The following is a 118,164-nucleotide window of genomic DNA, read 5'->3' on the forward strand; positions in this document are numbered from 1 at the left end:
GATAGTGCCACTGCACTGCACTCCAGCCTGGCGACAGAGACTCCGTCTCAAAAAAAAAAAAAAAAAAAACTTCTAAATAAGACCATTGATCAATTTATTCATTTTGTTGTTCAAATTTTAAATAACTTTACTAATGTTCTGTCTCTTATATCTAGTATAAATGAAGAGATGTGAGTAAATTCCGCATTTTGATGATGGGTTTGTCATTCTAACTTTTTAACACTTGTCTCTATATTTTGAAGTTAATATTACATGCATACAAGTCTAGAATTATTACATCTTGTTTGAATAGAAGCTTTATCATCGTAGTTACCCATTTTGTTTCTGTTTCTATTTTTCGGAGTCTTAATGTCTTTTTTTTTCCCCTGGTATTAATTTAGCTTCCCTAGCTTTCTTGTGGTTAGTATTTATCCATATTCTCTTTCTTTCCATTTTTTGGTCATTAATTTAGATTTGTCTTTTTAAAAGAGACTACAGATACTTTAAAAATCCAATTTAACAATTTCTTTTCTTTTTTTTTGAGATGGAGTTTCGCTCTTGTTGTCCAGGCTGGAGTGCAATGGTGCAATCTCAGCTCACCGCAACCTCTGCCTCCTGGGTTCAAGTGATTCTCCTGCCTCAGCCTCCCGAGTAGCTCAGATTACAGGCATGTGTCACCTGCTCGGCTGATTTTGTATTTTTAGTAGAGACGGGGTTTCTCCATGTTGGTCAGGCTGGTCTCGAACTCCTGACTTCAGGTGATCCGCCCGCCTCGCCCTCCCAAAGTGCTGGGATTAAAGGTGTCAGCCACCGTGCCTGGACCAATTTAACAATTTCTATCTATCAACTGGTAATTACAGAAGGTTTACAAATAATGTCATTTTGTTAAATGTTGTTTTTTTATAATGTTGATGACAAAAGTAATTAGTTTTATTCTATATCATTGTGCTTAAATTTGCAGTTTCCAAGAGCCTATTGATGACTGATATGGTTTGGCTCTGGGTGTCCACCCAAATCTTAACTTGAATTATAATCCCTATGTGTTGAGGCAGGGTCCTGTAATCCCCAAGTGGGGAGGGAGGGAAGTGATTGGATCATGGGGGCAGTTTCCTCCAGGCTGTTCTTGTGATAGCCAGTGAGTTCTCAGGAGATCTGATGATTTTATATGCATCTGGCATGTCCCGTGCTTGTACTCACTGTTTCCTGCCGCCTTGTGGAAAAGGTGCCTGCTTCCCCTTCACCTTCCACCATAATTGTAAGTTTCCTGAAGCCTCCCTAGCTATGTGTAACTGTGAGTCAATCAAACCTCTTTCCTCTATGAATTACCCAGTTTCAGGTATTTCTTTATAGCAGTGCGAAAATGAACTAATACAATGACATTAAGTGAGGATTAGGAAAAAGGAACATAACCTTAGAGGGATCATCTAAAGTTCAATAAAATTTAAGAGCAAATAAAATGCTAAACATATCTGTGATTTTATTAGAAAAATAAAATAATAGCAAATATTTAATTTGTGAATTTAAAAAGAAGCAAAACTAAAACACTAGTCAACAAAAGTATATAAGTTGTGAGAAAGAGATTAGAATTAAAATGTTTTTAAGTCTTTGTATTGCACAAGAGATAGAGCTAAATCAAATAATATCTATAGTTTCCAAATTAACACTATATTACCATTTAAATAAAGTATAATAAGCATGTATTAATAAGTTTTACATTGTAAGAGATAACTATAAGTCACACTGAATGAACCATATTTTTACTATTTTCAGTGACAATCTGATTTTTCATGAAGGCAAAGGATTTAAACCTGAATCATCATGTTTCTAGGACACTCTAATTTTTGCTTCCTTTGCAATGTGAATACTGAATCCATGATATCATTCGGGGACTGAGGATGGCCAGAAAGGCACAATGTGCAGTTGCTTCAGATGATTCAAGGAGAAATATTAGTAAAAGTGCAATAGTAATCTCAGAAAATATAATTTTCAGCTAAATAGAGTAAAAATAGACTCACAATAAGGAAAGTTGCTCCAAGCATCAATGCTTTAATTTGAACATCAAGATCAAATGGAAACTGGATCCCAAATTTCTCACCATTGGTTAATATTCCCCTTGCAAATCCAGAGTACTGTTTTGAAATCTTTCCAATAACCATTTCCTCATCCAGAGTCAATAACTAAAATGGAAAAATATATAATCTTAGGATAAAAATCTGTGAGATAAAAAGTTACTCCTGTACCAAATTTATTAATTATGACCTTGATGAGTTATAATCATACGGATTGTACCCAACAATTTACAAAATATGCAACATGGACACATAATAGCCTGGTAAAATTTATAGGCAATTCCTATCTAAAAGTAGATTTTCAAATTGTATACAACTGATTATATCTATTTCTATGTCTATGTATACACACGTATATACTTAATTCATGTAATTTGCTTTAATTTAATATGAGAATGAATTTCATTATAAAATGAAAACCACTAGCTTCTCAGCTCATTACACAGCTTCCCAACTCTTTCATAAGTGCTTTTTATTTTCTGGTTCCCTTTACTTTTTCCTCATTTTTTTTTCTCTCTGTTACTTATCTAAACCTCCTAGAGCATCATTTCTCATACCAACTCATACTAATTCCTTCAGAATAAGAGATACTCATGTAAATATAAAACAACAAACCTGGGATGAATCATATTACCTGCCTTGTAATGAGGGCCATAAGGGAAGGGTAGGGTGCTATCATGTAGTACAACTGGGAGCTAATAAGCAGACTACACAAATGGTAGGGGCATGGTTTTAGAGTAAGTGCTTGGGGACAGCATCATTTAAGCTGAGACTTAGAGGACCAGAAGGAATTAGTGACAAGAGAAGTAGGAAGACAGACAGAATTCCAGAGAAAGTTAACATGTGAAAAGGCCCCAAGTTAGGAAGGACCATAGCTGGAGTGAAGTGAGGGAGGGGGCTAGTAGCAGAAAATTAGTGAGACCAGAGAGGTTAGCAGGGCTGCTCATAACACAGCCTTGTAAGTAGTGCTAAGGAATATGGGAAACGAGAAATATCAAAGTGTTTTAAATATGCCCAAAGTTCTTCACTCTTTTCAGAACTCTGAACCCACCATTCCCCCTCATTCTCAACAAAATATCTTATCTCTTATACTACAGAAAAAATAAAAGCTATGGAACAGGAATTCACACTCACACACTAGCCCTACAAACAGAACATATTCATACCAACATTTCCTGCCTCCTTCCTCTTATGATGAATGGGCCATCTCTATATGAAGCTAGTTCTCTACATGCGTCTTAGTCCCATACCAAATAGGAAACCGGGTTCATCAAGTATTCAGCCTCTGTTGTATCTCCATACTTTCTCTCATTTGGCTCTGTTCTTTTACAATCAAAGGGATAACGACATATTTTTCAGAAAAATACCTCTCCTTCCACCGCGTGCCTTCATCCAGCCAGAAACAGGATTAGGGTATTGCAGAGATATAAGTAACACAAATACATGGTCAGTTCCTTTCTTAATTTTTTGGTGTATTTCATAATAAAAGTTTTTGCACTGATTTTAATTTTTTTAAAAAAACAATGCCACACATTCAGGTATCACTTACCTTTAATACTGAGATTTGTGTTGCTCCCTTAAATTTTGTACCTGAGATGAACACCTTAATTGCCTCACTCTAGTTCTGGCCCTGTAACTAGCTACTACTTTATTTCTTTCCTCTTATTCATAGCCAAAAGTATTAAAAGGATTGTCCACATTCATGGAAAAAATGACTTTCTTACAGAATCATGATTTCCCTTTCTTGCTCCTCTTACTTGGAGCTTACCCAAGAGTGCCAGCTTTAAAATTGTTTCACTTCAAACAGAAAAAATAGGAAGTGTTTTATATAACTTTGACAAAGTTTTGAAGATATTACAACGAGTAGGATTTGCTGTATTATACTCTGAAATATTAAAAAATGTGCAAAAAGCATTTTATTATTTGGTGTCAGTAAAAATGGCTTTGGATTCCAGAGTTTTATGCAGTAAACAGTAGCAAAGTAACAGTCTACTCTGTTACTTTGGCTTTTAACTTAAAATAGAGTCCTATGTAGTCATATTATTACTTTCCAAACTAACCATATTATTAACAATTTGTAACGTATTAAGTATATTTTACTTAATCAGTATATGCAGATGCCAGTAAGAATCAGAATCACTAAAATGAATTGACATAATTCTAAAAAGGAAGGAAAATCAGGTAGTATTTTAGTTAGGCTGTATCTAAATTTCTTACTAGATATTTTAGATATTCAAACAAACAAACATGTTTTAGATGAAAGTCAGGGAAGTATGGCTTTTTGCACATCTACTATGATGTTAAACCAACACAATATTCTCTGTTGCTTAAGAATCTTCAGGTTTAAATAAATATAACAAGTTATTTAATTTTATTAACTATATGAAGTATGTTTAGTAGCTAATTTCCCAAATTATTATCTGGATGTTGGCTATAATCTGAGAAGTAAATTAGTAAGCACCTAAAAATTTTTAAAAATTATTTTGAGTTTCAAAGTTTTATAAAAAGCAGAAACTGTGTTAATGAACATTAATATAACACATTATCTATAATTAGTACCAGATTAGGTCATTGTCCATTTAAATAAAGTTTAATTTTCTCTGTCAATATTCTTTGAGATATTAAATAACAAACTTCTGATACCTTTAAAACTTGCCTTATAAGCTACATAAACTTGTAGAGCTTTTAAATAAGGACACTGTGAATTAGTAATCCATTTTTTTTAAAAAAGCAAATAGTTACAATATTTTCATAATATTCTTTTATTTATCTTTAATCATATTCATTAATTATATATTATAAAAATCTAATAATTAACTAATTTTAATATGATATTAAAACTTTATTAATTACATTAAAATTTAGATCCCCGAGACAGCTGAAGACCAACCATGGGCCTATAATTTTCATTACGTCCTCCTTATTCTCATTTTTTATTTTGAACTTTGGCAAGAATGGGTGAAAGTATTGATAAACATATCCAACTGTTTCACCAGGTGGAGCTTCAACTTTTAGCTACGAAAGATTGAAAATATAATATTGATCCAACCGGATATGTTAAACTTGTAAGTAACACTTTATTTAGTTCTGTACTACCTCTTAAATGAGCTTTTTGTGTGTTTTGACAGAACTTTCTGTATTTAAGGGATGCTTCATGTTTGAGAATCAACATAGAAGTAAGAAGACCAGGATTTAGATGTTAGAGCCCCCTGAGCTAAGACCTGACTTCACAGCTTGAAATGTGAACAAATCACTAAAGTCCTGAAATTTACTTTCCATTTGCAAAAGAGGGATAATAATAATTTCCTTTTTAGGCATGTATGAGAATTACTTTTTAAATTGCCATGCCCATGAAATACAACGAAACTTTAATCTCATCAAAAACTGCTTATTACTCAATATGCCAAGCACTTTCATAACTCTTTGCCATGGCAAATATAAATTTTGTCCCAATTTTTATTTAAAGCTCAGTTCATCAGACTCAACAGAGACTTGTTGAATAAATTATGGCATATCCATATAATGGGTTATTATGCTGCCATTTAAAGGAACAAAGAAGTTCTAAACATAGATGTAATCCTCAAATTATACTGTTATGTGTTTAAAAAGTAGAATAATATGCTACTAATTATGTTAAAACACACACACATATACACACATAGCATAAATATGCTGTATTTATGTAATACATTATACAAATATTCACAAAATAACTGTGGGAGAATACATAAGAAACTTATAATAGTAGTTGTATCTAAAAAGGAATGTAGGAGGCTTAGGAAGCAAGCATTTGAGAGAAACTGTTTCTCCTGAATATACTTCCATTATATTCTGTCCTTTTCTATTCTGAAAAGTAGAGAATTCTGGCCTTTCTTTCCTTCCTTCCTTCTTTCCTTCCTTCCTTCCTTCCTTCTGCTCTCTCCCTTTCTCTCTCTCTCTTTTTTTTCTTTCTTTCTTGCTTGCTTTCTTGCTTGCTTTCTTCTTTCTCCTTCTTTCCTCCTTCCTTCCTTCCTTTCTTCCTTCCCTTTTTCTTACCATATATAAGTATTACCCATTAAAACGTAAAGGAAGACTGCTAAGTCAATATGGTGGTAATGGTGGTATGGTTTGTAAATCTCCCCAAAAACTCTCATGGAAAAGGACAGAACAAGTATACTAGCAAAACAAAACAAAACCACTGTCAAATTCTTTAGACAAAATTAGATGGCAAAATTAGATGGAAAAACAAAGCCTCAAGCCACAAAATATAAGTAGATGTAGTGAAATATGTGACAAGAACAAAATGTTTCTGAGATTTCCAGAATCCAGAGAGTAAATAAATACACACATTCATAAATTTATACACACAAATAAAAAGCATACAGATGACAAAGGAAGAAGTAAAATCTGTATTTTCATATCTATAATTGTAGGAAACTTTAGGGAATCTACAAAAAAGCTACTAGAATCTGTAAGTAATTTTTGGCAAGATCAGAGTAAAGTGAAGGTATACACAGAGCAATAATTTTCTATATACAATATGCTATATACAAGCAACAAAAAAGTAAAGTTTAAATAAAAATACTATTTATAATTGTATCTAGAAATATAAAATAATTAAATTTATTTGTAATATAATATTTGTAAGACCTAAGTACTGAAAATGACTATTACTGGGAGTTATTAAAGAAGATCTAAATAGAAAGAGAAATATGCCATAGTCATTGAGCAGAAGATTCAATATTAATAAGATATCAGTTCTTTTCAAATTAATCCATTGATTAAATACCATCAATATCTCAGCAGAATTTTTTAATATGATAGGTTTTTTTTTTGTAAAATTTGTATAAAAATGTGAAGGAAGTAAGAAAGCCAAAAAAGCTTTGACAAAAGCAAAACAAAATAAGAAGGCTTGTACTACCTGATATTAAGACTTACTCTACAGCTGGTATTATGCCAATATTATATTGTCCTGATGATCCTAGCTCCGTGTGTATATATATTTGTATGTATATACATAGGTAGAATGATGGAAGAGAGTAGACTCTAGAAATATGTAAACATATACATTGGCAATTCATTTTCAGAAATGTTGCCAAATCAATCCAGTAGAAAAAGAATAGTCTTTTACAAATCATGGTGTTTAAACAACTAAATATTAAAGTGGGAAAAAATGGATCTCAACACTTTCCTCACATGAATACAAAAATTAACTCAAAATGGAAGTAGATTTAAATATAAATATAGAGTTTCTATAGGAAACACGAGGTAGAGTCTTTGCCACTTTACAATAGGCAAAGATTTCTTAGGTCACAAAAAGCCTTGGATGGATGCTTAGACAGTTTAGAATAGAAAACATCTAAAGATTTTATGACCTTCATTGCCTAGAAAAAATTTGCAATGTTGTGGATGATTCTCATCCTATACTTATGTGGTACAAAAATACAATTATCTCTCTGACGTTTTCCATTCCAGACAACTCTTTTCAGCCAATCCCAATGTTTAGACTTTATCATACTGTCTGGCATTGAGGCTTTTTTGATATGATGGTATAAATATTTACTTACCTTTTGTAAGCTACATTTCAGAGCCTTATGCAGAGCAAGTACATCTCTACCTACATTATCATAAATTGTCATAGTAAAAGGGCTTGAAAATCCACAAAGGTGTCGAAGGAAGCAATTATTTCTCTCTTCTGCAAAATCAATTCTCTGTCCTTGATTGTTCAAGTTTCATACGTTTTACTAGCTTCAAATTTTCTGAGGACTAGAGAATAAAATAATTCATTAATTTGTTAGTAATACTGATGTAAGATGTATGTAAACAGGTATCAAATTACCTTCAAATAGGAAATTATATTGCATAATAAACTGCTCGAATTTAGTTAACTAACTTTAACTGGTATCTTAGTCTTCTTATGAAGAAAAATGAGAGATAGGCTAGGTACTCTCTGGCTCCATTTACTGCTAAAATTCTATGCATAGCTTTTTGGTATCCTTTTTGAATTTCAAAGAAGTTGACCCATTACTATTATGTTTTAAGTTACGTTAAATTTTATTCTTCATCTTTTCCTTATTATAGAATTTTTAAAGGATTTCATTAGAACTCCATTCTGGATAGTAGAAATAAAAAAAATTGTACTTACACTAAATTGAGGGAAGTAGGAAATACTCTCATATATTATTTATATAAGATAATAATCAAATTTACCCCTTTTGCAAGCAAATAAGAATATTATTATCTTTTGTTTTAATAATTTTACTTCTGTTATTATACAAACAAAACAATCCTAAAACTTAAAAAAGAAAGTTTTAGGCATCAAATGTTCACTACTGCACTATTTAGAACAGAAAAAATAAAGTGAAAACAAAGAAAGTGTCCAATAAGAGGCAATACTTATTATCCCCTATTGAGGATTACTATGTAGCTCTTTAAAATGCTGGGTTTTTATGATAAAGAAAAAATAACATTAAGTGACTAAATATGAAAAATCGTGTGGACAGTAATTAAAAGTGATTTTTAAAAAACTCTAACAAAATAATAATTTTAAAAACCTCTTCAGAGGAAATGTATCAGTAGTTGTGCATGGATGACTTTTTTCTCTCACTGCTATTATTGAAATGAGTATACACTTAATGAGTACATGTTAGTCTAACATACATTAAACATTCTGGTGTTTTTTTTTTTCTTTTTGAGATGGAGTCTCACTCTGTTGCCCAGGCTGGAGTGCAGTGGCGCAGTCTCGGCTCACTACAACCTCCGCCTCCCAGGTTCAAGTGATTCTCCTGCCTCAGCCTCCCGAGTAGGCAAGACTACAGGCGCGTGCCACCATACCCAGCTAATTTTTTGGTATTTTTAGTAGAGATGCAATTGCACCATATTGGCCAGGCTGGTCTTGAACTCCTGACCTAATGATCTGCCCACCTCTGCCTCCCAAAGTGCTGGGATTACAGGCATGAGCCACTGTGCCCAGCCTAAACATTCTGTTTTAATGCTAAACTCTGAAACAGGTTGAGTATAGAATTTCTTCATTTTTAATGATTCTGCAGGTATTAAACATAATTATGTTTCTATCCTGTGCCAACACATATAAAAGGTACACGTTTTCATTTGATATTGAAGACTAAATCATGATCCATAACTCATTAAAATAATATTTTCTAACTGCTTTAAAAATCAATTTTTAAGTAGAAATTATGTATATATGGCACAAATTTTAAAAAAGGAAATGGGAGTATAAAATTAAAAATAATTTATTCTTCCAGCCCTACCCTATCCCCATTCTTTTCCAATTTCATATGCATCCTTTCAGAGATATACAAAGCAAATATAAAAATCTTCACATATTTTAAACACACACACACACACACACACATGCACACTCCTAACTATATGCTCTACTTTGTAATTCTTGTTTATTCTTAGTGATATACTCTGAAAATATTCCCGGCGTATCTGTAGGGCTAATTCTTTTAACTAACTCACGGTGTTAAATTACATGGAAGTGTCTTCATTTAGAGTGGTAGTTCTCAAATTTAAGCCTGCATCGAGGTCACCTGGAGGGCTTTATAAAGCAAATTATTGACGCCAACCTGTGGATTTTCTGAATCAACAATGGGTCTGTAATGGAGCTTGAGAACTTGCATTTCTAACATGTTCCCAGGTGATGTTGATGCTGCTGTTCCAGGGACCATACCTGGAGAGTCACTGGCTTGGAGAAATTCCCTATTCAAGGATGTTTAGATTCCCAATATTTTTGCTATTTTTGTGACTTCTTAAATTATGAGTTACTGTGGCTATTTCTCTCCTTTGAATTTCCACAATTAGTTTTTACCTGTCTCATTATTTTTATGACTCTATACTATATATTTTATTTAAGTATTGTCTTAGTTTTTTTTGTGTCACTATAGCAGAATATCACACATTGAATAATTTATTTAAAAACCCGATTTATTTCTCACAGTTCTAGAGGCTTGGAAGTCCAAAGCTGAGGGGCTGGCATCTGGTAAGGGCCTTCTTACTACATCATGTTAAATATAAATTCTAAATTTCTCTTCAAAGAATTAATATGTCAGTATGTTCAATTCTTTGCCTTCTACTTTTAAACTTAACTTCCTCGTAAAGCAACCTTTTCCTATTACCTGCTCCACCCTAACTCATTCTCCACCTTGACTCATTCCGATTACCTATTCCACCCTGACTCATTTCATAACCATTTTTCCCGCCAAACCACTCACCCCGTCACTCTTGTTAAACTAATCAATTGGAATTAGTTTAGCCTGTGTTCTAACCCTAGCCAATAGAAGAATGGTACAGCAGTAGGGACCACATGCATCAGGGATAAGAACCCCTTTCCCTCCCTTGTCCAAGTGTGTGCTCACCATTGCTCCATCTGTAAGGGCGCACCCTTCTCTATATAGAAGTACCTTGCCTTGCTGAGAATTAAAAAGAAAATTTTATATTTGAGTGCTATTTCTTTTGCAGCACCAAAACTTTATAACAATCATAATATGATGGAAGGCATCATATGGTGAGTGAACATATAAGAGAAGGAAGGAAGGGGTCCAAACTCATCCTTTTATTAGGAATCCACTCCTTCAATAACAAGCATACTCCTGCCATAATGGCAACAATCTATGCATGTAGGAAGAGCCCTCATGACCTAATCACTTCTTAAAGGTCCCACATCACAATGCTATTGCATTGAGAATTAAGTTTTCAGCACATGAAGTTTGGGGGATGCATTCAGACCACTGCATTCCACCTCTGGCCACCAAAATTTACATTCTTCTCACATGCAAAATACATTCATTCCACCCAATAGTCTCAAAGTCTTAACTCACTCAAGCATCAACTTAAAAGGTCAACGTCTAGAGTCTCATCTGAATCAGACATTGGTGAGACTCCATGCACAATATGTCCCAAGGCAAATTCCTTTCCAGCTACTAGCCTATGAAATTAAGTTATCTACTTCCAAAATACAATGGTGGAATAGGTATAGGACAAACATTTCCCTTTCAAAAGGAAGAAATAGGCAAAAAAAAAAAAAAAAAAAAAAAGGAGGGGGGGTTAACTGGTCCCAGGTAAGTCCAAAGTCCAATAGGAAAAATAACATTAAGTCTTAAAGCAGAAGAATAATCTCCTTTGATTCTATGTCTTGCATCCTGGACATACTCAGGGTGGGGATGTTTGACCCTTAAGGCCTCAGGCAACCCTATCCCTATGGCTTTACTGGTTTTGTTGTACTTGAGTGAGTTAGAGAAAATGCCACACTTTGAGACGAATTAAGAGTCCGTTTATTTAGCTGGCGGCCAAGAGAAGGCTAATGCTCAAAATTCTCTCAGCCCTGAAGAAGGGGCTAGATTTTCTTTTATACTTTAGTTTAGAAAGGGGAGGGGGGTCTAGTTAAAACAATTTTACAGAAATAAAGTAGGCAAAAAGTTAAAAGGATAAATGGTTACAGGAAAGTAAACTGTTCCAGGTGCAGGGGCTTTAAGACTATTACAAGGTGATAGACTCGGGGCTTTGGGTGTTATCAATCAGATGAATTCTTGGGAATTGCGGATATAGCTTGCCACAGTATCTTATCAGTTAATTGCATTCTTGGATGTGCTGGGAGTCAGCTTGCACAAGTTAAGTCCTTGAGGAAGGGGCTGCCAGTGAAAGAGCCAAGATGGAGTCTGTCTGGCTCTCTTAGCTAAGGGAGAGTCAATTCAGGGGGAAACAAGGCTAGATGATTAAAGGAAAAGGGAGAGTCTAAAAACAGGGTTAGTAAAAACAAGGTTAGGCATTACATTCCCCACTTGTGTTTTTGGGGAATCAAATCGTTGATTCCTCAGTTATAACAAGGGGATTATATTGAGTCTTAAGATACATAAGTTTGACAGAAGGTATGCATTGTTTTATAAATTAAGAAACTAATTTAATATACAAGGCCTAAAAATTAGACTTAATGGTAGGATGGGGAGGGGTCTGGCCAACCTAGTGATTAGAGTAGCTAACCATGCGTTCCAGTTGAACATGCTTTGATACCAGGGTATGTTATTTTCTCGTTTTTGTTGGCGCTTATCTAGATTTTTCTCGCACCTTTTAGAGTATTTTTTTTTTTATGACAAAGAATGGTGGAGGAACAGTTAAATCAACTTTGTCAGGGTGTTTCTGGAACATAGGGTCACCTAGATCAGTTAAAGGCCTGATTGGCTTGGGTGGGCTTCATGAGACCAGGATTTTTTTTGGATGGTGAACATAGTCTTAACATCAAATCTTGGGATATGAAATCTTAATCTCTATGATATGCTATAATACTATTGAGTTGAATTAGGGTCATGGACAGTTATAGCAAGAGGATTACAATTTTTTCTAGTATATAATTTAGGATGAGAAGCACGAGTTATGGAATGAAGATGTGGTTGATCTCTTAGAGTAGGCGGCTAAAGTTACACCTGTCTAATCAGGGCAGAAAAACTGATAAGTATCTCGACAGCTAGTGTCAAGGTGATTTGCAGGACAGAGGTAAAAGTCAACATTTTGGAGTCTTTTTCTCTGCACCTTTGGAGCTTCTACATCTAGTTTGGCTCCTGGAGCATCTAAATCCTGCTGCAAGGTCGATACTTCCTGCTCCTGGGACTGGCAGATTGTGTTGTTCTTCGTGGGTATGGGCTGGCTCTGGGAACAGTACACATAAATCAACTGCAAAGGAGACTTCCTTGGAGGTACTGGCCTTCTAAGTGGTGTTTGTAAATACATGTCCTGTTGTGAAAGAGGTGAGGAGAAAGGAGTAGGAAGGCGCAGAGGACATAACAGGCAAAAACAAACAAGTGAGGTAGATAAAAAGAATTAATCTAATGGCTTCACCTGACTTAGGTGCAGTTTTAAAGGGGCTTGACCTAGGCCTGGGGACCTATGTTTTTAGTTGGGCTCTGTTGGAATTTTTGATGCAGGAGTGATGAATCTAAGCAGGAATGCCATCCACCTTCAGAGCCGTTGGCATTGTGAGGATGATGGTGTGAGGTCTTTTCTAAGCAGGAGTGAGTCCTTCTTTCTGGAACTTTTTAACAAACACTAGGTCTCTTGGCTGGAATGAATGGCAGGACCCCATCTGGTCAGGAATTGGATTGGGATGGGCTCCTCGAACAAGTGGCAGGATGATGTCTTGTACCTGTTGGGGAGACTGTAGGTACTGTAATAAATTAGCTTGTGATATTTCTGCTAATTGGGCATCTCTTAGGCAAGATAGGTGGCACCTTCCTATACATGATTTTAAAAGGTGACAACCTAGCTTAATAAGGGGTGTATCTTATTCTAAGTAGGGCTAAAAGAAGTAGACTTACCTAATTTTCACCAGTTTTTAAGGTTAATTTTGTAAGTGTTTTTTAGGGTGCGGTTTATGCGTTCTACCTACCTAGAGCTCTGGGGTCGATTGGCACAATGGAGCTTCCATTGAATGTTTAATGCCTTACTGACTGACTGAGCTATGGATGAGGTGAAGGCTGGTCTATTATCAGACCTTATGGTAGCAGGCAGCCTATGTCGAGGGATGATTTCATTGAGTAAAAACTTAACTGCTGTGCTGGCAGTTTTGTTTTTGGTAGCAAATGCTTCAGTCTATCCGGAGAAGGTGTCTACTAGTACTAGAAGATATTTGTACCTAGCCCGGTGTGGTTTTACTTCTGTAAAGTCAATTTCCCAGTTTTCTTCTGGCAAGTTTTCTTGGAGACGGTGGCCTGGGCTGGGTTTAGGGCCTTGCTTGGCATTTACCTGGGTGCGGGTTGTGCACTGGAGAGCTGCTTGATCTGTTAGGCTTTGAAGACGGGGGATTCTTCTTTGTTTTTGATTGCCTTTCTTGCTGAGGTGAGTAGCCTGCACTCCTGGTAGATAGCTCCATGTACATGCACAGTAGCAAAGGCGTACCTGCTGTCAGTGTAAACGTTAATACGTTTATCCTTACCTCATCGGAGAGCCTGAGTGAGGGCGATCAGTTCAGCTTTTTGCACTGAGGTGTTTGCTGGTAAATCCTGAGCCTACAACACATCTGTCTCTGTGGTAACAGCTGCACTCACCTTTCGTACTCCTTGCTTGAGAAAGCTGCTACCATCTGTGAACACAGTGGCGTCCGCCTTCTCTAGGGGTACATCTTGAAGGTTGGGTCAGCCAGTTTCGGTGGGTTCTAACAGTTCTTGACAGTCATGGATAGTAGCTGGATCTAAATACCTTGTGGGAGAGAAAGTCAAAGGAGGCTGATCTAACAGTAAACCCTGATACTGCAGGATGCGAGCATTTGACATCCATTCACCAGAAGCACTTTGAAGTAAAGTCTCTACAGCATGAGGAGCTGTAAGGGTTAAATTTTGGCCTAGAGTCAACTTATCAGCCTCTTGGACTAGGCTTGCTGCAGCCGCTACAGCTCGCAGACAACTTGGCCATCCAGAGGCCACAGGATCCAGTCTCTTAGATAAATAGGCCACTGGGCAACTCTAGGGTCTTAAAGTCTGGAGTCTCGAGCCTTTTTAGCAACTCCTTGGCTTTCGTGGACAAACAGCTGAAACGGCTTTGAGATATTAGGGAGGGCTAAAGCAGGGGCTTCAGTTAATGCCTTTTTCAGATTTTGAAAAGTCTGTTCTTCTGTGTCTGTCCAAATTAACGGGCCATTTCATCCTGCACCTCTTGGATAGCCACCATTTAGATTTTTTTTGTCTTTTGAATGCTTTATCGCGGCCTTTTCAGCTGCATGTGTTGCTTGTTTCTGTTTTTTTTTTTTTTTTTAAACTTTCGATTGTCAGAAACCTTTTGGGCTATTTCTAAAAGCTGACTGATATTCATTCCAGCAAATCCTTCTAGTTTTTGGAGTTTTCTTTTAATATCTGGGGCTGCCTGAGCCACAAATGCCAAATTAAGAGCACAGCTATTTTCGGGGGCCACCAGGTCAAAAGGGGTGTAAATCCGATAAGCCTCCTGGAGGCACTCTAAAAATGCTCCTAGTGACTCATCGGGCCCTTGGACAACTTCGGTCATCTTAGACAAGTTTATGGGTTTCCAAGCGGCTCCCTTAATACTCATGAGGAGATACTGGTGAAAATCATCTAAAGCTCTCCTTCCACTTAAGGAATTTGGGTCTCAGGCCGGGTGGAGGGAAAGACCTCCTCAAGGAGGTCTCTAGCTTCCTCCTCCAGTCTATTGGCTGATGTGAGGAAGTACTTTTTGGCCTCTCCTCGGATACGTTTCCTCTCTTCAGAGGTGAAAAAGGGTTAAAAGGAGCTGTTGGCAATCATCCTAGGTGGGCCAGTGAGTCTGGAGTACGGACTCCATCACAGAGGTCAAAACCTGGGGCTTTTCAGAGAAGGGAGGATTATGGGTTTTCCAATTATACAAGTCAGAAGTAGAAAAAAGGGACATAAACCAAGAAGGGGGCTGAGCGCTCATCACCTGGAGGGACTTGTGCCTCTCTCAGTGGTAGTAGAGGGGCTATTTCCTCTACAGTCGAGAGGCAATGGGTGGTGAGCCCACAGGGGTTGTCATCAAGGAGACATGGGGTGACCCTAAGGGAGCAGGCTGGTTGTAAGGCGGTGGGACTGGGTGAGGGAGACTCTTCTCTTCTTCAGAAGGAGGCAGTACAGGGGGAGCCGAGCCGGCTGAGGGTCGAGGTGAAAACGTGGCCTGGCTCAGGAGGACTCTGGAGGTAGAATTATGAACGACACATGAGCGGAGCCATGGAGGGGGGGCTTCTGACCAAACTCAACCATTGATTAATGTAAGGAAACTGATCAGGGTGGCCGGGAGTTGCGGTAACAACCCGTCACACAGCTTGAACAATTGTAGGATTCAATGACCCTTCAGGGGGCCACCTAACTCTTAACTTTGGCCATTCTATCTCGCAGAGTGTCTGGAGCTTGCCTTTTTTAAGGTGGACTCCATAATTCTCTGAAAAACCGAGAGAAAAATTCTGTAACATACATTGGAGAGGGCTCCAACTCTTACAAGGCTGGGAGGAAGTGTTTCCTATTTTTATTATCATTATTTTTTAAAAGGCAATTTAACAGAATTTGAGCAGAGATATCAGATCCAACATGGACAGAAAAGCTCACTCCCTGGGGGGCTGGAGTATTGGAAAAACAATTAACATAACCAGAAAGAACAGAAAAACTACAACAGCTAATACCACTTACCACATTACTATAGCTTTAAGATTGAGGGAGGAGGACTAGAGGCCAGCCCGAGATCTCCTGGGTCGGTTGGATCTAGGCGTTCTCCCTTCTCATTTTCCTTCTAGACCTGTACTCTAAATACCTTTGATGTCTCCACGACTCAAAGGCAAATAGCTCAAATTCAGCTTTTTTTTTTTTTAAGGGTTCAAGGAGTGAGAGCAGAGCCAAGTCTTGGAGACGCTGAACTTGCTGTCACACCAGAAAACGAGATGTGTGGGGTAGGGGGCAGGGGCGAGGAGGAAAAGGACTACTTGGATCATCCTTAAGATGAGAGAGTAGCCACAGAGAAACAGAGTAGGAATCTAAATGAAGTAAAGCAGTATGGGCGTAGGTTTCCTTACACAGTGTTCTATTTAAGGGCACAGGAAAAGTTACAGAATGACAAAAGAGGTGAGCAAGGAAATCTGCAGGGTGGCTGTTTTGAACCTACCACCGGTTTAGTTTAGAGGAGGTCCAATCACTTGGATGTGGGGTATGACAATCTAAATACCTACAACCTTCATGGTACCAGAAATACTAATCAGGTAAATGTTTTTCACACTCGTTCCTGTAACAACCCCTGACTAGCCTCTGGCAGAAAAGACAGGACTGTGGTGACCAGCCTAAACAATTGATGAGAAATTTAACCTCTTGTGACAAAAAATCAGCACTAAGGACCTTGAAGAAGTTTTTACCTAGATATCTTGGGCAATACCGACATCTTGACATGCAAAACCTTGACAACCACTAAACAAGACAATAGACACTGAACAAAACAATAAACAAACTATTGACCCTAGGGCATGTAAACAGTTATAACAGTTTTCCTGTTTATTTTTTTATTAGACAGACAAGGGGAGGGGATCCCGTGATGGGATCATTCAGATGGCTGCCTGGCCGCTCCCCCTGAGGGGACTTGGGCTCCTCTTAGCATTGGCAGGCCGGTATAACCCCCCGGCTCAGATCAAGCTATGCCCGATGCTGCCTTAAGCCTTATGAGGTTGCCACGGAACCGCAGGTGAGAGCCCACTCGAACTCTGTAGCTTTCGCTGTGGAGCTACAAACTGGAGGATAAGTGCAAGCCCTTGTCCTCCCCCATCCACACACCATTCACACAGAATTTGTAAGAGTTTTGTTTTTTTTTTTTGTTTCCCAGAGATTCTCCAAGAAACCTGAACACAAGGATGAGAGATAGAAAAAGGGAGAGAGAGAGAGAGACTGGTCTGCCAGAAACTAAGGCTCAGTTCCCCAGCGTCCTGGGACGTGAACTAAGTCAAGGGAGGGCCCCTGTCAGGACCACTTCCCACCCAAACCAAAACACAAAGGCACCTACCAGAAAACCAAGGCTCAAACCTCTAGTGTCCTAGAGTAAGGGGCTGAGTCAAAAGAGGGACGCCCTCATCAGGGCCACTTCCCTCTTACCAGAATCGAAATCAAATCTGACCTACCTGACCCTGGGGTCAGAAGCTGAGGACTCAGATGTTGAATGTTAGGGCACCCACACGGTAGTCAATGCGCTCTCCTCTGGAAGACAGTCACTCTTCGGGGACCTGAAAATTCTTAGGTGGCGCTCCCCCTCCGAGCCAGCCGTCCTTCCGGGGGAGCCTGGAGCAAGACCGGCTCTCGCCCGGTGGCATTAATATCTCGCTGGGGCCTCCAAATGTTGTACTTGAGTGAGTTAGAGAAAACGCCACACTTTGGGATGAATTGAGAGTCCGTTTATTTAGCCGGCAGCCAAGAGATGGCTAATACTCAAAATTCTCTCAGCCCTGAAGAAGGGGCTAGATTTTCTTTTATACTTTGGTTTAGAAAGGGGAGGGGGGTCTAGTTAAAACAATTTTACAGAAATAAAGTAGGCAAAAAGTTAAAAGGATAAATGGTTACAGGAAAGTAAACTGTTCCAGGTGCAGGGGCTTTAAGACTATTACAAGGTGATAGACTCAGTGCTTTGGGCGTTGTCAATTAGACGAATTCTTGGGAATTGCGGATATAGCTTGCCACAGTGTCTTATCAGTTAATTGCATTCTTAGATGTGCTGGGAGTCAGCTTGCACAAGTTAAGTCCTTGAGGAAGGGGCTGCCAGTGAAAGAGCCAAGATGGAGTCTGTCTGGCTCTCTTAGCTAAGGGAGAGTCAATTCAGGTGGAAACAAGGCTAGATGATTAAAGGAAAAGGGAGAGTTTAAAAACAGGGTTAGTAAAAACAAGGTTGGGCATTACAGTTTCAGTCCACCTAGTAGCTCTCAGGAGGTGCAGTCTCATGCCTGCACCTTTCTCAGGCTGGAGTTGCTTGGTAGTGACCCTACAGTAATGTGGTCTCTGGAGCTGCCCACTTTGACCACTCCACTGAGCATTGCCCCAGTGAAGGCTTTCTGTATTGACTTTGCTCCTGTGACAAGTCTCTCCCTGGGCCCCCAGGTTTTCTATGACATCTTTTGAAATCTACATGGAAGCTTCCATGGCTCCACAGCTCATTTGCTCTGTGCATCTGAAAACTAAGCACCATTTGGATGTCACCAGTGCTTACCACTTGTGCCCTCTGGAGTTGCAGCATGAGTTGCACTTGGGCCTGCTTGAGCCATGGCTGAGGTAGCCAAGGAGTACTTCAGTGAGGTATGGGGACTAGAGAACTGTTACAAACAAATTTTCGGTGCCACAAACGAAATAGCACTCGAACATAAGTTTAATTTTCTCAGCAAGGCAATTTTACTTCTATAGAAGGGTGCAACTCGTGGATAGAGCATGACAAGAGCACACCTGAACAAGGGAGGGGAAGGGGTTCTTATTCCTGAGGCAGATAGCCCCTACTGCTGTGTCGTTCCCCTATTGGCTAGGGTTGGACCGCACAGTCTAAGCTAATTCTGATTGGCTATTTTAAAGAAAGCAAGGGTATGACGAGCTGGAGTGGTGGGGTGAGTAGTTTGGCGGGAAGGATGGTTACAGAACAGGTGACTCAGGATGATTCAGGTCAGAGCAGATGACCAGGGGAACAGATGTGAACTACTGACTAGAACTGGCAGGAAAGTTGTTTACTGAAATTAGAGGCAAGGGGGTGAAGAGAACCAGGATGTTAAACTTTAAAATGGAGAACAAAGAATAAGAGAGCTGAACATACTAACATACTGATTCTTTGAAGAGAAACATGGAGTTCATTATATTTAACAGAACCAAGACAGCCCTGAGCAGTGAGCTTGTGGAGTGTTGTTTGGATCCATCTTCCAAAAACATTTGGTGCTCCTGGAACTCTGGGCCTGGGATGGGAAGGGAAGCCTCAAAGCTCTCTGAAATGCCTTCAAGGCCATTCTCCCATTGTCTTGATGAATAGTACCTGGCTCCCTTGTATTTTTACTAATCTCCTTAGTAAACCACTGCTTGGCTATACTTTTGGTTTGTTCTCCTAAACATACCTTTTTACTCTTTATATGGCTACTCTGTGAAATCTCCATATTTTTCCATTCTGTTTCTCTTTTAATTATAAATTCCATTTTAAGTCATTTCTATCCTCTTGCATCTTACTATAAGTGCTTAAAACTAATCATGCAGCTCCTTCAATATTTTGCATAGAAATTCCTTCTGCTAGATATCCTCATTCATTATGCTTAAATTCTGCCTTCCCTAAAGCTCAAGGGCATGGACACGACTCTGCCAAGTTCTCTGCAATTGTGTGATAAGAATGGCCTTCACCCCAGTTTTCAACACCTTGTTTTTCATTTATATCTACAACTCATCAGAATTGCCTTTACTGTGTATCTTTCTACCAATGCTCTGATCACAGTCACTTAAGTAATTTCTAAGAAGTCTCAGACTTCCTTATAGCTATTCTCTTCTGGGTCCTCACCAGAATCACCCTTAATTTTCCATTGATGGCAATCTAGCCTTTTTCTAGCTTGCTTCTCCAAACCCTTCCAGCCTCTACCCATGACCCAGTTCCAAAGCTGCTTCCACATTTTCAGGTATCAATTTTCTATCTTAGTCTGTTTAGTATTTCAATAAAATAATACCACAGACTGGGTAATATATAAAGAACAGAGATTTATTTCTAAAGTTCTGGAGGCGGTGAAGTCCAAGAAGGTGGGGCTGGCACCTGGTGAGGGCCTTCCTGCTCCATCATATGGTAGTGGAAGGCATCACATGGTAAGAATGTGTAAGAGAGAGGGGGAGGAAGGAGATCAGATGCATTATTTTATCAGGAATCCACTCCCACAACAACTAACCTACTCCTGAGATAAAGGCATTAATTCATACATAAGGGCAGAGCCCTCATGACCTAATCACCTCTTAAAGGTCCAACCTGTCAACACCATTGCATTGATGACTAAGTTTCCAGCACATGAACTTTGGTGAACACATTGAAACTACAGCAAATATATTCCTCACACTTCAGAGGAAGCTCTTCAGTGCAAGCCTGGATGTGATTCTTCCTTGATTCTCTCAAAATGGCTAGCATATGCCTTGTTTATTGTAATTACTTATGGTGTTTCTGTAGCAAATGATCTTGCATAAAATAAAACAATTTAGTATAATTCAGCAAGAAAAAAACAAAGAAAGCATCCTTTTATAATATGCCAAAACGGAAAAGCTTTCATGAGTTAAATAAATCATAAATGCTCATTTTAGTTTTAGAATCGCTAACGCATAAGAAAGGCAATGATACTACTATTTTTTTTGTAAATAGACACTCATTTCCATGCATTTTAGTTTCATCCACTTGAAAGAAATACTTATACTAAGTTGAGATAAAGGTAAACAGTTAAATTCTAAAGGACAATTTAATTTTTCAGACTGGGGAGCACAATTGGACTATCCGGAAACTTACCTGCATTCTGCTTCTATTAACAAAATTTCTGAAGAATCTGGAATTATTGCTTCTCTGAAATACCTGTATTTGAGGAAATCAGGGTGGGAAAACCATTTCAAGAGTTATACCCATGTTTAGCATACTAAAAGGGCAGACCAGAAGTTTCAGGAATGATCCTGCAGCCAGTATTTTTTTCCTTTCCCATGAGAAGACTATTGCTGCATTTACCTTCTCATTATCTTAGGACCTTCTACACATTCTCTTCAGGTTTGCAAGGTTTAGCTTTTCTCAGACTTAAGAAACACTTTAATTTATGGGGGTTGATCTAACTACAACAAAACACGTTATATCTTAAATAATTAATATATCGGTGTGTTTGGTACATACCTCCCAGAGGATCAAAATGTTGACACACTGTTAACTGATTTATCTATTAGAGTAAAAATAAAGAAGGTGGTTATGAAGTACTCAAATTACATTTAAAGAACATATCAACACATAACTTAATATTTACATTTAGGATATTTAAAGTAATTGATCCATTGTCAACACCTTTGATTTTTTTCTGTCACTTGTCTTGTATATCATAGTAGTCTAAAATTAAATTTTATTTTACTTCACCATGGAAACAGGCAAATGAAAAATTATTATTACAGTCTATAAGGTGTTTTGTCTTGTCTCTATTGTTAACATACTCAATAATTTGGTTAACAAAATATTTAAAATACATATTATAAATATTTTTGAAATTCAGATATCTATACTATCATTTGAATATTTTAATATAGTTTTTACCCAAATACTAGAAGGTTTTGTTATATTTATATCATAATTTATGACAAGTTTATAATTGAGTATTGAAAATGTAAACAACCTTTTCAAGAAGTTACATATATACTATTTTATTTTTAAAGTATTACAAAATAAAATGTGGCCAATGATTACAGACAACTAAATTGTCAAAGTTAATTATTCAAGAGACAATATCACAGGAAATTAAATCAGAATTGACATCATAAACTTTGATTTAATTGTATTCAAGCTAGTACAGAATAAGAGACATTTTCCCAAAATTAGTGTTTATATTTTACATTTTCATACCAGGTTTCTAACGCACAAGCAATCGATGAAGTGAGGATTCTCGAGGTTAATATAAGTTACATTCTCAAAATACAATTTCCTATTTTAAAAGTAGGCATTTATTTATTTTTATTTATTTTATTTTATTTTTTGAGACAGAGTCTAGCTCTGTCACCCAGGTTGGAGTGCAGTGGCGCGATCTCGACTCACTGCAACCTCTGTTTCCCGGGTTCACACCATTCTCCTGCCTCAGCCTCTTCAGTAGTTGGGACTACAGGTGCCCACCACCACGCCTGGCTGATTTTTTATATTTTTAGTAGAGACGGGGTTTCACCGTGTTAGCCAGGATGGTCTCTATCTCCTCACCTCATGATCCGCCCGCCTCAGCCTCCCAAAGTGCTAGGATTACAGGCGTGAGCCACTGCACCTGGCCAAATGTAGGCATTTATTTTTAAATGAGATTCCTAGTAAATAAATTTGTAAGTAACAATATTATAATATGTAAAGTGTAAGTTTACTATCTCTATCAAAAATAAGAATTTAAATGTAAATAAAATATAAAAATCTTAAAGTCACAGTATTTTAACCCACAGTCAAAATTTTTTATAACAAATTATATTCTGGAATGATCTAAATTCATGTTGTTATGGATCAAGTAAGTTGAGAAACACATTGCCATATCTGATGCAAATACTCTAATCCAGGTGGACAGCTGGTTATTGTCTCTGGTGTAGACAACCAGGGTCGTAGGTCATAAATAGCTGTAAACTGGATTATGTAAGTGCTTTAGAGTATGACAAATTGAAAATATTTAGCCTTTTATGTTTAACACCTAACATTATCAAAACATATTAGCCTGGTTAGAGACAGGAATATACAACTACAGTTTTAGCTTTTCTACATTTAATGGTGTAAACATGATTCATCTTTTATTTTGTAAATTGTTTTTAATATATGTGGTTTTATATATGAAGTCTGTCTCTTATCAAATACCAAAAAGGAATTTTAGGAGTACAAGTACCAGTTAATACAGTCATGATAAACTGAGTGCAAATTGATATTCCCATGTGACTTTAATCTATTTAAACACAATTAAATCTTTATGTTTCAGAATCATTTGAAATAGCTGGATTTTACCTACACCAATCTTGAAGAATGAGCATTGGTAAACATGGCAACATTTTGTCCCAATTAAAGACAATATAAATCACTTAAAATGAGGTTTGAGTAGATCTCTGTCTCCAGCACCATGATTCTAACAAAATTAGAACGAATCTCTATGGAGCCAAATTTTCTAATTAGCCCTAATCAGGATTTTGTTATTCTCTGTGTTTTCCTTAGGTTGCTCAGAATAAAACTTATAAAATAAATCCATCTACAAACCCTGTTTCCAGCTCAAAATTTAAGAGGAGGATTCTAACAGTGCCTATAAATATATTGAAAATATTGCAGAACTTACATTATTTTGTGGCAAATATTATTGAGCTACTCTCAAATAGATACAAGAAAAAAATTGAACTTGTAACTAAGAGGCCACAACATGTAGACAAGAGACAAATATTAATAATGACAAAGAAGAAAACATACCTTTGAAAAATGTTTACTGCCAAAAACGAGTAAATTTTAAATAGCAGGTTTGCATTCCAAAGATATTGACTATGAAATAAGAGATGAGGTAAAGAGAAGTAAAGAAAGAATCCCAGCAGAACAGAGGATGATACAAACTTAAGAGTTACTATTATTATTATTTTAGATGGGTCAGTTAGCAACTGTATGTTTAAATTTATGAGAAACTGCTAAATGTTTTCCAAAGTGGCTACTCCATTTTACAAGTTCTAATGTTCAAAGGAAAGCTGGCTGACTTTAGTTTGCAACATGTATTGTATATTTCAAAGTAGCTAGAAGAGAGGATTTGAAATATTTTCTACATGAAGAAATGATAAATATTCAGGGTGATGGATAATTCCAAATACCCTGGACTTTATCATTACCCATTTTCTGCATTTAACAAATACTCACATGTAGCACCTAAATATGTAAAATATTAAGTATCAATTAAAAAAATCAACATAAATGTATTGCTTTATAATTTCTGGTGGTCAGAAGTTTGCGATGGGTCCTCAGGGTTGCCTTTGTGCTGGAGGCTGTAGGAATTATATATTTTCTTTCTCTTTTCTAGTTTTACCTTCTGATCTTGTATTCTCTCATTAGGAGCCTTGTAATTACATTCGATCCACTCAGATAACACAGGATAATTTGCCTTGTGTTAAAAGATCTTAAGATCCTTAATGTAATTATGTTTGAAAAATACCTTTTTTCATCTAGGTAATATAGCTACTGGCTTTCTGGGTTATGATATAGGTATGTTGGGGAACCATTGTTCTGTCTACAATATTTCTTTCTCGGTTCCCCTAAAGGACTAGCTATCCCACATGCAAAGTATATAAACCCCATATCAAATCTCCAAAATCTCAACACATTACAGTATCTACTTAAGTCCAAAATCTCAAATAAACCTCATCATCTGAAACATCCAAAATCTCACCATGTAAATCTTGTATCGGTTGTGACTGTGGGTATGATCCATTATGGGTAAAAATTTCTCTTCAAACTTAGATTTGTAAAACAAGAAAACATGTTACTCTTTTCATAACACAATGGTAGGACAGGCATAGTTTCCCTGTTAGAGGCATTTCTGTTCAAAGAGGGAGAATATAGAATGAAAAAAGGAATCATTAATCCAAATAATTTTGAAATCCAGCATGTGAGGCTCTGCTAGGTTTTGAGGACTTGAAATAATCCTCTGTGGCTGTCAGTTTCACCTTCTGGCTTCAGGATTCTGCCCTCTTGTCCTGCAGCTCTGCCTTCAGAATCATTCTTCATTTTTCTTAAGGGGAAGCATGTGTTTTCAGCTGAGTAATGTTATTAGGCAGTTTTCATTTGCAATTCTAGTGAATTTCTTTTATTTCTTCCTTTCCCTGTCATTTGCTCCTCCATTGATATTTCCTTGATAATGCCAACTTCATTCCTGGTTTCTGCTTAGAACCAAAAATCACACACCTAAACTCTTCAAAGAGTCCTTTGTGTGATTGAATACTCTAAAGTGTTGCTGTTTCAGAAGCACTAGCAAAAGGTTGTCCAGCCATTCTCTTTGCCTTCTCTCCAGAGCACAATTTCCTGACATTGAATGTGCTCATTTTAGTGTCTTGTGCAATCTGGATAAGATGAAAATCTTCTAAATCATCAAGTCCTGATTCCTTTTTCTTAAAATTCTCTCAAGATTTTTTTTCTCTCTCTCTTCTTTTTTATCTCCCACATTGTGCTATAAGCAAAAGGAAGAAACCAAACCACAATTTCAATACTTTGCTTGGAATCCCAACTAAAAATCAAATTTATCTTTCAAAATAACATTATGACACAGTTCAGCTAAGCATTCTATCATTATATAAAAAGAATACAGTTTCTTCATGTTTCCTATAACTTCCTTCTGAGCTCTCACATACAGTACTGTTAATAACTATATTTCCACTAACAGTCTTGTAAAGTAATCCAGGAATTTTCTATTATGCTCCTCAAAGTTCTTCCAGCTTAAAACCATTACACAATTCCAAAGCCACTTATGTATTTTTAGGTACTTGCTACAGCAAACAATGTCCCACTTCCAGGTACCAAAATCTGTATTAATTTCCTATTGCTGCTATAACACATCACTACATACTTAGTGGCTTAAAACAACACATGTATGATATTACAGTTATGAAGTTAAGAAATCTAATTTGAATCGGCAGGACTCTATTCTTTCTAGGGGCTCTAAGGAAACAAAAAATATGTTTTGTTTCAGGTTTTGTTTTGTTTTGTTTTCTGGCCTTATCCATGTTCCAGAGGCTGCCTGTATCCCTTGGTTTGTGGCCTCCTTCCTCCATCTTCACAATCAGCAGTATAGCGTCTCCTTCCCTCTTTTACTTTCTGCCTTTGTCCTATAAGGTCACCTGTGATTATATCAAGGCCTCATAGATAATACAAGATAATTTCTCTATATTTGGAGCCTTAACTTAATCACATATGTGCAGTAACTTTTGCTGTTTAGGACAACGTAATTATAGGTTTGGGGGATTGTGATATGCACATCCTTGGGGGCCATTATTCTATCAATCACATTATGGCTACTGTAACTTCAAGGTAGTTGAATTTCAAGGCTTCTGTGATGCTGAGGAGAAGGTAATGGAAATAAGGTAAATCAAAATGTCACAAAGCTCACTCTTCTTACTGAGATTTTCCCATTTTTCTTGAATAAATGCTCTTCAGATTGTTGCAAGCCTTTGGTTAATTTTCCAAGTTCTGAAGATTGATGTTGACAAGTTTTACCAGTATTCTGATTGCTTTTATAAAGGAGTAGATTTTCAGACACCCTCACTCTAAATTTGTGTAAAATAATCAACATATGTAGGGAGACTATTACTAGGAAACAAATCAAAATATAGCATCTATGTGCACTGGTAAATACACAAATATATAAATCACAAATACACTTCTAAAAAATTCCAATTACCTACTTATTAATTTTTCTATATTTTCAATAAATATATTGGTTTTATACAGTGTAATATTGTATATATAGTTGTATATGTACATATAAATATATGTTTTTGATGTTTGCTAAGTAACGCTGTGTTGATTTTTTTAACACTTGTAACCAAGCAAAAAGATATAAAGCAATCATGCTGAATAAATTGCTTGTCTTTCAATTGTTTTCTCAAAGAATCTCAACTTTAAATTGTTGCTCTATTATTGATTATCTCTAGTTTAATAAAGCAATATATTTCTGCTGGTGAACATGAAATACAAACAATTTTTAAACATTGTCATGATATGAATACTTTCTATATTACAGATCTTCAAACAACAGTGATGACCACACAATTATATAAAATGGATAATTTACCTGAATCCTTAGAGAAAATAGGCATATTGTATTATGCTTCAGCCCAATTATAGGTTTGTTAATTCTAGAATAAAATTCTGGCTGAATTCATGAAATCTCATACATACAAAAAAGATTCGTAGTTGGTTCAGTGTGGGACCTTATAGATTATTCCTAGTTCAACTCTCATCTCAGTTTAATAGATCAAAAAGATGAGCCTTAGAGACGTTGTGTGGTCACTTAGATTTATTAATGAAACAGCTAAAAAGAGAACCCAGATATCCCAAAGAGAAACAGCAGAAGCAGCTGTGATGGGCCATGGAAGGAAAGTGGAGAGTATAGATGGAGAAAATGTATTAGGGCAGGACAAAAGAGGCCTGTACATATATATTTTACAGAAATGTTTAATCATAAATCAGAAGAAAGATGGGGTTGAAGACTTTTTTACTCTGCATCTATGTTGTTTATTTCTGTGTCCCCTAGATACAAACATAAATGTCTGCTTCCTACTTTGTATACTGAAGATCTATGTGGGTCTCTCATATTTATAATATACTAAACCCAGAAACCTAGGCATATTCTACAAAAGAGAGCAGAATTTTATCTCATATTAGATCAGCAGCAATGAAGCATCCGAAAGGTTATAGATTCTTTAGCCTGAAGACTACTATTTCTTGGTGTGAGTTATATAAAATCTCAATTAGATCAGCAATGAAAAGGACTATAGACATAAACAAAGGGCAGTTGTCAGTTATGGACATCAACATTTGAAACAGAATAGTTTCTGGAAACTACATGTGGAATGGCTACCTGACAGGTAAGTTGAAACGGTTTGGTCCTCTGTCTGGCCCACAACCCACTGTCTCTCAAAGTTCCTGTTAGGAAGAGTCTAAGATGGGCAGATCCAAGCAACCACAACAATAAACATTCCATTCAGAATTTTGAAGGTAATTAGTTCTATGAATACTCACATGTGTTTATAAGTCATTTGCTTCTGAAAGTAGTGAATGGGTGTGACAACACAATTGGTAGGTTAGTGCAAATGGGGACCTTTGGGCCAAATCAGGCCAGAACAGGTGAGGGCTTAGCCAGAAAAATAGTTTGCGTATTTGTTTTTAATTTGAGAGACATTAGCTGAGCAGCACTTTCAGTGTCCTACCTTTGTTCACTCTTGGCTGTCTTTTAAGACATCTACAGCATCATGTATTTATCTTATTTGCCTGGCCCCAGCAGGAAGTTGAGTCATGAGCCATGGCTAACAGATTCAGTTCTGGTCAATATGAGTCATAAAACAAAGCTCTCAGAGACATACAAGTGCACAGATATAAGATATTGTCTTTAATCTTCTATTGGCATCAGGGTTACCTTGTTCTACCCATTCTGGCTGGCACCTCCATGAGGAGTTTCTCTGAGAGAACCTCATTCACATCATTCATGCCTAGAAGTCAGAGTGTGATCTGGTATGAGTAATATTAAACGAGAAAACAAACAGGAATCTGCAGGAATTGCTTGAGAATTCAAGTCTCCAGGGTGATATTTTAGATTTTGAGTCACAGATTAGAAAACTGGCCCATGAACGTAGCTGATCCAAATCCCACACAAAGTGTTTTTGTGTTATTTTTGTTTTTTCTTTATTTCTTATTTATATAAATTGTAACTCCTTTTTCTCCACCCACCCAGCCTGCAGGTGGCTGAAATTCCTGGTAAATAGAGAGGACAGGGACAGCAACTTAATTGAAGACAGCTATGACTGGTGTTATCACAGTCATCAGAAAATAAACTTTCATCATTCCAGTTTCCAGGTTTCCCATTGATGGAACTGGTTATACATGGTTCCACTTAGCGGACCAAGTTGGAACAGCTATGCACTGCATAATTTATTAGCTACACTGGTTCTGACTTGAGCCAACAAGGGAAACAAGAAGACAGATTCTTAGTGAGCAAGCTGGTCAATGTACTTGACATGTTTCAAATTATTTATTCTCTTTCTTCATTTGTAGAACAAATTTCTCCCAAGACCTTCCTCCAATGCAACACAAATAAGTCTGTATGTGGCTGTAATTCTAAATTACTCTTCACTTCAGTGCATATAATTCTCCAAACATTAACTCCCAAAACCTAGAAGCATAGGGGTAAACCTGGTATAATAACAGGTTTGTGATCTGTGAAATAAAGCAGGACACTGCCACAAATGAAGCCGAAAATAAAAATGGACCACCTTTTAGATAAATCAGAGGTCTATATTTCTTACAGTATTTATAATACTATGATATTATAACATTTTGCTTATTAGGATGTCGGCAGTGTGTGTGGGCATCCCATTTGGAGGGTCTGTGGGAAAGAAGTTTGCATATATTCAGCTGTGACTGAGACCTAAGCCCAGATTGGCTAGACTCCCACTACATTCTTATGTCCTTACACTATTGTGGGCTCAAGAATGCAAACATTCTTGATTCTTTGGTTCTGTCTCTTTCCTCTCCTTGTAGTGCCTCTCTCTCTCTCTCTCTCTCTCTCCCTGGCTAGATTCTCACAAGAAACTTAATATTAACTCTACTTAGTTAACAATATTTTAACTTGGAAGTAAAATTGATAACCTTTTCTACTTCTATTCAATATCAGTTATTTCATTTGCCTCAATACTATCTATAACACATTACTTATTTAGGCTCCACTAATGTTAGGTATGACTGTAAAATAAAGATTATGCTACAAGTCACATAAAGTAGTCATTCATTTGGTCCACACAAAAAAATATTCAAGCTTCACCCTTAAAACATCTGCTTTCCGTCATTTTTTTCTAGTAAAGAGCTTTAATATCCAATGACTTGTAAATATGATTTGTGCACCTTAAAATATTTTAGATAATGCTAATCAGGTACCCTTAAAATAGGTAGATTATCCTGCATTACTCAGGTGGACCAATGTAATTCCAAGCTTCCTTTAAATGTGGGAGAGGAAAGCAGAAGAATTGAAGTCAGAGAATGGAGATGTTACAGTGGAAGCATTTGCTGGTTTTAAAGATGGAAGGAGGCCACAAGTCAAGAAATAGAGGTGGTCTCTAAAAGTTGAAAAGATAAGGAAACAGATTCTTCCCTAGTGCTTCCAGAAATAATGAAACTCTTCCAATAACTTGATGTTAACCCAATGTATTAATCTTCTCAGGCTGCCCAAATAAATTACCACAGACCAGAGAGCTTAAACACAGAAATTTATTTTCTCACAGATCTGGATGTTGAAAGTTCAAGATCATGGTATCCTAATGTAGATGATGGGTTGATGGGTGCAGCAAACCACCATGGCACGTGTATACCTATGTAACAAAACTGCACATTCTGCATGTGTATCCCAGAACTTAAAGTATTTTAAAAAAAAAAGATCAAGGTATCATCATGGTAAGTTTCTGGTGAGAGCTCACTTCTTGATTTATACACGGCCACCTTCTCACTATGTCCTCCCTTGGTCTTTCCTTGGTGCTTGTGCCCAGAAAGTGACAGAGTTCTCTGGTGACTCTGCTTATGAAAACACTAACCCTTTGGGATCAGGGCCCATCCTTATGACCTCATTTAATCTTAATTACTTCCTTATAGGTTCCATCTCCAAATACAGTCACATTGCGGGTTTGGGTTTCAACATATGAATTTTGGGGGGACACCAACATTTAGTCCATCACACCAAGTAAGACTCATTTTAGACTTGACCTCAGAAATTATAAGACAATAAATTTGTTTTATTTAAAGCCATGATGTTTGTGGTAGATGGTTATGCCAGCAATAAAATCCTAATATAAATCTTGGTATGGGAATCACAGCTTTTCTGCTGTTTTGATTTTTATAGTTTCAGTTACCAGCATGGTCAACTGAGGTCCAAATATATTAAATGAAAAATTCCAGACATAAACAATTCATAAGTTTTAAATTGTATGGCAGTCTGAGTAGTGTGTGAAAATCTTGAGCTGTCCCTGTGGGATGTATATTATCTCTTTGTCCAGCAGATCCACACTGTCTCCACCACCCTCCCGTAAGACATTTTCATTATCAGTTTGAGTGCACAGTGGTTGTGTTCAAATAACCCTATTTTACTTAATAAGGGCCCTAAAGTGCAAGAGTAGTGATGCTGGCAATACAGATATGATAAAGAGAAGACATAAAGTGCTTCCTTTAAGTGAGCAGGTGAAAGTTCTCAACTTAATAAGGAAAGAAATAATATATATGTGTGTGTATATATATACATATGTGTGTGTGTATATATATATGGAACCTCAGTATATATATATACTAAAAACAAATCTTCTATCCATGAAATTATAAGGAAGGAAAAATAAATTTGTGTTTGTTTCACTGCTGCACCACAAACTCTAAAAGTTACAGCCATAGTGCCTGATAAGTGCTTAGTTAAGATAGAAAAGACATTAAATATGTTGCACCAGGAAGCACTGAAACTATGTGAAGACTCCAGCAAGGGATCCCCTGAAATGAATGACATCAAGTCATTTATTGCAAGTAAGAGACTGTATCTGCCCATTAAGAAGCTGCTACCACATTTCTGGAAGAGTTAAAGAAGTTAAGGGGAAAGTATACCATCCAAACGTGGCACTTCTGGAAGAAGATGCCCAAAAGAAACTACATTCATAAAAGTGCAAAAAAGGTACCAGGACTTAAACCATGAAAGGACATATTAACTCTGGTACTATGTGGCAAGTCGTATGTAGAGTTTGGTACTATCTACTATTTGGGGTTTCCACCATGGGTGTGGCTTGGGTTTCCTGCAGACAAGAGGGTGGCAACTGTATCTGGAAGTGGGGTGCTGCAGTTAACAAATATCTAACAATGTGGAAGTAGCTTTGGAATTTGGCAATGGGCCAAGCTGAAAGGATTCTGGGGAGTATGATAGAAAAATATAGATGGCTTAAATAGCTGTTTCATATAAATATGATGTTAATGACTCTGATAGTCAGTACTCAGAAGAAGTGAGGTTCATGAAAATAAAATAAGTACTATTTTAAATAATACATCATCATGAGCAGACTGATGATAGAAACATGGAGTTAAAGGCACTGAAGGGGTGCGGGCTCAGATAAAGATTAAGAACCTATTATTTGAAACTGGAGAAAAGTGGATTTTTGTTATATAATGGCAGAAAGATGAGCTAAATTTTGTGCTGCATTAAAGTTATCATTTTATTCTTTGTAAATTTACAAGTATCTTATTGAGTGCTGCTTTGAGACAATGTAAATACACTTTTACTCCTCAAACTTTCAACCACTGATTATAGAAACCATTTATGATTTCTTGCTAGAATGAAATTGCTGTCATAAGGATTGCCAACTGAGAATTTTTTTGAATTCAATCATTTCTTCTACTTCTAATCAGCTTTTCTGCAAACAAAGGAACATTCTATTTTTTTCCCTTTTCCTCCCTCTCTGTTTCCCCCCTTTATTTTCCTTCCTTCCTTCCTCCCTCCCTCCTTCCTTCCCTCCCTCTTCCCTCCCTCCTTCCCTTGTTCCCTCCCTCCCTCCCTCTCTCCCTCCTTCCTTCCTTCCTTCCTTCCCTCCTTCCTTCCATCAAAATCATATACGAAAGTGTCTGATTATTCTACCTGTTGGATTGGTGGTGATTATTGCTTTCATTGTCAGACAAAGAACTTCAGAGGAAGTCAAAATAGGCATTCTCTTAACTGATCTTCACTTACCCAAATTACTGGGTTGACTTTTTAAACTCTCTATAAAACCTACCCATGATCCCCAAATTACACTGAATGTGTGTGGCTAGTACATTAAATTTGTCCCTTTGATTTTCTAATTGTGAGGGTACATCTGCCCTAACAAATTGAGTTCTACACCTACAAAGAGTGATTTGTATTTTTTCTTAAACCAGTTTATGCAAAACATATTCATTAATATTATGGAAAGCAGATAAATATTATTTAGTACTTTAAAGATTAATTTAAAAATATTTTCTACAAGAACTAACCTGAAGTCTTTGAAAACACTTATTAATGCTAGTTGCTAAAGTTGATATGAAACACTAGAAAATGGTAGTAAAAATCTAGTATTCTGCACTAAATTACCTTTTTATGTGTCTTTAAATTCTGGTTCCATTTATACAAAAATAAAACGTGTATCTTTATGGAAGAAAGACAAGGTAGAACAGCAGGTCCACACTTGGCCTTTGGCCCTACATCCAAAGACTAGAAAATAAATAAATGATATAATAATAATACTAGTAGTAAACTTCACCCTCAATTTATTTAAAAGAATGCATGCATTTAAAAAATATAATTCTTCACTTTTTATTGACATTTTATTTAAACAACTGCTAAACTCAATGTCTTCACATAAATGGACTTTGACAACTTTGAGAACTTTCAAGATTTGCAGTACACATCAATTCACCCTGTAAATTTGAAAGATGGGTAATTCAACAATTTTAGGCCATATACCGTGTATCCAGTTTTAGCATGTTCAAAAAGAACTTCTCTAACTGTAGAATCTATACTAGTTCCTAGAGAACAATTAGTCAAGCCACGGTGCTAAAGAAGAAGGTACAATTTCAGACAAGCCTGCCATCAGGATTCCCAGAGACTGAAAGAGAGCTACATGGAAGAGGAAACACTTGATTTGATCTTTCAGGAATGGTTGGAAAGTCTAGGAAAGGCAGTCCAGTCAAGAGAAAGAGCATGGATAAGATGGGTGAACTTCTTAACATGGCTAACAAGGCACTGCATAATCTAGCCTTCCTTCAAATGCCCCACCTCCCTCCCTGCCCAGCACCTGCAATGCACACAAGAATACAAAGCTAATGGTCCAGCCACATTGCAGAGGACTGATGTGAATTCTGTCCAAGTTCTTTCCTCTGTCTAAAACTATATTCTCCCCAGTTCTCTTGTGCTGAGCAAACTTTCTGTCTTAGTTTAAAAGTCACCACCCACAGGAAGAATTTCATTAAAATTGAGTTCAGCATTCCTAATACTTAGTTTCTATATACCTTGAACTGGATCATAACACTTTTCACATGTATGCCTGTACTTAAGCACCTTGAGGATAATAATTTTGTTCATTATTGGGGCCAATATACCTAACAAAACCAATAGCCCAGAGCAATATCTTTGTACGTATTTATTAATTGACTGATAATCAACTTTATCTCCTTTAAATCAATCAATTTTATATTTTATATTGGTTTTCCCCTCAGTTCTCATAGAATAAATGCCACAAATGCATTTATATGAGTGACTATCTTTTTCACACACACACACAAATTAGATTTGCAAAACAAAGGATTTTGCAAACAAATCCACTTCTGCCTGTGGTTAGCAACAATGGTGAGAAAATTCTGGCAGTACAATTTAAAAGAAATGTACTTAGAATGTATGTGGTAGATCCAATTTACTCTGTAAAGGGTATCTGAAAGAGAATTTATCTGGATTATCTCTGAATTACTACTGTCTATTGGCAATATTTGATTAAAGTTGAAATGTTTCTTAGAAACTGATTCTCAAGAGAAAATGCAATTTTAGGAAGAAATAAACTGATGTTTCTTTCCTATCTCTGCCAGACAGAAATAACCTCAATATATTAATGACAAGAGGCCAGAATCCACAGGCAGAAACAAATTGCCATTAGTAGGCAAGTAGATTTCAGGTATTGGTTTTCCAAATCTAGTTCATTTCCAAATTAGATAAATTTATAACCTGTCATTAATAGGATATTTTCAGCCACAGAATAATATTAGATTAAAATTTGACTTCAGTGCTTGGTTTGTGGGAATAGTAAGTTCAGAGCTCTGTGTATTGCTTATCATTCTATAGCCCTCCCACCTTGTAAATCCTGAGTTCAAACCCTATATTGTTCAGTTATGTTTCATCTGGTTTTAGGGTATGAGATTGTTACTCCCCTCAGACAATGGCTTCTGCATTTTGATGCTATGAGGCTAAGAAAAAACAGTCTCTAGCCCAGATGCTAGTCTACACTTCTGTGAGATGAGAATCATTCCTTAGTTTGGCATCTTGCATTAAGACTTATTTTCTCTTCTGAGAGGATAATCAATATTCATCATGGGGTTCAGAATGGTTTTATATGCCATTAAAAGTTGCAAAACAGAAATTTAATGTAGCCCAAACATTCCACATTGGCTTTGAGCCACCTCCCTGTGTTTTAAAAACTGTTGATCTTTACCAACACACAGTCCTTTTTTCTATGTTTGTTTTACTGTAGGAACATTCTCATGTCCCTGGACCTGCATTAGATCACTAAATCTTCACACTGACCTTATGAGGTAGTGTATTAATCCATTTTGCATTGCTTTAAAAGAATACCTGAGGCTGAGTAATTTATAAAGAAAAGAGGTTTATTTGGCTCATGGTTCTGCAGGCTGCACATGAAGCATAGTGCCAGCATGTGCTTCTGGTGAGGCCTCAGGAAGCTTACAATCAAGATGAAAGGTGAAGGGAACCAGCATGTCACATGGAAAAGGAGAGGGCAAGAGTTTAGAGGGCTCAGAAGAAGACAAGAAGACAAGGGAAAGTTTGGAACTCCTTAGGGACTTGCTCAGTGGCTGTGACCAAAATGCTGATGGAAATGCAAACAGCGAAGGTCGGGCTGACAAGGTCTCAGAAGGAAATGAGGAATTTATTGGGAACTGGAGCAAAGGTCACCCTTGTTATGCCTTAGAAAAAAGAACTTAGCTGCATTGTGTCCATGACCCTGGACTTTGTGGAAGGTTGAACTTAAGAGTGATGACTGAGGGTATCTAGTGGAAGAAATTTCTAAGCAGCAAAGCATTCAAGATTTACCCTGGCTGCTTCTAATGGCCTACACAGATGTGGGAGAAAAGAAATAACTTAAAATTTGAATTTATTTATTTATTTATTTATTGAGACAGAGTCTCGCTCTGTCACACAGGCTGGAGTGCAGTGGCATGATCTCGGCTCACTGCCAGCTCCACCTCCTGGGTTCATGCCATTCTCCTGCCTCAGCCTCCCGAGTAGGTGGGACTATAGGTGCCCGCCACCACACCCGGCTAATTTTTTGTATTTTTAGTAGAGATAGGGTTTCACCGTGTTAGCCAGGATGGTCTCGATCTCCTGACCGTGTGATCCACCCACCTTGGCCTCCCAAAGTGCTGGTATTACAGTCAAGGATGTTTGACTTCCAGGGAAGGGGTGGGAGCAAAGAGGGGTGAGAAAAGGAAGGGCTGTGTAAAGGAGACACTTTCTGTCGTAGGATAATTAAACAGACAATACTCTAAGCAGTTTCCCCCCACTAAATTCCGCACCTGGCTGGAATTTATATTTAAAAGGGAGGCAAAGTATAAAAATTTGAAGCATAGCCATGTAGAAAGAAGGAAAAAGCATTCTCAGAAGATGAATAAAAGAGGGCTGTAGAGCCACCACTTGCTAGACAGATTAGCATGACTAAATGGAAGCCAAATAAACCTTTTTTTCTTTATAAATTACCCAGCCTCAGGTATTTTTTGTAGCAACACAAACAGACTAATACAGGTAGATACTACTATCAATGACAACTATACTATTGAAAATTGAGGAAAATTAAGGCACAAGGAGAAACACAGAGCTTGAAAGAGATAGGGCCAGGTGCAGGAAGGTTCTAGGAAAGTCAGGAAGCCATTGCATGGTGGGTAATAACAAGGGCAGGAGTAGGGCAGGACTTGGAGAGAACTTCTGTGCACTCTTCTGGCACTTCACAGCATCAGTAGCACTTAATTGTGCCCAGAGCCATTTTAAGTCGTTCTATCCTTAAATGATAGCAGCAATTCTCTGTTGATTTTTTTCTAATTACACTAATGTTACAGTAGCTCCTTTTGAGCCCAAACTCAGCTAAAACTTTAATACCTAAGCTGTAGAGAGATGTTAATTAACTTGATGCCAGGAGTCCACACAGTGATTTTCTGCAATTTAATGCCTGTGTGTTCTTTTTTGTTCCTATCCTCAGTCTGGTCTCCAGTCTACACTTTCACTTCCCCCCACCCCCAAGTCTCCTCCAAGAGGTATGCAGGTCAGGCAGTCACATCTCTTAGCCTTGTTCTTTCCCTCCCTCTTTATTCTCCCCCTTCCCCACTGATCCATGTGCCCAGAAATTCCTTCCCAAGACAAAACACAGCTCCATCCCCCAGCCATCACAACTCTTCCTCCTCAATGTTACTCCAAGTCAGGGATACCTACTGACCTTCCATGCACTGTTACAACCACCCCACAGTGACACAGGTCCTAGCATGAGGCAAGCACCCAAACTTCTCCTCTCCTGGGTGTTAGGCCCTCATGGAGCAGGAAAAGAAACTTCTCACTCATTGCCTTCCCCCTCAGGCCAAGGATGCTTGACTTCCGGGGAAGGGGGTGGAGCAAAGAGGGGTTAGAGAAGGAAGGGCTGTGTAAAGGAGGCACTTTCTGTCCTAGGATAATAGTAGAGACAATAATCTAAGCAGTTTCCCCTCACTAAGCCACTTAAGGCAAGGGGCCATGAAAAGGAACTTTCTCAGAACTTTTTTATTCTAGTATGTTTCTGTCCAAAATCATTAGATCTGTCTGCTTGTTCATTATCTTTTGCCTGAAAGTTTTATCAACTCACTCTTCTCCATCCCACAACTCCCTTCACATAAACATACCCAGACACAACTCAGATTTTTAGCCAGCACTGGCCTCTTAGTGAATGCTTGCTGCATGATGACATGATTAAAGCAGCAAGTTGGTCAAGACCCTGCAGTCTCTGACTTCAGGATTATATTGAGTTGGAGTGTGCCTGCTTAAGAGGGAGGCTTAAACCAAAACATCAGGGAATATTCTGTCCCCCATCTCCCACCACCAACTAACTAACAATAATTGAGTGGAAAGAACAGTGAATTACAGGTAAGAATACCACAAGATACAGATTATCTCCAAGGAGCAAACATGTGGTAAAACTCTCTGGCAAAGTAGCCTACATCTTGAACAAAAGTTATCACTAAAAGAATATGAAGACTGGGGTGCAACAAAGGTAACTATACAACATACTTGAAACTAAGCCAAGCTATGAACTGCGTAAACACAATTCACAGGCCAAAAGGTTTACCACAAGGACAGGCAAGCTCATCAAGCATTAAAAAAAAAAAAAGACTATTATCTTCTTTCCTGTACACATCAAGATCTATGTGATGCTGTGTCTTAGTGCATCCTATTAGGTGGTACTTGATTTTCTTTTATCCCATTACTGATGACGTTTACTTTAATTATTTTACTTTAAATTTACTTTAATGGAGTTGGCTGCTAGACATTCTCTAAAATGTTACTCATTTTCCCTCTGAAATTAAAATAATTTGAGGGAAAATAAATTGAAACCATGTATATCATGGTCTTCATCAAACCTTTAATTAATTTATTTACTTATAAGAATATCTGTATGAACTTACCATGTCCAATTTTATTCAGGAAGTAATAATATTCTTAATTTTGTTGGGGAGAACCCTTTCAAGTTCCTTCCTTTATCCTTTTGCCATGTCAGCATCATTACTTGAGCACCTCCTTGTGTTTCCACGAGTTGTACAAAGCTTATCTTACACCTTTCCCTACCAAAATCCTGGGATCAACCATTCTCAAAACAAGCCCAGTTGATTTGAGTGGAAAATAGTAACTAGAAACCAAGATTTAGGACTTGGTGGGCAAAATGGTGGCCTGAGATGTGATACAGTTCCTTTGCTTTTTCAAAGTAAGAAAGATGGGCAAAGTGAGCCACTGTTAGGAATGAGCCTAAGACACCATATCTGTATAAGTCACATCATGCTGAAGGAAAAAATTCCTGCAGTGGTAAGGTCTCTACTCAAAGGCAGGTATGGCAAAAAGGGGGGCAAGGACAAAAATACTTTTATAGAATCTACCTTTTTGTTCTAAATCCTTTGGTTCTTTTAAATGCCTGCTATTAAAGTGTGCTAAATTTGATTAAATGCTGCTGGTGAGGTAGAAAATATAATAAACTAGAATGTGCGTATATCATGGAAGTTAAGCCACAGAAACTATTCTATTACTACCTAAAAAGTCTTCCATATACTAGCCATGTAATAATTGTTTTTTGAAAAATAATCATAAGTATGTCATTTTCATTCATTTTTGTCTGCTTTATGGTAAATCCATTAAAGACTATAGTATGTCTTGATTGCAAATAAATTTTTTTTACATTAAAAATATATTCTCTTGCCTCCAACTGATTTCTCCTTCTGGAATTCTTATTGTGCATGAACTGAAATTGACATATTTGTTTGCTAGGTCTTAACTTTTTTCTTTACATTCAGTGTTTAATCTTACTTCTGGGAGAACTTCCAAAACCTATTTTTTAATTTATTGTGTTAGCTATCTATTTTATGCAATCTGTTGTTCTGGTGCCTCCATCATACTTTAAAATATGGTCATCATATTTTTCAATTTTATTAAAATTTGGCACATCAGAATGTTCTTTTTTCTGTATGCCTGTTTCAGAAACAAATACACACCATTCTCTCAAATCTCACTAAAATTCAAATTAAGCCTTTTTTGCAATACTTAGTATTTTTATTAATTAACTTGATAATTGTTGATGTTTGATGATTTTTCTCCATGTAAATATTCAGTGCGAAATGTTTATCTAGTATTTGAATTTAAATGAGTTCCACAGATAGTGTGTGAGTTTTTCCTCACGTCTTCCTTGCACAGTAGAAGAAGGAAGGAACCGTTTAGATCAGTTATAGTTTCATTTTGCCTAGCCAAAGATCCGGAATCCTATGCAGAGAGAGAAGAAAGGAAAGTAAGACATGGTTGTAAAAGAGATAATGTCAGTACCTCTAATCCTCATTTTGGGTTGGTTTTGCATCTGACTGCCATATTTGCAAGCCCTCCCCTTCTCTAATTGGCACAACTACAGCCACATACAAATACCTCCACTTGACTTGGCATACTGTCTGTACTAAGCATATGCTAGAGATGAGTGCCCTGGGTACCCTTCATCATTGGAATCTGGCATCTGATGAATTATTTAGGCTGCTGGGAGGTCATCTAGACATTGCTTTTTCTGTAGTTCCACTGCCATACCAATGTTCTCATCCGTCATTTGCCATTTGGGGTTATTGGCTTTGGTAGAGTTCTGCTGGTGGTAACACTTATGGGGAGAGTGGCTGTTGGAGGAGTTTGCTGAAGCTGAAAGGGATACCCTTATTTCCTAAGCATACTTTTCTTTGCATGAAGTAAATTGTGGGTTGGCTGTCCCCTCTCTCAATTCAATCTTCCCTACAAAACAAATTACAAATGCCTTTAAGTTTCTGACAGCTGGAAATCCTAGTTTCTAACACTGGTACAGTTTTTACTACAAAATATTATATGTCTTCCCTTTCTTTTTTAATGCTGAACTTTATTGAAAGTGAGATAATAAAACATTTAAACTATGTCAGGATAACATATCTCACTGTATTGGAAACCACACAAAAATATAATAATATACACCTGAATGGCTCTGGGCAACTGAACACTGTTCTAAATTGCTGATGGGAATTCATAGAGAAATAAATTCTATGGAGGATAATTTGAACAGATATTCCACTTTTCAAATCACTTCTAAATATGCACTAGGAAAAATATAAAATATGTATGCCTGTTTATTCATGAAAGCTTACTTGGAATAGTAAAAAATTTCAAGGAAAATGAAAGTCCAATTGTAGGGAATTGTTTGAAGAAACCATGACATAGCCACTTAATGACATACTACGCAACTAGTAAAAGGAATGAAAACATCTCTATGTACTTACGTAGACTTTTATATATATGAGATATAATTTTGCCCTGAAAATTTATAGATCCTTAATATATACAAAAATAAAATTAGAAGAGAAAATTCAATCCCTAAAAATTAAGAACAAATGGAAACAAATGATTTTATTTATTTTTACAAGAAAGTCATTTCATTTTGTTTTATTTCCAATAGTGATTTAGTTATTCAATTTTTCTTTTGCTGTGCTCTTTTTAAAGGTGATTTTATTTATTTATTTACTTTTATTATTATACTTTAAGTTCTAGGGTACATGTGCACAATGTGCAGGTTTGTTACATATGTATACATGAGCCATGTTGGCGTGCTGCACCCATTAACTTGTCATTTACATTACGTATATCTCCTAATGCTATCCCTCCCCCCTCCCCCCATCCCATGACAGGCCCTGGTGTGTGATGTTCCCCAACCTGTGTCCAAGTGTTCTCATTGTTCAATTCCCACCTATGAGTGAGAACATGTGATGTTTGGTTTTCTGTCCTTGCTATAGTTTACTCAGAATGATGGTTTCCAGCTTCATCCGTGTCCCTACAAAGGACATGAACTCATCCTTTTTTATGGCTGCATAGTATTCCTCGGTGTATATGTGCCACATTTTCTTAATCCAGTCTATCATTGATGGACATTTGGCTTGGTTCCAAGTCTTTGCTATTATGAATAGTGCCGCAATAAACATATGTGTGCATGTGTCTTTATAGCAGCATGATTTATAATCCTTTGGGTATATACCCAGTAAGGGGATGGCTGGGTCAAATGGTATTTCTAGTTCTAGATCCTTGAGGAATTGCCACACTGTCCTCCACAATGGTTGAACCAGTTTAGAGTCCCACCAACAGTGTAAACATGTTCGTATTTCTCTACATCCTCTCCAGCATCTGTTGTTTCCTGACTTTTTAATGACTGCCATTCTAACTGGTGTGAGATGGTATCTCATTGTGGTTTTGATTTGCATTTCTCTGATGGCCAGAGATGATGAGCATTTTTTCATGTGTCTGTTGGCTGCATAAATGTCTTCTTTTGAGAAGTGTCTGTTCATATCCTTCCCCCACTTTTTGATGGGGTTGTTTGATTTTTTCTTGTAAATTTGTTTAAGTTCTTTGTAGATTCTGGACATTAGCCTTTTGTCAGATGGGTAGATTGTAAAAATTTTCTCCCATTCTGTAGGTTGCCTGTTCACTCTGATGGTAGTTTCTTTTGCTGTGCAGAAGCTCTTTAGTTTAATTAGATCCCATTTGTCAATTTTGGCTTTTGTTGCCATTGCTTTTGGTGTTTTAGTCATGAAGTACTTGCCCATGCCTATGTCCTGAATAGTATTGCCTAGGTTTTCTTCTAGGGTTTTTACGGTTTTAGGTCTAACATTTAAATCTTTAATCCATCTTGAATTAATTTCTGTATAAGGTGTAAGGAAGGGATCCAGTTTCAGCTTTCTACATATGGCTAGCCAGTTTTTCCAGCACCATTTATTTAATAGGGAATCCTTTCCCCATTTCTTGTGTTTGTCAGGTTTGTCAAAGATCAGATGGTCGTAGATATGCGACATTATTTCTGAGGGCTCTGTTCTGTTCCATTGGTCTATATGTCTGTTTTGGTACCAGTACCATGCTGTTTTGGTTACTGTAGCCTTGTAGTATAGTTTGAAGTCAGGTAGCGTGATGCCTCCAGCTTTGTTCTTTTGGCTTAGGATTGACTTGGCAATGGGGCCTCTTTTTTGGTTCCATATGAACTTTAAAGTAGTTTTTTCCAATTTTGTGAAGAAAGTTCATTGGTAGCTTGAGGGGGATGGCATTGAATCTATAAATTACCTTGGGCAGTATGGCCATTTTCACGATACTGATTCTTCCTATCCATGAGCATGGAATATTCTTCCATTTGTTTGTGTCCTCTTTTATTTCATTGAGAAGTGGTTTGTAGTTCTCCTTGAAGAGGTCCTTCACATCTCTTGTTAGTTGGATTCCCAGGTATTTTGTTCTCTTTGAAGCAATTGTGAATGGGAGTTCACTCATGATTTGGCTCTCTGTTTGTCTGTTATTGGTGTATAGGAATGCTTGTGATTTTTGCACATTGATTTTGTATCCTGAGACTTTGCTGAAGTTGCTTATCAGTTTAAGGAGATTTTGGGCTGAGATGATGGGGTTTTCTAAATATACAATCATGTCATCTGCAAACATGGACAATTTGACTTCCTCTTTTCCTAATTTAATACTCTTTATTTCTTTCTCTTGCTGGATTGCCCTGGCCAGAACTTCCAACACTATGTTGAATAGGAGTGGTGAGAGGGGACATCCCTGTCTTGTGCCAGTTTTCAAAGGGAATGCTTCCAGTTTTTGCCCATTCACTATGATATTGGCTGTGGGTCTGTGATAAATAGCTCTCATTATTTTGAGATATGTCCCATCAATACCTAGTTTATTGAGACTTTTTAGCATGAAGGGCTGTTGAATTTTGTCAAAGGCCTTTTCTGTATCTATTGAGATAATCATGTGGTTTTTGCCTTTGGTTCTGTTTATATGATGGATTACGTTTATTGATTTGTGTTATATTGAACCAGCCTTGTATCCCAGGAATGAAGCCCATTAGATCATGGTGGATAAGCTTTTTGATGTGCTGCTGGATTCGGTTTGCCAGTATTTCATTGAGGATTTTTAACTGATGTTCATCAGGGATATTGGTCTAAAATTCTCTTTTTTTGTTGTGTCTCTGCCAGGCTCTGGTATCAGGATGATGCTGGCCTCATAAAATGAGTTAGGGAGGATTCCCTCTTTTTCTATTGATTGCAATAGTTTCAGAAGGAATGGTACCAGCTCCTCTTTGTACGTCTGGTAGAATTCGGCTGTGAATCTGGTCCTGGACTTTTTTTGGTTGGTAGGCTATTAATTATTGCTTCAATTTCAGAACCTGTTATTGGCCTATTCAGGGATTCAACTTCTTCCTGGTTTAGTCTTAGGAGGGTGTATGTGTCCAGGAATTTATCCATTTCTTGTAGATTTTCTAGTTTATTTGCATAGAGGTGTTTATAGTATTCTCTGATGGTAGTTTGTATTTCTGTGGGATCAGTGGTGATATCCCCTTTATCATTTTTTATTGCATCTATTTGATTCTTCTCTCTTTTCTTCTTTATTAGTCTTGGTAGTCATCTATCAATTTTGTTGATTTTTTCAAAAATCCACCTCCTGGATTCATTAATTTTTTTGAAGGGTTTTTTGTGTCTCTATCTCCTTCACTTCTGCTCTGATCTTAGTTATTTCTTGCCTTCTGTTAGCTTTTGAATGTGTTTGCTTTTGCTTCTCTAGTTCCTTTAATTGTGATGTTAGGGTGTCAATTTTAGATCTTTCCTGCTTTCTCTTGTGGACATTTAGTGCTATAAATTTCCCTCTACACACGGCATTAAATGTGTCCCAGAGATTCTAGTATGTTGTGTCTTTGTTCTCATTGGTTTCAAAGAACATCTTTATTTCTGCCTTCATTTCGTTACGTACCCAGTAGTCATTCAGGAGCAGGTTGTCCAGTTTCCATGTAATTGAGCAGTTTTGAGTGAGTTTCTTAATCCTTAGTTCTAGTTTGATTGCACTGTGGTCTGGGAGACAGTTTGTTATAATTTCTGTTCTTTTACATTTGCTGAGGAGTGCTTTACTTCCAACTATGTGGTCAATTTTGGAATAAGTGTGATGTGGTGCTGAGAAGAAAGTATATTCTGTTGATCTGGGGTGGAGAGTTCTGTAGATGTCTATCAGGTCTGCTTGGTGCAGAGCTGAGTTCAATTCCTGGACATCTTTGTTAACTTTCTGTCTCGTTGATCTGTCTAATGTTGACAGTGGGTTGTTAAAGTCTCCCATTATTATTGTGTGGGAGTCTAAGTCTCTTTGTAGGTCTCTAAGGACTTGCTTTATGAATCTGGATTCTCCTGTATTGGATGCATATATATTTAGGATAGTTAGCTCTTCTTGTTGAATGGATCCCTTTACCATTATGTAATGGCCTTCTTTGTCTCTTTTGATCTTTGTTGGTTTAAAGTTTATTTTATCAGAGACTAGGATTGCAAACCCTGCTTTTTTTTTTGTTTTCCATTTGCTTGGTAGATCTTCCTGCATCCCTTTATTTTGAGCCTATGTGTGTCTCTGTATGTGAGATGGGTCTCCTGAATACAGCACACTGATGGGTCTTGACTCTTTATCCAATTTGCCAGTCTGTGTCTTTTAATTGGAGCTTTTAGCCCATTTACATTTAAGGTTAATATTGTTATATGTGAATTTGAACCTGTCATTATGATGTTAGCTGGTTATTTTGCTCATTAGTTGATGCAGTTTCTTCCTAGTATCAACAGTCTTTACAATTTGGCATGTTTTTGCAGTGGCTGGTACTGGTTGTTCCTTTCTATGTTTAGTGCTTCCTTCAGGAGCTCTTGTAAGGCAGGCCTGGTGGTGACAAAATCTCTCAGCATTTTCTTGTCTGTAAAGTATTTTATTTCTACTTCACTTATGAAGCTTAATTTGGCTGGATATGAAATACTGGGTTGAAAATTCTTTTCTTTAAGAATGTTGAATATTGGCCCCCACTCTCTTCTGGCTTGTAGAGTTTCTGCTGAGAGATCCACTGTTAGTTTGATGGGCTTCCCTTTGTGGGTAACCCAACCTTTCTCTCTGGCTGCCCTTAACATTTTTTCCTTCATTTCAACTTTGGTGAATCTGACAACTATGTGTCTTGGAGTTGCTCCTCTCGAGGAGTATCTTTGTGGTATTCTCTGTATTTCCTGAATTTGAATGCTGGCCTGCCTTGCTAGGTTGGGGAAGTTCTCCTGGATAATATCCTGAAGTGTGTTTTCCAACTTGGTTCCATTCTCCCAATCACTTTCAGGTACACCAGTCAGATGTAGATTTGGTCTTTTCACATAGCCCCATATTTATTGGAGGCTTTGTTCATTTCTTTTTGCTCTTTTTCTCTAAACTTCTCTTCTCTCTTCATTTCATTCATTTGATCTTCAATCACTGATACCCTTTCTTCCACTTGATCAAATTGGCTACTGTGTGCATGCATCACGTAGTTCTTGTGCCATGGTTTTCAACTCTATCAGGTCATGTAAGGTCTTCTCTATGCTGTTTATTCTAGTTAGCCATTTATCTAATCTTTTTTCAACGTTTTTAGCTTCTTTGTGATGGGTTTGAACATCCTCCTTTAGCTCGGAGAAGTTTGTTATTACCGATTATCTGAAGCCTTCTTCTCTCAACTCGTCAAAGTCATTCCCCATCCTGCTTTGTTCCATTGCTGGCAAGGAGCTGCATTCCTTTGGAGGAGAAGAGGCCCTCTGATTTCTAGAATTTTCAGCTTTTCTGCTCTGCTTTCTCCCCATCTTTGTGGTTTTATCTACCCTTGGTCTTTGATGATGGTGATGTACAGATGGGGTTTTGGTGTGGATGTCCTTTCTGTTTGTTAGTTTTCCTTCTAACAGTCAGAACCTTTACCTGCAGGTCTGTTGGAGTTTGCTTGAAGTCCACTCCAGACCCTGTTTGCCTGGGTATCACCAGTGGAGGCTGCAGAACAGCAAATATTGCAGAACGGCAAATGTTGCTGCCTGATCCTTCCTCTGGAAGCTTCTTCTCAGAGGGGTCCCTGGCTATATTAGGTGTCAATTGGCCCCTACTGGGAGGTGCCTCCCAGTTGGGCTACTCAGGGGTCAGGGACCTACTTGAGGAGGCAGTCTGTCCATTCTCAGATCTCAAACTCTGTGCTGGGAGAACAACTACTCTCTTCAAAGCTGTCAGACAGGGACATTTAAGTCCACAAAAGTTTCTGCTGCCTTTTCTTCAGCTATTCCCTGCTCCCAGAGGTGGAGTCTACAGAGGCAGATGGGGCTTCTTGAGCTGCAGTGGGCTCCACCCAGTTTGAGCTTCTTGGCTGCTTTGTTTACCTACTCAAGCCTCAGCAATGGCAGACGCCCCTTCCCCAGCCTCGCTGCCACCTTGCAGTTTGATCTCAGACTGCTGTGCTAGCAGTGAGCGAGGCTCCATGGGCATGGGACCCTCTGAGCCATGTGTGGGATATAATCTCCTGGTGTGCCATTTGCTCAGTTGGAAATGCAGAAATCATCCATCTTCTGGGTTGCTCATGCTGGGAGCTGTAGACTGCAGCTGTTCCTATTTGGCCATCTTGGAACCTCCTCCTTAAAGGTGATTTTAAAGGAGGTAAACGTGTAGGATCATAATGTCACCTGAATGGGTTACCCAGTTTTTTTTTTATAACAAAAATAAAATATTCAAAAACTATATCAATAAATTTTACTTTAGGAATTTGATTTTTGGCATAAAATAACCTAAGACCACTAATGAAGTATGCTTTGTAAAGATACACATATTTTTTATTTCATTTACACCTGATTAATCTTGTAACTAACATATTCTGCGAATGATAGAACACAGGAGCTAACCATTCCATGTGGTAATAAACAACTTCAAAAGTGATAACAATACCAAATTTTAGAATGAGTCTGTCTTTTGGATAGACTCACACAGTCATGTCTTTTTTTATTCACTGAAAACCATAAAAAATTGCTAATTTATCATGTAGTCATTACGAAAATCTTATTTATAGTACTAGGTTAGCTGATAGGAGAAGGTAAATATAGTGTGCTTTTCTGAAGATTAAAAAATACTCCAGCCTGGGTGACAGAGCTAGACTCCGTCTCAAAAACAAAAAAAATTCACATTTACTTTTGCTTGAGAATATGCATATTAAATATTTAGCATGGTAAAATAAACTGAAATTGTGTCAATTTTTAAGTTGTTTTCTGAGTACACAGTATTTGCATATTAATTTTTACATAAAATAAATTATAACTAGCTTTAAAAAATAAAATATAATGATCCATTAAGACTCCTTTAATAAGGCTTTAATTTTTGCTTATAAAATGGAAACCCAGACTATAATTCAAGTAGTCTTTCAAAGGAAGTTTTGTATCTAAATTTAAAAATTCCTATATTCTTTTCCCCATAGATACAATGAATAATCTAATAAAGTATATAATACATTTATAACCCAGTTACAAATAAAATAAATATCATAATTTGAAAAGTGAAATTATATACTCAGAGCTACAAGCATCACAGCTTAACTCACACAGGTGTAAGTAATTTAAATAAAGAAAAGAAAAAAACACTGAATTTTTCTTTTAGATAATCCTAATCAACACAGACTTCAAATTTTCTGAGGAGACTTACATTAATCCACTCCCACACTCTGACATTCCAGTCATTACCTAGTTCTTTCAAAAAACATGTAGTCCTAGATAAAAACAAAAATACAGAAATGAAGTCTCAGAAGCCAAACAGAGATCAGATGCAGAAATGCTAAGGGATCTGATGAAATACAGTTAATTGTCTGTTAAATAAGAAAAATTAACTATAATAAGTAATGTGAGAAAAGACTACAGGTATAAGATCTCTACCTTCAGCTATCTATTTTAATAGACATTAAATCCTATAATCCTATTTATTTATTGACACCTGCATTAATTTAATTAATCCTATGGCAATTTCTGTAAATGTCACTTTTATCCTCCTGAAATCATGCTTTTACAATCTTTCTTATTTAATGTTTTGCAGTCCTTCTCTAGTAATATAACTCTTCTTGTAATTTGAATTCATTCCATGTACAACAAATTAAGAAAACAATTCCATTTACAACAGCATCAAAAAATATTAAATACTAAGGAATACATTTAACCAAAAAGGAAAACATTCTGTATACTGAAAACTATAAGACAAACTGAAAAAGGCACAAATAAATGGAAAGATATTCTGTGTTTCTGGATTGGAATAATTAATATTGCCAAGATGTCCATACTACTGAAAGGGAACTACAGATTCAATGTCATCTCTCTCAAAATACCAGTGAATTTTTCACAGATATAGAAAAAATAATCATAAAATTTGTATGGAATCACAAAAGACCCCAAATAGCCAAACAATCTTTAGCAAGAGAAACAAAGCTGGAGGCATCATACTACCTTATTTCAAAATATATTACAAAGATATAGTAATCAAAACAGCTTCGTACTGGCATAGAAAGAGACACACTGACCAATGAAACAGGAAGGAAAGCACAGAAATAAACCCAAACATTTGTAATCAATTGATTTTTGACAAAGGTACCACCACCACACAATGAGGAAAGGACAGTACCCTTAAATAATGGTGTTTTGAAGACCAAATATATATACAGAAGAATGGATTTTGACCCTTATTTCACACCATATACAAAAGTAAAATTAAAATGGATTAAAGACTTAAATGTAAAACCTGTACTGTAAAACGACTAGAAGAAAATATAGGGGGAAATCTCCATGATATTGGTTTGAGAAATGATTTCTTGGATATGACCTAAAAAGCACAGACAGCAAAAGCAAAAAGAGACAAAGGGAATTGCCTCAAGTTAACAAGCTTTTGCACAGCAAAGGAAGCAATAAACACAGTAAGGAGACAGCCCATGGATTGGGGGAAAATATTTGCAAACCATGTATCTGATAAGTGGCTATATCCAAAACGTATGTTGAACCCTTTTTGCTTCTCTGTGATAAATCCCACTCACTCATGATGAATTATCTTTTTGATGTATTGTTGATTTTGACTTGCTAGTATTTTGTTAAGGATTTTTGGATCAATGTTCATCAGGCATATTAACCTGTAGTTTTCTTTTTTAAATATGTCTTTGTTTGGTTTTGGTATCAGAGAAATACTGGCCTCATAGAATAAGTTTGCACGTATTCCTCCCCCCTCTATTTTTCAGTAGCTTGAGTAGGATTGGTATTCATTCTTTAAATGTTTGGTAAAATTCAGCACTGAAGCCATTGGGTCTTGGGCTTTTCTTTGCTGGGAGACTTTTTATTACGGCTTTGATCTTATTACTTATTGACTGTTCAGGTTTTAGATTTTTTCATGGTTCAATCTCAGTAGACAATATGTGTCTAGAAATTTATCCATTTCTTTTAGGTTTTCCAACTTATTGGCATACAGTTGCTGACAGTAGTCTTTAACGATCCTTTGAATTTCTGCAGTATCAATTAAAGCGTCTCCTTTTTCATCTCTGATGTTATTTATTTGGGTCTTCTCTCTGTTTTCTTAGTTGGTCAGGCTAAAGATGTGTTGGTTTTGTTTATCTTTCCAAAAAACCAATTTTTACTTGTTGATCTTTTTGTATTTTTTATTTCAATTTTATTTATTTTTGCTCTGAACTTTATTATTTCTTTTCTTCAACTAATTATGAGTTCAATTTGCTCTTGTTTTTCTAACACTTTAAGATTCGTTGTTAGGTTATTTATTTGAACTTTTTTCTACTTTTTTGATATGGGGGCTTATTGCTTTCTTCTTAGTACTGCTTTTGCTGTATCCCATGGCTTTTGGTATGTTCTATTTCCATTACCATTTGTTTCAATTAACTTGTTAATTTCCTTCTTGGTTTCTTCATTTACCCTGGTAATTTAGGAGCATATTGTTTAATTTCCATGTGTTTGTATAGTTTCCAAAGTTCCTCTTGTTATTGATTTCTAGCTTTATTCCATTGTGGTCAGAGGAGATATTTAATATAATTTCATATTTTTAAAGAATCTTTAAGGCTTTTTTTGTGGCCTAACATATAGTTTATCCTTGAGAATGAGCCATATGCTAATGAGATGAATGTGTATTCTATAAACGTTGGATTAACTGTTCTGAAAATATCTATTGGGTCCATTTGGTTTATAGTGCAGATTCAATTTGATGTTTTTTTGTTGATTTTCTGTCTGGAAGATCTGTCCAATGCTGAAAAGTAGGGTGTTGAAGTCTCCAGCTGTTATTGTATTGGGGTGTATTTCTCCCTTTACCTCTAATAATATTTGCTTTCTATATCTGGGTGCTCCAGTATTGGGTGCATATATATTTACAATTGTTACATCTTCTTGCAAAATTGACCCGTGTATCATTACATAATGACTTTGTTGCCTCTTTTTACAGTTTTTGCCTTGAAATATATATTGTCTAGTATAAGTATAGCTAGTCCTGCTCTTCATTTTCATGGAATTTTTTTCCATCTTTTTATTTTCAGTCTATGCATGTCTTTAGAGGTGAAGTGTGTTTCTTGAGGGCAACAGGTAGGTTGGGTCTTGTTTTTTTTTTTCCATTCAATCATTCTATGTCTTTTGATTGGAGAGTTTAGTCCATTTATATTCAATCCCATTATTGATAAGTAAGGATTTACTCCTGTCATTTTGTTATTTTGTTTTCTGGTTATTTTTGTGATCTTCTCTTCCTTCTTTCCTTCCTTCCTGTCATCCTTTTAGAGAAAGGGATTTTCTGTGGTGGAGTGTTTTAATTTCTTGCTTTTGATTCCATATGTATCTTTTCTACGTTTTTGATTTAAGATTACTCTGAGGCTGGCAGATAATATCCTACAACCCACTATTTTAAACTCATGGAAACTTAACACTGATTGCATGAACAAACAAACAAAGAGAAAAGTAATAAAAAATCTACACTTTAATTTCATTGTCCCATTTTTAAATTTGTTGTTTCTATTTATATGTTATTATACTATGTCTTTAAGAGTTGTTGCAGTTTTTATTTTTAATAGGCTCATCTTCTAGTCTTTCTACTTAGCATATGAGTAGTTTGCACACTACAATCACAGTGTTATAATATTCTGTGTTTATCTGTGTACTTACTATTACCAGTGAGTTTTGCACCTTCAGGTGATTTCTTGTTGCTCATTAACATCTGCTTTCAGATTGAAGAACTTCCTTTAGTATTTCTTGTAGGACAGGTCTGGTATTAATGAAATTCCTCAGCTTTTGTTTGCCTGGAAAATCTGTATTTCTCCTTCATGTTCAAAAGATAATTTTGTTGGATATACTATTCTATGATCAACGTTTTTTTTCCTTCAGCACTTTAAATATGCCAAGCCACTCTCTTCTGACCTGAGAAGCCTGCTGCCAGATGTATTGGATCTTGCTTTTATGTTATTTTTTTTTCTCTTGCTGCTTTTAGGATCCTTTCTTTATCATTAACATTTGGGAGTTTGAATACAAAATGCCTCCAGGTAGTTTTCTTTGGGTTAAATATGCTTGGAGTTCTATAACCTTCTTGTATTTGAATATTTATATCTTTCTCCATGTTTGAAAAGTTCTCTGTTATTATCCCCTTGAATAAACTTTCTATTACCCTTGTCTCTTTCTCTACCTCCTCTTTAGGACAAATAACTCTTAGATTTGCCCTTTTGAGGCTGTTTTCTGGATCTTGCAGGCAAGCTTCATTGTTTTTTATTTTTTATTTTTGTCTCCTCTATTTTCAAATATCCTGTCTTTAAGCCCACTCATTATTTATTCTGCTCCATCAGCTCTACTGTTTAGAGACTCTGATGCATTCTTCATTACATCAATTGCATTATTCAACTCCAGAATTTCTGCTTGTTTCTTTTTAGCTATTTCAATCTATCTGTTAAAGTTATCGGATAGGATTCTGAATTCCCCCTCTGTGTTAACTTATATTTTGTTGAGTGTTCTCAAAACAACTATTTTGAATTCTCTGTCCATAAGTTCACATATCTCTGCCTCCCTGTGATTGGTCCCTGGTGCCTTATTTAGTTCATTTGGTGAGGTCATGTTTTCCCGGATGGTCTTGATGTTTGTGGATGTTAATTCATGTTTAGGCACTGAAGAGTTAGGTGTTTATTGCAGTCTTTGCAGTCTGGGCTTGTTTGTACCTGTCCTTCTTGGGAAGGCTTTCCAGGTATTCAAAAGAACTTGGGTGTTTTGATCTAAGTTTTTGGTTACTGCAGCCACATATACTTTAGTGGATACCCCAAGCCTAGTAATGCTGTGGCTCTTGGAGACTCATAGAGGTAATCCCTCGGCAGTCTTGGGTAAAATCCAGAAGCATTCCCTGCAATACCAGGCAGACTCTTGTTCTCTTCCCTGACTTTCCCCCAACAAGGAGCGTCTCTGTGCTGAGCTGCCTACATCTGGGGGAAGGGTGACACAAAAACCCCTGTGACCACCACCACTAGAACTGAATTGGGTCAGACTCAAAGCCAGCACAGCACTGGATTTGTCTAAGTCCTGCAATGACCACTACCTGGCTACCACCTATGTTCACTCAAGTCCCAAGAGCTCTACTATTGGCAAGTGTCAAATCCAGTCAGGATTGTATCCTTCCTTTCAGGGCATCAAGTTCCCTCATGGTCCTGGGTAGGTCCAGAGATACTGTCCAGGAGCCTGGGCCCAGAGTTGGGAACCTTAGGAATCTACTTGCTGCTCTATTCTGTGGCTGAGCTAGAACCCAAGTTGCAAGGAAAAAAATCTTCCCATGCTTTTCTTCTACTTCCTTAAGAAAAAGTGTCTTTCTCATTGGCCACAACCACCCCAGGCCCATAATACATACTGTTTAGCTACCATTGATGTTAAGTATTACCTAGCTTATACTTATGTTCACTGATGTTCACTCAAGGCCCAAGTGCTCTTCGGTCAGCTTGTGGTGAATTATGCCAGTCCTGAATATCTCCCTTCATGGCAGCGGGCTCCCCCCTGGCCCAGCACAGGTCCATAAATGCCATCCAGGAGCCACGGCCTGGAACATGGACTCTAGAGCCCACTTGATGTTCTCTCCCACTGTGGCCAAGCTGGTATACAAGCTGCAAGACAAAATCTTCTCTCCTCTTCCCTCTCCTTTCCTCAAGTAGGAGGGTTATCGCCCCATATCTGCCACAGCTGGGAATGTGCTGGGCCACACCTGAAGCAAGCATGTCTCAGAGTTTCCCCTAATGCCCATGGCAAGTACTGCCTGGCTATCAATAGGACAGACATTAGGACCCAAGGGCTCTTTAGTCAGCAGGTGATAAATCCTAGCAGGACTGGGTCCTTCTCTTCAAGGCAGCAGGTTCCCTTCTGGCCAGCAGTGTCTTTAGAAACATTGTCTGGGTGCTAGGGCCTCGAATGGGGGCCTCAGGACTCTGTTTAGTGTCCTATTCTACTGTAGGGGGGTGGTATCCAAGTTGCAAGAAAAAGACCTCTTTACTCTCTCCTCTCTCCTCATGAAGATGGAAGGAGTCTCTACTGGAGCTGCAAGCTGTGCTGCCTGGAGTTGGGGAAGGGGTGATGCAAGCACTCCTTGGGCTGCCCTGGCTGGTGTTTCACTAGGTTATATACACCATAAGTCCAGAGGCTCCATGCCCAGCACAGCACTGGGAGTTGCCCTGGAATTGTGGTCCTTGTGGCTTAGAGTGCCTTTCAAGTTTATTTAGAACCCCAGAGCACTTTAGCTCATGGTAGCGAGGTTTGCCAGAACTCAGGTTCTGAATGCTGGGATGGGCAATGCCCCTCTGGCTAAGGCTGGTTTATATGCTGTCTCCATGAGAGCCATGCCACTTGTTACTTTCTGTTATGACAGGGAAGCACAGAGTTCCAATGCAAAGTCCCACAATCACTGTGTTCTCCCTCCCCCAACCACACAGATTTTCTCTCTCCACCAGAAAGCCACTGCCGGGTATTGGGGAGGAGTGATTTAGGTGATTCAAGACTGTCTTTCCTACCCTCCTCAGTGCCTCTTTTTTTAATGTGATCTTTAAACTAGGTACTCCTCAGTGCCTCTTTTTTTAATGTGATCTTTAAACTAGGTACAATGATCATTTGACTGATTTTCAGTTCTTATGAAATTGCTTTCTGTTGTGTGGACAGTTCAATTTGGAATTCCTGCAATGGGGATAATTCTCAGAGCCTTCTATTCAGCCATCTTCATCAGCTTCCCCTGTTTAATCTTTATCCCATTATTTTCATTGCCATTTACTTGTTGAAGCAGCTGGGTCCTTTTTGCTGTATATTATCTGTTAAGGTTTTCTGATTATTTCACCAAATTAATGTTTAAGATCTCTATCTGGTGTGTCAAACCTTGATTGCACATTGGAATCACCTGGGAGCTTTAAACAGCTTGAAGTCTTCATCCCAACTCCAGAGATTTTGGTTTAATAAATTTGGATGGACATGAGGAGTTTGAAAGTTACCCAGGTGTTTCTACTGTGTAGCTAAGGTTGAAGACCATTTCTCTGTTTCCATAAACCTCAACTTTGGCTGCATGTTCGTATCATCTGGGGCACTACACAAACTTCTGACTCTGAGCTTCTTGTTTAGTTGAAGTGGGGAATGGCCTGATACTTGAGGGTTTTAAAAAAGTTTCTAGATAATTCTAATATAAATATACATTCAGAATCACTGCTTTACCCCATGTATTTCCTGTAAATTGATAGTTAGCTCTAGAGGCTTGATTGAATGTATACTCTTATTGCGCTTTATAATCCCATGTTAGATGTTTTAATTTAATGAGTTAGGATGAAATTTCTGTGTTTCATTGAGTTTTATTCCATGTAAGACTAGCTTCACATTTTTCTCCTAATAACATTTGATTTTTTAATAACCCTACCCCAAACCAGAGCTTCTCCTTAGCATATAAAGTTATTCTCTTGCCATTTGAAAGTGTGTAGACTCTTCAGACATAAACTAACCACCTATAAATCCAGAGTATCAGAATCAAATAGAATTTCAGTGCTGGGATTAAATGAGAACATTTTATAAAACCTTTACACTTTAAATGGTAATCTTAAAATGTATAATTTATTGAATTATTTCAGAATGATTCTAGAGAAGCCATCTGTCACCAAGATTAGCAGGAATAGACTTACAATGAGGAAACAGGCACCAATCATCACGGCTTTCATTTTAACATCAAGGTCTCTAGGGAATTGGATCCCAAAGTTGTCAGCATCTGTAAATGCCTCTCTTAAAAACCCAGACCAGTGCTTAGAAATCCTGCCAACCACAATTTGTTCATCAAGAGATGTAATCTAAATTGCAAAAAAAAAAAAAAAACTTAAAAATTTCTAGAAAACTTATAGCAAAATTACTTTTAACACTGGAGTAAAAGGAAGCAAATATTATATTACATTTATGTACCATACATAATTATGAGTATATAGTTAATATGTTATATTAGATGCATATAGGCTCCTGTCTATTTATAGATACATAAAAAAACTGTTCTATTGTGTAGAAAACTTACATAAAAGTAGTTTTACTGAAATTTTTAACATTTTCTACTTTATATTAAGATAGACATTAATATATGTTTTATTTATTTGAATTTAACCCAAACAAAATTTAAGCAGAAAAGGATATAAATTTGAAGTATTTCTTTGATATAATTTCTAGAAGCCGTCAGGAAGGAAATAAATGAAACTCCTATTAGACTTCTGCTTTTTAGAGGTGCACAGAGAGTTTACACAGCTGAATGTTTAAATATGAAGAGAGGCCTCACTACCACCCACTGTCAGTAGGAAAACATAAAATGCTAAGAGCCTAGAAAAGAAGACTGACAGTTTGAGTGAAGAAAAGCAACCAGTAAGTAACTTGATGGGATGCCTCAAGTCAAGGGTGTGGGCAAGATCAGCTAACTAGTGGGGTGTGAAGAATAAAAAAAGAATAGGTAGAAAAGATCTCCAATGTAAAACTTCTCTATTTTTGTGAAAAAAAATAAAGGATGTAAAAATTCTGCTGAGGAAAACTGAGGGTCATTATATAGCATTGAAAAGTGTGTGCTCAGACAAAAACACCTCACCAGATGGGCAGGTAGCGGTGGAATATAACTAACGTTCACCAAACTACATGTAAGAGTTATGTCAACCCAAGTCAGGAATGTCATTTTCAAATTTGAACACAGGATCAGAAATATAAATAATGACCTACATATACAGGTCACATGTGTCAGCAACACCCTTTGAAGCCATTGCCTCTGGTTGTGACCATCTAGATAAATGTAGGAAAACTGAAAACATTTGATTCATTTTAGAGTGTTGGTGAAAAGGTTCTTTTTAAAAAGTGAAATAGATGTCTAATATAAAACTGTGATTGCTATGGATTACTCTTCATCAAATATTCATTTCATTTTTCCTCCCATTGTAGTCTGAAGCATTTTCCTATTTCTTCATAATTAGGTTTTGCCTTGTGGCTTGTTTGACCAATGGAATATTAGCAGCTGTAACATGGGCAGTGATCTTACATATGGGTAAGTGGTTTGCTCTGGCTCTTGGTCTCAGGTAAATAGCTACTAGAAAAGCATCGTCTAGGTAGCCTCTGCTGCTACATATCCAGAGTGAACATATATCATCTAAGCATTTGAGACTAATAATGAGAACTTTATATTTTTATTTTAAAAATCATTCAAATTTTGAAATATTTACAAAATAAAAAATGCTGAAGGTAACTTACTAGCTACCATAAATCTACTACTAGACTTAACAAATATTTCTCCATTTTGATGGCTATAGCAAGAAATTAAAAAATTCACCAAATTTATGCAAGAAGTAGAAAATAAAATTTTAATGGAGGATCAGAAATATAAATAATGATGTGCATATACAGATCATTATAAAGTCTAGATAATTTTTATGAAAAAAATTTATAAAGTATAGATAATTTTAGCTAAATTCTGTATAACATTTTAAAAACAAAACAAAAAAATATGGTAAAATTACTTCAACCTCTGGAAATAATACGTTGGTATTTACAACATCATAAGAAGTATACATTAAGTTTTCTTTTTTGAGACGAAGTCTTGCTCTTGTCCCCCAGGCTGGAGTGCAATGGCGCGATCTCTGCTCACTGCAACCTCCTGTTCCCGGGTTCAAGGGATTCTCTTGCCTTAGCTTCCCAAGTAGCTGGGATTACAGGCGCCTGCCACCACGCCTGGCTAATTTTTGTATTTTTAGTAGAGACGGGGTTTCACCATGTTGGCCAGGCTGTTCTCGAAATCCTGACTTCAGGTGATCCGCCCGCCTCGACCTCCCAAAGTGCTGGGATTACATAAGCTACCGTGCCCGGCCTACATTAAGTTTTTATCACTGCTTCCTGACACAGAATTTCTAAAATGCTCATAACTTTCTAAGTGATAGGGGTAATAGGAGAGTCTTGTTTTAATATTTGGTCTTTGTCTCAGATTGCTGGCACGCAGCTTCAAAATCCTTAGACTCTTCCAAGCAATAAATCTTTTATATACTAAGATGACTGGTGGTTGGTGGTTGGGGTGCCTGATAGCTTCAATATCAGGCTGGACACCAGAAAAACCAAGCAATGCTTAGAGGATTGAATCATTCAGTCCTGTCCCCATCCTCCGGAGATGAGAGTAAGGCCAGAGTTTGAGTTATTCACCAATAGCCAATGGTTTAAATCAGTCATGCCTACATAATGCAACTTCCTAAGAACTCTAAACAACAGGTTCAAAGGCTTTCTGGATTGGTGAACTCACTTGCCATGAAGGTGGCTTACCCCAGTTCCACAGGGACAGATCCCCCTTTGTTCAGAACTCTTCCAGAATTCATTCTACTAACCTCTTCATCTGGCTATCCATCTGTATCCTTTATAATAAATCAGTAAACATAAATAAAATATGTCCCTAAATTTTGTAAATAGTTTTAACAAATTGTCAAACCCATGGAGGAGGTTGTGTGAATCCTGCTTTATAGCCAGTTAGATGTACAGGAGGTCTTGCATTTGTGGTTGGAATTTGAAATAGGGAACAGTTTTGTGGGACTGAGACCTTAAACTGTGGTGTCTGCATTAACTACAGGTGAGTGAGTGTCAGAATTGAACTGAGTTGTAGGGAACCCAGTTGATGTCTGTAGAGAAGGAGAATTGGTTGACATGGGGAAAGATATCCACACATTTGGTATCAGAAGTATGAGTAAAAAAAAAAGAATTGTAGGGTATTCTATTAGCATGAAATTTATAAATCTGTAAATTTAATACTAATAATTGGTAAAGATAGTCTAAAAAACTAAATATTTATTTGCAGTGTAAATATAAATGCAAAAAATGCAAATAGACCACTAGCACATAGAACCTAGGTAAACATCAAAAGAATATATTAAAATAATGTGTAAGATACTAGAGGAGCACTATATAATTCAAAACATATAATTTATGAATGGTTACTGAAAAGGTATTTTTAAATTACAAACTCAGCATTTGTATAAAATTTGCTATATGCATTATTTTCCTGCATTCTCTAATCGTATGACTATTAGTTACTCTTAGAATCTGGTGTCTGCAGACATAGAGAATTGAAGAGCTACTGAATGAAATCTAAATTTTTAGTATTAAGAATGTTTCACAATTTTTTAGTGATTTACTCATTTCTTAGGAATAAATTATATTCCAATTAGACTTTTATTAATATCATTCCTAGAAGGAGAAATAATCTTTCACTTGTCTGGATTTTTATGGGCATGAAAAGAAAACTATTATTATACATATCCCTACATAAAGTTCCTATACATACATATTACACACTCACATACCCACACACCCATATACACCCACACACATATGTATATATCCAATGCATATTATCATATATTTTATATACACATATATAATCATATATTTTATATACATATATATGTATCCCTTTATAAGAGCATTTTAAAAGTCTCTACAACACATGTGTTTTCTTAGAATTTCCCATCTCTGTCATCAGATTATAAAGTTGAAAAGGGGAAGCATTCATTTTTATATAACCAAATTCTAATAGAGAAATTAAAAATCATATTATTAGAGAAGGAAGGATGCAACAGAATGAAACTGGATAGTGCTAAACCTTAGGAAGATGTGGGGACACTGTCAGAGTTCCCACATTTTATCATAAGTGAGGTAGCCCTACTCAACTTTAGGATTTTTATTCCTCATTTTGTGGAATTGTTGGCCCAGTTTACTAAATTTTCTGATTTTCCAAGAGAATCAGGAAATCAAGATTAAGTTATAAAACCTTCTGATGGTTAAACATTTGCAACTAAATGATTTGATTATAAGGCTAGGCTATCTGTTGGAGAACTGCTGTAATGAAATTTCTGCAGGAATTAAATATAGAGACATATGGTGGTTTCCAATGACCTAATTTAATACAGGATTAAAGAAGAGACCACAGAGAAGTATAATTGGGTAATATATATTACACTGACTTTCTCAAAACTATCTTTGCCAAATTGGGCTTTCTGTAGGAACTCAAAGATGTCAGAACTTCTGGACATGGCCTGGAGCACTGGCAGCCTATATTTTAGATTAAGGAAGGATCCATATGCTTTGGCAATCAGACTTAGATGACGAGGTTAAAGTTTTCTTTATAATGGATAATATATAGTGTCACCACACAGAACCCAACATGTTTAAGTGTTAGATAATTTGCTTATTTTTATTTGACTACAGAGCTCTGCTTCTCTTTTATCCATTTATCATTATCAATATTGACCTTTAGTCAGTAATAACCTCCACTCTGACCAAAGTTAAATATATGGGAACATTATCTTGCTATTGAGACATCAGTACACAATACTAATTTAAGGCATTCATAATATTCTGCAAAATTATATTCTTCTTATATTAAAAAAGCAAATCCTATAAACATTATGACATCTCTTACCTCAAAATCAACACCCGCAATACAGCTGCACATGATACATGGACCACTAATTTTTAGTACATCCTCTCTTTTCTGATTTTTAATTGTAAACTTTGTTAGACATGGGTGCCAGTTCTGAGTAACATAACCTACTGGTACACCAGGAGGAGCTTGGATTTCTATCTACAAAAGTAAAATATGTGTGAACGTAATAAATCATCATAATAAAAATATCTAATAATAGCTCTAATTTACTGAGCATTTCCTAAGTGCCAGACATTGTAAGTGAGGACTTCCTAGGACTTTTTTTTAAAGATTGAATAAGGTAATATATTTTAATGTGCTATTCAAATTATAGAGCATTTCCCATCAAACTGTCAGTTTTTCCTCAGATATTCTTACAAATATATAATTATACCTAACCTAAATGGCATGGAAAACAAAGCAATTCATTATAAATAACTTCAGTTATCCTCTCAAAATAAGTGCAGTATTAGACTTTAAATAACTCTATGCCTTTATGTCTATCTGTATGATGTTCTCACAGCAATCTGTATGGAAGACTAAGTTACCCAGGCAGATATGGTGTTGGGCCAATGGGATCCTGCAAAAGACCAACTTTCCTAAAACATCTCTGAACCCTAGTGTCTTCTCTGAAATCATATTCTCTAAGAGTAGGCTGCCAAGCAATATGAAACAGAGACATCTGGTCTCTACAGAGCTGAAGATACTCCCATTTAGGATATCCCTTTTGCAGATGACATAGATATGTAAGTTTTTATTTTGAAAAGGAGAAATGAAAAACAAAGGAGACAAGACTTTGTTCTAGGTTTGTCCTTTACTAGGTTGGCCAAAATTATGAGATGAATACATCTGTTCTTTCCTTCATTCTTTTGTCCCCATGATCCTAGAATGCTATTTTAGGATATTTTCAATGGTGCAACTATGCTGATTTCGACCATGCCTCTTACAGTCATCTCTAAAAAATGATTTGAAAAAGGTGCCCTATCTGATCTTTCCTTTAATATCAAGAACTCTCATTTCTGAGCAGTTGCTCAACCCCATGAGGCAGACTGCTGCAGGACATGAGGCTAACTATTCCCTGTTGTTTACTTGCCTTCCTTCTTATACAATTGATTTGGAAGCCCAAACATATAGCTCATGGAGCCATATTCGTTTAAATCTCATTTGATTATACAGATTCAATAAAAGGGTGGAAATCCTTGCTGAACTACTTTATGAAAAGCTCTAGTAATTGCTCACATACCTCCTGAAGGCAGCAGGGGCAACAACAACAGTTACATCTTAGTGGTCTTTCCAGAGTTATGACTTCTCGACCCACATTATCAGTAATCCTCAAGGTAAAAGGTCTAGACCGCCCACAGCAATTTCGGATACAGAAATTAGTATCTTCTGCTGCAAAATAAATCCTCTGCCCAAAGCTGTTCTTGATTTCATACACGTTACTACTTTCAAAACTGAATAGAACTAAACATGAAAATAAAATCAGTTGCCTTTATGTTAAAATGATTGAACCTATCTTAAGATATTATATCTAGCTAGTTTTAGATGATGCTCCAAGTATCATAGAAAGAATAAAAAGGAATGGCATTTAGAGTTGATCAGGCAGAAGAAAAACGCAAAGGAAAAGGAGGAAGTTAGGCTATTAATGCATGGAGAAATTGATTCCTTATGTGAGATATGGAAAACAAAGCAGGTCATATTTTCCTAATCCCATAGGCTCCGTGAGAAGAGAGACTTTGCTGCTGAGGGTTGGGGCAATGCTGCCAGTAAGCACAGTGGTGCTAGGTGTATGGATAAAATGTCCATTTATTTGGTATAGTTTTCATATATTATGGAGAGGAATATAGGATGATTGCAAAAAATATATTAAATAAATTGGTTTAAGATTTCCTTTTATAAGTCATACTTATGTCTTCTTTGTTTGCACTGTTTGATGAAAGGCAATAAGAGGGCTAACTCTCAAGGCACATGCATAAAAAGTGAGAGGCAAAAATGGAAGGAAATTAGAAGATCACATTGGGCTCAGGGCACCCTTATTTAGCTCAGCAGTAATTTGAAAGTAAGAGATGAATATTAAACAAATGGGGAAGGTGCTTGGCAATCAGGGTTTCAACTCAGAATATCTAGACCACGAGCATCCTAAGTGAGCTCTGCACCTTAAATAGGCTAACCTCTTCATGAGGGAAACAGAGGAATGCAAAATGCTGATGCTCACATGGTATCTTACCAAGGACTTCCATATTGAACCACACATTGGAAACCTCTCCTTGTTTAAAGCCATGAAGGAGCAATGAATTGTCCCACTATCCACAGAAGGACATCATACACAAATGTTCCTCACAAGTCCTATTACCATAAACTTCCTTAAGAGTCTACGGTGGGACTCAAACAGGGCCTGGACTCTGCCTATATAGGAACTGCACTTGACCTCAACATCTGCAATAGACAAAAGTTTGTGAAAAAATTTAAAATCAAATTTAAAAAAATTGATTCCTCTGTGGTCATCTATTATCCAACTAATTGTTTAATTATGTAACTTACTTGCGAAAATCTTAAGCTGTTTATCTATAAAATGACATCAATGGGGTTACAAAATCTTGAAGTTTCCTTCAAGTTACTTGAAAAATGGAGACAAAACAAAAGATTGCAACAATTATATTTTTAGCATCTATTAACTTTTCAGTCGTGGTAAGGTATAAGTATTTGTCATAGTCTCAGGTGCTAAAAATAAACTGAGTAATCATCTTTTTATATGCCTCGATGTTAGCAAACAATAGAGACTTTCAATTTGAGAAAAAAAGAAAAGAAAATTCATAATGTCTTTTTTAAAAAATTAAAAACTGGTAAATGTGGAACTTTGTATTTTTCAATGAAGCACATATATTGTGCAAATATATGTAAAGCTTATAAATCTAAAAAATATAAATATAATGTTGTATAATGTATAGTGTCTGGCCTTTTGGATTTTATAATCTCAATTATACATTCCATAAAATAAAACATTTTAAATAATTCAGAATACAAATTATTACAGAACAAAGTGCTCCTTTCCAGAGCAAACTTAATTTAGCAAAACTACAAAAAACCGAGAACATTATAAATATCTAATCACGTACTTTAAAAGCAGTTTAAATGTAATAGGTAACAACTGTATATGTTAATGAAATTCATTACTCTGCTTGTACAATTCAAGTTATAATTTCAACCAGTTAAAGAAACTGCAGTATGCAAAAATGAATTTATTATAACAGATATATTCTAAAAACCAGCAGTTTTTATAATAAATAGAAGAAGTAACTTTATTATATCAGAAGGAAGACGCTGTGGTTCACAACTCTACCTAGGCTCTCATTCCCCTGGCAGCTGTTCTGAAGCATCTAGAGGCTTACTAAATTTATTCTTGCACCTAGGAAGCACTGGACCCAAGAACATAACTGGTGGCATCAGGAACATTCAGCAGTAGCAGGAGTGCTCTTCTAAGAAGCCAGGCTGGAGGCCTGCTGGTCAGCATCCTCCAACACTGCAGTGCCCCTGCACCCTGGCTAGTAACCTACAGCACGTGGAACAAAGATTCTACTGGGTTCATCTGAACTCCCAAGAGAAACTGTGGGCAGGAACAGCAATTTTCCAAAACACTCCCATCCAAATTCAAAAAGTTTACTCACTTGGAAATGTACTAAGGTAACTAAAATATTGGATGTGGCTCTGTGCCATTCTAAAGGTGATCACAAATTGGAGAGAAAAGAGCTGAAGTGGTAGAAGTCAGGTAAAGTGAGTGAATCCCTTGTTATTTGCAAAAGAGAGCAAAAGTAAGTCTTGGCTGTATTCCTTCTACATTAGAGTTTATAACATTAGGACAGATGCTTATCATAATAGTGCAGTCATCCCACAGTATTGGTAGGAGATTGTTTCTAGGACCTCCTGTGAATACCAAAATCCTAGGCTACTCAAGTCCCTGATATAAAATGGCGTGGTGTTTGTATATAACTTATGAACCTCCTCCCGTATTATTTAAATCATCTCTAGATTACTTATAATACACAAATACAAGGTAAATGCTATGTAAAGAGTTGTTACATTGTACTGCTTACGAAATAGTGACAAGGAAAAAGAAGTCTGCAAATGCTCGGTACACGTACAATTTCTAAAAATATGTTTTTGATCCATGGTTGATTGAATTCACACAGGTAGAACCCACGGATAGGAAGGGCCAACTATATTTTACCATTTCACTCCTGATGTTCAGAAATAGACTACTGATTTCATTATTGTAAAGACAGACATTCGTAAATAGTCAGTTTTACCATCCCACATCACTCGGAATGCTATATTTATAGTTTTTGATGTATCTTTATTTGCATAAACTTCTTCTCTTTTTAGAACTATGAGCAATACAATTAATACATACCTTCCAGAAGTTCAATTTGCTGATGAATTAGTATCATATCTATCTATTATAGTAAAAAGAAAATGAAGTTGTATGTCAAATATTTTATAGAGAACAAATTACTATTCATGTTTTTATTTAATACTGCATATAATCAGTTATCGACATTTATTAATATCAAATTTTAATAAGTTTGTTACCTTTTATTGTAAAACTAAAGTTAACATATTTTTAATTAAAATGCTGTATGTTTATTGAAAGCATTCACTATTATAGTTGTAAATTTAGGTAAAATAAACTAATATAGTGGAATCCCTATAAAAGTTAGAAAACAATGTTCTTCTTAAATGAGGCTTAAACATATAAAGACATTTTTTATTGATTTAAATAAGCTTTTACTGTAAGTCTCAGTTATTCATTTTACATCTACTTCACATAATCATTTTGTAGTAAGTGATAATTTCTTCTATATATTTTTGAGACTGATTTAAAAAACTGTAGGGCATTTCTTGGAGAAATACGAACTACTAAACATTCTTATAATATTCACTGTGCAAGTGCATTGTGGAAAATTAAGTTATTATAAAGAGTACAAGAGAGATAATTCATTTACTGAAAACTCATTGACTATCATAGAAATATTTGTTTATAGATTGGAGATATAAAACTTTATATTCCTATTTTACCAATCTGATCTCTAAGACAAAACAAATATTGAACCTCACTTTGCTGAGGTAAGCTATCATGTAGTACAGCAAAATCCAGGACATTTTTTTTCCTTATTGGTGACATTTGTAAAATTGGGTCTTCCAAAGAAAAAAAGCATCATAAAAATGTAATTTTACTAATTGTAAGAAAAAATGAGTCAAATACCACACAAAAATATTAAGTCATTTTTGGTACTACTTACTAAAACTCAACTCTAAACTTTACATGTCTTTTAAATGTCAAGAAAATTATTCAGTATTGGAATTAAAAAGCGCAGAATCCAGAATCAGGGTACCAGCCCCTGACTGGTGATGAACAGTGTACCCCCAGTTCATTAGGTTTTTAATCCTTGATAATTTATATAACTGCTCTGGACCTCAGTTTCCTCTTGTGTAGGGTAGTGATGATTAACAACGCTTACACGTCATAGGGATTCTGTAAAGATTAAGTGACGTAATACATGTATTATGCTTAGAACAAAACCTAGAAAATAGTGCCTAATAAATGTTTACTTTGGACTATTATCACATTATATAAAAGATCATAGAAAACAATCACCTGTGACATTCATATTTTAACAATGAATCAAACCCAAAAGAACTAGTGATTTGTTAACAGAATGTGCTGTTTACCATTTCTGACTTTAATTAATAAGCAGTAAATAAATATCACTTAACCATAATTACTATGGTTCATAAACCAGAAAGAGAGTTTTTTTTTTTCTGAGTATTTTACGTATTTGAAATTACCTGACTTAAGTATTCCAATCCTGGCGGACAGTTTAATGGTGGTGGTGGTGCTGGCATCCATGGTACCCCTGCAGGTCTACCTGGCTGATTTTGAACAGGAATGCCAGCTGTGCCAGCAGGTGGGACTAGGTAGTCATGCTGACGTCCTGGGTAGAAGGCCTGGGAGCCCAGGTGGCCAGCCTGTTTCCCAATGTGTCCAGCCTGGTGCTTAGGGTAGACAATATGTCTGGGAGGTCCTGAAATAGGAGCAAGTAAAATAATTTGTAGCTGCCCAGAAAAGTCATCAATCCTTTTTAGAATAACCCCAGTTATCTACAAACTGACCTCTCAGCTCAGAAGTCCTATATCTGTGAAGCTTGAGGTATGTTTTTATCTTCAGATATGTTTTAATGAAATATCTGTGGTTTCACATTCACTTCTATTTTGAGGGTGGTTCACTGTGAATAGAGTCGGCCTAGAGCTTTACCTTTACTATGTAAAACTCAGATAGAAAATATGCTTTTATACCTGTGAAAGTGAAAGTAAATCCACCATGATCTAAAGTGATCTATATGAAGATTGTGGCACGCCTTCATGGAAAAGAGAGATGAAATTGGAAAAAAAAAAAAAGCCAAAAATAATGGCTATGTGTCAGCATTCCTAGAGCCAAAAGCACCCTGTGAAAAATTTTAATTGTGGAATTATAACAAATGACATATCCTATATGTATAGAAGTCAATGGGGAGATGGGGTTGACCCCTGAAGGGGTATCTGTCAAGGTTTGGATCCATTTTTAGTTGTCGCAACTGGAGGAGAGACTGATATTGTCAGCTGGTTGATAGAAGCCAGGGATGCCGCTACACATCCTAAAATGCCCAGAACATCCTCCTGAAAACAAATAATTATCCACCCCAAAATACTATAGTGTTGAGAAAGCCTAATATAGATGTAAAATCATGTCGTCCCTCCTAGTACTTTTCAGATGCTTGTCTGGGCCAATGGGTTACGAGGAGTTTTAATCTACAGCGTGTTCCTCTCCTGTTTCCCTTGATATTGTTCTTAAAACATCAATTATGATATTGCGGTTACAAAATTAAATTTCACAATTTGTCACTCTTAGATCTTTAGAACACATAATTTGAGAAAATTAAACAAAACAAAAGTAAAAAAATCAACAGAGTTTGAGAAAGAAAAGCAAAATATTTAACAGATGAAAAATTATAAAGTAGCAGAATAGAGGAAGAAATTTAATAAGTATAATCTTTATATTACATGTAAATGTACATTGCAATGATGCTTCATAAGCTTCTTTGTATAGTCCACAGTGTAGTGATTCCATAGGAATGAAAAATAATTTCAAGGGACTATGTTCCTCAATATTTTAAATAAATACTTAATGCCACATAAAATATAATACTTAGAATAGGCAATACATTTAAGTGGAACACTGGTGACAGGCTCATATACTAATAAAAAATAAGGGTTAGCAAACAGATTTAACCTAGTACTAATGCACTGTAAATATAGCTTTTATAATTTATTCCTCCTACGATTAATGAATATAGATGACTCGTGATTGGCTCTGTTGTGGAATCAGGGGATACAGCTATCAAAAAGTCAATATGCTGTCAATGAGCTTACAGTTAACTTCTGGAAGAAATAAAATAATTTTTTATAAAAGACTTCATATTGGTATCATGGGGAAAACATGGGAGAAAGGACAGAGGATAAGGAAGTTACTTTAGATGGATATAATTTATGTTGAAATCGAAAAGATGAGAAGGGGAAAATTTTACGTGACGATCTACCGAGAAATGCTATAGGAGGAAGGAAAAGCAAATGTAAAAACGCTGACTTTGTAAGGAATTTAGCATGTTCGTGAGAGAGGAGAGTCATAAGAAAGGAGGAGTATGCATGGCTGTCACCAAAGCAATAGGAAGAAGTTCATCTAGGGAGACCCTTAGTAAGGAGTTTGGATTTTATCCCAGGTGTCATTGATAATTACTGGAGGAATTTAAGCAGAAGAGTGAGTTCCATGATCTCATATATATCTTGCGAAGTTTTCAGGAGGGCCCAGTACTGGAATTTACAAGGGAAAACACAGCTACAAATAATATCCTTTCATAAGCTAAAAAATAATGACAAAGAACAAGTCAACAACACATTTAGTATTATAGGGAGGAAATTAAACACTTAGTAAATTACTTACTTTTATTGTTCATGGATTGAAATAGTTCTGAAAGAGACCTGATATTAATATGCTGTCTATACATTTGTAGGTCCAATACAACTGTTGGAACAAGATATTCTAAAACAATACAGTCACATTCATGGGATATTTCTCTTTATTCATCTAGTAGAGCCTTATCTGGCCATTTAAATCCTTTGGGCTTGACCTCATTCCCCTTCCTGTTTTCACAGTAGAATTTATTATTATTTTCTATGGAGACAAGGTCTCATTATGTTGCCCAGGCTGGTCTCAAACTTCTGGACTCAAGTGATCCTCCTGTCTCGCCCTCCCAAAGTCTTGGGATTACAGGCATAAACCACTGCATGTGGCCTTGGTAGGAATTTAGAAATTGTTGGTCAGCCCACGACGATGAACACTTTCTTTCTTCTTTTTCTTTTCTTTTCTTTTCTTTTTTTTTTTTTTGGAGATGGAGTCTCGCTCTGTCACCAAGCTGGAGTGTAGTGGCATGATCTTGGCTCCCTGCAACCTCTGCCTCCTGCGTTCAAGTGATTCTCGTGCCTCAGCCTCCCGAGTAGCTGGGATTACAGGCACACACCACCATACCCAGCTAATTTTTGTATTTTTTAGTACAGACGGGGTTTCACCATGTTGGCCAGGCTGGTCTTGAACTCCTGACCTCGTGATCTGCCCACCGCGGCCTCCCAAAGTGCTGGGATTATAGTCGTGAGTCACTGCGCTCGGCCGATGGTGAACACTTTCTAAAAGCCTTTAGGAAGAGGGTCTAATCAGGAGGAAAGCCATGAAGAAATGCTGCGAGCTAAGACCCCAAAGGGTAATTGAGCTAAAACTTCAGCCTTCACAACCTGCACAATCTAAATGAAGTGTGTGGTTCATTTCCAAGCCTCTGGGCTTGGGCTCCAGGAATGGTTCAGCTAAAGAGCAAGAAAGGTTAATTATCAGATCACACCACTGCAATTATCTCGGAAAATTTCAGGTCCTATGGACCTGTCATGCCAATCCTGACCAGCAAATTTGAGAAGTTCTGACACTACTCTGTTCATTAAGAGATGTATTTATTTATTTATTTTTTATCAGAGAACCCACTCTCAGGAGTTGTCACAGCCATAGCATCCTGCCCACCAAGTGAAACTTTGTACTTGGTATTTCTTTTTTTCCTTTTTTGAGACGGAGTCTCGCTCTGTCGGAGTGCAGTGGCGAGATCTGGGCTCACTGCAAGCTCCGCCTCCCGGATTCACGCCATTCTCCTGTCTCGGACTCCGGAGTAGCTGGGACTACAGGCACCGGCCACCACGCCCGGCTAATTTTTTTTGTCCGTGTTAGCCAGGATGTTCTTGATCTCCTGACCTCGTGATCTGCCCGCGTCGGCCTCCCAAAGTGCTGGGATTACAGGCGTGAGCCACCGCGCCCTGCCTATACTTGGTATTTCTACAGAAACATAAATGACAGCAAATATTCTACTCAGTAATTCTGCCTTCTGATGCCTTGACCCCATCCTAGTCTTTCCCACTGCTATCCAGTCACTGTTTTCTCCATCTACTGTAGATCCCAGTGCTTTTCATGACTGTTAATTACAATGAACACATCAGGCAAAAACTCCATTACCCAAAATTTTTATCTTGGACCCATGCACGCTAATACAAACTGCCCTCCCACTTCTCAGGCCCACTCCGGTGTTGGCTTCCCTTTTACCAACTCCTCCTACTGTGCAATCCTAAGTGGTAAATAAGTCAACTGATCCCTCCACATCCTCAACTAAAATCTAGAATTCTCAAGAAGAAACCACCTCCTTACCTGCCATTTCAAAATTATTTTTTATGATTACCAACTTTAAGCACACATTTTCATAATATAGTGAAACTCTTAAGAATTCTCCAATTATAGTCACCTCTTAGTTACATCTACTCAAGAAGTTCAGCAAAGGTTGAATAATTCCAAGTGGGTTTATTTGGCCCTGAAATAAATCAAAAGATGTATTTGTGTTACTGATTTAACTTCCTGGATTTTCTTAGAACAATCGGAATCCAGTTTGCATTAACTGGTCAGAAATCAATGCTGTGGACCTCATCAAGTCAGAAGAGTAGAAATATTAAAACTTACATTTTTCTGCAGTTAATCTATAAGGTGAACAATAAGCTAGTAAACATGTCTAACTAGGGTAGACTAACTAGGGTAACTGGACTAACTAGGGTAGACCATTAGCTTTCCTGGTCTCCAGTTTACAGACTTCTAATGTGGTGGGACTTTTCAGCATACAAAATTGCATCAGCCAATTTCTTATAATACATCTCTTCATATATATATATATGTCTCCATCCTACTGCTCTGTTTCTTTAGAGAATTCTGACTAATATGATGAGTCTATTCCAAGAAATAACATGACTCAGTTTAGGAAATGATTGGGCTGTGTCCTGACTAAATTAGCTAGTTAATCTAACATGATAACTTTAAATCATTGCTTCCACCACTCTTACTAAAAAGTAAATTCTAGAAATAACTTCAGAGAAAGAGAAAATCATATTTTTATGCTGTACTAAAACAAAGCAAAAGTTTGTAATAGTCATATTATATATTATACCATTTGAATTATAGTTACTCCAAAACAAACACAGAACTTCAAGTTACAATCTGATTACTACACACTTCTTTCTAACTCTCTGTTAAGTGATAAATTTGGAGTAAATTGAGGCAGCATATACTATATACACATTAGTACATCTCTTTTAAAGTAATTCTATCAGAAATCATGTCTTCATTGCTGCTCTGGACTATTTGATAATTATAAACTTCTGCACTCAGGGAGAGGGAGAAATAGCACAGAGGATTTCCAGTTCTGACTTCATAATTTGTATTACAGTTGTTAAATATTAACAGCTGTATAGGAGGACGTCCATTTGGTTTGAGCTCCTGCACTAGGCTTCAACAGATCAAATCAAAATGGAGTAACTAATGCCAAAGTTCCACATTACCAAACTGAAACTAAGTTGTTTATTTGACCTTCCAAGAAATCAGGAGAGAAATGAAAGCCCAGACTCCAAACAGGCCAGTTTTAGCCTGCATAATAAAGAAGTTCCCACTACTTTAGTCCTTATAAAGAGAGTAACCTGAACTAATCTACCGTTAACTAATCCACTTTTTGTATTATGCTATTTCCTCATTCCTGCTCAAGGTACCTTATAAAAACTGACTATTCTGCAATGCCGCATGTAGCATCTCTCTATTTTTAGATAAGATGCTGTCATATTCATGAATTCCTAATATAAGCTAATTACATCTTTAAATTTGTTGTAATTTATCTTTTGACACAGCTAAAGCCTTTTGACCCATTTCTTAAGGTCCTGAAAATTTTTTGTTTTACTGCTTTCAAACATAACTAAAGTAAAACCTGGAACTCACAGGGAAATCATACTTAATTCTGGAAGATCCTAAAATTACTATGCCTGTAACATAGACAATTAACAAATAAATTCAGATTAATAACCTAAACCTAGTTATGCCTAAGAACAGCTCTCTCCCGCCACACTCACCCTCCACAAAAAAAAAAAAAAAAAAAAAAAACACAATATAAAACAGTTCATATTCTTCTCAAGCCCCAAGCAGAGACATAGGTTCTGAATTATTTTAGGAAAACTCTACCATTCTGAAAACAATCACAAGAATTCTAGGTGCCTAACTTCCTACCAATAAGTAAGAATGAGACATTATGCTATGCCAGAGGGGAACTGTGAATAGCCCAGGGAGAAGGCAACATTTATTGAGGTAACTCACAAATTAAATAGCTTTCACATCATTCAGTTACATGATATGTAAATTTTATGCACTTAAAAGATTTGGTTACCATCTAAGAAGACAAACATTTCATCCCTTGAATTGTGGTTTCAGTCAAAGTAAAGCAGAGCAAGCACAGATGCATTTTTACACATGTGTGGGGCAAGAAGATGGTAAGCCTTTGAGTACAAAGCACGCCATATCTGTGAGGTATGAGATTGAAGTAGGGTGACTGAGGCCCGTTATTAATGCAAAGCACCTTGTAACCGGGAGTTTTACTATAAAAATCCACTTCAGCATCTAGGCTCAAGAAAACAAAACACATATGCTTAGAACCAATGTAAGATAGCCTTTTACAGTTTTGTTTGTTTGTTTGTCTTTTGGTTTTATTGAGACAGAGTCTTGCTCTGTTGCCCAGGCTGGAGGCCAGTGGCACGATCTCAGCTCACTGCAACCTCTGCCTCCTAGGTTCAAGCAATTCTCGTGCCTCAGTCACCAGCATAGCTGAGATTACAGGCATATGCCCCCACACCTGGGTAATTTTTGTATTCTTAGTAGAAACGGGATTTTCCCATGTTGGCCAGGCTGGTGTCAAACTCCTGGTCTCGTTATCTGCCCACCTCAGCCTCCCAAAGCGCTGGGATTACAGGTGTGGACCACCACACCTGGCCTATAGAATTTTATATTAAACCTTGAATTAAAATGTAGATAATATACCAACTAGACCCAACTGAAATTGTAGTAGTAAAGTGTTCTACAAAACTAACAAGTAAACCAAGGAGACAAAAGCAACAAAAATGAGTCTTAAAGTCACTTATTCTCATTTGATTGCTTTATTACTGCTCAGAAACCTTTCCTAACAACCCAGACCTCCCTCACAAATTGGAGTTTTCCTTTCTTCTTCATAAATGAGAAAACTAAGCCCATAAAGATAAAGTGTTTACTTAATGCTGTACAGCTCAGTAACTAGCTGAATTGAAATTATTCATGATTCATGTCCATTGCATTCATGTTCCTATTTCATTGAATAAAAGACAAACAAAAAACCCCACATTCTCCCCATGTGCCAAATTTCAGTGAAAGTTGTTAGAGGTTATCTTTAAGGTATCTTTCTTACATAAGATATAAATATCTTGAATTTCAATTTAGTCTCATGACCAATTAGTTTTTAACTAGGATAGGCAAAACTTTTTTAAAAAGCAGTTTTTAACAACAAATTTTGGGAAATGAAAAGCACAGTTGTTACTACTGATTAACTGAAGTGCTTTGGCTTTTAAATTTAGCACTGTTCAAGGCAGTGCTATAGAGTGTGTGTATAGGTACACATATGTGTACATACATATATCCACATATATGTACACATGTATAAATGTATAAGTACATAAATACTCACTTAACATAAAGCTTATTTTGTTTTTCAAGGAATATTGATCAACTAGACCCAACTGAAATTGTAGTAGTAAAGTGTTCTACAAAACAAGTAAACCAAGGAGACAAAAGAAACAAAAATGAGTCTTAAAGTCAGTTATTCTCATTTGATTGCTTTATCACTGCTCAAAAACTTTTCCGAACAACCCAGACCTCCCTTGAATATTAATCTAGTTGAATAATATATTTACATGATATGTAAATTTTATGCACTTAAAAGATTTGGTTACCATCTAATTACTACCATTTGATTAATATTCAAGGAATATTAACCAAAGGCATAGAGCATGAAAGGCACTATACAGGCACTAAAAAATGGAGGAGACAGGCAGTTAATAAAATTAAATATATTCCAGCACATTATATTAATTAAATTTATTATAAATATATTATGGATAACACATATATAACAATACAAATGTATTTGTATATATACAAATACATTAAGCACTATGAATACAAATAATGGTACAATAAAAAGGATATGGAGTCGTTGATTTAGTTGGAGTAGTGGTGGCATTGTCAGGAAAGTCAGAGCGGAGAGTTGAAAAAAGTCTAGAATCAGCCAGGCCATAGGGATGTACGAGGGGCGTGGTAGGGCATTATAGACAGATGGAAGCTCACTAGTAGAAGTCCTAAGCTGCAGGAAACTGGGCTTATTCGGGAAATGAAAATTTATGAAATTACAGAGCAAAAGATGGACAGACCCTTAGAGATGAGGATGGAAAGGTGCACAAGGGCCAGTTCACAAATGTTTAAAGTCGCTCTTCCTGCACTTTAAGACCTCAAAGGCCAGAGCTTGGTTTATCTTATCCAAGACAAGCCACTTAATCTGTGTTTGTTAATTCAACAATGAGTGTACAGTATTATTTTGCTCTTTTCAGTCAGTAAGAATAGTTCCCTTACAGATCTGAAGGCTGCTTGATGTACAGTGAGACCCAGGTATTTTACACTTGTCTATCCAACTGCAGCAATCCACTCATTTTCCTTTGTATGTGTTTTTCATTTCCTTGTGCTTGTTCATTGCTCAAAACCCTTCTATTGTAAACATCAGGGTGGCAATAAGAGAAAGGTTTGCTCTTAGGAAAAGTTCAAGAAAGAAAGGAGCCCCCAAACCGCCTGACACTTCTAAGTGTCACTGGTACTAACCATGTATCTCAATGTCATAAGCGGGAAGAAACAACGACTGCCTGTTCCTGCAACTGGCAAGTGGCCATACCAAGACTTCCAGAAATAACAGTGCATGAATGAAACCACATGGGAACCAGAGAGTCAGCTTGGAGAAGCAGGGACTTTGTCAAATATTTAAAATAATAAAAGCTAACTTTCACTGAGTACTTTCTGTAGTGCCAGGCACTGCTCTAAGAACTTTATATTAACACACATTAATTACTGCTCAAAAACCTTTCCTAACAACCCAGACCTCCCTCACAAATAGGAGTTTTCCTTTCTTCTTTATAAATGAGAAAACTAAGCCCATAAAGATAAAATGTTTACTTAATGCTGTACAGCTCAGTAACTAGCTGAATTGAAATTATTCATGATTCATGTCCGTTGCATTTATGTTCCTATTTCGTTGAAAAACAAACAAAAAATCTCACATTCTCCCAATGTGCCAAATTTCAGTGTAATACTCTGTAGCTCATTTAATAGTTACACAATTTCAGAAATGAGGCAATGGAAAGAACATATATGAAGAAAGCGGCTGACAGTCCACAGATGTGAAGCAGTAGAGGCCGAATTTAAAGTAGGGGAGCCTGACTGGAGCTAATGGTCTTAGGAACCATGCTAGATACCGCCACTATCTTTCCTAAGCTGGTATTGTAGAGGGCCTAGCATAGACGTGGGCTCCTGGCGGACTTCATTGAATACTTACTGATAAATGACAGCTTGCAGGCTGTATTAACCGTCCCTTCTAATAGCCCCACTACGCTGGCACATGCTCCTGAGCCCAGCCTCTACCCAGGATTCAGGGCCGCTCTCTACCTGTAAAGCAGTGTAGCTAAGGGGAAGCTGAGCCCCGCAAGGCGTTTTCAGGCAGGACACCCCTTGTCATTCGAATGGTTCTGGGGTGAGCCAGGGTGCCGCTGGGCCGCCTGGGGGCCCTTGCCGAGTTTCCGTTTCACTTCAGGCGTCGCTTCCCGAGGCCCATCGGGCCCTTGCCCCGCCCTCTGACGCAAACACAATTATGGGGCGGAGCATCGTCCCGACTAGCCACGCACACCCCAGCCCCATAGGGAGGCGACTGAGAAAGCCGCCCCCTTACCCCTGGCTGCAGCTGCTCCCGCACAGCCCTGAGCGAGCCGAGGTCCTAGCGTGGCTTCCTCCCGTCTGGGCCTTGACTGCCAGGCACACCTGTTGCACAGCCCTCCCTGAAGTCGGCGGAAAAGGGGCCTGGACCAGCCTCAGAGTCTACACCTGCAGCAGCCCCTAGTTTAGGTTTCCGGACCCCAAGGGTACAACAAGGCTTCCTTCCCCTGGTCCCTGCGCGGGCTCAGAGGATCCGGCTTTGCTGCTGGAGCGCGGCCGAGCTGGGGGCGCGACTGCACCCACCCCCCCCCCCCGTGTGCGACGCGCAGCTGCCGCCCAGCCCGTCCCGTCTCCCTCTCCCCATCCCCGTCCCCTTTTTTGCTCTTTGGAGAGACTCCGGAAACGTTTCTCCGGTGGTTAAGGGCACAGATGAACTGGGACGTCGACACCAACTGGAACTGGAAAATCATCAGTTGGGGAGTGGCCTACCCCGGGAACTTCCTTAACTCTGGACTTGACCTCCATCCCTTAGAAGCCTGTAGCTTTTCAAGGTGAGGGAGCTTAGACTACAAATGAGGAGCGGTCGAGATTATTTTATCTCTAGCCCTTGCCCTTCTCCCTTTTCTTTCCATCAAAAGGCATTTTTAAGTTAAGGGTGAAAATGATGAGGTGTGTAGAATGTTTAATTTTTCAGGACGCGCCTTTGATTTTTCAGGGTGTGCCTGCAACTGGCACACCCTCATGCGATAAATAAATACATATTGCACTGACGTTTCTACGGATTTTTTAAAAATTTATTGACACGCCTGTAACCCTAGCATTTTGGGAGGCCGAGGCAGGCGGATCACCTGAGGCCAGGAGTTCAAGACCAGCCTGGACAACATGGTGAAACCCCGTCTCTACTAAAAATACAAAAATGAGCCAGGTGTGGTGGTGTGCCCTTGTAATCCCATCTACTGGGGAGGCTGAGGCAGGAGAAAAATTGCTTGAACCTGGAAGGCAGAGGTTGCAGTGAGTCGAGATCCAGCCACTACACTCCAGCCTGGGAGAGAGAGCAAGACTCGTCTCAAACAAACAAACAAAAACACATGATCTTCCAAACAATAACGCCATATATGGAGAAAAATGAAACCTCACCCTCTCCATTCCCGGTGCTGTTCTCCGGATTACCCTGCTAACCAAGGTTGACACAAACATTTGAAGACATACTAAGAGAGGTGGGGGGAGGGAAGAAAAAAGGGAATGGAAGGGAGGAAGGTGGAGAAAGAAATTGAGAAAATAAGATAGAAAAAAGAAGGAAAATCGAGCTACCTGAGTTTGAATTCTTTCTTTTTTACTTCCTGTACCTGTGACTTGTGAAAATTACTTGACAATCTCTTTGCCTGTTTTCTAATCGGTAAAATGAGAGTAGTAATGGTATCTACCACACAAGATTTTTATGATGATTAAGGAAGTTAAAATATATAAAGAATTTAGAATGATGGTTGCCATAGAGTAAGCGCTCAGTAAATGTTATATACATACAAATAAGTATATACACAGCTACACAGTGTTTTGTTTTTTGTTTTTTGTTTTTTGTTTTTTTTTACATAAAGAGGATTGTTTTATACAGCTCTTCTCTGATGTGTTTTTCACCTAACAGTGCATCTTGGAAATCTCTATCCCTCTAATACAGAACTGTGTCATTGATCTAATAATCTAGGTACTGTTTCCAAGTTTTATCAATTATAAATTGTGCTGTAGTCATCATCTTTGCACATATCTTTCTGTATACAATACAAAAAAAATTTTATTCTTTTACCAATAAGTCATGGGATTTCTAATTTTTCCACACCTCTTCGATTCTAGAATACCAATTCTAAATGTTTCCTACTGTGAATGGCAAGCATTATCTTATTTTTTGTTTGTTGATTCTGATTGTTAATGAGATTGAGGACTTTTTCATATGATTACTAATTATTTTACAGTTTTATTCTGTGATTTGTTTGAAATATAATGCTCATTTTGTTATTGTTGTTGGATTGGGATTTTTTCCCTCTTGCTGATTTGTTAGTGGTCTTTATATATGGTGGGTATGTTAAATAAGATACAATTCTTTTTTTTTTTTTTTGAGACAGAGTTTCACTCTGCTGCCCCGACTGGAGTGCAGTGGCACGATCTCAGCTCACCGCACCCTCCACCCTCCGGGTTAAAGAAATTCTCTTGCCTCAGCCTCCCAAGTAGCTGGGATTACAGGCATACGCCACTATGCCCTGCTAATTTTTGTATTTTTAGTAGAGATGGGGTTTCCCCATGTTGGCCAGGCTGGTCTCAAACTCCTCACCTCAGATCCGCCCACCTTGGCCTCCCAAAGTGCGGGGATTGCAGGTGTGAGCCACCATGCCCGGCCAAGATACAATTCTTTTGCCTACTGAGTCTCTGGCTTGAAACTTATTTGAGGTTGCTTTCACCACACGGAAATTTTTATTTTCAGTGATTTTTACTTTTATTTTTTCATTTTGACTTCTGGTCTTTGAATCTTATTTTAAACTGCCTCTTGTACCCAGGACATTTTTATGATTTCTTCCTTTATGTCTATTCCTTATTTCCAAGCAGTTGGGAATGTCTAGTTGTCTTTTTATTATTTGTAATTTTATTGTAGTGCAAGCACATGCTGTGTATGGTTACAGTCATTTGAAATTTTTAAAACTTACATTATGACCTTCTGGTTCACAGCCAATTTTTATAAATATTTTGTACGAGAAATAGATGTATTCTGCAGTTGTGTACAAGTGATGTATTTTCATTCTAATTGGCTGGGTCAGTTAATTTTGCTGTTGCTTTAGCTAATATTTGGTTTGATTAATCTATCAATTACTCAAAGAGGTATTAAAATTGGGAAAGTATCTATTTACATTTAGACTTCTTTTCATGTAGTTCATTAGGGCAACTAAAAGAAAATACCATAGTCTGGGTAGCTTATAAACAACAGAAAGTTATTTCTCATAGTCCTGGAGGCTGACAAATCCAACACCACGGTGCCAGGAGATTCAGTGTCTGCAGAAGGGCCTACATTCTGACACATACATGGCATCTTCTCACCGGGTCCTCACAAAGTGGAAGGGACGAGGGATCTCTCTAAGATTGTATTTTTCTTTCTTTTTTTTTTTTAAAGGGTATTAATCCCATTTATGAGAGTTCCATTCTCGTGACCTAATCTCACAAAGACCCCACCTCCTAATATGTCACATTGGTGATTAGGCTTCAACATATAAATTTTGAGCGGACACAAACATTCAGACAATAGCAACATCTGTCTTAGCTCCTGTTGCAACAGCAAAATGGCATAGTCTGGGTGACTTAAACAGCAGACATTTATTTCTCACAGTTCTAGAATTTGAGAAGTCCAAGGACAGGGAACCAGTAAAATCATCATCTGTTGAAGCCTCTCTGGCTTGCAGACAGTCCCTTTCTTGCTGTGGCCTCACATGGCAGAGAGAGTAAGAGCTCTGGTTCTTCTTCCTCTCCTTATAAGGACACTGATCCCATCATAGAATTTTTAACCTTTCCTTAATTTGGCATCACCAATCCCTCCTTTTCTCTGGGGTACTGTAGAAATAAATTGGATCTCCTTATTATATCTGTCTAGACACCCTTTGTGACATCCTGTGTCTTGCAAAATGATTTGCCACATCTGCTTTTTTTCATATTCTCAAATTTGTTGAAATCTTATGCCCTGCTATATAATCTCATCTTTTTTTCATCCTTGGCTTATTACAGCTTTGGGTTTTGTTTGTTTTGACTATCTTCACTTTTATTGTATTATAGTCCTGAAGAAAAGTACTATCTTTTTTTTTTTTTTTTTTTTTTTTTTTTAGACAGAGTCTTGCTCTGTCGCCCAGGCTGGAGTGCAATGGCACGATCTCGGCTCACTGCAGCAACCTCCACCTCCCAGGTTCAAGCAATTCTCCTACCTCAGCCTCCCATAGTTGGGATAACAGGCGCCTGCTACCACGCCTAACTAATTTTTGTATTTTTAGTAGAGACGGGGTTTCGACATGTTGGTCAGGCTGGTCTCGAACCCCTGACATCAGGTGATCCACCCACCTCGACCTCCCAAAATGCTGCGATTACAGGCATGAGCCACTGCGCCTGGCTGAAAAGTACTATCTTAAATTAGAAAACATCTAGGTATAACATAAACACACTGTTGGTTAACTAATCAAAACTCAGTATCTGCTCTTACATGGTAAAATAGTGGTTTTCAAATTTTAGTATCCCTCAGATTCACCTGGAAATCTTGTTAAAACTCAATATGTGTTTCCCATATCCAGAGTTTCTAATTCAATATATTTGGAATGGGGCTTGAGAATTTGCTTTTCTAATAAATTCCCATGTGACGTTCATGATGGTTTTCCAGGGACTTCACTTTAAGAACCATTGCTAAGTGTTCTATTTTGCTCAGTTCTTGAAGAACAATATGTTCATAAAAGGAATGTCCTAACCCAAAGATCAAATATTGGTTAGTTGTCAATCATAATGAATCCAGCCTCCTTTCTCTGTTATTGGTATGCATTTGGTTATATTACTTAGATTGGGCTAAAGAAGAGTCATATTGAGAACTTCTAGGAAAGAGTTTCCTGCTTACTTTTGTATATGTATATGAATGTATTAATATGTATCTGTGATGTGCATAAGTACGTGTACACACACAGCCCATATATACACTTATGTGAAGACTGACTTGTGGTTATAGAATCTATGAGGATATTTATTTTTGTTCTTTCCACAATTTCTTACTCAAAACATGCTATCTTTTTTTATTGTTGTCCTCTTCTGCATGGAGGGTTTTATTTCTTTTCAATAGCTCCAAGATTTCCACAGCACCAAGGGGGAAAAGGTATAACACAGCTTTATGGGAGACAGTAGCAGAAGACTATTTCACTTTGCATCATGGTTCTAACATGTGGGTTAAAATTCTGGGTTGGAAATTCTTTTTTTTAAGAATGTTGAATATTGGCTCCCACTCTCTTCTGGCTTGTAGAGTTTCTGCTGAGAGGTCTGTTTTTATCTGATGGGCTTCCCATTGCAGGAGACCATGCTGTTCTCTCTGGTTGCCCTTAGTAGTTTTTCCTTCGTTTCAGCCTGGGAGAATCTGATGATTATATGTCTTGGGGTTGATCTTCTCGTGGAGTATCTTAATGGTGTTCTCTGTATTTCCTTAATTTTCATGTTGGCTTGTTTTGCTAAGTTGGGGAAATTCTCCAGGATGATGATACCATGAAGTGTGTTTTCCAACTTCTTTTCATTCTCCCTGTCTCCTCCTGGTACTCCAATCAATCTTAGATTCAGTCTTTTTATAAAGTCCCATATTTCTTGGAGGCTTTGTTCATTCCTTTTCACTCATTTTTTTTCTCTATTCTCATCTGCATGTCTTATTTCAGTAGGGTGGATTTCAAACTCTGATATGCTTTCTTCTGCTTGGTAGATTTGACTATTGATACTTGTGTATGCTTCATGAAGTTCTTGTGCTGTGTTTTTCAGCTCCATCAGGTGGTTTTTGTTCCTCTCTAAACTGGTTATTCTAGTTAGCAATTCCTCTAATCTTTTATTAAGGTTCTTAGCTTCTTTGCATTGGGTTAGAACTTGCTCCTTTAGCTCAGTGTAGTTTTCTATTACTCATCTTCTGAAGCCTACTCCTGTCAATTCATCCATCTGATCCTTTGTCCAGTTCTGTGCCCTTGACGGAGAGATGTTGCAATCATTTGGGGGAGAAGAGGCACTCTGGCCTTTTGGGTTTTCAGCATTTTTTCACTGATTCTTTCTCATTTTCATGAGTTTGCGTAGTTTCAGTCTTTGAGGCTGCTGACCATTGCATGGGGTTTTTGTGGGGACCATTTTGTGGGGGCCATTTTTGCGGGGGTCATTTTTGTTGTTGTCAGGTCCCTTTTCTGTAGGGCTGCTGCAGTTTTCTGGGGGTTCACTTTAGGCCCTATTCATCTTACATTCCTACTTCTTTACATGCTTCATAACTTGTTGAAAACCATATATTTAGAATAATATAATATGACAACACTGGAAACTGTATTTGCCTCTTCCCCAGGCTTTGTTGCTGGTGGTGTTTTTCCTATTGTGCATTTGTTTGGTTACTTTCCTCAACTAATTATATTAATCTATATTCTTCATTATGTGTGACCACTGACGTCTATTCAGTTAGCATAGTAGTCATTCAATAAATTGATATAGTTTTCCTTAAATATGCTGCATAAGTGTATCTCCCAGCCTTTTCCAAAAGGTCCTTTTTGTGTTTGGGGACGCTATTTCAAAGATCCAATAGATGATTTATGGTATTGGCTTAGCTTTCTCTCACTGCTTGCACAGAAACTTAAGGTCAGCCAGACGAGAGAGATTATTTCTTTTTCAGGTCTTTTCTGGGTATGTGCACAGTTCTGTACGTGCACATTTCCTTCTAAATTTTCAGGAGTATGTCAGAACTTTTAAAAGCCCCTATTAATATCTCATTCCCCAGATTTTCTTTTTAAGAGATTTTGGTCAGCTTCTTCTATGCCCCAACTATTATTAAGGCCTCACTCAATTGTCATGTTAAACAATTACCACTAATTATTTCCCAAAACTGTTATATAGCGGGGGTGCCAGGGGGTGCACTGGGCCAAGAAGGCTGACAAGAAGCAGCTGCAATTAAAGGCTCCCACCAAGAAGAACCAAGACAGTGTGTGAATCCTGCACTGGGAACCGAGGTATCCTCAGGTTCTATCAGGATTGACTAGGCAGTTGGTGTGACTCACAGAGAGTAAGGAAATGCAGTGTGGTGCATCGCCTCACCTGAGAGCCACATGGGGCAAGTGGAGCTCCCATTCCCCAGCCAAGGGAGGCACTGAGTGATCATGCTACCCAGCCTGGGGATCTGTGCTTTTTCCATGAATCTGTGCAACCCATGGATCATGAGATCCCACTCGTGAGCCCATGCTACCAGGGCCTTGGGTCCCAACCACAGAGCTGCATAGATTCTCAACAGCTACTAAGTTGGCATCTGCCTAGGACTACTGAGCTCCCAGCGGGAGGGGAAGCCTTCATCACTGCAGCTGCCTGCTGCCTAAGACAACTGAGCTCCCCAGGAAAAGGACAGCAGCCCTCACTGCAGCTGCTAGCTGCCTAAGATGCTGAACTACTGGAAGGAAAGGGCGGTAGCCATCACTACAGCTCCAGCCCACTGTATTTCCCCTGCTGGTGCCTGGGAGACTCAAAAGGCACTCCCCATAGTACAGCACACCAGCTGTGGCAGATCACGACCAGACTGCCTCTTTAGGGCAGACCCTGATGCATCCCTCCTTACTGGGTGGGGCCTCCCTGCAGAAACTTCAGCGACTCCAGCAAGGGGCTTAGGGCCAAAATTCTGGTCTCCCTGGGCCTGAGCCCCTAGGGGGAAGGATAGTCATGGTCTCCATGGACCAGCTGACTTAGTCTTTTCCCCTGCTACCTCTGAGGAATCCAGGCAGCCCAGATGAGTGGGATTCCCCTAAGAACAGCACACCTGTTGGACCAAGGGACAGCCAGGGTACTTTGTTAAGTGGGTCTCGGATCTCATGCCTCCCAGCTGGGTGAGAACCCCCCCAAACAGAGGTAACCAGACACCTTATACCAGAGTGTTGCTGGAGTTCTGTTCCAAGATGGCCAAATAGGAATAGCTCTGGTCTGCAGCTCTCAGCGTGATCGATGCAGAAGATGGGGGATTTCTGCATTTTCAACTGAGGGACCTGGTTCATCTCATTGGGACTGGTTGGACAATGGTTGCAGCCTATGGAGGGTGACCCAAAGCAGGGCAGGGTGTTGCCTCACCTGGGAAGTGCAAAGGGTGGGGGGATTTCCCTTTCCTAGCCAAGGGAAGCCGTGACAGACTGTACCTGGAAAAAGGGACACTGTGGCCCAAATACTGCACTTTTCCTATGGTCTTAGCAACCAGCAGACTAGGAAATTCTCTCCCGTGCCTGGCTCGGCAGGTCCCACACCCACGGAGCCTTGCTCACTGCTAGTGCAGCAGTCTGAGATTGACCTGCGAGGCAGCAGCCTGGCTAGGGGAGTGGTGTCAGCCATTGCTGAGGCTTGACTAGGTAAACAAAGCGGCCAGGAAGCTTGAACTGGACAGAGCCCACCGCAGCTCAGCAAGGCCTACAGCCTCTATAGACTTCACCTTTGTGGGCAGGGCATAGCTGAACAAAAGACAGCAGAAACTTCTGCAGACTTAAACACCCTGTCTGACAGTTCTGAAGAGAGCAGTAGTTCTCCCAGCACAGCATTTGAGCTCTGAGAATGAGCAGACTGCCTCCTCAAGTGAGTCTCTGACCCTCGTGTAGCCTAACTGGGAGACACCTCCCAGTAGGGGCTGACACACACCTCATACAGTCAGGTGCCCCTCTGGGATGAAGCTTCCAGAGGAAGGATCAGGCAGCAATATTTGCTGTTCTGCAATATTTACTGTTCTGCAGCCTCCGCTGGTAAGACCCAGGCAAACAGCGTCTGGAGTGGACCTCCAGCAAACTCCAACAGACCTGCAGCTGAGGGACCTGACTGTTAGAAGGAAAACTAACAAACTGAAAGGAATAGCATCAACATCAACAAAAAGGACATCTACACCAAAACCCCATCTGTAGGTCACCAACATCAAAGACCAACGCAAAGATAGGGAGAAACCAAAGCAGAAAATTCTAAAAACCAGAGCACCACTTCTCCTCCAAAGGATCGCAACTGCTCGCCAGCAATGGAACAAAGCTGGATGGAGAATTACTTTGACGAGATGACAGAAATAGGCTTCAGAAGGTCAGTAATAACAAACTTCTCTGAGCTAAAGGAGCATGTTCTAACCCATCGCACGGAAGCTAGTAAAAACCTTGAAAAAAGGTTAGATGAATGGCTAACTAGAAAAAACAGTGTAGAGAAAACCCTAAATGAACTGATGGAGGTAAAAACCATGGCACGAGAACTTCATGACGCATGCACAAGCTTCAGTAGCTAATTCGATCAAGTGGAAGAAAGGGTATTGGTGATTGAAGATCAAATTAATGAAATAAAGTGTGAATACAATTTTAGAGAAAAAAGAGTAAAAAGAAACTAACAAAGCCTCCAAGAAATATGGAGCTATGTGAAAAGACTAAATCTACATCTGATTGGTGTACCTGAAAGTGACGAGAAGAATTGAACCAAGTTAGAAAACACTCTTCAGGATATTATCCAGGAGAACTTCCCCAACCTAGCAAGGCAGGCCAACATTCAAATTCAGGAAACATAGAGAACACCACAAAGATACTCCTCGAGAGGAGCAACCCCAAGACACATAATTGTCAGATTCACCAAGGTTGAAATGAAGGAAAAAATGTTAAGGGCAGCCAGAGACAAAGGTCGGGCTACCCACAAAGGGAAGCCCATCAGACTAAAAGCGGATCTCTCGGCAGAAACTCTACAAGCCAGAAGAGAGTGGGGGCTGATATTCAACATTCTTAAAGTAAAGAATTTTCAACCCAGAATTTCATATCCAGCCAAACTAAGCTTCATAAGTAAAGGAGAAATAAAATCGTTTACAGACAAACAAATCTTGAGAGATTTTGTCACCACCAGGCCTACCTTACAAGAGCTCCTGAAGGAAGCACTAAACATGGAAAGGAAAACCGCTACCAGCCAATGCAAAACATGCCAAATTGTAAAGACCATTGATGCAAGGAAGAAACTTCATCAATTAATGGGCAAAATAACCAGCTAACATTATCACTACAGGATCAAATTCACACATAACAATATTAACCTTAAATGTAGATGGACTAAATGCCCCAATTAAAAGACACAGACTGGCAAATTGGATAAAGAGTCAAGACCCATCAGTGTGCTGTGTCAGGAGACCCATCTCACGTGCAGAGACACACATAGGCTCAAAATAAAGGGATGGAGGAAGATGTACCAAGCAAATGAAAAGCAAAACAAAGCAGGGGTTGGAATCCTACTCTCTGGTAAAACAGAATTTAAACCATCAAAGATCAAAAGAGACAAAGAAGGCCATTACATAATGGTAAAGGGATCAATTCAACAAGAAGAGCTAACTATCCTAAATATATATGCACCCAATACAGGAGCATTCATAAAGCAAGTCCTTAGAGACCTACAAAGAGACTTAGACTCCCACACAATAATAATGGGAGACTTCAACGCTCCACTATCAATATTAGACAGATCAATGAGACAGAATGTTAGCAAGGATATCCAGGACTTGAACTCAGCTCTGCACCAAGCAGATCTAATAGACATCTACAGAACTCTCCACCCCAAGTCAACAGAATATACATTCTTCTCAGCACCACATTGCACTTATTCTAAAATTGACCACATAATTGGAAGTAAAGCACTCCTCCGCAAATGTAAAAGAAGAGAAATAACAACCAACTGTCTCTCAGACCACAGTACAATCAAATTAGAACTTAGGATTAAGAAACTCACTCAAAACCACACAACTACATGGAAACTGAACAACCTGCTCCTGAAAGACTACTGGGTAAATAACAAAATGAAGGCAAAAATAAAGATGTTCTTTGAAACCAATGAGAACAAAGACAAAGTGTACCAGAATTTCTGGGACACATTCAAAGCAATATGTAGAGGGAAACTTATAGCACTGAATGCCCACAAGAGAAAGCAGGAAAAATCTAAAATTAACACACTAACATCACAATTAAAAGAACTAGAGAAGCAACAGCAAACACATTCAAAAGCTAGCAGAAGGCAAGAAATAACTAAGATCAGAGCAGAACTGAAGGAGATAGACACACAAAAAACCCTTCAAAAAATCAATGAATCTGGGAGCTGGCTTTTTGAAAAGACCAACAAAACTGGTAGACCACTAGCAAGACTAATAAAGAAGAAAAGAGAGAAGAATCAAACAGATGCAATAAAGAAATCATAAAGGGGATATCACCACCGACCCCACAGAAATACAAACTACCATAAGAGAAAACTATAAACACCTCTGCGCAAATAAACTAGAAAATCTAGAAGAAATGGATAAATTCCTGGACACATACAACCTCCCAAGACTAAACCAGGAAGAAGTTGAATCTCTGAATAGACCAATAACAGGCTCTGAAATTGAGGCAATAATAGCCTACCAACCAAAAAGAGTCCAGGACCAGATGGATTCACAGCTGAATTCTACCAGAGGTACAAAGAGGAGATGGTACCATTCCTTCTGAAACTATTCCAATCAGTGGAAAAAAGAGGGAATCCTCCCTAACTCATTTTATAAGGCCAGCATCATCCTAATACCAAAGCCTGGCAGAGACACAACAAAAAAAGAAAATTTTAGACCAAAATCCCTGATGATCATTGACGTGAAAATCCTCAATAAAATACTGCCAAACTGAATCCAGCAGCACATCAAAAAGCTTATCCACCATGATCAAGTCAGCTTCATACCTGGGATGCAAGGGTGGTTCAACATATGCAAATCAATAAACATAATTCATCACATAAACAGAACCAATGACAAAAAACACATGATTAGCTCAATAGATGCAGAAAAGGCATTCAAAAATTTCAACAGCTCCTCATATTAAAAACTCTCAATAAACTAGGTATTGATGGTATGTATCTCAAAATAATAAGAGCTATTTTGGACAAGCCCACAGCCAATATCATACTGAATGGGCAAAAACTGGGAGCATTCCCTTTGAAAACTGGCACAAGACAATGATGCCCTCTCTCACCACTCCTATTCAACATAGTGTTGGAAGTTCTGGCCAGGGCAATCAGGCAAGAGAAAGAAATAAAGGGTATTAAATTAGGAAAAGAGGAAGTCAAATTATCCCTGTTTGCAGATGACATGATTGTATATTTGGAAAACCCCATCATCTCAGCCCAAAATCTCCTTAAGCTGATAAGCAACTTCAGCAAAGTCTCAGGATACAAAATCAATGTGCAAAAATCACAAGCATTCCTATACACCAATAACAGAAAAACAGACAGCCAAGTCATCAGTGAACTCCCATTCACAATTGCTACAAACAGAATAAAATACCTGGGAATTGAACTTACAAAGGATGTGAAGGACCTCTTCAAGGAGAACTACAAACCACTGCTCAAGGAAATAAGAGAGGACACAAACAAATGGAAGAACATTCCATGCTCATGGATAGGAAGAATCAGTATCGTGAAAATGGCCATACTGCCCAAGGTAATTTATAGATTCAATGCCATTCCAATCAAGCTACCAATGACTTTCTTCACAGAGTTGGAAAAAACTACTTTAAAGTTCATATGGAACCAAAAAAGAGACTGCATTGTGAAGACAATCCTAAGCCAAAAGAACAAAGCTGGAGGCATCACACTACCTGACTTCAAATTATACTACAAGGTTACAGTAAGCAAAACAGCATGGTACTGGTAGAAAAACAGATATGTAGACCAATGGAACAGAACAGAGGCTTCAGAAATAACACCACACATCTACAACCATCTGATCTTTGACAAACCTGACAAGAACAAAAAATGAAGAAAGGATTTCCTATTTAATAAATGGTGCTTGGAAAACTGGCTAGCCATATGTAGAAAGCAGAAGCTGGATCCCTTCCTTACACCTTATACAAAAATTAATTCAAGATGGATTAATGACTTAAGTTTTAGACCTAAACCATAAAAACCCTAGGAGAAAACCTAGGCAATACCATTCAGGACATAGGCATGGGCAAGGACTTCATGACTAAAACACCAAAAACAATGACAACAAAAGCCAAAATAGACAAATTGGATCTAATTAAACTAAAGAGCTTCTGTATGGCAAAAGAAACTACCATCAGAGTGAGCAGGCAACCTACAGAATGGGAGAAAATTTTTGCAATCTACCTATCTGACAAAGGGCTGATATCCAAAATCTACAAAGAACTTAAACAAATTTACAAGAAAAAAACAAACAACCCCATCAAAAAGCAAAGGATATGAACAGACACTTCTCAAAAGAAGACATTTATGCAGCCAAAAGACACATGAAAAAAATGCTCATCATCACTGGTCATCAGAGAAATGCAAATCAAAACCACAATGAGATACAATCTCATGCCAGCTAGAATGGCAATCATTAAAAAGTCAGGAAACAACAGATGCTGGATAGGATGTGGAGAAATAGGAACACTTTTACACTGTTGGTGGGACGTGAATAAGTTCAACCATTGTGGAAAACAGTGTGGCAATTCCTCAAGGATCCAGAACTAGAAATACCATTTGACCCAGCCATCCCATTACTGGGTATATACCCAAAGATTATAAATCATGCTGCTATAAAGACACATGCACATGTATGTTTATTGCGGCACTATTCACAATAGCAAAGACTTGGAACCAACCCAAATGTCCATCAGTGATAGACTGGATTAAGAAAATGTGGCATATACACACCATGGAATACTATGCAGCCATAAAAAATGATGAGTTCATGTCCTTTGCAGGGATATGGATGAAGCTGGAAACCATCATTCTCAGAAAACTATCACAAGGACAGAAAATCAAACACCATAGTGTTGGAAGTTCTGGCCAGGGCAATCAGGCAGGAGAAAGAAATAAAGGGCATTCCATTAGGAAAGGAGGAAGTCAAATTGTCCCTGTTTGCAGATGACATGATTGTGTATTTAGAAAACCCCATCATTTCAGCAATCTACCCATCTGACAAAGGGCTAATATCTAGAATCTACAAAGAACTTAAACAAATTTACAAGAAAAAAAATGAACAACCCCATCAAAAAGTGAGCAAAGGATATGAACAGACACTTCATAGGTGGGAATTGAACAATGAAGGTGGTGAATGGGGGGTGGGGGGCTGTGGGAGGGATAGCATTAGGAGAAATACCAAATGTAAATGACGAGTTGATGGGTGCAGCAAACCAACATGGCACATGTATACCTGTGTAACAAACCTGCATGTTGTGCACATGTACCCTAGAACTTAAACTTAAAATGTATATATATATATATATATATATATATATATAAGTGTTACCACTGGTATCAGGTTGGTACCCTTCAAGGACAAAGATTCCCCGAGGAAGGAGCAGGCACCCATCTTTGCTGTTTGCTGTTCTCCAGCCTCTTCAGGTGATGTATCTAAGTGAGGGAGGAACCCAGGTGAATAGGGCCTGAAGTAAACCCCTAGCAAACTTCAGCAGCCCTAGAGAAGAGGGGCCTGACTGTTGAAAGAAAAGCAAACAAGCAGGAAGCAGTAACAACAGCATCAACAAAAAAATACCCACAAAAACCCCATCTAAAAGTCAGCAGCCTCAAAGATCAAAACTACACAAATTCATGAAGACGAGAAAGAATCAAAGAAAAAACGCTAAAAATGCAAATGGCCAGAGTGCCTCTTCTCCTCCAAATGATTACAGCATCTCTCCAGCAAGAGCACAGAACTCGGTGAAGGCTGAGATGGATCAATTGACAGAAGTAGGCTTCAGAAGATGGGTAATAACAAACTTCACTGAGCTAAAGAAGCATGTTCTAACCCAATCTAAAGAAGCTAAGAACCATGATAGAAGGTTATAGGAGCTGCTAACTGGAATAACCAGTTTAGAGAGGAAGATAAATGACCTGATGGAGCTGAAAAACACAGCACAAGAACTTTGTGATGCAAACACAAGTAAAATAACCAAATCGATGAAGCAGAAAATAAAATATCAGAGCTTGAAGACTATCTTGCTGAAATAAGGCAGGCAGACAAGGTTAGAGAAAAAAGAATGAAAAGGAATGAACAAAACCTCCGACAACTATGGGACTATGAAAAAAGACTGAACCTATGGCTGACTGGAGTACCTGAAAAAGACAGAGAGAATGGAAATAAGTTGGAAAACACACTTCAGGATATCATCCAGAAGAGCTTCCCCAACCTAGCAAGACAGGCCAACATGCAAATTTGGCAAATGCAGAGAACACCATTAAGATGCTTTATGAAAAGATCAACTTCAAGACAAATAATCGTCAGATTCTCCAAGGTTGAAATGAAGGAAATACTGTTAAGGGCAGCCAGAGAGAAAGGCCTGGTTTCCTACAAAGGGAAGCCCATCAGACTAACAACAGACCTCTCAACAGAAACCCTACAAGCCAGAAGAGAGTGGTGGCTGATATTCAACATTCTTAAAGAAAAGAATTTCCAACACAGAATTTTATTTCTGGCCAAACTAAGCTTCATAAACAAAGGAGAAATAAAATTCCTTTCAGAGAAGCAAATGCTGAGGGATATCATTTCCACCAGTCCTGCCCTGCAAGAGTTCCTGAAAAAAGCACTAAATATGACATGGAAAAACTGGTATTAGCTACTGCAAAGACACACCAAAAGATAAAGACCAATGACACTATGAGGAAACTGCAACTAGTGTCTAATATAACCAAATAGCATCATGGTGACAGGATCAAATTCACACACAACAATACTAACCTTAAACGTAAATGGGCTAAATGCCCCAATTAAAAGACACAGACTGGCAAATTGGATAAGGAGTTGAGACCCATTGGTGTGCTGTATTCAGGAGACCTATCTTCTGTACAAAGACACACACAGGCTCAAAATAAAGGGATGGAGGAAAATTCATCAAGCAACTGGAAAGAAGAACAAACAAAAAAAGCAGGGGTTGAGGGGTTACAATCCTAGTCTCTGACAAAACAGACTTTAAACCAACAAAGATCAAAAAAGACAAAGGAGGACATTACATAATGGTAAGGAGATGAATTCAACAAAAAGCACTAATAATTCTAAATATATATGCACCCAATACAGGAGAACACAGATTCATGAGACAAGTTCTTTGAGACCTACAAAGAGACTTAGACTCCCACATAATTATAGTGGGAGACTTTAACACCCCACTGTAAATATTAGACAGATCATCAAAACATAAAATTAACAAGAATATCTAATACTTGAACTCAGCTCTGGATCAAGTGGACTCTGATGGATATCTACAGAACTCTCCACCCCAAGGCAACAGAATATTCATTCTTCTTAGTGCCACATGACTCTTACTCTAAAATTAATCACATAACTGGAAGTAGAACACTGCTTAGCAAATGCAAAAGAACTAAAATCATAACAAACAGTCTATCAGACCACAGCACAATCAAATTAAAACTCAAGATTAAGAAACTCACTCAAAACCATACAGCTATCTGAAAATTGAACAACCTACTCCTGAATGACTCCTGGGTAAATGCATTCATCTGTTTTCATGCTGCTGATAAAGACATACCCGATACTGGGCAATTTATAAAAGAGGTTTAATTGGACTTACAGTTCCATGTGGCTGGGGAAGCCTCACAATCATGGCGGAAGGCAAGGAGGAGCAAGTCACATCTTACATGAATGGCAGCAGGCAAAAAGAGAGCTAGTGCAGAGAAGCTCCCATTTTTAAAACCATCAGATCTGGTGAGACCCATTCGCTATCATGAGAACAGCATGGGAAAGACCCACCCCCATGATTCAATCATCTCTTATGGTCTCTCCCACAACATGTGGAAATTATGGGAGCTACAAGATGAGATTTGGGTGGAGACACAGAGCCAAACTGTATCAGTAAATAATGAAATTAAGGCAGAAATCAAGAAGTTTTTTGAAACCAATGAGAACAAAGAGACAATGTACCCAAATCTCTGGGACACAGCTAAAGCAGTGTTAAGAGGGAAATTTATAGCACTAAATGCCCACATCATAAAGCTAGAAAGATCTCAAATTGACACCCTAACATCACAACTAAAAGAACTAGGGAAGCAAGGACAAATAAATCTAAAAGCTAGTGGAAAACAAGAAATAACCAAGATCAGAGTGGAACTGAAGGAGATAGAGACATGAAAAACCCTTCAAAAAAATCAATGAATCCAGGAGCCGTTTTTTTTTTTTAAATATTAATAAAATAGATAGACTGCTAGCTAGACTAATAAAGAAGAAAAGAGAGAAGAATCTAATAGACACAATAAAAAATGATAAAGGGGATATCACCAATGACTCCACAGAAATACAACAAACCATCAGAGAATATTATAAACACCTCTATACAAATAAACTAGAAAATATAGAAGAAATGGATAAATTCCTGGACATATACACCATCCCAACAGTAAACCAGGAAGAAGTTGAATCCTTGAATAGACCAATAACAATTTCTACTATTGAGGCAGTAATAAATTGCCTACCAAAAAAAAGCCCAGGACAAGATAGATTTACAGCTGAATTCTACCAGAAATACAAAGAGGAACTGGTACCATTCATTCTGAAACTATTCCAAACAACTGAAAGGAAGGACTCCTCCTTAATTCATTTTAGGAGGCAGCATAACCCTGATACCAAAACTTGGCAGAGATACAACAAAAAAAGAAAACTTCAGGCAAATATTCCTGATGAACATCGAGGCTAAAATCCTCAATAAAATACTGGCAAACTGAATCCAGCAGCCCATCAAAAAGTTTATCCACCACGATCAAGTCAGCTTCATACCTGGGATGCAAGGCTGGTTCAACATATGCAAATCAATAAACATAATTCATCACATAAACAGAACTAATGACAAAACCTACATGATTATTTCAATAGACATAGAAAAGGCCTTCAATACCATTCAACATCCCTTCATGTCAATAACTCTCAATAAACTAAGTACTGATGGAACATATCTCAAAATAATAAGAGCCATTTATGATGAACCCACAGCCAATATCATACTGAATGGGATATTCTTCCAACAGCTGGAAGAATTCCCTTTGAAAACCAGCACAAGACAAGGATACTCGCTCTCACTACTCCTGTATAACATAGTATTGGAAGTTCTGGCCAGAGAAATCAGGCAAGAGATAGAAATAAAGGGTATTCAAATAGGAAGAGAGGAAGTCAAATTGTCTCTGTTTGCAAATGACATGATCCTATATTTAGAAAACCCCATCATCTCAACCCCAAAGCTTCTTAAGCTGATAAGCAAATTCAGCAAAATTTCAGGATACAAAATCAAGCAATGTGTAAAAATCATAAGCATTCCTATAGACCAAAGAATAGACAAGCAGAGAGCCAGGTCATGAATGAACTCCCATTTACAATTGCTACAAAGAGAATAAAATACCTAGAAATACAACTAACAAGGGATGTGAAGGACATCTTCAAGAAGAACTACAAACCATTGCTCAAGGAAATAAGAGAAGACACAAACAAATGGAAAAACATTCCATGCTTGTGAACAGGAAGAATCAATATCATAAAAATGGCCAAACTGCCCAAAATAATTTATAAATTTAATGCTACTTCCATTAAACTACCATTGACATTCTTCAGAGAATTAGAAAAAGAAAAAACTGCTTTAAATTTCATATGGAATCAAAAAAGAGCCCTTATAGCCAAGACAATCCTAAGCAAAAAGAACAAAGTTGGAGGCATCATGCTACATGACTTCAAACTATTTTACAAGGCTATAGTAACCAAAACAGCAAGGTACTGGTACCAAAACAGACATACAGATGAATGGAATGGAATAGAGATCTCAGAAATAAGACCAGACATCTACAACCATCTGATCTTTGACAAACCTGACAAAAACAAGAAATGGGGAAAGGAAAATTATTCCCTATTTAATAAATAGTACTGGGAAAACTGGCTAGCCATATGCAGAATATTGAAATTGGACCCCTTCCTTATATTTTACACAAAAATTAACTCAAGATGGATTAAAGACTTAAATGTAAAAACAAAAACCTATAAAAACCCATGAAGAAAATCTAGGCAATGCCATTTAGGACAAGAATGAGAAAATATTTCATGACAAATACATCAAAAGCAATTGCAACAAAAGTAAAAATTAACAAATGGGACTTAATTAAACTAAAGAGCTTCTGGACAGCAAAAGAAATTAGCATCAGAGTGAACAGATAACCTAATGAGTGGGAGAAAAGTTTTGCAGTCTTTCTATCTTACAAATGTCTAATATCCAGAATCTACAAGGAGCTTAATCAAATTTACAAGAAAAAAGCCAACCCCATCAAAAAGTGGGCAAAGGACATGAACAGCCACTTCTCAAAATAAGACATTTATGTGGCCAGCAAACATGAAAAAAAGCTCAACATCACTGATCACTAGAGAAATGCAAATCAAAACCACAATAAGATACCATCTCATGCCAGTCAGAATGATGATTACTGAAAAGTCAAGAAACAATGGATGCTGGCGAGGCTGTGGAGAAATAGGAATGCTTTTACACTGTTGGTGGGAATCTAAACTAAACCATTGTGGAAGACAGTGTGGTGATTCCTCAAGGATCTGGAACCAGAAATACCATTCGACCCACCTATCCCATTACTGGGTATATAACCAAAGGAATATGAATCATTCTATTATAAAGATACATGCACATGTATGTTAATTGCAGCACTATTCACAACAGCAAAGACACGGAATCAACCCAAATGCTCATCAATGATAGACTGGATAAAAAGAATATGGTATATATACACCATGGAATACTATGCAGCCATAAAAAGGAATGAGATCATGTCATTTGCAGGACATGGATGGAGCTGGAAGCCATCATTCTCAGCAAACAAACACAGGAACAGAAAACCTAACACAGCTTGTTCTCACTCATAAGTGGGAGCTGAACAATGAGAGCACATAGACACAGGGAGGGGAGCAACATACACTGGGGCATGTTGGGGCAGTAGTAGGGGAGATAGCATCAGGATAAATAGCTAATGCATGTGGGGCTTAATACCTAGGTGATGGCTTGATGGTTGCAGCAAACCACCATAGCACACATTTACCTATGTAACAAACCTGCATGTCCTGCACATGTATCCCAGAACTTAAAATAAAATAAAATAAAATATATATTAAAAATAGCTATGTGGGGAAATGTTATTTCTTTTCACTGACTGAGCTCAGAGTTAGGTCAAATAAAGACAAGCTCTGCAAATGGATTTTCAAGGGAACTTGTAGACCAGTAAAATGGCAGCAATTCTTAGAGGATAAAAATTTTAGAGAGGTCCAATCATGTTCTGTTCCCTCCAGTGACTGACTGCTTGGCTGCTAGTTTTCACATTTACTAATTTCTCTCTTTCTCTCTGTTGTAACAAATTAACACAAACAGTAGTTTAAAGGAATACAAGTGTATTGTCTTTCATTTCTGGAGGTCCGAAGTCTTAAATGATTCCTCACAGTTATTGTTCCAGAAACTATAGAAAGAATACTTGTTTGCCTTTTCGATCTTCTAATCTTCTGACCTTGTGATCTCTCATAAGGACCTTTGCCGTTACAGAAGACCCACCCAGATGGTGTGGAATAATCTCCCATCTAGAGATCCTTCAATTAGTCATGATTGAAGCTACCTTTTTCCATGTAGGCAATACATTTATGATTTCCAGGGAGTATAATATGAACATGCTGGGAACTATTTTTCTCTCTACTATATTTCTCCCGCTTGCTTCAAAAGATTCATAGCCATCTCACATGCAAGGCACATTTACCCCATTCCGGGTCTCCAAAACCTCAACACATTACAGCATCTACTCAAGTCCAAAAATCTCAGCATAAAAGTCCCAAATCTTTTCATGTAGACCATATGTTGATAACAACTTTGAGAATGATCCATCTGGGTCAAAATTTCTCTCTTACTGTGGACTTCTGAAACTGGAAAAGTAGTTAGTGCTCCCAAAACACAATAATGGGACATGTATAGGATACGTATTATAGACGTTTGTATTCAAAAGGGGGAAAAAATAGAAGAAAAAGAGGAACCACCATTTGGAGGAAATTTGAAATTCAGCAAAGCAAACTCCATTAGCTCTCAAGGCCTGAGAATATTCCTTTGTGGTTGTCAGCTCCATTCTCTGGGCTGAGAGCTCTCTGCATTCTGGGCTGACAACTCTGCCATGAGAATACTTCCTTCCTTCTTTGAAAATGAAGCATGCCTCATAGATCTGTTTGACACTGTCAATGAGATGTTGAAGACTCCCCCTATGATTGTGATTATCTAATTGTGGTTATCTAAGTCTCTTTGTAGAACTCTAAGAACTTGTTTTATGAATCTGGGTGTTCCAGTGTTGGCTTTACATATATTTAGGATAGTTAAGTCTTTTTGTTGAATTGAACACTTTCTTGTTATGTAATGCTTTGACTTTTTAGGATATTTAAAGTTTGCTTGATCTGAAATAAGCATATCAATTCCTGCTGTTTTTTGTTTTCCATTTGCTTAATAGATATTTCTCCATCCCTCTACCTTGAGCCTGTGGGTGTCATTACAGTTGAGATGGGTCTCTTGAAGACAGTATATGGTTGGGTCTTGCTTCTTTATTCAGCTTGCCACTCTCTGCCTTTTAGGTAGTGCATTTAGCCCATCTACATTCAAGATCAATATCGATATGTGAGAATTTGATGCTGTCATCATGTTGTTAGCTGGTTATTATGTAGACCTGATTGTATAATTGCTTTATAGTGTCAGTGGGCTATGCACTTAAGTATGTTTTTGTGGTGACAGCTATAGTTCTTTTGATTCCATGTTTAGCACTCCCTTAAAGACTTCTTGTAAGGCAGGCCTACTGGTAACAAATTCCTTAGAATTTGCTTGCCTAAAAAGGATATCATTTCTCCTTCACATTTGAAGCTCAATTTGGGTGAATATAAAATTCTTGGTTGGAATTTCTTTTCTTTAAGAATGCTGAATGTAGCTCCCCAATCTCTTCTGGCTTGTGTGGTTTCTTCTAAAAGTTCTGCTGTTAGACTACTAGGGTTCCTTTTTTAGGTGATCTGCCCCTTCTCTCTAGTTGCCTTTAAGATTTTTTTGTTGGTTTGTTTGCATTGACTTAGAAAACCTGATAACTATGTGTCTCGGGGATGTTTTTCTTGTACAGTGTCTTACAGGGTTCTCTGAATTTCTTAAATTTTCACGTTGCAAATTCTCTAGTGAGGTTGGGGAAATTCTCTTGGACAATATCTTCAACAATGTTTTCCAAGTGCTTGCTCTTTCTCCATCATTTTCAAGAATGCCAATAAGTCATAGGCTTGTTCTGTTTACATAATCTCTTATTTCTCAGATGTGTTCTTCATTTAAAAAAATATTAAATTTTGTCTGCCTGCATTGAGTCAAAGGAATGTTCTTCAAGCTCTGAGACTCTTACTTCAGTTCATTCTACTCTGTTGTTAATGCTTCCAATTGCATTGTTAAATTCCTGAAGTGAATTTTTTATTTCCAGAAGCTATTTTGGTGCTTCCTTAAAATGACTATGCCACTTTTCAACTCTTGGATCATTTTATTAGTTTTCTTGAATTGGGTTTCAAACTTCTTCTGTATCTTTGAGGTTCCTTGCTATCCATACTCTGAATTCTATGTCTGTCACTTCAGCCATTTCAGTGTGACCAAGAACCAGGAGCTACTGCAGTTGATTGGAGGTAAGAAGACACTCTGGCTTTAAGAGTTTTCAGAGTTCCTGCACTGTCTTTTCCTCATCTGTGTGGACTGGTGTTCATTTAATCTTTGAGGTTGCTGTCCTTTGGATGGGTCTTTGTGTTTTTATATCCTTTGGTGCCCTGAAGGATTTGACTGTGTTATAAGTTGGGTTTAGTCAATTGGCTTCATTTCTGAATGCTTACATGGCTCCGAGGCTCAGATCAGCACTTCTCAGCTGTATGTTCCGACCCTACTGACCTGGAAACAGGCCTTCAGTTGTATGTGCTGGCCCCTTGAGATCAAGTACTCACTGCATTGGAGAGGCTGAGGTGTTCCCAGTCCACTGGCAACAATACTCTGCAGAAAACTAATGAAGCTATTCAGGACTTAAACTCAACACTTGACCAAACAGATGTAACAGACATCTATAGAATAATCCACACAACAATGACAGGATATACATTCTTCTCATCTCCACACAGCACATACTCTAAGATCAACCACATACTTGTGCATAAAGCAATTCACAAAAAATTTAAAAAAAAATCATACTCATCACAGTCTTGGACTACAGTGCAATAAAAATATAAATCAATACTAAGGAGATACATCCAAACCATACAATTACATGGAAATTAAACAGCTTGCTCCTGAATGACTTTTGGGTAAAGAATAAAATTAAGTCAGATCAAAAAAATTTGAAACTAATGAAAACAAAGATAAAACACACCAGAATCTCTGGGACACAGCTAAAGAAGTATGAAGGGGAAAGTTTATAGTGCCAAACATGTACATCAAGAAGTTAGAAAGTACTCAAATTAACAAGCTAACATCACACCTGGAGGAATTTTAAAAAAAAAGAAGAGGAAACCAACCCCAAAGCTCACAGAAGAAAAGAAATAACCAAAACCAGAGCTAATTGAATGAATATGAGATGTGAAAAACCATACAAAAGATTAACTTAGACCAAAACTTGGTTTTTTAAAAGAAAAATCAAGCTTGCTTTGATAGACCACTAGCTAGATGAATAAAGAAAAAAAGAGAAAATCCAAATAAACATAATCATAAATGACAAAGGAGACATTAATATGGACCCCACAGAAATACAAAAAAAAAGTCTCAAAGACCATTACAAACACTTCTATGTACACATACTAGAAAATCTAGAAGAAATAAATAAATTTCTGGAAATACATGACCTCCCAACATTAAACCAGGAAGAAATTGAAATCCTGAACAGACCAAAAACAAGATCCAAAACTGAATGAGTAATAAAAAACCTACCAACAAGAAAAAGCCTTGGACTAGGCTATTTCTACAAGATATACAAATAATAGATGATAGCAGTCCTACTGGAACTATTGCAAAAAATTGAGGAGGAGGGACTATCTTCTAACTCATTTTAGGAGGCCAGCATTATTCTCATACCAAAGTCTGGCAGAAACACTACAAATGAAAATCTTCAGAACAATATCCCTGTTGTAAAACCCCTCAACAAAATATGCAAACCAAATCCAGTAGCACATCAAAAAGCTAATCCATCATGATTGAGTAGGCTTTAATCCTGTAATGCGAGATTGGTTCAGCATATGCAATTCACGAAATGTGATTCATCACATAAACAGAACTAAGAACAAAAACCACATGATCATTTCAATAGACATAGAAAAGGCTTTTGATAAAAATTCAATATTCCTTCATGTTAAAAACACTCAACAGCTAGGCAGTGAAAGAATATACCTCAAAATAATAAGAGCCATCTATGACAAACAAAAAAAGGTAAGCATGTGTTTTCAGCTGAGTAATTTTATTAGGCAATATTCTATTTATAGCATTTCGGGAGTCCAGCGAATCTCTTTGATTTCTTCTTTCTGTTTTTCTCTTTCAGTCCAAGGTGGCTTTTTTTTTTTTTCCAAGTGTAAAAACTTTGAGAACATTGTGTCTCTAAAGTATATGTCACTGGATTCATTCCATAGACATTATGTTGACATTAATAATGTGTAAGATAATATGTTTATGGTTTTGGGGAATATGACATACACATCTTTAGGTGGAATTTTTCTGTTGATTACATCATGGCTACTGTGACTACAGAGCTGTTGGTTTGCAAATCTTCTGTGAATCTGGGGATTGGAGGATGGAAATAGAACAAGTTGAAATTCCACAGCTCACTGTTCTATGATAGTTTCACATTTTTTAAGATGACCTTTAGATTGAGGTCATTGGTTAATGTTCAGAGTTCTAAAATTTTGGTTTTGACCATTTTTACCTGGGTTCTGACTGCTTTCTTTGAGGCACAGATTTTTGGAGCCCTTACTCTGAATTGTTTTGTGCATATGAAATTGTACATAGACAGAGACTATTATTTGAAATTAAAACAAATAAGAACTATGTCACATCTATGTATAATGGTAAGTACATAAATATTTCATACACATGAATGGCAATGTACTTAATTTAAAAACCCCAAATATGTATGTATTTATTAATTTTTATGTTTTATTAAGTATATTACTGTTTTTCGTATTGTCTACATGTGTGCATATGTGTATATATGTTTTAATACTTGCTAATAAGTACAACTATATTGATTTTTAAACATACATGTCACCAGACAAAATATTTAATTATGCCAGACAAACTGGTGGTCTTCCAGTTGTTTTGTCAAAGAATCTCAATGTTACATTGCTGTATTATTCTTAAGTCTATTTAATTTGATAAAGTAATATATTGCTGTCAGTGAACCTAAAATACAAACAGTTTTTAAACACTCATGGTTTAAATACTTTCTAAATCACAGACCTTCAAAGAATAGTAATAATCACACAATTATATTAGTTGGAAAGTTCTCCTGAAGTCTTAGAAGGAATATGCATTTTGCATTATGCTTCACCCAAATATATAGGTTTCTTAACTTTGAAAGAAAATTCAGACTTTCCATCATGAGGTCTCATACTTATGAAACACTCTTATCTCTAGAAGTGTTTCCTAGTGGGTTCACTGTAGAAACTTGCAGATCATTTGTAGGTCAACTCTGATCCCAGTTTTATGGATCAGAATATGAGCCTCAGAGATGTTGTGTTATCCATTAGATTTATACATGGAAGAGCTATAAAGTGAATCCAGGTATCCTAAAAAAGAGGAATGGCAGGAATAGTTGACATAGATAATGGATTGGGAAAGAGGAGTATCAATTAGAGTAGGAGAGAAGAGGTTCATTCAGGGTCAGACATATTTCATATACATGGTGATTTTCAAGTTAGATGTAAGATGAAGTTGGAGGCTTTGTTACACTCCAACTATGGCATTCATTTTTCTTCTCTCTAGAGAAGAACATAAATGTCTTCTTCCTATTTTTGGACACTTTGTACTGAGTGGAAGCTCAGAGATTTGTCCCAAACCTGGAATCCTAGGCAATGTCTCTAAAAATACATCACAATATTCTTTTATATTATATGGGCAACAGTGAAGCATCAGCAAAGTAATAAATTCTGAATACTACAGTTTCCCAGTCCAATGGACTGAATATATCTTTCTGAAATTAATATGTTAAAGTCCTAACTCCCAGAGGTTTTAGGAAGTAGGGTTTTTGGAAGATGATTAGACCACGAGGGAGGAGTTCTCAGAATTGGGAGCAATGCCCTTATAGAAATAGACCCCAGAAAGATCCCTCCCCGCTTCTGCCCTGTGAGGTTACAGTGAGAAGTTGGTCATCTGTGAGGAAGTGAACCCTCATCAGACACCAAATCTGTTTAATTCTGGGCTTCCCAGCCTCTGGAAGTAGAGAAACCAGTTTCTGTTATTATAAGTCACCCAGTCTATGGTATTTGTTACAGCAGTTCACACTGTTTAAGATACCTAGTATGAGTTTAAGGTCCCCATTAGGTAGTTCGTGAATAGGAACATATGCATAAACAAAAGGGAGTATGTAGTAGTTATAGAGACCAACATTTGAAGCACGTTAGTCTCTGGAAACTACATGTCATTGGCTACCTGGGAGTTGAATTTGAAAAGGCTTCATTCTCCATTCGGCCCACAATCCAGAGTCTCTCAAAATTATTGCTAGGAAGAATCTAAGATGGGCAGATGCAAGCAACCACAACAATAGACATTCCATTTAGAACTTTGAAGCTAACTAGTTCTATGAATAATTGTATGCATACCAGGATATAAAGCTTGTAATTCTCCCATGGTGTTGGAATGGCAGCAAAGGCTCAAAGCAGTTGTCATGCCTCCTGCAAGCAGTGTGCCACCTCAAAGCAGTGTTCACACCTCAAAGCAGTATGTCGCACCTCCTATATTCCAATAATTGATCAAGTGGGGCCAGTTCCACATGAAGTTTCTGATACCTAAGGCTTTACCACTACATGTTAAACAATAAAATGGAACAATAAAATAATTACATGATGGTGCTTAAAATGGTTTCAGAGCATTGTACGTTGTCCTCTGTTGTACTAGTTTCATTACTTTGCACTTTGTGCAAGAGCACACTGTTATTGAGAGATCTTCTCAGTCATATAGAAAGAGAGAAAGCCTAAGTGGAATGTAAATTAGAACATTATGTTTTATAGTAGGATTTGAGTAAGAGGAAAAGTATCTCTTTGGTATCTCAGAACAGGAAGGAAAAGTATTCACAATGTATGAGAGATGAAACAACCTGGATATACATTTCAATTACAGGATCTAGAAGCAGAATGTTAAGGATACTATGGTAAGTGACTCTCTTGTGTGGGCCCATTTGCCAAGCTTAGCTATGGACAACACAACAGCCTTGGGTGTCTGTAATCCCCTCTGAACAAAGTGAAGGGATTTGGACTCTTGTGAAGGTACATGGGCATGAAGTTACTTCTTCCACTGCCTATGATGTCAATGAATCCCAGGGTGGTGGTGGGGGCGGGGTTGCATTTCCTGTGAATAAGGGCACAGATTTAGCACCTCACAGCAGCAGCTGGTCAAGACAGATAAGAACCTACTGGCATTAATCAGTGGAAACAATACAGGATAAAGGCTGCCACTTTATGAAAGATGAGCTTGGCCTGTCCAAAATAAATTGTGTAACTTCCCCATGGAGAAGACAAGAGAGGCTAAATGGGTCACAAGCAAATAGTCTCATAAGCCCTCAGCCAGATTAGCATGTTGAAAACCTCCCCTTTATCTGGGCCAGTAAGGAGCAACTTAGCCTCCCAGAACTGGGCCCTCTTGGACCCACTAACCTAGATCATAGTGAGAAGTGACAGCATTCTGGCAGGCCTCGCTCACTCTCGGCGCCTCCTCAGGCTCGGTGCCCACTCTGGCCACGCTTGAGGAGCCCTTCAACCCACTGCTGCACTGTGGGAGCCCCTTTCTGGGCTGGCCGAGGCCAGAGCCGGCTCCCTCTGCTTGCGGGGAGGTGTGCAGGGAGAGGCACGGGCAGGAACCGGGGCTGTGTGCACTGCTTGCAGGCCAGCCCAAGTTCTGGGTGGGTGTGGGCTCGGCGGGCCTGCACTCAGAGCAGCTGGCCGGCCCCGCCGGCCCCAGGCAGTGAGGGGCTTAGCACCCAGGCCAGCAGCTGTGAAGGGTGCACTGGGTCCCCCAGCAGTGCTGGCCCACCAGGGCTGTGCTCGATTTCTCTCTGGGCCTTAGCTGCCTCCCCGTGGGGCAGGGCTCAGGACCTGCAGCCCGCCATGTCTGAGCCTCCCGGCTCTGCCGTGGGCTCCTGCGCAGTGCACCCGAGCACAGCCCCCTGCTCCACGGAGCCCAGTCCCATCAACTGCTCAAGGACTGGGGAGTGCAGGTGCAAGGCGCCAGACTGGCAGGCAGCTCCACCTGTGGCCCTTGCAGGATCCACTGGGTGAAGCCAGCTGGGCTTCTGAGTCTAGTGGGGACTTGGAGAACCTTTATATCTAGCTAAGGGATTGTAAATACACCAATCAGCACTCTGTATCTAGCTCAAGGTTTGTAAATGCACCAATCAGCACTCTGTGTCTAGCTCAGGGTTTGTAAATACACCAATCAGCACTCTGTATCTAGCTAATCCAGTGGGGACGTGGAGAACTTTTGTGTCTAGGTCAGGGATTGTAAATGCACCAATCAGCACCCTGTCAAAATGGACCAATCAGCTCTCTGTAAAACAGACCAATAGGCTCTCTGTAAAATGGACCAATCAGGAGGATGTGGGTGGGGCCAGATAAGAGAATAAAAGCAGGCTGCGGGAGCTAGCAGTAGTAACTGGTTTGGGTTCTATTCCATGCAGTGGAAGCTTTGTTCTTTTGCTCTTTGCAGTAAATCTTGCTGCTGTTTACTCTTTGGGTCCATACTGCCTTTATGAGCTGTAACACTCACCGCAAAGGTCTGCAGCTTCACTCCTGAAGCCAGCTAGACCACGAACCCACCGGGAGGAAAGAACAGCTCTAGACGCCCTGCTGTAAGAGCTGTAACACGGCAAAAGTCTGCAGCTTCACTCCTGAGCCAGCGAGACCACGAACCTGCCAGAAGGAGGAAACTCTGAACACATCTGAACATCAGAAGGAACGAACACCAGACACGCCGTCTTTAAAAACGGTAACACTCACTGCCAGGGTCTGCGGCTTCATTCTTGAAGTCAGTGAGACCAAGAACCCACCAATTCTGGACACAATAGGTTACAGAACACTGACATAAAAGTGATGAAACAAAATGTGGAAACAACAGTGTCTCACTCCAACATCTAGTATATTCAGATTTTTGAAAGAGAATAGTGCCTCAAAACCTTCTTCACCGGGAACTGAATTTCCTCTTTTTTCAGTCACTGATTCAATGTTCTCTGTTTTTACCAGAATCATGAGGTAATACAGACACCTCAAAACCGAGAATCTTTAAGGAGTAGTACTAATATAATGAGCTTTAACATTAACTTAGTAACATTAAAACCTCAGTTTTTGTATTTATAAATTATACTGGAGGGTTTCTTCTGGTAATAAAATTCCCCGGTAGTGCATATATTCTCAAACACTCTTATTTGAATTGTAAAGGAAGTGATCATATTTTGATATATAGATATTATGCTGAATTAAAATTATAAGTTTACAAGTTTAGACAAAATAAATTTAGAAATCTAAAATTGGAAAACAAACTGAAGTATGTGTCTGTTGTTAAGTATGTAGATACACACGCAAATACATACTTTTCTTTACATATCAAGACCTGAAATTACGTCACAAACATACACCAGTGTTGAAGAAAGCACTTAATTCCTCAGAAGGAAAATGCTAGATTAGATATATCCGATACCAAGGATGAATAGACAATCATTCTTTTAAAAAAATTAGATTACTACCTACATTATATGAAATTAATAAAAAATGGTTTGCAGCATAATGTCATCTAAGTAGAATTGAAAATTAATGGTGCATTAATAATAAAAATAATAATAATAATGGTAGAACATGTTTACTTTATCCTAATACAAACTTTAAAATGAAGAGGTTATTATCCTAATTTTAGAGGTAAGAAAACCAAAGCTTAGATAACCATTATTGTTTTTGTTCAAATTGCCTGAGCTACAAAGTTCAGGTGCCTGAAATCAAATCCTTGTCATATTTGGATTTCAGAAGCAACAATGATTTACTTATTTCTTATGGTTGATAATATAATTGAATTTATCCAGCACTTACTTTTGCTACAGATGGATGAAATCAATCTATTATTAGAAGAGTAGTTTAATAATTTTCAAAATGCCATTTAGAGGCAAGGAGGTGAACTGGGTACTTATTTTTTCAGTCGGGAAAGCTGGATCAGTTACAGACTTCACATGAGCTTTGTGACCTGTACAATAAAATAGAACAGTGCCAGAAACCAAGAAACTGACAAAAATGGACCACCTTTTAAGTTAATTGGGCTTCACAGTTCTGTTTCTTTAAAGCTGATATCCTGTGATCTTGAATGGGAGATGTGGGAACACTGTCTGATCACTTGGCAGAATCCTATATGGGAGATGTGGGAACACTGTCACTTGGCAGAATCCTAGAATATATTGTTTTACAATTTGGCCATATGGAAACACCTAGATTATTTTATGTTCTGAGACATTGTATACATTAACAGTGAAAAGCATAAATTCCTTCTCTTAAGAATGTAATTGCTTCAATAAAACACAGCTATATTTTCAGCAAGATAAGAAAATGTAATAAAATCAGGTGGGTTTAAATCAGGCAATAGCTTGAATCACCCAGGTTTTCGAAGTTCAAACACTAGTTCCCTCTCACATTTATAAAAGAAATAACAGCTGGGCGCAGTGGCTCACACCTGTCATCCCAGCACTTTGGGAGGCCGGGGCGGGTGGATCACCTGAGGTGGGGAGTTAGAGACTAGCCTGACCAACATGGAGAAACCCTGTCTCTACTGAAAATACAAAATTAGCCAGACATTGTGGTGCATGCCTGCAATCCCAGCTACTCGGGAGGCTGAGGCAGGAGAATCGCTCGAACCCGGGAGATGGAGGTTGCGGGGTGGGCCAAGATCGCGCCATTGCACTTCAGTCTGGGCAACAAGAGCAAAACTCCATCTCAAAAAAAAAAAAAAAAAAAAGTAAATACTGGGCACAAAAAAATCACCATCTATGGTAAAATTGAAGCATTATGTCCCTGGATATGAGTTCTTCACTGCCAGTTTTACCACAGACGGAAGTTCAAATCTTTCACATGTTATCTTGCATTTTAAATTATGCACATCTATATGTAAGAAAAACTGAGTTACAAAATACAAGCTCGCTCATTAGTGTTTTGATTGGCCCTCCTCTTCCTTACATTATTTACTATTACTACGTCACTAATAGTTATTAAAAATTCCATATTACATAGCTTTATAGTCTTTCTAATTATACTTTGTTAAAAGAAAACACCATTCATTAAAAGTAAATCTCAAAATCTCATATACATACAGAATCATGTGCCTGGAAGCCAGAAAAGTTTTCTGTTTATTCATTATTTTATTTTTTTCCCAGACCTTTGCCAAGGTGAGCAGGGGCCAGGAATGGGCCTGAAGGAGGTCATCCAGGAAGCCTTCCTGCCCCAAATGAGCAGTGATTACATACATATCTGTCAGACAATGATGAATGAGCTGATTCGTAGTTTTAAGAAATTAAAAATCCCATGTTTATGAAATAAAATATTTTTTAAAACATGCCAATGATGGCAACTTAGAAATGTTACATAAATATTAAACATCCTACATATTCATACTACATGATTATTTAATGTCTTACTTTTTAAATACATAGTAAATGATAATAATTTTATATATCTATTAAATTATAAATGTGAATGTGGATGCATGTATATATACACACAGAGAGGAGTAAATTTACTGTTTACATTTTCAAAATTCTTTACCAAACAAACATTGGACGTCATTTGCTAAGACAATGGTTCTCAAGTCTGGTCCCCAGATCAGCAGAATCAGTATCACATTAGAAATTGTTAAAATGCAAATAAATTATCTGGGAAAGTCTGATATCTACTCAATCAGAAACTCTGTGGGTGGGCCCAGCAATCTTTATTTTATGAAGTTCTCCAGGAAATTTATATACATTCTAAAATATGACAACAATCACTGTGCCAAAAGATCCCTAGCTAATAGGTTATGTGTAGTGGATATACCTGCTCCAAAGTTTAGCTAGAAATGATATTTTAAAATAAGTTTTAAAGGCAAGTGGTTAAAGGATTTCAGAATAACTGAACTCTGCGTCTTAATTTGTTTGGTGTTGCTATAACAGAATGCCACACACTGGGTAATTTATAAACAATAGAAATAATTTCTCATAGTTCTGGAGTCACAGAAGTCCAAGATCAATGCATTGGCAGGTTTGCTGTCTGGTAAGGGCCTGGTCTCTACTTCCAAGATGGTGCCTTGAACCCTGCGTAATCTGGAGGGGAAGAATGCTGATTCTTATGAGACAAAAGAACAGGAGAGAAAATCTGTTCCCACAATCCTTTGTATAACAGCATTAATTCATTCATGAGAGCTCCATCCTCATGACCTAAACACTTTCTAGTAGGCCCCACTTTCTAACACTGTTGTACTAGGGTTTAAGTTTCAATATGAGTTTTCAAGGGGACAAAAACACTCAGACCATAACACTATGCAAGTATGATACTCAGATATCAAACAGACTTTCACTTTAAAGGGGAAAAGTGAGTAACATAATAATAGGTAATGCCCCTGTGCTGCTTGCTATCAACATGCCAGACATGGCTCAACGAAGATTTCATATCAAAACTCATAAAATTCTTAAAACAACCCTTTGAACTGTATTGAAACTATTTAGAAGTGTGGCCACAGGTGGACTGGTTGGTTCACCCTATTAATAGGCCTGTTTTACAGATGGGAACATTAAGGCATGGAAAAGTTATATGACTTGCCCAAAGCTCAAAACAGCTCAGAGGAAACTGAGGCACAGAGCTCAAATGTGGCACAGCTGGGATACTAACTCTAATGGGACATTTCCATGGTCTCCACTTTTAATCATGAGAAAATGCTGATGTTTATAATAAATCATTTTAAATACTTAAATTTTATTCAATTACTATTTTCTTCTGAGGAGTATTTTATGGATATGACAAAACTACTGGTAGGTGGGTGCAAATGGAGACATTTAGGGCTAATTAGGCCAGACTACATTTGAGAATTTGGCCAGCAAAGTAGCCTGCTTGTGTGTTTTTAATTTGAGAGACATTAGCTGGGCTGCAGTTTTGGTTCTTTACTGATATGGTTTGGAAGTATGTCTTCTCTCAATCTTATATTAAAATGTGACCTTCAATATTGGAGGTGGGCCCAGTGCAGGGTGTTTGGATCATGAAGGCAGATCCCTCTTGAATGGCTTTGTGCTGTCGTCATGGTAATGAGTGAGTTCTCACTCCATTAATTCACATGAAGGCTGGCTGTTTTTTATGCCACCTTCTCCCCTCTCTCTCTTGCTCCCTCTCTTACCATGTGACATACCTACTCCCTCTCTGCCTTCCACCATGAGAAGAAATTTCCAGAGGCCTCACCAGAAGCTGAGCAGATACTGGTGCCATGTTTGCACAGCCTGAAGAACTGTGAGCCAAACAAATCTCTTTTCTTTACAAATTACCCAGTCTCAGGTATTTCTTTATAGCAATGTAAAACAGACAAACGCATCTACCTTCCCTCATTGCTGGATGTCTTACACCTGTAGTACTATGCATTTATCTTACTTGTCTGGCCCAAGCAGGCGGTTGAGTCATGAGTCTTGGTTATCAGGTTTAGTCCCAGTCAACATGAGTCCTAAAACAAAGCTCACAAAGACATACAAGTACATGATGGGATATATCTCCTTTATTTTTTTACTGACATGGGATTACTTTGTTCTCTTCTGGCCCCTACCTATATGACGAGTTTCTCTGTGGGAACTTCACATCATTCTTCTTAGAAGTCAGAGTGTAATCTCCTATGAGTTATGGCGAACAAGAAAACAAACAGAAATCTGTAGGAGTTGCCTGATGAAAATTCAAATTCCCAGGGTATATATTTTCCATTTGAGTCACAGATCAGAAAATGATTCAATAAATATAGTTGATGCAAATCTCAGTTGTTTTTTTTTTTCTTTTTTAATGGTCTACTAATCTTTGTTAACTGAGACTCCCTGTTCTCCAACTACCCAACCCATAGGTGGCCTGCAGCACCTGGTAAACAGAAAGGATAGATTTAATTGAAGGACTCCTTTTATTGCAAGGCAATTGACAAATGTTACCAGAAAATAAACTCCCACCATTCCCAAGTGAACGGATTTCAATCTGGTGGAACAGGCTAGACTACACGGAACTACACTGATTCTGACGTGAGTCAGCAGAGGGAACAAAAGGACTGAGATACTTAGAAACTCTAGTGAGTAGGCAAGTCAAGGTGCTTTACATATCTCAAATTGTTTTTTTACTTTCTCTCCCTTCATTTGTGAAACAAATTTCTCCTAAGACCTTTCTCTAGTGGGGCACCAGTAAGTCCACAGGTGGCTACAACTGTAAATACTCTTGAATTCAGTGCACATGGATTTTCCTTATTATAACATCAGCAGTGTTTGGTTGGTGACTCATTTGCAGAGTCTGCGGGAGTGCAGGGGCTTGTGCAGATTCAGCTGTAACTGAAACCTAAGCCCAGCTTGGCCAGACACCCACTACATTCTTACCTCCCTGCACTCTTGTGGGCTCAAGACTGAGTCTCGTTCTGTCGCCCAGGATGGAGTGCAGTGGCACCATCTCGGCTCATTGCAAGCTCTGCCTCCCGGGTTCACGCCATTCTCCTGCCTCAGCCTCCCGGGTAGCCGGCACTACAGGCACCTGCCACCACACCTGGCTAATTTTTGTGTATTTTTAGTAGAGACGGGGTTTCACCGTGTTAGCCAGGATGGTGGCGATCTCCTGACCTCGTGATCCGCACCGCCTCAGCCTCCCAAAGTGCTGGGATTACAGGCATGAGCCACCGAGCCCGGCCGAATGCAAACATTCTTGATTCTCCTTCATTTCCCTCCTTGTTTTTTGTCTTTCTGACTGTATTCTCTTTGATAGTGTATTTAATATTTACTCAGTTGAATTAAGCTTATTTTAATTTACTTGTAAGTTAAGTTGATAACTTTCCCCAGTTTTGTTACTGGAAAGGGGTCCTGATCTAGACCCCAGGAGAAGAGTTCTTGGACCTCACTCAAGAAAGAATTAGAGGCAAGCCTATAGACTAAAGTGAAAGCAAGTTTATTAAGAAAGTAAAGGAATAAAACAATGGCTACTCCATAGATAGAGCAGTGGCATGGGCTACTTGACTTAGTATGCTTATAGTTATTTATCAATCATATCTCAACAAGGGGTGGATTATTCATGAGTTTCCTGGGAAAGAGGCGGGTAATTCCCAGAACTGAGAGTTCCTTCCCTTTTTTTATCATGTAGGGTAACTTCCAGATATTTCCATGGCATTTGTAAACTGTCATAGTGCTGGTGGGGTCTTTTAGTATGCTAATGCATTATAATTAGCATATAATGAGCAGTGAGGAAGGCCAGAGATCACTTTCCTTGACATCTTGGTTTTGGTGGGTTTTGGCTGGCTTCTTTACCACGACCTGTTTTATGATCAAGGTCTTTGTGACCTGTGTCTTGAGCTACCTCCTGTGTCTTCCTTTGACTAAGAATGCCTAACCTCCTGGGAATACAGCCCTGTAGGTCTCAGACTTACTTTATCCAGCCCCTATTCAAGATAGAGTTGCTCTGGTTCAAATGCATCTGACAGTCTCATATCACAGTGACTCTCCCACCTGCATCAATTCGTTCTATAAAGCATTACTTATTTAGGCACCAGTTATATTAGGCAAGTATGTAAAATAAAAAAGTATTCTACATATTATATAAACCAGTCATTTGTTACACCCACAAAGCTTCAATACTTAACACTTACCCTTACAACTTCAGCTTTGTATCTTTTTTTTTCTGTTAAAAAGCTTTAAAATCAAGTGGTTTTAAAACATGCACAGTGTATCCTAAAATATTTTACATAAAATTAAAAATGTTGAGTAGGAAATGTATTTTAATTACAAAATTAGATACATCTTCAAAGTCTAATTTTGACTCCCATATTTCTTCTTTACCACAATATAACTTCCTTGTTTACAAACAAAACCAAAATTACTAAATAAATAATATATAGCTGTTAAAATACTAAAGGCTGATCTAATTTATCAGGATATTAAATGAACTCTGTGTCTTGCTCCTTCCTTTTGCCTGTTTTATGTTCCATCAATAAATTGCAGCTGTTTAAAGGAACCTGACCAGAATAACATTCAAGAGGAAATAAGCTGTCAGGAATATTTGAAGGGAATTGTTTATACAAAAATATTGAGCAACAGAATAGGAGAGTAAGCTTGGAAACAGATCCATAAATCTATGAAAAGTGGATGGCTGGCAAAAGTAGCAATACGAATCAGTAGAAAAGATGAACTCTTTGCTGTTATTGGAGTGATTAGCTGTTTGTATACAATAAAATTAGATATCTACTCATAACATATATAAAAAAGTTCCAAATGGAGTAATGACCTATGTATGAAAAATAAGCCTGCAAAACAAAAGAAAAAAAATACAAACCTTAAAAAAAGATAAATATGATGATTTAAAATTTCTCTAGACAACAAAAATATTATTTCACAAATAAAGTGAATTAAAAGCCATATCCTGAGAGAAGATATTTACAATGCATACAAACTCATAAAAGATTTGGTTGCATAAAAAGAAACTTCTACAAATTAATAAGAAAGTTGACAGCAAACATACAAAAATTACTAAAGTGTGCAAAAAGATGATTCACATTAGAGGAAACATGAACATCTAATTTTAACAAATGAAAACATACTCAACCTCACAATTTCATGCAGATGAAAACAAGAATGAGATTCCCAATTAAAAATATTGGGAATTCACCAAAACAAAACATAACCCAACAATACCAGATCTGATGGGGGATGTAAAGCTGTAGTGATGGTCATACACTGGTGTTTAGACAATAAATTGGTATGATTTATTTGGAGAGCAATATTACAATATTTCATAATGATGTTTAGACCCTTAGAAGCAGCAATTTTACTCATAAGGATAATCATAAATGCTTTTTTTGACATGAGCACAAGGATACATGTACAGAAATATTCATGGAAGTTGATTATAGAGGAAAGAGGAAAGTTGGCATATTATTCAGGGTTCTCCAGAGAAAGAGAACCAATAGGGGAAAAAAAAGTGAATATATATCGTGTGTGTGTGTGTGTGTGTGTGTAAACAAAAATTGTGGGAGGTCATTGTTTTGGAGTGAGCTCACGCACTAGACTCCAACAAACCAGATTAAACCACAATAGAGTCACTCATGCCAAATGTTACACAATCATACTGAAACTTTAAGGAAGCAGACAGATCCCAAGCAGACCATTTTTTTTCTCTGAAAACAGGAAATTTCAATCTGATTGAGTCAGCATAATAAGGAAGTCCCTCTGCTTTAACCCTTACAAAAAAGTAACCTGATGTTAACCAATCTTTTTTTTTTAATTGTGCCATTTCCTCGTTCCCACCTTACAAGGCCCATTGTTCTTTTATTGTCTAGTCAATGAGAATGATGAGACTTTATTTCCTGGTGATATTTGTAAGTTGGCCTACAATAAGAGGAGTCACAACAGCCTTCAATTACATTGCTATCCTTTCTGTTTACCAGGAGCCACAGGCCACCTGTGGATTGAGTAGCTGGAGAACAAGGAGTCTCAGTTAACATAGATTAGTTGATTATTAAAAAAAGAAAAAAAAAACTGCATGAGATTTGCATCAAGTATATTCATTGACTCATTTTCTAATCTGTGACTCCACTGGAACTTACTTCATTTTCTGGAGCCAGTGTTTCTCTAATGATCATTCCAAACTTTTTGCTATAATAAATTCTTCAAGACTGAATTCTGATTCTTTTGATTATTTCAGATTGACAGAGCTAAAGACAATGGAAACAGTTTCAATAGAAAGAAGCTACAGGACTTCTTACAGCCCACAGTACCAGAACATCAAGCTATTTGGCTGCAGATGTGTATTACTCTTCAAGATAAGAAAAGCAGTAATCCTGAGGGCAATTCAGAGGTCATCAGGTCTGGCTCCTTGGTTTTCAATGGGGGAGAGAGCCATTGCCTTAGTTTCAACAGGCTAGACAGTGGCAGCCTGGAGCCTGGAGAATGAGAATTCACTCAGCTGAGCCTTGGGGGTAGATGTGACTCTCACACTGCAGAGCTTTGAGGGCACAACCCCCACCCAAAAAAGCCTTGCAGGACATGGGTCTCAAAGACAGAGCATCAAACTAAAAAGAATTATTCTTGAGCCTCAAGATCTAATGGCATTTGTTTGCTAGGTTTTGAACTTGATTTGGACATGTTACTCCTCTCTTCCTCCCAACTTCTCCATTTTGTAATGGGAAAGTGTATTCTATGCCTGTCCCACTATTGAAATTTGGAAGTACATAACTTATCTGGTTTCACAGGCTCACAGCTGGAAAGAAATTTTGCCTCAGGATGAATTGTACCTTGAGTCTCATTCATATCTGATTTAGATGTTTCTTAAATGAGACTTAGAAGTCCAGAGTTGATGAGAGAATGAGTTATGGATTTTGCTACTATTGGGATAGAGTTAATACATTTTACATGCAAGAAAGACATGAATGATGGGGGGCCAGGGGTGGAATGTTATGAACTAAATGTTTGTGTACCTCTCCTGCCAAATTCATATGTTGAAACTCTCACCCCTAATGTGGTGGTATTTGGAGTCAAGGCCTCTGGAAGTCAATTAGGTTTATAAAGGTGGGGGTCTCATAATGGGATGAGTGTCCTTATAAGAGGAGGAAGAGAGACCAGGGCTTGGACTCTCTGCCATGTGAGAACACAATAAGAAGGTGGCTCTCTCCAAGACAGAAGGAGGTCCCTCACCAGAAACCAGATCTGCTGGTACTTTGATTTTGAACTTCCCAGGCTCCAGAACTATGAGAATTAAACGTCTCCTGTTTAAGACAGCTTATGATATTTTGTTGTAACAGCCTGTGCCAACTAAGACAAGACTGGAGAGATATGGATGTTAATGACTGATAAGTATACAAAAGGAAGTGAGGAGCATGGTATGTATTTTCTCTAAGAAAATGTTGATCATCTTAGAGAAGATTTACATCAACATGAAGAGACCGATGGTAGAAATACAGAATTAAATGCACTTCAGGTGAAGGTTCAGATGAGTGGAAAAAAACTTGTTATTGGAAACTGGAGGAATGGAGATCTTTTTCATATCATGGCAGGCAGCTCAGCTGAATTGTATCATGCAGTAAATGTAAAGTTACTTACTATTTTATTTTTTGAAATTAATAAGTATCTTATAAGAAGCTACTTTGAGACAATGTAAGTACTGCATATTGCTTTTCCTTAAATGTTCATCAGTAATTTTAGCAGCCACTGATGTTTCCTTGCTGGAATAAAATTATTGTGATGATGACTGTCAAATGGTCATTTCCTACCTTCGTCATTTCTTCTATATTTTTTAGTTGACTTCTAATGAAACAAACAAACAAAAACCCCTTTTCTTTCTTCTTTCCTTTTCATTTAATCCCTTCCTTTCTTCTTTCCTGCTTTCTCCTTTACTTTTTGGAGCAGATAAGTTCTTGAGGGAGCCATGAATCGTATAAAAAAGTGTCATATTATTTTACCTACTGGATTGATGGTGACTATTGTTTTCCTTGTCAGAAAATAATTATTAAAGAAAGTCAATATAGATACTCTCTTAACTGATCTTAATTTACCCAACTCCTTGGGTTGACATTTCCTATTGTCTCTGTAAAACCTAATTATTAGCTCAAATTATGCTGAATACACTTGACTATTACATTAAGAGGGTCCCTATTGACTCTCTAGTTCTAGGGTACATCTACTCTCTCAAAAGTTCTACACCAACTAAAAGTGATTTTTATTTATTTGTAAATCAGTTTATACAAAAGATTATTGTAGTTACAGAAAGTAAATATTTTTACTTGCTTTGATTAAATATTAATATAAAAGATTGTTTCTATGTAAGTTAATCTGAATTCCTTTAAAATGCTTATTAAGTCTACTCAGTAAAGTTGATTGCTACTGAGTTAGTAAAGGGTAAGCCAAATATGAATGACTGAAAAATCATGGTAAAAATTTACTGTTCTACACTAAGATACCTTTGAAAGTGTCTTAGAATTCTGGCTCTATTGAAACAAAAATAAACTGTGTATTTTTATACAAGAAAGACAATGCAGAATAGTAGACCCACACTTGGCCCTTGCCCCTACTTAAAAGATTGATAAATAAATAAATGATATGATAATGGTAACAAAATAATAAAATTCACCCTTAATTTATTTTAAATATATTCATCTTTTTTACAGATATGCTTCATCTTTTATTGACTTTTTTACTTACACAACTAATTATTAATACCATCTCCTCAGATAAATGGACTTTGGTTATTTTGATAGCTTTCAGGACCTGAAACGTAAATCGATTCACACTGTAAATTTGAAAGATAGATAATTCAACAATTTTAGGCCATCTACCATGTATCCAGGTTTTGGTGATGAGGGAGATACCAAATCACCATGAGAAAACTTCTGTGTAGACAAAGTAACTTTCTCATCTGAAAAGGCTAGACTAGTTCCTAGAGAACAATCAGGCAAGCCATGCTGCTTGGGAAAAAAAAAAAAAAAGTGCAGCTTTAGAGAAGTCCACCACCTAATTCCTAGAGACTGAGAGAGAACTATGTGTAGGAAAGGACACTTGATCTTTCCTACCTCCTCCCACCTCAGCCTCTCAAAGTGGTGGGATTACTGGTGTCAACCACCATGTCTGGCCCCAACCTGAACTTCTTAATGTGGCTAGGGCACTGTATGATCTAACCACTCTTTAGATGTGCCACCCCCTGCATGTCTTTCACTCATGAAGGAACACAAAACCAGCGGCCTAGCCACATTTCAGACCCCTGAGGTGACTTCTGTTTATGTTCTTTCCTTTGCCTGAAATAATCTCACTTGCCTTTTGTCCAGCAAACTTTCTTAGTTTAAAAGTTACTTCCCCGAATTTCCTGACCATTAAAACTGAGTTCAGTGTCCCTACTACCCCTCTCCATAGTACTCTGGATCCTATAATCAAACATTCCATATGTATAATTGACCTTAAGCATCTTGTAGAAAATAATTTTTGTTGCTTATTGAGACCATCGTACCTAGCGTAACTACTGGCCCAGTGTAGAAGCTCCGTATGTACTTGTTAAATAATTGATGAGCAGTTTCAGTGCCCTTAAATCAATCAACTTTTTTTTTATATTCATTTCCTCCTCAGGTATAACGTTTACAAATATGTTTATGTGAATTATTTGAGTGAATCTGTCTTTATTCATAAAAACTGAAATAGATTTGCAAAAAAATAATTTTGCGAGTAAATTATCTTCTGCTTGTGACTTGCAATAATGGGGAGAGAATTCAGGCAGTATGATTTATCAGAAATGTGCTTAGTAGGAGCCATGGTTTAAAGGTATGTGTGCCCCCAAATTCATTTGTTGGAAACTAAGACCCATTTTGACAGTATTCAGATATGGGGCCTTTAGGATGTGATTAAGTCATGAAGGCACCATTCTCATGAATTGGATTGGTGACCTTTTAAAAGGGCTCGGTTGGGTCCCTGTTGACCTTCTGCCTTCCACCATGTGAGAATGCAGCAACAGGGTGCCATCTTAGAAACAGAGAGCAGCCCTCACTAGACACCAGAATCTGTTGGTGACTTGATCTTGGACTTCTCAGCTTCGTGAACTATAATTAACAAATTTTTGTCCTTTATAATTACACTGTCCCTGTCTAAGGTGTTTTGGTATAGAAGCCCGAGCGGACTGGGTAGTAGACTAAGATCTAATTAACTCTGTAAAGTCAACATAACCGAGAATTTCTCTAAGATATTTTCAGGTGGTTGCAGTCTATTGGCAATACTTGACTAAAGTTGAAATGTTTCCTAGCAACTAACTCCTTTGCTGAAATAAATAGGCCAATGTTTGTTCCCTATCACTGCCAGACAGAATAACCTCAATGTGTTAATGATGGAAAACCCCCAGAATCCACAGGCAGAAACAAATTGTCCTTAGTAGCCAAGCAGATCAATTTTCCAAATCTAGTCAGAATTCAATGTGGGTAAATTTATAATCTGCATTTTGGCATAAATCTGATGTTTTCTACCATATAAACATTAACAGTAGGTTAACGTTTAACTTGAATGCTTGGTGTGTGTGTGTGTATGTGTGTGGAGGGTTGTTAAGTGCAGAGCTCTGTGACCAGTTGTACTTGTTGCTTATCATTCCACGGCCCTCTCAGTTTGTAAATCATGAGTTCAAACCCTGTATTGTCAGTGTTTCATCTGGTTTCAGGGGCCCAGATTATTGTCCCTCTCTCTCTCTCTTTTCTTTTTCTTGAGAAGCAGTTTCACTC

The 118,164-nt window shown here is 37.6% G+C and overlaps 1 protein-coding gene across 2 annotated transcripts; it reads right to left on the reverse strand.

The window, feature by feature from the left end:
* Positions 1–21,877: 21,877 nt before the first annotated feature.
* PLSCR2 (phospholipid scramblase 2) lies at positions 21,878–102,248 on the reverse strand. 2 transcript variants are annotated; one of them, XM_031009396.3, is made up of 8 exons: positions 102,154–102,248; positions 66,103–66,338; positions 64,667–64,709; positions 61,502–61,722; positions 60,256–60,417; positions 55,469–55,630; positions 47,989–48,052; positions 39,513–39,741 (listed from the first exon to the last, which is right to left on the reverse strand). In XM_031009396.3, the coding sequence occupies exons 1-7, from the start codon at positions 102,179–102,181 to the stop codon at positions 48,023–48,025; spliced, it is 882 nt and encodes a 293-aa protein (XP_030865256.2). In that variant the 5' UTR covers positions 102,182–102,248; the 3' UTR covers positions 39,513–39,741; positions 47,989–48,022. The 2 variants fall into 2 exon arrangements, with proteins under 2 accessions (XP_055236890.1, XP_030865256.2); XM_055380915.2 differs by lacking the exons at positions 39,513–39,741; positions 47,989–48,052 and adding an exon at positions 21,878–25,404 and having other exon boundaries at positions 102,154–102,204.
* Between the last annotated feature and the right edge of the window lie 15,916 nt (positions 102,249–118,164).

This window comes from Gorilla gorilla, chromosome 2 (assembly GCF_029281585.2).
Source record: "Gorilla gorilla gorilla isolate KB3781 chromosome 2, NHGRI_mGorGor1-v2.1_pri, whole genome shotgun sequence".
Lineage (NCBI taxonomy): Eukaryota > Metazoa > Chordata > Mammalia > Primates > Hominidae > Gorilla > Gorilla gorilla.

Excerpts from the sequence above, each read along its gene's own strand:
- PLSCR2 (XM_055380915.2), bottom strand. The coding sequence starts at position 102,181 with ATGAAGCCTTTTCAAATTCAACTCCCAG. Across the intron at positions 66,339-102,153 it reads TTTTCAAATTCAACTCCCAG|GACCTCCCAGACATATTGTC; the intron begins GTAGCCAATGAC and ends CTCCTATTTCAG. Across the intron at positions 61,723-64,666 it reads GCAAATTGAACTTCTGGAAG|TTCTATTCAGTTTTGAAAGT; the intron begins GTATGTATTAAT and ends TTTCATGTTTAG.